The sequence below is a fragment of the Podarcis erhardii genome (assembly GCF_964252035.2).
Source record: "Podarcis erhardii genome assembly, chromosome: 10".
NCBI classification, from domain to species: Eukaryota; Metazoa; Chordata; class Lepidosauria; order Squamata; family Lacertidae; genus Podarcis; species Podarcis erhardii.
The window spans coordinates 67,670,070-67,791,965 of record NC_138500.1 but is presented as its reverse complement, the minus strand read 5'-3'; the positions used below and the strand labels follow the sequence as shown (position 1 = coordinate 67,791,965).

Below are 121,896 nucleotides of genomic sequence, written 5' to 3'. Positions count from 1 at the left end.
CAGTGCCCCGAGGTGAATTCAAAGACTGCACAAACATACACAACCAATAGATCTAAAAAGGCTTTCCTCTTCCTGCATTTGTTTTATGCAGCTTCAGCCAGTGCCACCATGGAATACCTTGTATTCTGTAACATTTGCATGGCAGGAAGAGAATACACAGGAACAGCATCTCATGTTGCACTTACAGGATGGGAAACACTTCATTTTCTGGTTCTTACTTATCATTCACTGCCCAAAGGCACAGTGACTTTGAGAAATGCTAGCTTAGAATATCTTTGCTCCCATTTGGACCGAAAAACCCCACCTTTTCCTTGCGGCACTCCAGCCAAACAAGTATTCCAACAAGGAACTTGAATTCCTTGATTTTAAGGCTGCTGGATTACCAGTCCTTAGCAAAAATGTTGCATGTTTATTAGTAAAAGGAAAGACGTTCAGCTCACAGCTTTTGGAAACAGTATTCTTAACTACAGTAATTAGAGTTATCACATACATCCCAGTTTATATATAATATATACACTCTTCTGATGCATAATTGATACTCTTCTTTTTGCTTGCTTTGCTGAAATGTATTTATTGAATTGATTTTTATTACCTAAAGGACATTTGAACTGGTTGAAATATTGGTGCTGTATGTGTGCTAGACAGCATCTTAAAAAGCAGAGACATCACCTTGCCAACAAAGGTCCCTATAGTTAAAGCTATGGTTTTCCCAGTAGTGATGTATGGAAGTGAGAGCTGGACTATAAAGAAGGCTGATCGCCGAAGAATTGATGCTTTTGAATTATGGTGCTGGAGGAGACTCTTGAGAGTCCCATAGGCTGCAAGAAGATCAAACCTCTCCATTCTTAAGGAAATCAGCCCTGAGTGCTCATTGGAAGGACAGATCCTGAAGCTGAGGCTCCAAGACTTTGGCCACCTCATGAGAAGAAAAGATTCCCTGGAAAAGACCCTGATGTTGGGAAAGATGGAGGGCACAAGGAGAAGGGGATGACAGAAGACGAGATGGTTGGACAGTGTTCTCGAAGCTACCTGCATGAGTTTGACCAAACTGCGGGAGGCAGTGGAAGACAGGAGTGCCTGGCATGCTCTGGTCCAGGGGGTCACGAAGAGTCGGACACGACTAAATGACTAAACAACAACAACGTGTGCTAGTTCTGCTAATCTGTTTGTATATATTGCCTTTCCCAAAAATGTTGAGTGCAAGGCAGTTTAGTTACTAAGACCGATGAGACTGGTAAGCCCAGAATGGACACTTAAATCTTGCCTGCAGAAGATGGAAAGGACCAAGTAAAGAAAATAGTCTTGTGTCTTTGTTCTGGAGTCTTCCTCCACCAGCAGGTTGCTATAGATTCTAAAAGAAGCTCTTTTAGTTTTCGGTTATGTAGGAATTATAGCACCCTGGAGTGTCCTGCAGTAGAAACACCTACTTGGCCAACGTCTACTGGCTACGTATGTTGCCTGTCAAAGAAAATTATTGTTATTGTTGTTTTATGTGTGGATCTGCTTCTGGTGCTTTAAAATACAGTTTGAATGCCAGAGAACACACACGCACACACCTTTCACATGACAATGTCTCCTGAATGAGAACGTGCTACCAGAAGGACCCAGCTGAAGCAGGGTCAGCAAATCTTTCAACAATGCTCACTGAGAAGGAAAAAGGCACAGCATATTAACCTTCAGATAATCCCTTCCTTTCTTGCAGTTCTTGAAGAACAACAGTTAATGTCTCTCTTCCGACCCAAAACATTTCCTAACAAAATGGGATCGTGGGAAATAATCAGAAGGCCAGAGTTTAAAATAAAAGTGGAGGTTCTGTTCAGCCACAGCTTGTCAGGGCTGACTGACACTGATGTGGTCGTTCTGAAGCAGGGAATACAGTCAGCAGCCAATAGAGGATTTGGGTGTCTTAGCAGAGTTACGTTTCAAAGAACAGAGAGTAAAAGAAAACAATTTTATTTCAGATTGCAGATCACATAGCTACTGAATAAAATAAGAGTAAATATCAACCTTTCAGGCTCAAGAAAATCATCCAAACAAAGTAATAGCCAATAGTGGTTAAATTAAGTTAAACAGCTGAGAAATGATGTTTTGGAATATGTTTTTTATTTTATATACTACCATTCGTAATGTTTATGCAATAGCAGATTACAATGAAGTAACTTTGGTTAACAGTTCTAATTGCACAATGAATTTCTATGTTCCTGTTCACCAATTTCTAATGCAGATAATGAAAAGAGTATTTTGTGTGTTGACAACAGAGGTGGAAACAAATGGTTCTATATAAAGACTCCCTTTTCCACGATCCTATTCAGATGTAAGGGACCTTTTCCAAGCCATCAGTTTCTTGGCACATGAAGAACCAACAAGCTTGTCCTATACTGTCCCTTTCCATTCCTCTTCCTTTTGCACAGTCAGCTGCAGAGGAAACACAGTTTTATAAACCACAGTTTTTTAATATAAACCCAGAAACTGTGTTTTAAGTGCTGCCCCACTGCAAAGTAATTCTGGTTGTAGTCAGTGCTTAAACCACATGGAGGAGGTTGAGGCATGGGGTAGAGGAGGGCTTGTTCAAGCTTGTTCATCTACCAACAAACCATGGTTTGTCCAAGCAACTTGTTACCTCTGAATTGGTCCATTGCCTTCGGGAAGAAAAAGGCAGAATTAAAATAGAGACATTTCTTTTACCATATGTTCTTATCAGTTGTGTATACTACGGAAGGATATACTGAATTTTTTTTGGGGGGGAGGAGCAAACAGCTGTGCAAAAGAGGTTGCCACACACCTTGTTTAAACTGGCTCCAATTAACACTAAATTAACCATGCTTAAGCCTGTTACAATCACTGTAGTATACATTTAACCCTATGTTTGATCATGGCCAAGGGATTTAACTGTGTCTGAGCAGGACAAATATGTGTGTCCACATTCTTTAAAAAAGAATAAATTGGTCAAAACTCCCATATTTATGAAACAGCTAATAAGCATATAGATTGATTTGATATGACTTCTTTATTTAATCACACGCCTCCCCTTTATTACTGTAATCCAGAATGCCTAAGTTTATTTTGCCTTGTACTGTTTCAAGAGACAAACTCTTAACGCTCAACGAATGGGTGCTTCTCAGAGCAGCGCTTCAGCTTTCATCTGCAGGAATGTTCTGCCCTCCAGTGGTCTCTACCTTGCTGGCGGAAGTGGTGATTTCAGCACTATGGACAGAGGATGACACGTTATTACAGCTGCAAGCCTGCATTATATTGCATTGCACGGCTGCATCAGATTTTTCTATTTCTTCAGCACGTGTCTCTGTTTGCGACCAAGCGTTGAGCTGCGCCTTGAAATTAGCATGTTTATTTTCACACGATCTCTGTGTTTGAGCTCTGTGCAACATATCTTTCTTCAGGGGCCTGGCTGGTTTTGCCTGGGGGTGAATGTCAGTTGTTTTCTTGTCAGGGAAAATGGAATACATGGCCATTGACTGGCAACTGCACTGCAGCTTTTGATTTCCTGAAACTGGAAGTGGATTGCCATCATTTCTTGCAAAAGAGTTCTCAAAGTAAGAAAATGCTCTTCCATCCTGCTCTTCCTCTTCAGACTGTTGAAACAGAATTGTCAGTTTAATTGTGCACCTCTGGGTCCAGGGAATCACCATTATAGTTAATGTCATATAGGAATGATTTTTGCTGTTTATGTGACCTGCTGCATTCAACCCTGCTCATAAATATATACATTGTACTGGGGTAAAAAACCAAAATAAAAAAAAACAACCATTGGCACCCCTGCTTATTCCCAGACACTTGGATAAGCTTGTGTAAACTCAGTTATGGCAATATTTGCCTCGCTTTACCTCAGCAGATGTAGTAGTAGCATAGCTCTCTGTTCGGTTTGGAGAATAACTAGGTGACTGGTTGCTTAGCTGAGATTCTTCATCTGAAACAATATATATCTCAAAATTCTAAGCACTAACAAACTTTTCAAAAAGAATGTTGTCTAATTTCCCCATCTTTTAGAACCAATGGGAGGGAAACATTTTTTAAAAGATGAAAATGACTAAGTGGCAAGGGACAGTGGGAAGGAGGAAATTAAAGGACACTTATTTTGCTCTGTTGTCAAGAGCCCCATATGGCTTTGGACTGGGTGATATCTTCCACCGCAGATTCTCCCTCCTCACCCTCATAGGCTTGTTTAAACCGCCCAGTGGTTTATACGATATCTTGTCATTGTCCCATACAGAACAATGAAATTGAAAATCTACATAAAACATTCAAAAACCCCTAAAAACTCTGAAACACCATTTTAAAATACAATATACTATAGAGACTTCTTATGCTGCGTTTAGAACCAGAATTGCATTTGCGTAGAAACTGTTTCTCAGGCGGCTGGTCCTGGTATTTATAACCCTATACCTTCTTCCAGAAGGCAGAAGCTGAAAGAGATCATTTCCGGGGTGCACACTATCCAGCACTATCTCTGCAGCTTTCTTATGGCACCTGACAGCATAGATTTGATCTAAGGTGGGAAGAGTGCACCCAGTTATTCTCTCTGCAGTCTTTACAACCCTGGACAGCATTATTTTTCCCCTGGCCATGCAGCTCCCAAACCACACACACAGACCATAAGTTAATACACTCTCCACAGTACAATGGTAAAATGCCATCAACAGGTCCATCAACAGTTGTTTACCTATTGAAGAAGAGTTAAAGCTACATAACAACTCATTAGGCGAGATACTCAGACTTAAAGAACATGTGTTCTGTTCTTCTTGACCATTAAGAAAACTAAGGAATCTGAAATTAGCACTAACCTTTTTGTTTTCCATGCTTTGAATGCTGATCATAGTAACTGCAGGCTTCCTTTCTCGGGTTGTTGTTGTTGGGTTTTTTGAGAAAATTAAAGATGGTGTTAGTCTAACTTCATTTACTGTACATTTTACTTTGGGTTCCTCAATTTTGTTTCAGGCAAATCCCATAAATTGTTGACAAGTCATTCCAATAATATTGCACTAGGCAGCTCACATTCTTCTATTTCTACCATGATCTCAAACCATAAGCTTCGAAGTTAACCCAGGAAAATGGACATAACTTGCCTTTTACATAAAGAAAGATTACTAGGTCATTATCTGTCTTCATAGCAACTGGACCACAGGACCTTTGCTAAATGACTTGACAAGGTGTAGATATTCACTCATGAGACTGCTGCACAACACTGACTCTACATAGAAGAGGTCATTCAGTATAAGGAACCAGGCCTCCTACACTTTCTTCCTAGGCTTCACAATCCTCACTGAATAAGACACAGGTTAAGTGGAAAAGACTAGAGGCTGACATGCATGTAGGACTGAAATTCTGCTATTGCTAAGTCTGATGGGAAGGAAGAGGAAAAGGCAACACCTATCAAGCCAAGTTGACTGCAGATGGGGAGTTGTGCTTCATTGTTATTGCTACAACTACTGTTTGTAAAGGGCTGGACTATAGGCAGTCAACCCCCAGATTGCACCCTGAGACAAAAGCACTGTAGCTTCTCGTTCATGCACAAACACAGCTTGCTGAAATGAAATGGGGAAAGTGGGGCTCTTCTTTGCAGGAGTTTGTTTCCCCCATCCTATTGAGTGCTGCCTTGGCCCTTCCAAGTCTGGTGAGTTTTCTCCTGCATCTCCATCATTCTAGGCTGTTCCTCTGTCCTGGTCTGAACCAGGTAAGGTATCTTTTCACCACCAGATGAGACAAATGAGTTTATTCAACATCTGATGCTATTAAAAATGGAGAGTATGATTAGGAGAATCATCTCGCCCTTCATCTGTGCAGCTTCACTGCCTGAACCAAGTTGATCTGATCTTCCCAAGTTCTGCTGCTACAGTGATCTAGCTCTTTTCTCCATATGTACTCTAGGAGTGTGGCCCTCAGATTTGCTGAGAGCAGTTTGGGGAAATGGCAGGCAACTGGACCACTGCAGAATGAGAAAAGTCTAATATTCCAGCTTTTCCCTTATCACACACACACAAGAGAAATAAGCGCTGAACTGATAGGGAAGGGTAACACTTGAGTGTATCGTGTGCAGCACATAGGCTCTTGTCACACACATTTGAGATGAGCCATGTGGTGTTTTACACTATGCTTTTGTTCTTGTAATGCGCTTTGTTTCAATATGTTGGAAGCTGGCTTAGAAGGGGTAACCCTGAAAGATGACCTAGAAAGTATGGGCCCCTTTGGGAGGAAGGGTGGGATATAGATTTAATGAATAAATAAAACAGACAAAGTAATTAATAAAACACTTCAGGAAAATCAAATACTGTTTCTCCTCATCACAACCTTCATATCTGATATAAATCCTTGGGAATTTGCCCACTTTCCCCAGGAGTGATGAGTGGCAATTAGCCAGTCCTCTTTGGGTTAGTAATAGTTTCCCACTTCATAATTAACTCCCCCTTAACAGCTGAATCATACTCTCAAAAACAAGTCAGTTGCCAACATACTAATGCCATTCTCTATACAGAACCTAACATTTTGTCATACTGAGTTTGAGAAAACAACTAAAATGTCAAGGTCTTGATGCTTGGTAATCTATAGAAAAGGCTGTCAATTTTATACTTGGGGAAAAAAATCAAAATTCCACTCCAAGGTAACCCTAGTAAAAGCTACCCATAATAATAATGGCATTTGTCATACTAATTTCAAATTATACTAACTTTAATAATTGTTTTGACATTATAGCAGAGCTAGAAAAGAAAGAGCAAAGAGCTGTCATGGAATCATATACAGTGGTGCCCCGCAAGACAAATGCCTCGCAAGACGGAAAACCCGCTAGATGAAAGGGTTTTCCGTTTTGGAGGCGCTTCGCAAAACGAATTTCCTATGGGCTTGCTTTGCAAGACGAAAATGTCTTGCGAGATCCTGCGGGTTTTTTCCCCTCCCCCCTTTTTCTAAGCCGTTAAGCCGCTTATCAGCTGATCCGCTAAGCCACTAAAAGCCGCTAATAGCGCTAATCCGCTAATCCGTCAATGGGCTTGCTTCGCAAGACGAAAAAACCGCTAGACGAAGAGACTCGCGTAACGGATTAATTTCGTCTTGCGAGGCACCACTGTAGTTGGAAGTGCCCATGAGGGCCATCAAATCCAACCCCTGCAATGCCCAACGTGGAGCCCAAACCCATGACCGTGAGATTAAGAGTCTCATGCTCTACTGAGTGAGCCATCCCAGCGTAGGAAATACTGATCTCTCTCTTTCACTGCTCAGCCTTTTGCTCCCACTGAATTCTTAAGGGCTGATTCTACAGGCTGATCTAGATGTGACAACGAATGTGGGTTGACCAACAAAAATGGAAACCCTACAGCGAGTTACTCTGTTCTCCATGTCCACAGGGGCATGGTGAATGCTAGGTGGGGGACCAACCTGCATGGTGCTATCCTGTCCTGGAGATCCATAGTATCTACCTGCTTGCCTGCTACCTATATTGCCATCTACATTCTCGGCTGTGATATTCCATCACTTTGTCCCTGCTTTCTTTATTGCATTCTCCTCAGCTCCGCCCACAATCGATTCTGATTCCCAGTTTAGTTCGTATCATGATGTGTCTGTTTGCACATACTCTAAGCACAGTGGCATGAAATGCAGTGTTTGAAACAAATGTGAGTCGTGCTCCTCTAAGTAGTACTGCTAGCCTGGAACATTTTTGAAAATTTACTCTTCAAAACATACCCCTAAAGAATTTTGCTTGATATTTGGTGTAGCCCACCAATATTCAGACAATTAAGGAATAGTCAAGAGCCCAATCTAAGCTCATTGGAAGAGACTTCCTTTCCTCATATAATGAGAAAAGTGCTCAAGATGCCAGGTTTCAGCACCAGAGGGCACACAGCATAAAATAATTCTATGTTCAGATAATAAGTAGCAATGAAAACATGCCATATTCTACTCGAGCTGCTTCCCTTTACACACAATGCAAATCATACAAAGCTTTTACCTGTTCAAGTCCAAATATCTGCAAGTTACTCAGATTATGTTCTGCCCATCCAGCCTTCCTGCTGCAAAATATCGGGAGAGGGGAGTCACTTCCATTGCAGTTTCAGTCCCTGATCACCAAACTAAAACTAACATTGCTAGTGGTGTTTTGGTATGTTATGGTAGCTATAATTAAACTATTTATAGTGTTAACTGAATAGTTTATACCCTTTTGAATAATGAAGATCTAACACTAGGACCCTGATCTGAAAGCACCTGTTCTATGCCACACTGTAACAGTAGAAGTCAGAGGAATAAGATGCATTATCATATAAAACAGGGGTCTGCAACCCGCGGCTCCAGAGCCGCATGTGGCTCTTTTACACCTTTGCTGTGGCTCCGGGGCGGATACTAGTGAGGGGAGGAGGCGCATTGTGCGCCCCAACACTCCCCACTGTGGCGGGCGCTGTACTGGCTGTGACGTCACATGGGGGCGGTGCGTGCGTTAGTCACGCACCGTCCCGACGTCACCTTCCCAGCCGCCCGCTACATTGTAAGGGGCATGTACGCTGGTCACTGCATTGAAAGGGGGCATGTACGCTGGTCACTGTTTTGAAGGGGAGTGAAGAACACACACACACAAAAAGGTAACTTGTTAATTTAATGTTTATTTCTACGAGGAGGAGTAATTCTGAGGGGTCAAACAAAGAAATAATAAAAAAGTGACAAAAAAGTTATTTTTATAATGACGAGTTTTGCGGCTCCCAGTTTTTTTTTCTTCGGAAACGGGTCCAAGTGGTTCTTTTTGTCTTAAAGGTTGCAGACCCCTGATATAAAACATTAGCCTAATGGGGCCAAAGACTGTAATTCTAAAATAAGTCATATGCTCAGCCTTGATCTTTGTTCCATATTAATTGCATGCAATAGGCAGTAGGTTTCCTTGCTCAGTAATAACTTCTAAACATTCAACAGGTATCGCTGTATTTCCCAACACAACCATTTTTGTTATGAAACAAAGTTGGGGAAGGATTGTGAGGTATCTTGCAACCTGAAATGGAGTGATAGCATGGGATCTTCTGATGTAACACAAACACCAGCCTAACCTTTAGTGTGATATGCTGGTATGTCCTTTTGTCATTCAGATCAATTTAAAACTCTTAGGCCTTAGGGAAACTGCACAATGACTTACTCTGAGAAACTGCAGTAAGTACACAAACATCTAGGATGCTTTGCTGAACAAAAGCTATCACCAATTAACTGCTATCATGGAATATACCCTTTACCTCAGGCGGTAACCAACATGTTGCCCTCCAGACATTGTCCGACTTCAGCTTCCATCAGTCCCAGGCAGCATGGCCCAGAGTCATTGATCATGGTGCTTGTAGTCCACCAGATATGGAGGGGGCCGTGTTGGTTACCACTAACCTGTGGTGTGCAAGCTGACAGATGTGGATCATAAAACTATTTTCTGGCCACGGTGGCTTTATCAAATGGCTTTTAAGAATGCACACATTGAATCGGACACTGAAACTGGAGAGCCAGAGTGCTATAGAGATTGTAACAACAGAAATACTTGAATATATGCACTAGGCAACATATCACTACTTTAAAGGTTAAATCGGGGGTTGGCAACCTACAGCTCATGGGCCACAAGCGGCCCACGGGGGTCGTTTAAATAGCCAATGAGCCACCCCCAAACCGAGCCACCCACTTGCGCTAAACTGGCACGGAGCAGGGACTCACTTCCGCGGAGCCAGAAATTGCGTCTGCGCAGATGCAATCCGGCCCACGGAGCAATCTCCATGGGAGTGAACTGGCCCATGCAAGGTAAACTGTGCCGACCCCTGGGTTAAATGAAGCACAAATGCTTCAAAGACTTACCTTTTCTCTAAGCAAATTTGCATGCTGTCTGCTACCTTGATATTTCTCTTTTGGCTTTCAAATTCCACTGAAAATAAGAAAGTTATAAAATATAACTTCAGATACGTGCATAATAACCATTTATTTAAAATAAATAAAAAACCAACCACGTATATACCGCACATATGTGATGTGTTGTGTTTTAGGTGTGGAGAATCTTAATGAAACACTTTCCCTGGAATAATTTCTCCATTAATTTTAATGGGAATCTATTCGCTCACTGACTTCCTCCCTGGAAATGAATGGGAATCCCCACTTGTATAGAAGCTTCATATACACACATAGAATTCTGGATCAATATGTCTACAGTGGTGCCTCGCAAGACGAAAAGAATCCGTTCCGCGAGTCTCTACGTCTTGCGGTTTTTTCGTCTTGCGAAGCAAGCCCATTAGCGGATTAGCGCTATTAGCGGCTTAGCGGATCAGCTGATAAGCGGCTTAGAGTCTTAGCGGACCAGCTGATAAGCAGCTTAGCGGATCAACTGATAAGCGGCTTAGCAGATCAGCTGATAAGCAATCAATCAATTTCCTTTATTCGACCGATAGTCAGAAATAAAATACAGAATTATAAACTAAAACATCATAGGGGTACATAAATAAGGTAGGGCCACAGTACTAAACCTCTCACAGATAACCCACATCAAGGCATTCAATTATACGTTTCCGACACTTGAGTGGCATGAAAAGGGATCAGCTGATAAGCGGCTTAGCGGATCAGCTGATAAGTGGCTTAGCGGATCAGCTGATAAGCGGCTTAGCGGATCAGCGGATCAGCTGATAAGCGGCTTAGCAGCTTAGAAAAAGGGGGGGAGGGGAAAAACCCCGCAGGAACTCGCAAGACATTTTCGTCTTGCAAAGCAAGCCCATAGGAAATTCGTTTTGCGAAGCGCCTCCAAAACGGAAAACCCTTTTGTCTAGCGGGTTTTTCGTCTTGCGAGGCGTTCGTCTTGCGGGGCACCACTGTATCTGTTATCTAATTCTAAATGCAACCAGATAATCAACAGTGATTGTTGCTGCATCTCCCCATAGCTCCATGACAAGAACAGTTATGTATGCTGTTAATCCACTTCCAATGCACTCCACATACAATGATGCACTGCACATATAATGCACTGCACATATAATGATGATATTGGTAACTTATTTTAAAAGACAAGGGTATTGGTAATAAGCTTAAAAGCCAAGAAGTATTCTGCACAAGTGGGGCTTTGCATAGAGGTTGGCTCTCTGTCCTCTTTCTTGATGGAATCCATGCAATAATATGGGATAAAGTTAAGTGGGATGCAGTGCAAATACATTACAGAGAACGCAAAATTGTTCCTCAGTTAGGATTCTGGGCCTAGTAAGATGCAGCTTCAGCACCCAACCCTTCCCTCTAATTTCTCCCAGACAAGTGAATGGCTGCCATTCCCTTACATGGAGAAAAAGAAAGCAGTGTGTAAGAGACATTGTCTCAACCAATAGCACCCTATGGTGAGTGCAATGCATCTGTGTGTATCCCCTTCAATATATCGGTCCTCAAGAGGTCCCTTTGATATATAGGTCTTCATATGAAGCACTTAAGGGATGCGGGTGGTGCTGTAGGTTAAACCACAGAGCCTAGGACTTGCTGATAAGAAGGTTGGCGGTTCGAATCCCCGCGACGGGGTGAGCTCCCATTGCTCGGTCCCTGCTCCTGCCAACCTAGCAGTTCGAAAGCACGTCAAAGTGCAAGTAGATAAATAGGTACCGCTCTGGCGGGAAGGTAAACGGCGTTTTCATGCGCTGCTCTGGTTCACCCGAGGCAGCTTAGCCATGCTGGCCACCTGACCCAGAAGCTGTACATCGGCTCCCTCGGCCAGTAAAGTGAGATGAGCGCTGCAACCCCAGAGTCGATCACGACTGGACCTAATGGTCAGGGGTCCCTTTACCTTTACTTTATGAAGCACTTATATATACAAAAGGCATTTTGCTAATTGTATTATTGGGCTCCTTAAATATGAGAAGACCACTACATTGTAATTACTTTACATTTACATTTACCTGTATTTCCAAAGTTTTTAGCATTCTCTTGCTGTTCAATATACATTACAGGCTTTCGTTCTTGAATACTGTAATCTCTTGGCTGATTAATGGACTCCTGGGTACTTGCATTTAAGCTCTGGCTGTTTGGGAAGAAAATCTGCTCTGGAGCTGTGAAAATGCCTCTGAGGTCTCTTTCAGCAGGGCACCTGTGAGCGCAACTTGACATCTGGTGCATTTCTTCCATATCGTAAGGACTAGGCATTCTGGATATTTCATTTGCATTAGCTGAATCGGTAAACAGCTGGTCGATGATGCTTTTGTTACCAAAAGAATGGCTGGAATCGGAAGAAGGAGCAGTTGGAAACTGTTGTTTCTCCTCTTCAAAGAAAGCTGCAATCGGTCGAGAGCTTTCACCAGCGGTAGCCTCTAATATGTTATTCACAAACCCAAACAATGGCTCTTCATTGCGATGGCTTCTGAAATTTGTGTCATCACTGACCTTGGGAGACTTGCCAAGTGGGTTACTATAGTCTGGACTTTGTGGGTATGGGGTGGGGAAAATGAAAAGGTGAGCACTTAAAACAGCTAAGCAACATATAATCTGCTGACATATTATATTAATAGTATAAACCTGCATGGGACGCGGGTGGCGTTGTGGATTAAACCACTGAGCCTAGGACTTGCCGATCAGAAGGTCGGCGGTTCGAATCCCCACGACGGGGTGAGCTCCCGTTACTCGATCCCAGCTCCTGCCCACTTAGCAGTTCGAAAGCATGTCAAAGTGCAAGTAGATCAATAGGTACCGCTCCTGCAGAAAGGTAAACAGCGTTTCCGTGCGCTGCTCTGGTTCGCCAGAAGCGGCTTAGTCATGCTGGCCACATGACCCGGAAGCTGTACACCGGCTCCCTCGGCCAATAAAGCGAGATGAGCTCCACAACCCCAGAGTCAGCCACGACTGGACCTAACGGTCAGGGGTCCCTTTACCTTTACCTTATAAACCTGCATGTTCTTCACTTCAATATGAGATCTCTCTCTCTCTCTCTCTCTGGAATTACCCATTTTTTTAGAATTCCGAATACTTTAAGCATGTTATATCTTGATTATGAAGAGAAACTGGGACCTTGTTTTAGTCTTTTTCAGAATCATATGAAACATCTTATTTTAAGCAGTTGTGACTAACTAGTTCAACCACTGTATGTCACTGCAGCTCCACTGCAGTAAACTTGACAGTAGCAGGAGGAGAGGCATAAAGCACTTTTGCATGAAAAGCACAGGGAAAGATGTTCGCAATATGCAGTACCTAATGGGCTATCATGTATACTGTGATAGAATTCTGAAAGCATGTTCGGATCCATAATGGCTCTCAGAATACTATCATGCTATACTTAAAAATACATTTTAAATGTATTGTTAAAAATAGGCCGTGTGTTTGCTGAGAGCCACAGTTGTCTACGATCCTATTTGTGCAAGTATGGTTTAATGAGACAAAAGAAGCTAAGAATTGTCACGCTGTGTCATTTCAATAGTTCATTTGGCTTTGCTCCCTGTTATGTTTATGTAATTTATGAGAGCATTCTGATCTTCTTTCGTCATAAGCTAATTCATAAATTAAGCACAGTGATTAATGCAAGAACTGGCAGAAGAAGACTATTTACATTAAACCGAAGCGTCATGTAGATGTTTGATATGCATGGTGCAGGGATCACAATTGTGATGTTCGGTTGCTTATCTGATGTGCCTACCCACCCATGTTGTAATGATCTTATATTGGATCATCCTTTTGCATATGGGCATACGTTTGTAGTCAAAAATGTCAAGGCTCCAGCCATGCAATCTGTACATGGCAAAATTAGAATGTATAGATTGGGCAGCTGCACCCTTCAGGCAATGGGCTCTATGAGCGCAGGCCCCTCTGCAAATATGACAATCCATCATGTGATGCTAGGACTGGAGTTGTGTGTGAGGGGAAACATGATTCTGATATGCTCACCATGCCTAGTCTCCAATGTCTGCACAAAGCTAGAGCAATACCACAATATATGTTGTGAAAACAACTCTAGAATCTGAATTCTCAAAACAACAAAGAACTGAATTCTCTGTATATAAAAAACAAAAAACACAGCAAGCCTAGTACAGTAATATATTAGCTCAAGTGTTATGCAAAAAAAAACAAAACAAAAAAGTAATATAATTATGAACTTCAGAAGCCATTATATTTTTAAGCGGATAAAAATTCACTCTGCATTATATTTTATTTGCAATATAAATCCTGTCCCTACCTATTCAACTGCTGGAAATATAGACCAGAAGCTGTGTCTACATCTGGGTTACTGAAATTCCTTTGCCTGCAGGCAGCCTTTGAAAACCAAGGTTCTTCACACATAGTATTTGCTGGCTGAGAAGACTGTAGGCACTGTCAACAGATTATAAGAACACTTTGTAGCAGATCCAGTATGTCCTTGGACACTTGCTTAACTTCTAAAACCCTGGGAAATCTGGTTTTTTTCCCCTGATAGACAATCAAATGAACCTTGAGACTTTCTACTAGCATACACTGATTTACTTATGCTTATGAATCTTATTTTAAAATAGTATTTTGATGATTATGGGTTTATATGGCACCACCAGCACTATTTTGGGAAAGACAGCTATTAAACAAAACTATGCAATAAATGTAAATCACTAGGGCATAAACTTTTATTGTACAAGATCTCACAGGAATTGTAGCAAGAGCCATTTGGTGGATGCAAAATATTATGCTGTAACTAGCACAACAGTGACACAACTAAGTGTAACATAAAAAGCTTGGTAGGCATGGTATAAACATAGCTTACCTGGGACTGAATGTTCTGCTTTTCTGATAGATATTTTCTTCTGTTTTCTAATACCTCCTGTTGTATCCTATTACGACAGGGGATTTTTTAAAATAATAATAATAATAGTTTATTTTATTTATACCCTGTCCTCCCTGGCCAGGACCAGGCTCAGGGCGGCTAACATCAAATTATATGATACATTAAAAACATAAATCAAAGCATTGATTAAAATACAACTTAAAATCAGGAGCAGAATAAAATCAGATGGCAACCCACGGATTATAACTATAGGGTTGGGAGTATTGAGTGCTCACCAGGCCCAAATGTTTGTGCTCGTCTTATATGAGCCAGTGGAAAGGGTTAGGGAAGCCACTTGCATACAGGGTCTTATAAAAAAAAGAAGAAGGGGTCAGACTGGACCCCGGCCAAAGGCCTGGTGGAACAGCTCCATCTTGCAGGCTCTGCGGAAAGATGTCAAATCCCGCAGGGCCCTGGTCTCTTGCAAAAAAGCGTTCCACCAGGCTGGGGCCAGGGCTAAAAAGGCCCTGGCTCTGGTCAAAGCCAGTCTAATATCCTTGAGGCCTGGGACCTCCAAGGTGTTATTGTTTGAGGAAAAAATTGTATATTTTCAGAGGTACTGAGATTTGCATCTTTATCAGAGTAAGTAGAGGGCATTTGGTATTCTTGGGTTTTCTTGACGCTGACTCGGGCAAAATTAAAACTCTTACACTGTAATCCTATGCCTATCTACTCATGGCCTTAGTGACAAACTTCAGGTGTATAGCAGCAAAAGGAGGCTGTGGTATCCTCCAGGACCTTGAGTCCAAGCTAACTTGTATATTGTGGCATAAACTTTCATGTCCCAGACTCCACTTTGTCAAATGGAGAACAAAGGATAGTAATCATAACACCAAAAGGCCAAGCCAAGCAAAAGATAATGAGGTGCGTCACTTTATTATGCAGAGCCCAAATAAATAAGTCATGTTTTATTATTTGAATAAATAATGTTGATTCTGAGCCCAATAGCTTTACTAGGGGCACTAAAGAGGGCTTTCTGCTGTGACAGGCTCCCAAACACATCTGTACATGGAACACCTCTTTTAAATGTAAAAAACATTCACACTGTTTTATACCAACAGGAAGATCTATTAATCGGTTTAAAGCAGGAGCTCAAGCTGTATATGCAACCACTGTCAACGTCACCATTCTTTCATAATGTTAAAACTTTTCTCAGCTTGTCTTGTTGGGATCCTCTGACTTCAGAAAGAAACAGTAGCATCTCATGGCGATTGATTTTCATAAGGGATCAGAAAATTCCATAGCATTCTTATAGGCTACTGACATTTTCACTTTAATGTGAGAGAGATTGTGGCATATATAAGAAAAAGAGCTAAGAATCTGTGATGTGCAGTGATTATTAAAACATTTGCCTGGGATGTCTTCATTTCAGCTAGAACCTATAACTCTTCACATAGCTGCACCTGCATGCCAATGTAGTCTATGATAGATAGGGAGGGAGGTACGTACGTCGGTAGGTAGACAGATACAACGAATCAAAATATTACAATTCAGAAAATTATATTGGGATGTACCTGTGCTCAGTGTCATCTTGGTATGGTTTAGACTGCCTATGTTGTGGTGACTCAGGAAGTTCTACATTGTGCCTTCTCAGTGGGAATTTTACTCCTCTGTTAATATCCACATGAACTGCTTTTCGAACATTTTCTGTAATGAAAGTAATCAAAAGATTAACAGTCCTTTGAGTGAATTAAGGAGGGACATCCAATGTTTTGGTAAGAGTGCAGGACCAAAACACTTTTTAAACAGTGCTATACAGTATTCATTATTGTTGCTATGTTCATTGTGGGTTACAACTTTTTCAGCATTATGTTTTCATTTTTAGTTAGCAGGACATTCAATGAACACAAAAAGGTTGTGGTTCAGATTTGATGAAGTAGGAGTAAATTTGATGGAGTGAATGTTGGAGAACTTAGCCACATTTTTCCTATGGTGATGCTTTTAATTGTAAAACTTTGACAATTAAGTTTGCAGTTAAACTCACCAGAACAATCTTTCTTGGTAGATATCTGATTAACAACACACAGATTGAGGAGATCTAAGCTGACAGCTGAGCTTTTAAGGGGAGAAATTCCCAACAGCTTCATCTTTGATTTAAGCTTTTCTTTTTCGAAGAAGTCCTATTATATTAAGAATGACAGGAAAATGTCATAACAATGTACACTTCCTTGCTAAAGAAATAATAATAATAATAATAATAATTTATTATTTGTACCCCGCCCATCTGGCTGGGTTTCCCCAGCCACTCTGGGCGGCTTCCATAAAAACCAGAAATACATTAAAATATCACAGATTAAAAACTTCCCTGAACAGGGCTGCCTTCAGATGTCTTCTGAATGTCAGGTAGTTATTTATCGCTTTGACATCTGATGGGAGGGCGTTCCACAAGGCGGGTGCCACTACCGAGAAGGCCCTCTGCCTGGTTCCCTGTAGCTTTGCTTCTCGTAATGAGGGAACCGCCAGAAGGCCCTCGGCGCTAGACCTCAGCGTCCGGGCAGAACGATGGGGGTGGAGACGCTCCTTCAGGTATACTGGGCCGAGGCCGTTTAGGGCTTTAAAGGTCAACACCAGCACTTTGAATTGTGCTCGGAAACGTACTGGGAGCCAATGTAGGTCTTTCAAGACCGGTGTTATGTGGTCTCGGCGGCTGCCCCCAGTCACCAGTCTAGCTGCCGCATTCTGGATTAGTTGTAGTTTCCGAGTCACCTTCAAAGGTAGCCCCACGTAGAGCGCATTGCAGTAGTCCAAGCGGGAGATAACTAGAGCATGCACCACTCTGGCGAGACAGTCCGCGGGCAGGTAGGGTCTCAGCCTGCGTACCAGGTGGAGTTGGTAGACAGCTGCCCTGGATACAGAATTGACCTGCGCCTCCATGGACAGCTGTGAGTCCAAAATGACTCCCAGGCTGCGCACCTGGTCCTTCAGGGGCACAGTTACCCCATTCAGGACCAGGGAGTCCTCCACACCAGCCCGCCCCCTGTCCCCCAAAAACAGTACTTCTGTCTTGTCAGGATTCAGCCTCAATCCATTAGCCGCCATCCATCCTCCAACCGCCTCCAGGCACTCACACAGGACCTTCACCGCCTTCACTGGTTCTGATTTGAAAGAGAGGTAGAGCTGAGTATCATCTGCATATTGATGGACACCCAGTCCAAACCCCCTGATGATCTCTCCCAGCGGCTTCATATAGATGTTAAAAAGCATGGGGGAGAGGACGGAACCCTGAGGCACCCCACAAGTGAGGGCCCAGGGGTCTGAACACTCATCCCCCACCACCACTTTCTGAACACGGCCCAGGAGGAAGGAGCGAAACCACTGTATAACAGTGCCCCCAGCTCCCAGCCCCTCTAGACGGTCCAGAAGGATGTTATGGTCGATTGTATCAAAGGCCGCTGAGAGATCCAGCAGAACTAGGAAACAGCTCTCACCTTTGTCCCTAGCTCGCCGGAGATCATCAACCAGCGCGACCAAGGCAGTTTCAGTCCCATGATGAGGCCTGAATCCCGATTGGAAGGGATCCAAATGGTCCGCATCCTCCAGGCGTGCCTGGAGTTGTTCAGCAACCACTTGCTCAATCACCTTGCCCAAGAATGGAAGATTTGAGACTGGGCGATAGTTGGCCATACTGGCCGGGTCTAAAGATGGTTTTTTAAGAAGCGGTTTGATGACCGCCTCTTTCAACGGATCTGGGAATGCTCCCTCACAGAGAGAAGCATTCACCACCCCGCAGAGCCCATCGCCCAGCCCTTCCCGGCTTGCTTTTATTAGCCAGGATGGGCAAGGATCCAGGAGACAGGTGGTTGGTTTCACGCGTCCAAGCAGCCTGTCCACATCCTCAGGGGTAATGGATTGAAATCGATTCCATGCAACTTGACCAGACAGAGCTCTAGCACTCTCCCGCCCCAGCCCTGCTCCCACGGTGGTGTCTAGCTCCTTCCGAATATGAGTGATTTTATCTGCAAAAAACTTTGCAAAATCGTTGCAGGAGATCTTGGGGTCTTTACAAAGCCCCGGTGGTAAAGGTGGTTCCGTTAAATTACGAACCACCTGAAAAAGTCTCCTGCTACTATTTTCTGCAGATGCAATAGAGGCGGTGAAGAAAGTCTTCTTCGCCGTCGCTATCGCCACTTGGTAGGCTCGACGTTGAGCTCTAACCTGTGTCCGGTCAGATTTGGAGTGAGTTTTTTGCCACCAACGCTCTAGCCGTCTCAGCGATTGTTTCATCGCCCTCAGCTCCGAAGAAAACCACGGAGCTGTCCGGGCTCCATGCAATCGGAGAGGGCGCTTCGGAGCCAGACAGTCGATAGCCCTGGTTAACTCCGCATTCCAGCGGGCCACCAGGGAATCAGCTGAAAGGCCATCAACATGGGATAAGGCATCCCCTACCACTCTCTGGAAACCATTTGGATCCATTAAGTGGCGGGGGCGGACCATCCGAATTGGTCCCACCTCCCTGCAGAGGGGAAGGGTCGCGGAGAAGTCCAGTTGCACCAGGAAGTGATCTGACCATGGCACTTCTTTTGTTTCACTTTTACTTAGTGTCAGATCACCCACGTCACTAGAGGTGAACACCAGGTCTAAGGCATGTCCATGACTATGAGTTGGGCCAAACTTATTCAGGGACAGCCCCATGGAGGCCATGCTTTCCACGAAGTCCCGAGCAGCCCCTTGGAAGGTCGTGTCGGCATGGATGTTAAAATCCCCTAGGACAACCAAACTAGGTGTCTCCAGGAGAAAATCCGCCACGACCTGAAGCAGCTCAGACAGGGAATCCTTGGTGCAGCGGGGAGGTCGGTACACCAAAAGGAATCCTGTACTGCCCCTATTGCCCAACTTCCAGAACATGCACTCAGAAAACTGGATCTTCCCAGTAGGACGCCTGGTGCAAGCTAGTGACTTCCTAAAAATCACTGCAACCCCCCCTCCCCGCCCACATGACCTGGGTTGCTGTGCGTAAGAGAAACCTGGTGGGCAAGCAGCGGCAAGGACAGGCCCATCTGCTTCCTCCAACCAGGTCTCTGTCACACATGCCAGGTCAAGTCCTCCATCCACAATCAGGTCGTGGATGGCAGTGGTTTTATTCATCATTGACCTGGCATTACACAGCAACACCTTCAGGTCATGTAGGTTTCCCCTGTTGATTCCAGTATCCATCCGGTCAAGGCCAGACCCGGAGGCAGGGATAGTCTTCAAACAACGACTAAACCTGCCTCCTCGGTAATGACATGGTCTGGTCTTAGCGTAACTCCGCCTCCTGCCCATGATCACCGAGATCGGATGTCCCAGTGCTTCCCCCCCTGTGGAACTTGTCCCAGCCATCGTGATGGCTGGGGCCCCACTCCCAGGCAGCCCTGATCTAGCCCCTTCAAAACAAAACATAAACTATACAGAACCAATAAAACAACAACAACAAAAAGGAACAGAACAATTATGCTAAAATTAATCCCCAACCAAATATCCATCCCACCCACCCCCAGCAATGGAAAAAAAGAAATAAAAATTTAAATTGCCACCGACTGCTTGAGGACATTTTAAAGCACATTAACCCCCTGGAACAGGGAAGCAATGGCAGAACACTTCCCACCCTTCCCAAGAGTTTGTTCCAAAAGTTTGTTCCTGGGCCACGCCCCCTGGGCCAGTTGGAAAAGGCCCTGGAAGGGAGCAGGCCCTGCAGTCCTCACCCAGCCGATGGTCCCAGGCCCTTAGTCATACATATATTCCACCTCAAGGCGGCAAACAATTACAAACTGCCTTAAAAAAAAAAAGAACTTTCCCTTGATCATTCCACCAAGATCCTCAAAACAGCTAGTGCCATTGGCAGCAAAAGAGAAGAGTTAGCAGTTGTGAAAGAATTCAGCCTGAAAGTAGAACCTTGAAAAGGACACTGACAATATGAACCGTAAAAACATGATTTGGGAATGGCTGACTTGCATGTGTTTTTAATTCCTCATTTCCAATCACGGGACATTTCTGTCTACAAGCAGAAAAAATGGAGTGTTTGAACACTGTGAATGGCTTCATATTATCACATCTACCTCTCTGGAAAAATTAATCTGTTTCCAGACTTCAGTGATGCTAATACTCTCTTCTCTGTTGTTTATTTCTGGCAAGCAGAAATCACATTTGCACTTGCCTCCTAATTCAGTGTAATCCCTCCTTACCTTCTGCTTTCTTTTCTCCTTGGTGAGCATGATTCTTTTACTTGAAAGATTTAAAAGAAACATGAATTTGTAATTACATTCGTAATATACAGAAATAATAAATGATTGCAGACATTTACATACAGCATGTTTAATACTCTTCTATTTACCAGGTCATCAGCTAAAGCAAATCTGCACTAATCAATTGAATGCTTCAATTCTTAAATGCCTGTTAATTCGAAGTTTTAAAGCCAACTAGCCAGTAATAGACTTTTCTCCGTTGGAGGGAAAACAAATAAAATAAAGGAAAATACTTAAATTCTACATTTTGATCAAAGGACTTGAGCACAACAGCGCTCTGCCTACTTGTGATTCCCAGTGACTTGACATTCCAACAGTGGAGGCAGAACATCGCCATTGCTAGTCTTACCCTCTGTGGATTTGTCTAATCCTAGGGCCTCATCTGAATCAATAATTCTTCTTAAAAAAAGCAATTCCTTTAAAAAATCAACGTGACAAGAACCCTTCTTGCCAGTCTTGGATGCAAAAGGAATTTATACTTGGAGAAACATTCCAAACATGAGAAAGTCAAGCATGTTTATACTTTGTGTCTTTCCAATGCACATATACAGTAAAGAGGTGTGAGATCTTCTTGCAACAAAAATGTTCATTAGTTTGTGGAGTTAAACCCACATCTTATATGCGGAGGGCGGCCTACCGCATGGTGAAAGTGTGGTGAAAACAGTAATGATTTCCCATTCCCAGAATACAGATGCCTCAACGTAGAATCACAGAAGAGTTGGAAGGGACCCTGTGGGTCATCTAGACCAACCCCCGACAATACAGGAATATGCCTGTAGCAAAAACTTCTACCACAATTAGAATATTACTCTTTATCTCTCTCTCTCTTCACCCTCAGTCATGTGAGCCTTGATCTGAAGCAGAGAAGCCCTGAGGCAGCTTTTATCACCTGAATGAAAAGTAGGCCTCAGTCAAGGCCTATGTGGTTCTAGGACCACAAACATGGAGGGTCTGGAAAACTTGGGTCACGGAATGAATTTGCCATCTTGGGCACATACGCTTTTGTCATCCTCAAATGCCCGTTTGTGAATTATGAGCATTACAATCTTTTGAACTGGCAAACACAACGCTCACTGGAAAGCACTTTTAAAAATCAAGTGTGCTGTCCTTTTGCACCTGAGCTGCACAGATCAGTTCCAACATGGCTGCCATCTTCTCCCCAAACAGCAGGCAAAAATTCAAAGCCCTCCCTTTGCAAAAATAAAAGCTTCCTTGTTTATCTATTGTGGTCCTGCTTTGGTGGCCCCACAGCCCCCAGAACCACAATAAGTGTCATGTAACGACTGAAAGAAACCTAAACCTACATTTGAGGAAGCGTAACATAATGATTTCAGGAAATCTACATTTGCAAATCTGCATTTGAGGAACTTAATATGCTCCCAGCTGTCTCGTGGCAATTCTTTCACAAAACCTTTGCCTGAGGTCAGAAGCCTTCATTTCTGCTGCAAGCTGTTTGCTTTAGCAGTTATGAGGCCCTTTTGGCTGCACTCACCGAGAGCCACCAACCCAGTTCATTTTCTCTCCCAAGAAAACAGAGCGGCCTATGGATGATTTATTTGTTTTATATATTAAAAAACCACCCTTCTAGGTAGGCCTTGCAGGAAGGCAACTGGCTCTTGCAATGAGCCCCCCAGGAGTGAATGTGGCACGAAGGCCGGACTCCTCTGCGTCTCTCTTCCCCTCAGAGACCCTCAAGGCAGAGGCAGCTTTTCTCCAGCAGTTAAATAAGGAATAGAAACCAGAAAGATTATTTAAAAAGGGGGGCAGATAAGGGTGTAATCAAAAGGCTTGAGGAGCTGGGGTAGAATTAGACAATGGCCTAGGGTCTCATCCCGTCTGATTTAACATCCACACAGAACATTGCATTCCGCCCCCCTTTCGTCTCTGCATGTGTGTTCATGGCCATACATGATTTAAACATGTTTTTTGGGGGGGCTTGTACTGTGTGAAAGATATAGAATCTCCACCCGTTTTCACCCCAGCATTTGGAGTTATGCAAGATACAAGTAACTTTTGTTTTATTATGTTTTTATATATGTTGGAAGCCTTCTAGAGTGGCTGGGGCAACCCAGTCAGATGGCTGGGGTGTAATAATAATAATAATAATAATTTATTATTTATACCCCACCCATCTGGCTGCATTTCCCCAGCCACTCTGGGCGGCTTCCAACAAAACACTAAAATACAATAACCTATTAAACATTAAAAGCTTCCCTAAACAGGGCTGCTTTCAGATGTCTTCTAAAAGTCTGGTAGTTGTTTTTCTCTTTGACATCTGGTGGGAGGGCATTCTACAGGGCAGGTGCCACTACCGAGAAGGCCCTCTGCCTGGTTCCCTGTAACTTGGCTTCTCGCAGGGAGGGAACCGCCAAAAGGCCCTCGGCGCTGGACCTCAGTGTCCGGGCAGAACGATGGGGGTAGAGACGCTCCTTCAGGTATACTGGACCGAGGCCGTTTAGGGCTTTAAAGGTCAGCATCAACACTTTGAATTGTGCTCAGAAACGTACTGGGAGCCAATGTAGGTCTTTCAAGACCGGTGTTATATGGTCTCGGCGGCCACCCCCAGTCACCAGTCTAGCTGCCGCGTTCTGGATTAGTTGTAGTTTCCGGGTCACCTTCAAAGGTAGCCCCATGTAGAGCACATTGCAGTAGTCCAAGCGGGAGATAACTAGAGCATGCACCACTCTGGTGAGACAGTCTGTGGGCAGGTAGGATCTCAGCTTGTGTACCAGATGGAGCTGGTAGACAACTGCCCTGGACACAGATTTGACCTGTGCCTCCATGGACAGCTGTGAGTCCAAAATGACTCCCAGGCTGCACACCTGGTCCTTCAGGGGCACAGTTACCCCATTCAGGACCAGGGAGTCCTCCACACCTGCCCGCCTCCTGTCCCCCAAAAACAGTACTTCTGTCTTGTCAGGATTCAACCTCAATGTTATAAATAATAACATTATCATCATCATCATCATCATCATCATCATCATCATCGGGGCTTTTTTTCAGCTGGAACTCTCCGGATCTCAGTCCCGACATCTCTCAGTTGGGTGCTTTTGCCATTATAAAAGAACAAGGAAGGCATTCCTGGTGAGTTCCGGCACGTTTTCTAGAAAAATAGCACTGGTTATTGTTGTTGTTGAAGAGGACGTCCCTATTTTCATCATTGAAATGTTGGAGGACATGGAATTAACCTACCATAGATCATATTTGTGGAGGAATAATTTAGGAGTCTGGTGTCACCCTACTGTGGTCTTTTGAGCTATGATCCTTTTTTTTCTCTCAAGGCTGCCAAGGGCTAGGGTGTTGTCTTGTTCTTGGTGACTGGGTCTCCCCAAAGGTTGTAGAAAGTTAAACACAAACACAAAGTCACAACTACTTTGAAGTTGGCAGGTTTAAAATCAGCTTGTCGGGAGAAAAGATGGTTCATAACTTGAGGGTTGCATGTTCCACATTTGGATTAGTTACCCTTTAACAACCTTAAACCGCTATGTCATGGTCACAGTAGGAATTTTTTCTCCGCTGTTGGGTGTGAAACCAGAAAGGTGTTAATTCTGGAACAAAGCAGAATACAGACAAAGATGTGATCTTGCGTATATGGTGTGGAATATTTGGTACTGAAAGCATTATTTTCCCCATGCACCTTAGTTAGCTCTCTTGTTTTTGCTGTCATATCATTCGCAGGTACCTTTCCTCAGCAACCCAGCTCATTGCCCTTGGGTCCTCAATTAAAACTGCGTCTGCAGATGAGCCCAAAGTCTTTACTGAACACTGTAAAAGCAGCAGCAGGTTTCTGCTCAAACACTTGTAGCAGATTTGCTTTTAAAAGGTTGAGCACAGCAAGGATGGAAACATATTTGGGGAGCTATACATGAGATTCCATTCTCTTTTATTCTGGGTAACCTATTTATTTGCTTTATGTATTAAGATTTTCTTTCCCTTCCTCCAAGCTTTGGGATCGGATGCATGCCAGTCACACAGCCAGTTTTGCCCTTCAAGCCTGGCAAATACTTTTTTTTTTTTTGAAAAGTTTCCCTAATTACCCCCTTCCCTGTGTTTCTAAAATGAGAGGAGCCAGGGATCATATCTGCTTGGCATCTTGTCACCACCATACCTCAGATTGTGGGGGAAAACATCTAAATATGACCTCATTGCCCTGTCATGTGTATAGGATTGCAGCCTTGGTCGGGTATTTTCCCTTCTAGTCCTTAAAAAGGGCCATTAAACCCATCCATTTGGTTGGTCAGTAAATATATATTTCATGGGGAAGGTACATGTTACCATATGTGGTGGAACTGCAAGATTATTTTTTTAAAATGGGAAATAATATACAATGAATTGAAAAAAATGTTTAAAATAACATTTGTTAAAAAAAACCAAAAGCTTTTCTGCTGGGTATTTTGGGACAAGAGTCACCAAAAGAAAAACGGACATTATTTATGTGTACTACAACAGCAGCAAGAATGTTAATAGCACAAAACCGGAGAAGAACCATCCAAAGAACAATGGCAAGAAAAGTTGATGAACTATGCAGAGTTAGCAAAATTAATGGACAAGTTGCATGAAAAGGACAATAGTGACTTTAAAAAAGAATGGGAACCCTTTACAACATATTTGCAGAAACAACAAAAAAATGGACTCACTGGCAGGATTTAAATAAACATTTACAATTTTAGAGGACTGGAAGAAGTTTAAAGATTATTTGCAGAAGCATTGTAAAATGTTTGAATGTTAAAATGATGTTGGATTTAAAGATAGTATGGCACTAGTGACATAGTTAAAAGGAATATGCAAAAATGATTAAAAAGAAAAGGGGGAAAAGACCAGAGTAATATTATGTCAAATGTATACAAAGTGCCACAAGGGGCTAAGTTATTAAGAATAGTTGAAAATTGATTTGAAAAGAGAAGAAAAATTGGAGACATAATAGGCTGAAACATATAATTATAAATGAGATCTGAAAGAGGGTAAGGATTTGCTGAACTCGATTGTGTAAAAGGGAACACAAAAAAGGGAGATGTGAGGAAGTCAAGAAAGAGGGTTATAGAACTATGAAGTTAAAAATTGGTTTTTTTTTCTTTTTCTTTTTTTTCTTTTTCTTATGCTTCTATGGTCTGTTTTCTTTTTTTCTCTTTTGATGTATTTTTTTGTTGTATGTTTGTTTTATTTTCTATTATCTATGTATCTTTTTTGTAAAATCTTAATAAATATATTTAAAAAAATAAATAAATAAACATTTACAATTTTATTTACAGAGAACAAGAAATATAACAATGGGAAAACATAGTATAACATATAAACAGTAGATTTTACCATCTGATGTAACAAACCAGAAATGGAGGTTGAGGGAAGTCAACAGGGAGGGGGGAAATTGGAAAATTAATGTTTAGTAATGATTATGGATATTTGTTGCAAGAAAGAAAAACAATAAAAAATATTTTTTAAAAAGTAAATATATATTTCATACTTGGTTAACGTGCTATGTTTTGTGCCATGTTTTATAATTATAGCGCTATGTATTTATATATAATTAGATATGGGTGCTAATTCACTTGGTGTGATTTTAAAATACTGCAAGCTGAGAGATGTTGCATATCCTGCTGATATGGCCTGCTTTGTGCAATGTGTCATTTTTGGAGTGCTGGGAGCTTCTTATTATATAAGGGTGGTGATATCTGACGTGATTTCAGAATACTGCATGCTGCCTCAAGTTGGTAGAGAAGTGGAATATAAATGGTTAAATGAAAAAGCTGAATAAACGAAGCTTACTGTGCAGACTGTGTTCTATCGAGCTTCACTTTGGTTTGCAGTTACATCTAACTTTGGGCTTCCTGACTCATTGCAGAACTCTGCTTTCAGTTAGTTCTGCAACTTGTCCTCTTTCTATTGCAATGGCAGTGCTCCAGAAATCTTCCAAATACCACATTATTTGGTCCACATGCTTTGCCTCCAAAACCCATCAATGCCCTCCCCATTAAATGGCTGTTCCATTCTGAACCATATCATGTGTTTAAAAACAGTTACAATTAAAATAACCAAACTGTATTTTTAAAAGACACACACACACACACACACACACACACACACACACGTGTGTATATGTATATTTCTGGATGTTTATGTGTCTAACAGTGAAATTAGATCAAAGTGACCTCCATAAACTGTTAACAACCAGTCTGCATAAATTTCATTTCTTTCATTTGACACTTTGGGGCCACTCAACATAGAGAGATAAACAAGAGTTACCAACCAGAAGCCGTTTTTAAAGGGGGTGCATGAGCTTTCAAATCACTCTCATATGCACTACATTGTTTATGAGAAATGATGGCCACATTTGTTGTGTGTGTGTGTGTGTATCTGCAATGTGTACACCTGCCCCTTAATTACAGGGATGTGGAGATGATTGGTGCCATATTTCGGGGTGAACCTGGCAAGATGGCTTGCATATGTGATGGCCTCTCAGTCATAGGTCTGCAGAAAAGCTGAACAGCATTGACTAAAACCCAGGCCATGAAACATGAGCAGTATTTCAGCTGCTTCCTGGTATGCGTTGGTCCTCAAAGGAAGAAAACTAGATAGGACATGAATGGTTATTAGTCACATTGTAAAAGAAAAAGACATTTCAAGCCTCTTGTTGCAAAATGGATCGTTGTGTTGGTGCTTACAAGTATTTTAATTAAGAAATTGTTTAAAGCATGTTAAAGTGGTGTACTGGATGTTTTCCTTGTATGTACGGTAACTTAGGGGCCAAATTCCACAATCGGCCAAGCCAGCAGCAGAAAGAAAAAGTCCACGGAAAGGAGAACTGCAGCTTGAGCTCATTGACACAGGCACCATGTTGGCAGTCCATTGGGTTGCAACCTAAAATACTAAAAAGTGGGAAATGTTCCACGATTAATGTGGTTAGGATCACAGCCTTCATGACACAAGTCAGCATCAAAACAGTGCCATAAAAAAGTTGGGCTTGCAGAAAGTGAAAACCTCAAGCCTTAAACTGTATTCTTGCTAGCTCACAAACAAGAATAGAAGTTTATATATGTACTGTACGTTATTTAAATCAATGTCAGGATGAGGGCAGCAATAACCACACAGGGTTTTTTCAGATGATAATTACTGTGCTGTGGTCTTCTTAGCACTTTGTCTTTCAGTTCAGCACTTAGCGCATGAGGAAGTTTCTGCTAGCCAAGTTCTTCTATCAATGGAGTGCTGTCAGAGAGCCCTAACATCCTTTTGTCCTTTTGAGGTTGCCACCATTTTTCTGATGTGCAATCTGTGCCTTTAGCAGAAGCAGAAAACAAAACTTTTCTCGACATGCAATTGCATCAATATGGTACCAAGGCCCTGTCCCCCTCATCTCCAAAGCAGCAAACCTATTTTCTATTGCTCAAGGGTCTGTCTGAGAACAGTATAGAAATGACTAGAGAGCTCTTCTCCTTAGTAGGCCATCTGAAAAAAACTGCCTTCTTCCCTACAGAATCCCCCTTAGGTGTTAAGATCAGCAGAGGTTGTTCCATCACTCTCTGAACCTTGGGGGGTTGGCAGCCCAGCAGAGGGCATTCTCTGTGGTAGCCCTTAAATTGTGGAACTCCCCCTGCACAGAGGTGGGTCTGGCATCTTCATTATACAGCTTTCAGAAGATGCTGAAGACATCACTTTAACCTGGCTTTTGACACCTGAGATGTATATTTTTAGGACCCACCTTATTTCTGATTGGAAATTATTTAAAACTGCTTTTAACAATGTCTTTTAATCGCTGTAATCCTCCTTGGGACTTTAGGGTGAAGTGTGGGTTATTAATACAAAACAAATTCCTTCCAGTAGCACCTTAAAGACCAACTAAGTCTTTAAGGGTTATTAATAATAGCAATAATAATACTTTGATGCTCACTGGAAGGACAGATCCTGAAGCTGAGGCTCCAATACTTTGGCCACCTCATGAGAAGAGAAGACTCCCTGGAAAAGACCCTGATGTGGGGAAAGATGGAGGGCACAAGGAGAAGGGGACGACAGAGGATGAGATGGCTGGACAGTGTTCTCGAAGCTACCAGCATGAGTTTAACCAAACTGCGGGAGGCAGTGGAAGACAGGAGTGCCTGGCATGCTCTGGTCCATGGGGTCATGAAGAGTCAGACACAACTAAACAACAACAACAATATTTTGATGTGACTAAGACGGTGGCGCTGTGGGTTAAACCACAGAGCCTAGGAGTTGCCAATCAGAAGGTCAGTGGTTCGAATCCCCTTGACGGGGTGAGCTCCCGTTGCTCGGTCCCTGCTCCTGCCCACCTAGCAGTTCGAAAGCACGTCAAAGTGCAAGTAGATGAATAGGTACCGCTCCTGCGGGAAGGTAAACGGCGTTTCCGTGCGCTGCTCTGGTTTGCCAGAAGCAGCTTAGTCATGCTGGCCACATGACCCGGAAGCTCCTTCGGCCAATAAAGCGAGATGAGCACCGCAACCCCAGAGTCGGTCACGACTGGACCTAATGGTCAGGGGTCCCTTTAGCTTTACCTTAAGAATAGTTTGCACATGCAGATTCATTCACAGAATTCTCAAGTCACCTGACCAGTCCCCATTCCAGGGATAACTTCGTTTTGTTTTTTTAAAAGTTGATTCCAAGTTTTGCATCTCTGATTGCAAGGCTCATTCAAATATGCAAGGCAGCACTATGCCCGGGGAACTTGCATGTGCGAACCCCTCCTTTTAAAATCCCTGGATGTGAGCAGGGACAATTTCTCAGCTTCCACTGCCTTGGCTCACAATGCAACCCTTTTGGGAAGGCTGCAACTGGGCAGCAGAAGCAACGGGGGGAGAGAGGGGCAAGTTTTTGCAGACTAGGCTACAGATCGATCTCGGAAAGCCTGTGATGATGGGCGGAGCCCCTCCTTCCACCTCTCTGTTCCACACCTTCCCCCAGGACAGGAGCATGTGCGGGGCAGCAGATCCCGAAAGGGAACGCGCCGAGATCACCGCATGCCACCACTGGGAGAAGAGAGAGCATAGCTGTCAACCGTCCCTTATTTGGCGGGAAACTCCCTTATTCCAGCACAGTTTCCCACTGCTGTCCCAGATTGATGAGGTCCCTTAAATTTCCTGGGTTTCATGCTCACCCGGCTCGGGAGGGAAGCAGCGGCTCGGGGTCCTCCGCCGCAAGAGAGAGCACGTGCACGAGCTGTCGCGTCTCCGTCTCTCCCTTTTCCCCCTCAGGGGCGTGTCGTGAGGAGACTGGTGGCGGGAAGTCTTGCGAGACTTCCGCCGCGCTGCCAGGGGAAGCCGGAGGCGGCAGTGGCGGCAGCTGAGGAGGCGGCCTGAGGGAGGAGGAAGAGGAGGGGATGGGGAGGGACGCAGAAGGGTGGCGCTTCAGCGGTCGCAGCGGCGCCGCAACCGCCTCATGCTGGGCTTGTGGGCGGCATGGGCGAGAGTCTCCCTCCCTCCCTCCCTCTCTCTCGGGTGGGGAAGGGCCGATGGAACTCCTCACATCAGGACGACGGCAGCCCTGACGTGCTGTTTAGCATCCCCTCCAACCAGTGCAGCATCTTAATGTGGTGATTTCCCCCTCTGCATCCCTTTCATAACTCTCTTTTTATAAATCATTTGTCCATCCATAGTTCAATTTTTTACTACAAGTTTTCTGTCAATCCTACCAATGTATGTAACTCTTTACAATAGCTTTTTAAACAAATTATAAACTTTCCCCATTCTTTATTAAAGAGGTCCTCTTCCTGGTTTCTAATTCTGCCTGTAAGCTTTGCCATCTCAACGCTGTTCATCAGTTTTGTATGCCACTCTTCTTTGGTCGGAGTCGTAGACCCTTAGGATCATCTAGTCCAACCCCCTGCAAAACACAGTCAGAGGCAGCAAAAGCAGCATGGCTCCATCAGTGCCGGATTGATGTACAGTGGTACCTCAGGTTACAGATGCTTCAGGTTACATATGCTTCAGGTTACAGACTCTGCTAACCCAGAAATAGTGCTTCAGGTTAAGAACTTTGCTTCAGGATGAGAACAGAAATCGTGCTCCAGCAGCGCAGCGGCAGTAGGAGGCCCCATTAGCTAAAGTGGTGCTTCAGGTTAAGAACAGTTTCAGGTTCAGAACGGACCTCTGGAACGAATTAAGTACTTAACCCGAGGTATCACTGTATAAACCAAGCAAAATCCCTTATTTTGGCTGCTGATCCCTTATTTTCGAGGCTGCTGGTCCCTTATTTTCAAATCTGTAAATTGACAGCAGAGAGAGAGAGAGAGAGAGAGAAATGACAGCAGATGCTTTCGACGCTACACCAACCCGGCAGCGGAAAGGATTTCCGCTGCTCGGCTTCGGAATCCCACTTTTTAACCGAGAGCGCTGTGGAGGACCAGAAGGAAAGCGACGCCGCTCGCCGGCCGAGGATTTCCCAGGCCTCGGCGACCAATGAGCGGGGGCGGGGGCGTGGCTTGCCGCGGCGGGGCGGGCAATGATTCGCCGGTGGTGGCAGCAGGGAAAAAGCCTCGGCTGCCGGCGGACCGGGAGTCATTCCGCCTGGGTCGCGGGCGCGATCGGCGGCGTGGGGGCGAAGGGGGCCACGTGAAGATGGGTCTCCCCAGGCCTGGGTGAGCGCCTGCCGTCCCTGCGCCCCTCCCTCTGGGCGGGTGGAATAGAGAAGCCAGGATCCCCGGGAAAATGCCCCCCGGGCGCGAGAAATGGAGCCGCTCGGGCGCCGCGAAGAGGGCGGCGTGCCTGCTGGCTGCGGCGTACGGGCTGAAGATCCTGTGCCCGCTGGTCCGCAGGCGGCTCCGGCAGGCGGGGTGCAAGAAGGACCCGCAGCAGAGGCCGATCGCCAGCGGCAGCCGGGCTGATCTTCCTCCGGAGCTGCAGCTGCTGCCTTGCCCGGGTCTCCCCGCCGCCGGCCGAGCGTCTCCGGCGGCCAATGCGGAATTTTTCCGCCAGCTGCTGGCGCTGCGCAAGATCCTCTTCCCGCGGGCGGTGAGCGCGGAGAGCGGCTGGCTGTGCCTGCACTCGGCGGCGCTGGTGTCGCGGACCTTCCTCTCCATCTACGTGGCCGGCCTGGACGGCAAGATCGTCAAGAGCATCGTGGAGAAGCGGCCGCGCAGCTTCGCCTGGAAGCTGATCAAGTGGCTGGCCATCGCCATCCCGGCCACCTTCGTCAACAGCGCCATCCGCTACCTGGAGGGCAAGCTGGCGCTGGCTTTCCGCACCCGCCTGGTGGATCACGCCTACCAGACCTACTTCGCCGACCAGACCTACTACAAGGTGGTCAACATGGACAGCCGGCTGGCCAACCCGGACCAGTCGCTCACCGAAGACATGGCCATGTTCTCGCAATCGGTGGCACACCTCTACTCCAACCTGACCAAGCCCATCCTCGACGTGGTGCTCACCTCCTACACCCTCATCCAGACGGCCAGGTCCAGGGGGGCCAGCCCCATCGGGCCCACGCTCCTGGCCGGGCTGGTGGTCTACGCCACCGCCAAGGTGCTCAAAGCCTGCTCGCCCAGGTTTGGCAAGCTGGTGGCCGAGGAAGCCCAGCGCAAGGGCTACCTGCGCTACGTCCACTCTCGGATCATCGCCAACGTGGAGGAGATCGCCTTCTACAGGGGCCACAAGGTAAGAAGAAGAAGAGGAGGAGGAGACACAGGAGCTGGGTGACATCGGAGACAGGAGAGACCTCTCAGCCAGTGGTGTAGCGTGGGGGGTGCAGGGGGGGCCGGGCGCAACATCTGGGGGTTAGGGTTAGGGGGCGCAAATTACTTGCCTTGCCCCGGGTGCTGACAACCCACGCTACGCCACCGCTCTCAGCTGTAGTACTTGGAAATCTCCTCCTGCTGCTGCTACCCTCATCCCTGGGAGACTTGAATTCCTATGACACCCAGACCTGTTTACAATCTAGGTTCCTGCAGGCTTAGTAAAGGAGCCTTGTTTTTCTCCTTTACCTGGAAAAGGCCAGAGTAAGTACTGGTAGTAGTAGCTTAACAATCATTAGCTCTCTCCCTTTAATACGTCCTAAGTACTCTTTTCTTCCTACAAAAGGGTCAATTATCCCTTCTGTTGCAGCCACAGTGGCTGCAGAACCTGAGGTTTGGGATTAATTAATACAGAATAAAAAGGCCACGGACTCCCATGTGAACCCCATTTTCTACTCTTTCTCTCCCAGTTGTTTGGATGACTGATAGTGCAGGCCTAGGCATGACTAACTCAGAAGTAAACCCATCGTATTCAGTAGGGCTTACTCCCGTGTAAGAGTGCCAAAGGCTGCAATCCCTAAACCCTTACTGGCGAGTAAGCACCATTGAACTTGGAGGGACTCACTCCTCAGAAAACACATGTGAGAGCTGAACATAAAATGGGCTTTGTTTTCATTCATTTCTTATAGACTGTTCTTCCTATTCTTTCAAATGTACTGGTTGCAAGAAATCATTTCCCCTGTCCCACCCTGATCAATGCAGCACTTTCACTTGGCAGCCTGGGGAAAACTTTGCTCTTTCAATGTGGGCAGCAAATACAACCTTTGCCATTGATCTGTGTAGCTGAGCAGAGATGCAGCGCTGCAAAGTCTTTAAATAGCTCAGGCCAAAGTGTTGTGGGTGCTTTAACAACTAGTTACATAAAATGAATGAGTATTTTTAAAAAAAATCAAGGTGGCAAATATATTCAATGCACATGTTAAAATTTTGTTTTAATGTGGGGACAGAGTTTTCCACCTTAGAAACAGGCTCTTCTTATGTCACTAACCTGGACTTGGGTCTTGCTTGCACCAGAGCTTCTTATGGTGTCACATTGGTCTTTAGCACAAGTGGAAGGAGAAGTTGTCTTCCTTGGAGCAATACAAGGAGAGTTTCCCATCATGGTTGTGCTGATGAACAAGGAACTAGCCTAGACTGAGAGCTGGTGCAAGAACAATGCAGGCCTGAGTCATACCAGCTGTACCTCCAAATTCTCCCAAAATCTTGCTTTCTCTTAATGGGTTAGGAGAGCTGAAAAAAAATAAAATCTGGCAACCAATGTGCCCTTTGGTTTCAGATGGTACATGGGTAAGCGAGACTAGAAAACCCGGAACAAACTAAGCCTCCTAGAACAAAATCAAGAAGCTTAGTTTGGTCAGAATTGAGTAAACACTTCCAGACTGAATGCTGAATACATCACTTCTGGTAAATGAACCACCATAGAAACTGGAAGGCTGTGAAAATTTGTGTCCCACGCTTTTAGACTCATCTACCCATGTCACCATCTGAAACCAAAGGGGCACATTGTTTGCCAGATGTGAAATATATTGGCATTCTTTTCAGCTCTCCTACCCTACTATCTGGGGACGCGGGTGGCGCTGTGGGTTAAACCACAGAGCCTAGGACTTGCCAATCAGAAGGTCGGCAGTTTGAATCTCTGCGATGGGGTGAGCTCCTGTTGCTCGGTCCCAGCTCCTGCCAACCTAGCAGTTCGAAAGCACATCAAAGTGCAAGTAGATAAATAGGTACCGCTCCGGCGGGAAGGTAAACGGCGTTTCTGTGCGCTGCTCTGGTTTGCCTGAAGCGGCTTAGTCATGCTGGCCACATGACCCGGAAGCTGTACGCCGGCTCCCTCGGCCAATAAAGCGAGATGAGTGCCGCAACCCTAGAATCGGCCATGGCTGGACCTAATGGTCAGGGGCCCCTTTACCTTTACCTTTACCTTTACCCTACTATCTAGAATAGAAGTTTTCTGGCTATAGCCTTCCTAACCCTTTAAGGCTATGCGGGAAATGATTGATATGCAGCCATGGGCAAGTTTAGCTGTCAGCGTTTGAGGAATTTGTAGTTGACTTGCTGCACGTGAGGGTGTGCTTGGTGGTGCCCACTCAACTGCTTGGCGTGGGGACATGTGGCACTTGTATATGCAGCCATCACAGTTTGTACCAGTTTTAGCAGTTCTCTTGCAACTTACAGTGATTGTGTGTGTGGGCCTCACGTGGAGGCAGTGGTTCATATGGTCAGAGCGTCCACACAAGCCGATAAAGAACCCATGCAGCCCCACAAGTGATTGCAAGTGGGCCAATGGGAGTCTGAACCGAGTCTCAGGCTCATTCAGAGGAAAACAGAAAGGAAAGTTGATCAAAGGACTATTATTATCTGAGTGTATAACAGAACCTATAGAAGGGTTAATCCTCTGAAAAATAACGGACTGCTCATTTTCACATTCAGCATCTGTCAGGTACCTAAGCCTATATCAGTCATGCACTTAAACAGAGCATTCCCCACAAAAACAGAGTTGAGAATTCCCTAGGATGTCCAGCAAAGGATGTTTCGCCATACTTCAAAGACCACAGCTCCAGGCAGCAGCACACAAACATTATTAAAAACAATTTTTATAATCAAGTTAGGTCTGGGTCTAAAAGCAGCAACAAAGCCATTAAGTTATAATTTGCTTTTAAGTTATTTATCCTTGCCTTGGCTCCTGGTTTGTATTTTGATAGAGTTAAAAATAACAACGCAATGTTTCGTTTTAATTTGAGATGGGTATTTGCTGAAATCACGATTCATTTGCAAACAGCAATTCTGATTCATAAATATCTGTACTCGTTATAAAAGTATTATCATCATCCATGCTGTAAGTGATTGAGTTGATGCTAGCATTAACTGGACAGATGTTCAGCTGGTATATGTTGGTAGAGATTGCTTAGCCAAGCAAAATGAAGAGGGTTGCATGATGTTTAAAGGATTAGCTCTTTTTCCAAAGCAGCAGTGTCCCATAGGAGCCATAAAGAGTGCCTTGTTTCACAACATTACAGCTTCAAAGGATGTCATAGGATAGTGCAAAGATCTACACTGAACTTGATGGAGAAGCTGTAGAATGGGTAGAGTTGTAATGAGTCACCATTTTATTTGACTGAGGAGATGGAGCTTAGTGGTAGAACATATATAGTGTCCCATGTTCAACCCTCTCACATTTCTATATAGATCTGGAAGCAGGGCTGGGATGTATAGTAACCTGGAAGTCTTCTGCCCATCAGAGTAGGCAGTATTTGGGCTAAAGGTACAGCCCTCATGGAACTGGGGTAGGTTGAAGGTTGCTGTTGGGTGTACCTTGATTTGCTGCTACGTAATATGTGAAATGGGACGCGGGTGGCGTTGTGGGTTAAACCACAGAGCCTAGGACTTGCCGATCAGAAGGTCAGCGGTTCGAATCCCCGCGACGGGGTGAGCTCCCGTTGCTCAGTCCCTGCTCCTGCCAACCTAGCAATTCGAAAGCACGTCAAAGTGCAAGTAGATAAATAGGTACCACACCAGCGGGAAGGTAAACGGCGTTTCCGTTCGCTGCTCTGGTTTGCCAGAAGCGGCTTAGTCATGCTGGCCACATGAACTGGAAGCTGTACGCCGGCTCCCTCGGCCAGTAAAGTGAGATGAGCGCCGCAACTCCAGAGTCAGTCACGACTGGACCTAATGGTCAGGGTCCCTTTACCCTTTTTAATATATGAAACAACCAGGATCAGGTGTCTTGAACCAACAGGTCTACCAATGTGACCATATTAATATAAAGGTTGCTTTTCTGGGGTGGTTCCAGATGGGACACAAAGTGGAAGCATGAGTGAGTAACCCATTCTTGCCATGCTTATTATCATTATCTTACACAAAGCCTGGGAATTAACATATCTCCATTGGTGGCTGTTGCCCATTAGGATTGGTAGGAGAGAAGGCAGTAAGGAAAACCAGAGTCAAGTAATTCTAGTTTTGTCTCCATCCTCCTCCCTGCTGAGTTCTGCAAGAGCAACTCTGAGGCTAAGGTGGATAAAGCTGACAAGCACTGCCACCTCGCTGGACTGGTTGTAAAAATTTGGGCAAGCAGGTGGGGATTGGGTGAGGGCAGGCTGAGGTTAGTGGAGCAGTGCTTTGTTTGCCTTAATGTTCCAGCCTCCACTGCACATTTCACTTCGAGGAAGATATGTCCAAGCTACCCTGTTTGGGTTGTTGAGTTGATCAAAACTATATATACCAACTGAGACCCTGTCTAAAAGTATTATTATTATTATTATTATTATTATTATATTATTATTATTATTATATTATTATATTATATTAATTTATTTATACCCCACCCATCTGGCTGGGTTTCCCCAGCCACTCTGGGCAGCTCTCAACAGAATATCAAAAACACGATCAAACATTAAAAACTTCCCTAAAGAGGGTTACCTTCAGATGTCTTCTAAAAGTCAGGTAGTTGCTTATTTCCTTGACATCTGATGGGAGGGTGTTCCACCGGGCGGGTGCCACTACTGGGAAGGCCCTCTGCTTGGTTCCCTGTAACTTGGCTTCTCGCAGCGAGGGAACCGCCAGAAGGCCCTCGGCGCTGGAAATCAGTGTCTGGGCTGAACGATGAGGGTGGAGACGCTCCTTCAGGTATACTGGACCGAGGCCATTTAGGGCTTTCCAGGTCAGCACCAACACTTTGAATTCTGCTTGGAAATGTACTGGGAGCCAATGTAGGTCTTTCAGGACCGGTGTTAATGGTGTCCTAAAAGCCAGGTAAGAATATGAGTCTTCTTTCTGGTCACCTGCTGTTGTTGATTTCTGTCTGTCTCTGTACAGATATATATTCACTTGTTTAGGCTTATCTGTTTAAAGTGCATACATAATCACATGTACCATGCTCTTAATCAGTATCTGCATTTTTAAACTGTAGGTAGAAATGAACCAGCTACAGAAAAGTTACAAAGCTCTAGCAGACCAAATGAACCTCATTTTGTCCAAGCGCTTATGGTACATCATGCTGGAGCAGTTTCTGATGAAGTACGTTTGGAGCAGCAGCGGCTTGATTATGGTGGCCGTGCCTATCATCACTGCGACGGGATTCGCAGATGGCGGTAATAACATTTTATTGAACGTGAAACGTTTTGTGTGGCGGTTTCGTCCCAGTGGGATTATCTGGAGGAACCAGTCAGAAAGATGTCTACATATTCTTAGCTACAGCAACCCTGTGTCTGCCCAGCATTGTGTGGCTAGCTGGAACAACTCTAGGAAAAACTAAGTTATAAAAACAGCTGGCCGACCCCAAAACCTTTTGTTGCCTTGGGCAGAATATTTGTACAGTGGTGCCTCGCAAGACGAAATTAATCCGTTCCGTGAGGCTCTTCGTATAGCGGTTTTTTCGTCTTGTGAAGCAAGCCCATTGACAGCTTAGCGGATTAGCGCTATTAGCGGTTTAGCGGCTTTTAGCGGATCAGCTGATAAGCGGCTTAGGAAAGGGGGGGAGGGGAAAAAACCCGCAGGAACTCGCAAGACATTTCGTCTTGCGAAGCAAGCCCATAGGGAAATTCGTTTTGCGAAGCGCCTCCAAAACGGAAAACCCTTTCGTCTAGCGGGTTTTCTGTTTTGCAAGGCATTCGTCTTGCGGGGCACCACTGTAAATGGTTCCCCCAGGCTCAAGTCAAGGTGCTTAGTGCCCAAGGTAGGTCAAATTACCTTGGTGCCTGCGACAGAAAATCCCCCATCACGTTTTCTTGGCAGTAAACGTACAATAATACGTTTACAATAATACAGATTTGTTGCCCTTTAAATAAAGGTGGGTCCAGCTACTGCTATTACACACATGCAATTTTTGTTCTTTTCTTAATTGTTTCTGATAACTAGTTTAGCACATCATGCAAGACCTTTTCTCCACTTGCAAGCAGTCTCAGGAAGAAAAAGAAAATGAGATGAATTCTAGCCAGTTCATACCTTGTAATCAATACATTATACTGACTTGTGCAAACACTATTTATTATAGTCAGCATTTAGTTATCGCCTATCCCTCTGCAGCAGTGGATATATGCAAATGGGGTCTGAAACAAACCATTGAATGGGCAGCCTGACATGTCAGGATACTCCAGGAAATTATTCTCCCTCTTTCCTCCCCACCCCATGCCTCAAAAGAGGCTTGACTTGGGATACATAAATCTCTGAATTTCAGTTTCACTCCCTTTTGTCATTTTCCCAGACCTCTCCACATTTCCTTGTCAGTTTGCGTTTTTTAAAAAAAGTTAAGGTTCTTTCCTCCCTCACAACGCAAACATAATGCCCTAGTGACAAAAATGAAATGATTCCCCACAAAGTAAATTTCTTTATTCAACTGCATTATTGTAATATTCTCAAATTGGGGGGGGGGGGGGCTTGTTTTCTAAAATAACAAGAACATATTTAATAGCTGTTCTAGTCAAAACAAGCAAATGAAAGTCGAGCCTTGAAAGGAATTTGTTCTCTCGGCTCATGCTCTGAAGGGACATAACACAGGGACTTTTCTGAAAGTAATTAGTTCTTTGCCAGTGCCTGGGAACACCGCCTTGAGTTCTGTGGAAAACATATAGCGAATATAAATGATAATAATAATATAATAATAATTTATTCTACCTCACGCAACTGGCTGGGTTTCCCCAGCCACTCTGGGCAGCTTCCAACAAAAGATTGAAAATACATTAAAACGTCAGTCATTAAAAACTTCCCTAATGAAACAAATTGATAGAGTTCTAGTAATGATCAGTGATTAATGGTAGAGGTGAAGAAATTATTCAGGATTTACAGTACAAATCCTATGTGACTCTAATCTGCCCCTGAGCTCAGTGGAGCTTGCCCTCCCAATTTCAGGCCTGGCTATGGGATAGACACAGCCATGGTTGTCTTGGTGGATGACTTACACTGAGGGCTGGATGAGGAAGTTCAGTCAGATTGGTTCTCCTGAACCTCTAAGTAACTTTCCATATCATCAAACATGGTACAGTGGTGCCTCGCAAGACGAAATTAATCCGTTCCGTGAGGCTCTTTGTATAGCGGTTTTTTCATCTTGCGAAGCAAGCCCATTGACAGCTTAGCGGATTAGCGGCTTTTAGCGATCAGCTGATAAGCGGTTTAGCGGCTTAGGAAAAGGGGGGGAAAGGGGAAAAACCCCGCAGGAACTCGCAAGACATTTTCGTCTTGCGAAGCAAGCCCATAGGGAAATTCGTTTTGCAAAGCGCCTCCAAAACGGAAAACCCTTTTGTCTAGCGGGTTTTCCGTCTTGCGAGGCATTCGTCTTGCGGGGCACCACTGTATCTTTCTGGAGCATTTTGCTGGGTTGGCCATTGACCTATGGTGTGCCACAAGATTCCATTGTGTGCCCCGTGCATTTTAACATCTGCATGAAAAAATTGAGGGAAGTACAGTCGTATCTTCATTCTCGAACGCCGAAAACCTGGAAGTAAGTGTTCTGGTTTTTGAATGTTTTTCCGGAAGCCAAACATCCAACACAGCCTTCGCTTGAGTGCAGGAAGCTCCTGCAGCCAATCGGAAGTTGCGTCTTGGTTTTGGAACAGTTTCGGGAGTCGAACGGACTCCCGGAATGGAGTGTGTTCAAGAACCAAGGTTCCACTGTAACGCAGAGGTTTTGCCTGAAGTGTCATCACTCTGTGAGTGGAAATTTTCTTTCCATCTGCTTCTCCAAGGGAGGTGATGCTCTGTATATGGCTGCTTTTTAAAGATAATTTGGAACCTTCCAGCGGTGAACAATATGGCTGCCCATGTGACTTAGACGTGTTTTATTGCTTTTAAATGTCGCTAGTGTTATTTGTTCTTCATTTTTAGCATAATGTTTTTGAATAATCAATATGCAATATAAATAACTGTAAATTTCTGTGTCACCTTGGGAAGGGCAGCTTATAAATATTACAAATAGATATATACAGTGTGTACAAGAACGAAGCCTTAGCTTCCTAAATTCTTCTTTGACTTTCTAAGGCTTCCTAAATTCTACTTTGATGACAGGTTGGTTTGTTTCTTTACACACACATAATAGAATTTGCCTTCAGTCAATTGCACTATGGATTATGTTTTATTTTAATGATAATTGATTGTATTCCCTTCTGGGATCATTTTGTTTGATGTAAACAGGGACAGAATGAACAAACGAATGAGTGAAATATTTTTAAGACGTACAAACAGGAATCATGGGGCATTGGGTGACAAACCACTGGGTAATGGCAAAGCCGAAGACAATTGTTGTCATTTGTTTGCTCATGTTATACTATTTGTATTTATTTTTATATAAAAAAATTCTGTCCCACCCTTCTGGTCCCTATGGTGGTACTCAGGGTGTCTTGCAACAATTTAAAACCTTACTGTCCTTTAAAAACAACACATGTGTTTTTTAAATCTACATAATCGTGAATCCCTTCCTGAACCTTCAGTTTTATATTGTAAAATGCCCTGTGATCCTTGGATGAAGAGCTGTATAGAAACTTAATAAATAATAAATAATAACAATAATTCAGTTAAAGTTCAGTGAAAATACAACAGAAGCAGAGACATGAACCACACTTTTAAAATAAAATATTAGGTGTTCAGCAAAGAAAAAGCTTGACAACCTTTATAAAAGTCTTCATCTTCTTTTCTTCTCCTTCTTCTTTAGCGATCACTCATAGCCGAGTAAGATGGTCTTCCATAAACACGGTTTTAACAATGAGTCTGTAAGTGACGCTGGAGGCCAATTGCATTCACACCAACCAGCACATGACAACTAGAGAGTGGCTTTTTTACCCCTGCATGGTACATGGTTTTTGGTGCACCTCAAAAGCCCTATCACTTGCCACAATCAGTTGTGCTCCGCACTAAGAGGAGTGGAGGGAGCAGGTAAATTGATATAGCAGAATGTATTCCTTTGGGTATTTTGGATCCGAGGCCTTTGGGTCAAAGCTTTATGACCCGATAGTTACATGGTCCTCCAAGGAAGAAGAAGAAGAAGAAGAAGAAGAAGAAGAAGAAGAAGAAGAGGAGGAGGAGTTTGGATTTGATATCCGCTTTATCACTACCCGAAGGAGTCTCAAAGCGGCTAACATTCTCCTTTCCCTTCCTCCCCCACAACAAACACTCTGTGAGGTGAGTGGGGCTGAGAGACTTCAGAGAAGCGTGACTGGCCAAAAGTCACCCAGCAGCTGCAGCTGCAGGTGGAGGAGCCGGGAAGCGAACCCGGTTCACCAGATTACGAGTCCCCCGCTCTTCACCACCACACCACACTGGCTACGTGTCAATGCCACCCAAAATGTGTGTAGTATAAAAGTGCCCTCGCACACACATATGTATACCAGAGCGCACACACACACACACACCATGATAGGCTGTGGAATTTGGATCCTTGGCCCTAGATGGAAATCGTAGCACAATTTTGACCGCACACAATTTCCCCCACATCCTTTGCCCCTGCCAACTGCAGCAGAAATCTATGCCAGGTACTTCACCATGTGACCCAAATGAGATCGGTAGAACTGCATTTGTTTTTGCAGCTGCTGCCACCAAACTACCAGGGGTTTTCAGGGGTCGTATCAGACCACACATTTGCCACCTGATTGTAAGGTTTTAAATGTAGCTCCCGGTGCCTTGAATTATGCTGAGATGCAAATATGAAATCCAGTTGCCGCAGTCTCCAAAACTGTTCTTCCAAAACCGGAATTACTCAAATGCTCTTGTATTTTTGATGACTGCATAGTGGGGAGACTTTAGGCAGACACTGCAGTTTCCTTTCCTTGAGTGTGCTGGCAAGAGAAGGAATATTTGTCAAGGTCTCCTTGACACATTGCTGCTGCTGCCGCCGCCACAGGACCGTTCTTTGAGTCAGGATTTGGCAACTGCGTTTGACTGATTCTGATTTTACTACACAAATTTTGCCCACATCTCCTTTCTTTATAGAGAAGTTTCTCTTTAGTGGAGTTAGACTATGCTTCAATTCGGTTTGCTCTAATTAAGCTTTCTTTCTTGCCTTTAGAATTAGAAGATGGTCAGAAACAAGCGATGGTCAGCGAGAGGACGGAAACCTTCACCACTTCCAGAAATTTACTAGCCTCTGGAGCAGATGCCATTGAAAGGATTATGTCTTCTTACAAAGAGGTACTGGATGAAATACGCTTGACAGCAGAAATTATAATAAATGGGGTTTTTGTGGTGGGAGGAGGGAATCGTAAACGTAGTCTAAAATGGAATTGTCTATACCCATCTGAGGGAGGGTGGGAACAGGAAATCCGGACAAGATTCACAGGAAGCTTCAAAAGTTCCTCGATATAGTCACTATTAAATCCCAAGGTTGTTTTTTTTAAGAGCATTTGTTGTGTCTACTTTTGAATACAGTCGTATTTCGGATCCCAAATGTCCTGGAACTCAGACGTTTTGGCTCCTTAACGTGTCAAACCCGGAAGTGATTGTTCCGGTTTGCGAACGCTCTTTTGGAACCCAGACGTTCGATGGGGCTTCCGTGGCTTCTGATTGGCTGCAGGAGCTTCCTGCAGCCAATCAGAAGCCACAGTTTGGTTTCCGAACATTTTGAAAGTCAAACGGACTTCCAGATCGGATTCCGTTCGACTTCAAAGGTACGACTGTATTTCTTATAATGACCATAGATGCAAGTCTTCCTAAGGAATAAATAGACTTGAATCCCAAGTTGCTCCTCTATTCACATAAAGTGATTTTCACCAACTTCCCCCTCCATCTGCAGCTTCCTGGAGGACATTTCACACCATTCTCAAGAATTTCCCAATCCATCCAGCCACCACCAGCAGGGGGATGTGAGATAGGGAACTCCTGTTAAGTGAATGTAAATAGCTTGGGGTTGGGGGGATATATGCTGCCTGGAGTCTTTAAAATACTGCTTTACATGCAATTATAAAGGAAGGCTGGGATCCAAGTTATAGAGACTATCATCGGGGGAAGGGTGTCTTGAACACATGAACAAAGTCTGTCCTGGTAGGGAACTCCTCTCAACCTGCCATCCAACACTGCAGAAGGAAAGACATTTAGTCTGGCTTTGGTGAAAAGCCTTTGCTAGTTTGGTACTGTCAGGTTTTTAATGTAAGATGTTAAAGACATGCCCATATTGTACTCCTACTGCCAGCGGACTACAGACTGCGTGTGATCGAGATCGCAAGTCACTGTGTGCATTATCCCATAATCTTTGCTTTAACGTCTTTAGGGCGCCTTCATAACCCAGGTAATACAGTTGGGGGGGGGTGACAGACCAATAGAGGTGGCTTTTCTAGCCATGGTTTTCTGCCATTTGTTGACAAATTCCTCATTGGTCAGGTGTTGGTACAAACCCTTCCCTAGATCAAACACTGAAACACTGAAATCTATTGCGCCAGTGAGAGTTCTTGTAGTGGCTTCCACTGGGGTCACCCCAGGTGTTTCTGTGGAGAGAATGTAGAATATGGCTCAACCTTACTCCATGCAGGCGACGTTTTAATGTAAGTTAAGATTTGCAATCTGCAAGTCCAAACTTAAGCGCCAGAGACAGTTAAAAACTGTGTGTTTATTTCCCAAGTTGGTTTATATTTCTGCAAGTTCTCGCTATGAAATAGATGTCCACATTATTATTATTTATTACTTATTCATGATGAAACCAATACTATGCAATGTAATACTAGAGCTACACGTGCAGGTTTACAAGTACAAATCTGTTGAATTGTGTAGAAAGTTCCAACACCAAGCTCCTCATTTTTTGCCAGGACTGTTTTTGAACCCGGGTTCCTTGGGCTAAAAGACAACTCAACCCTGCTTCTTGAACTGTCATCTTTTCTGACATGTTTGAGATGGTTACCTGTCATGATTTTTAAATTGTATTTATTCATTGTTTAAATGGCCACTCTGGGCACCTTCTGGAAGGAGAGGCAAGATGAAAATGTAATAATAATAATCTTAATATTCAGTGCAAACTTTTCAAACAAATGCCAATAACTACTCGGTCTGGTTGAGCCTTCAAATAAAGAGTTATATGTGACATTTTTACACCAGGATGTTTCAGGATGTTCATCCAAGTGTACATGGGAACACACATTTCATTGAGAACTGTGCAGGGTAGGGTTTTATAGTTCAGAAGACAGGTGAGCAAGCATGGACATTATAGACACCTGATAACACTATGATATCAGGTGACTCATTTTTTCTTTCCAGTGTGGTGGGCTGTGCTAGAATGGAAAATCCTAGTACATCTCAGCAGGCCTTGAAGCTACTGCTCAGACATAGAATCCTCAAATTGTGAGGTGAATTAGATAACCAAGAGTTTTTGTTTGTTTGTTTGTTTGTTTGTTTGTTTTTGCCCTCTTGGCGTTCACCTCAGCCGCCGGAAGCATCCCGGCTGCCATTTTGTCTCGGGCAATGGCATTAAAAAAAAAAAAAAAAATAGATAACCAAGAGACGTGTGGTGAATGCGGTGGAAGTCTTTTATAATATTTTAACTAGGATTTATATATTGTAATGTTCGAAGTATGAATTTGGAATTATTGATTATGAAAAGTATTTTTTTCTTCATTTTTTTTGTTTCTTTTTATTTTTCGTCTTTCTTCTTTTCTAGTCTGCATTCTGGAAAATTGTATAGATAAATGTTTTTATGTACGGTTATGTATTCTTTCTATTTATTTTATTTTATTTTATTGTAACATTTAATAAAATTTAATTTTTTAAAAAAAAGAATCCTCAAATTCTAGACCTGGATGGGACCCTGAGGATAATAATCTAAGCCAAGCGCCTGCAAGGCAGGAATATGCAGCAGTCCCATACAGGGATTGAACCTGCAGCCTTGGTGTTATCAGCACCATGCTCTAACCAACTGAGCTTATCCAGGCTTCAAAGCATGGGTAGGCAAACTAAGGCCCGGGGGCCAGATCCGGCCCAATCACCTTCTCAATCCAGCCCGCGGATGGTCCAGGAATCAGCATGTTTTTACATGAGCAGAATGTGTGCTTTTATTTAAAATGCATCTCTGGGTTATTTGTGGGGCATAGGCATTCATTCTTTCTTTTCCTTTTCCAAAATATAGTCCGGCCCCCCACAAGGTCTGAGGGACAGTGGACTGGCCCTCTGCTAAAATAGTTTGCTGACCCCTGCTTTAAAGCTTGATCAGCACCGGACTTCCGGGTTGGCGCCATCGCCGAATGGCGGACTCCCTCCGAGCTCCGGAGGGAGCCTGCTCGGCAGGGGCTGGGTCCTACCGCGCCGGCGACGCGGGGACCCTTAAAAACCATGGGCGCTGAAACCCATGGACATGGTGACTCGGCTGGCACCTTTTGAGCCCCCCCCCGACCCGCGAAGGAGCCTTTTTAAAGGCTACGGAACGGGTGACGGGGGGGTGGTGCTTTGAGTCCTCCGCTTCCCCTGCCGAGCGAAGCCGCATGCCATTCGACGGAGAGCGCTGACTTCTTCTATTGGAAATTTGGACTTAAAAGCATAACCCGTGAGTAATCGGAACTTGGATTAAAAAAGGCGAGAAATTTTTTAAAGAATTCGGAACGAGCGGGGGAGGCGTAAAAAGGAAGTCAGCCCCCCCCCCTGTTGTAGAGGAGCTAAAGTAAAGGACTTAACATCTAAGATTGAGCGCAATCCTATTTTGATAAAGTTATGAAATTTCGCGATGGAAAACTATAAGATTGAGCTGGAGGAGAAAAGTGGAATTTAATCAAAAAGCAACCCCCCCCCCCCGGAACCTGGGAGCGTTTTAGTTAGAGCGCCGGGAGAAGACAAGGAGAGGTTTTGACAGCTGTCAAAGAGCTGTCAAAGCAGAAGAACAAAAATGAGAACTTTGTTACGAGGACTTTGCCGGTTATATTTGTTACAAATTGGATACAAAATGTTTAAAACAAGGAATAATAAGTTACTTTGACTGGTGGACGTGATCTGGAAGGGAACTGAGTTATTACAATCCACCTAGAGGAGCAGAGGGATATTACAAGTTGTTGGCACCGAATTTGACAGAACTTTTTATCTCCTGGGAAACTGCAGAAATGGAACACTATTTTGGCTACAGAGGTCTACACACTAAAGGAGACAATAGTCTTATCTATTGAAGAATGGAAGGGACTTGGCATCATGTTTCGTTCCTGAATAACAGAGCCTCTGCAGTGGAATTTAGAAGCTTTTGGAATTAGAACATTTGTGCAGGAAAACAGGAAAAGAAAGAGGAGAGAGATTAACAAGAACAACAAGAATAATAAGAATTGGACAAAGTTGGAAGTGGGAACATTTGGGACATCCAGATTTGAAAGGTTTAAGAAATAAAATTGGAGTTTTTACTCCCAAGTATATAAAAATCTGGATGGAAAAAATGGGCCTTTTTGAGATAGACTCCTTCCAAGATTGGACATTTAAAATTAAAGAAGACTGGTAAAGGACTATGGTTTAAATAAATGTGGGAGCTCCAGGAAGACATCAGATGTTGATAAATATGGGGAACGCAACCAGGAAAAGGGGGAGGGAAATTTGGAATCCAAAGGGTGTAAAATTATATTTTATTTTATTATATTTTAATCTATTATGTATATTAAACGGGGGAACGCGTGGAAGGGAATAGGTCGATCTTAGGAGATGGGAAAATATTTTTAAATTGGGCTAATGATAATAAGGTTAAAATTTGGGATAATAAATTGCTGAATTTATTTGTAAGAATTGGAATATAAGAGGGGGAGGGGAGGGGAAGTCCTGGAAAGATGTTCTGGAAAATAAGATCTTAAATTTGGATGTTTTGGGGTTTTTTTATATTGTTATAACTGGAAACTTTTAATAAATATTATTTAAAAAAATAAAAATAAAGCTTGATCAGCACCAACTTCAGGCTTCACTTTCCTCTGGGATCAGGTGAGATTGGCTGGGAATCTCGGAAGGGCTGCAAGCTTGAAGTCACCGCCCATCTGCTGATATTATCTTAGCAGAGTGTCTGCGGCAGGACCTTTCTGTAATGTTTTAATGTCACTTCCAGTGACGAAGGAAGAAGCTTCTTCTCCCTACATGAACCCCCGATCCCCACCTGTGTTTTAATTGGTACCTAGGAAGACATGATGGCAGACATGGTGGAGAAGTCCCAGCCCCTTCTGCTTTAATAGAAAGCACCATGGGGAGAACAGGACAGGAAATCTACTGCTGCCCTCTCAAAAGGTGGCATTTTAAATGTGTGTGTCACTTTTTAAGACGCTGTTGCTTCTGGCCACTTATTATTATTAATCATCATCATCATCATCATCATTCTTACCCTGCCCATCTGGCTGCGTTACCCTACCCACACTGGGCAGCCAGTGTGGTGTAGTGGTTAAGAGTGGTAGACTCGTAATCTGGTGAACCGGATTCACGTCTCCGCTCCTCCACATGCAGCTGCTGGGTGACTTTTGGCTAGTCACGCTTCTCTGAAGTCTCTCAGCCCCACTCACCTCACAGAGTGTTTGTTGTGGGGGAGGAAGGGAAAGGAGAATGTTAGCCGCTTTGAGACTCCTTCGGGTAGTGATAAAGCGGGATATCAATTCCAAACTCTTCTTCTTCTGCCAACACATATAAGAACAAACTGTATTGGCTGGAATATAAGCCTAACTTTCCACCCAAATTCTGACCATGGAAAGTTAAAGTGCGGCTTAAATTCGCGACCTTACAAAAATGGGCTTTTACGATATTACTGCTGAAACCGACATATAGTGGTGCCCCGCAAGACGAATGCCTCGCAAGACGGAAAACTCGCTAGACGAGTTTTCCGTTTTGGAGGTGCTTCGCAAAACGAATTTCCCTATGGGCTTGCTTCGCAAGACGAAAATGTCTTGCGAGTTCCTGTGGGTTTTTTCCCCTCCCCCCTTTTTTCTAAGCCGCTAAGCTGCTTATCCGCTAAGCCGATAAGCCGCTAAAAGCCGCTAAACCGCTAAATAGCGCTAATCCAATAATCAATGGGCTTGCTTCGCAAGATGAAAAAACTGCTAGACGAAGAGACTCGCGGAACGGATTCTTTTCGTCTTGCGAGGCACCACTGTACAGTAAAACAGAATGGGTGTGAGTGCCTGTGGAATTTTAAGGGAGCAGCTTATATTTGGGTGTTGTTGGGTATTGGCTTATATTTGGCTGTCTCCCCCCGCCCCCCTGAATTTTAAAGCTGCGGCTTATATTCGGGTGTGGGTTATATTTGGGCCAATACTGTAATGAAACATCGAACATTAAAAACTTCCTGATACAGGGCTGCCTTCAGATGTCTTCTAAAAGTTGCTCTTTACCTCCTTGACATCTGATGTGAGGACGTCACTGCTGAGAAGGCCCTACCTTCTGTCTGCAACTTCAGTTCTTGCAGTGAGGGAGCTGCCAGAAGGCCCTCAGAGCTGGACCTCAGTGTCCAGGCTGAATGACAGTGGTGGAGATGCTCCTTCAGGACCATAGGCTGATTAGGGCTTTAAAGGTCAGCTCCAACACTTTGAATTGTGCTTGGAAACATACTGGGAACCAGTGTAGAGCCTTTAGGCCCAGTGCTATATATGGCCCTGGTGGCTGCTCCCAATCACCAGTCTAGCTGCTGCATTCTGGATTAGTTGTAGTTTCCGTGTCCCCTTCAAAGGTAGCCCCACATAGAGCACATTGCAGTAGTCCAAGCAGGAGATAACCAGAGCATGTAGCACTTTGGTGAGACAGTTAAACACCCCGGCTCCCACCCAAACTGGCAAACCAGTTTGGACACACACACACACACACACACACACACACACACGTTACCAGCCGCATTTCAGGGCACAGAGAGCTCAGTACCAGGGATGAAGCCCAAAACTTCTGCCAGCCCTCAATTAATTTATGGAATTTACTCTGAGAAGACCTGCTGATGCCCACAAGCTTATATGGCTTTGGAAAGTGGGAGGGGAGACAGTGATAGCTAGCCGTGACCTCCGGGTTCAGATACACTACCTTAGGTTAAGAACTTAATTCAATCTGAAGGTCCGTTCTTAACCTGAAACTTTCTTAACCTGAGGTACCACTTTAGCTAATGGGCCTCCCGCTGCCGCCGCCGCACGATTTCTGTTCTCATCCTGAAGCAAAGTCCTTAACCCGAGGTACTGTTTCTGGGTTAGCAGAGTCTGTAACCTGAAGCGTCTGTAACCCAAGGTACCACTGTACCTTTGAATGCCAGATGGTGAGAGCAGAAACAGGAGACAACTATTGCTTCAGGCCTGGTGGATTCTGCTTGGCCACTGTAGGAAACTGGGTTCTGGGCTAAATGGATTTTTGCCTTCATCCATTTTGCTGGTCCAGATGTTTTGGCCTACTTCCTTTCTGCCAGCAGATGGAGACGGCACATTACAGTTTGGGGTTGTCATAATTTGTGGATTGGGAACTCGCCAGCTTTCAGAATCTCTCCCCATCGCACACCCCAGAAATTTGGGTGTGGGTTCCTAAGTTTTTGGAAGACAGGCTGAGCCAGGGCCAAAGGCATAGGAATAATTTCAGCCACCATCTATAAACAAAGGCATCGTGGAAGAATCAGATTAGGGAGTGAGGGCCTGAGTAGAGTGAGCCAACATTATTCCAGTGAGGGTGGATGGGATTTGCATTCAAACATTTTCCTACACACAAAAATCCAGGCAACTTCCACGGCATCTTCTTTCATGGGGGTCAAGACACAACTGAATGATGCTGTTGTAAAATTGGTGTGTGGGGGGGGGGGGAGGGCTTCCACATGGATGTTCAGGGTTGAATCAGCAGGTTTGGTTCACTTGTGTTTAATGAGGTTTTCACGCAACACTGTCATCTAATCCTTGTCATTCACCATCTGCCTTGTGAGGAGAAATAAGAGGCTGATGGAGGGAGGCACAGAGACTACCAGGCCTGATCCAGCCAGACTGCCAATGCCTCTCTTGGGCAGATGGTAATCCATTGGGATACTGTGAGGAGGAGGAAGGATGTGTAGGAAGCAGACACCAATAAGGCCCACTCTAGCAGAACTGTTCCCTCCCCACAGCCAACATTAAATGTTATCTCATGTTTTTAGCCCACAAAAATTGTAAATTGACTTGGATGCCTTAGGCAGAAAGGTGGTAAAGGTAAAGGGACCCCTGACCATTAGGTCCAGTCGTGGCCGACTCTGGGGTTGCAGCACTCATCTCGCTTTACTGGCTGAGGGAGCCGGCGTACAGCTTCCAGGTCACGAGGCCAGCATGACTAAGCTGCTTCTGGCGAACCAGAGCAGCGCATGGAAACGCCGTTTACCTTCCCGCTGGAGCGGTACCTATTTATCTATTTGCACTTTGACGTGCTTTTGAACTGCTAGGTTGGCAGAAGCAGGGACCGAGCAATGGGAGCTCACCCTGTCGTGGGATTCGAACTGCCGACCTTCTGATCAGCAAGTCCTATGCTCTGTGGTTTAACCCACAGCGCCACCCACATCCCAGAAATGTTGTACATAAAACAATTTATTATTATTATTATTATTATTATTATTATTAAATTGTTATTATTTATTTCACTTGTGGAGCTTCTGTCTCTTCTCAGACTGCAAAAAGCAGTCTTTTAAAAAGAGAATAGAAGAATATCACTGGTTTCACAATGTAGATGCCTTTAGCACTACTTGTCTTTTTTTTTATAGAATATTTATTAAAGTTTTCGAGAAATAATACAATGTGAAATAAAAAAAGAAAAAATAACAAAAATACAAAAATAATTAAAAACATAGAATTTCCATTACTTATTTTCTTTTAACTTATTTTCCAGACCTCATACCTCCCTTTCTTGTATTCCCATTCAAATTGTTAGTTCAGCAAATCCTCACCATTAGTTTTTACTTATTTCTAAACCTTATTTTTCATATCTCTTAAGCATTACAGCTGGAAATCACTTAATTTCTGTCCAACATCGTTCTAACATTCATTAATTTTACAATATTTCTGTAAATAGTCTTTAAACTTCTTCCAGTCTTCTTCCGCCAACTCTTTTCCCTGGTCTCGGATTCTGCCGTTCATTTCTGCCACTTTAGCACTACTTGTCAATCCTTTTGAAACAGCGGGGTTTAGACAGGAACAGGGCAGGAACAGATCAGGAAGGGAATTTATCTCTACTTAACACCCATTCATTATAACCCTTGTGGTGGGTACCATTTTATCACCCCGTCTTTGTTTTGTTAAAGTCAATCTTTCAGTTATTGCTCAAATTCTTTTCTAGTTAAAGAGAGGTGTGTAAGATCATAACGCTATGGACTTCGACTTGTGCAGCACTATAGGATTAGAGCAGCATGTTTTTGTAGCGCAGGACATCTCTCTTCGTTTTCTTTTAAAGCCAGAAAAATCCTACAGCCGTATTTAAAAATCAATTGCAAAATAAAAGCCGGGATGTAAAATGGTTACAGTGGATGCATGCTGTGCTGAATCTGGCTGCTCCTACAACAGCAATGGCATGTCCAGAACATTGCAGGACATAGACATAAAAAAAATCACAGTATGCTTGAAAGTGTGTGCAATAGTAGTCTGAATCTTGTTGTGTTTGACCTGATATGTGAGCATGCATGAGTGTGTGTGCATGCACACATGCATTTAGATCAGGGGTCAGCAAATTTTTTTCAGCAGGGGGCCAGTCCACTGTTCCTCAGGCCTTGTGGGGGGCCGGACTATATTTTGAAAAAAATATATGAATGAATTCCTATGCCCCACAAATAACCCAGAGATGCATTTTAAATAAAAGGACACATTCTACTCATGTAAAAACACACTGATTCCCAAACCGTCTGCAGGCCGGATTGAGAAGGCGATTGGGCCAGATCCGGCCCCCGGGCCTTAGTTTGCCTACCCGTGATGTAGATGAATTGGGGAGTCCACAACAGACCATTAATCCAGTTTTCGTTGAGGTGCAAAATTCCTCCTTCAAATAACATCTCAAGCAAATGTTTCCGGGATGGAAGGGGGGGGGGAATAAATTGGTAAACAGACATCAAGCCCTACTTTTAAATCAAACAGTGGGGTGTCCTGGCACTTGCCTAGAATTTAATGTTTACGAGTGCATCTGAAAGCCAGCCAGTCTTTGACAGGCAAGCAGGAGGGCATTAGGCCTAGAGTTGCTTTCTGTATCAGTCACCAGATGCTGGTTGAAGCCAAGTGAACAGCGTTGCCTTTCTCTAAGAAGCTGGCAGCACCAGCAGAAATGTAAAAGAAAAGGTTACTACTTAATTTTTCCTTGAGGTTGTTATTTCTTGGTCCACAAATCACAGACAACTTAAAACTGCTGAAGTTTCTCCTGCCCCAGCCATCCAGTGATTTTCAGGAGGTGATGTCATCATCATCATCATACCCTACAACCGCTAAGAAGCTGAACTTCTATAGGAAGCTCCTATCCTTAGGAAGAAATATCTGAATGCCCATCAAAATTGGATTCAGTGCTTTCATGGAATCATCTTGTTCCCCTGGAATAACAGAACACAATGCACATTACACGATGGTATACTTGGTAGAGTAAAAGCACGTGCTGCAATAATTCGTCGGCACAGTTCTGTTTTTAATCTTTGCAATCGTTTACCGTTTTGCAGGTCACAGAGTTGGCAGGCTACACAGCTCGTGTGTACAACATGTTTTCAGTCTTCGATGAAGTGAAGAGGGGCATTTACAAAAGGACAGCTGTTTCTCAAGAATGTGAAAGCAACAATAAGAAAAGAGATAAAACAGAGCAACATATCGATGGCCCATTGGAAATCAAGGGTAATGAATGATGGATTTTTAATTTTTTTTTAAGATTCCTCTTTAAGAACTTGCAATTTGAAATTGAAAACCTGGGACAGCTATTTAAACAAAACTATCCACTTAATTTGTTTCCTAGAATAATAGATCCTGGTACTTTCTGGTCCCAGCTACGCATATTCCACATCCAACTCTTGACTTTTATAAACTGTTTTCTGTGAGATGCTAAAGGCTGATCTGTGCATTTAATAATAATAATAATAATAATAATAATAATAATAATAATAATAGTAAAAGCAACATGTTACCTGGTTCCTGTGGCTGCACCATTTCAGATGCAAGGTGACATACCTGAATACTCCACCACTTCAAAATCCCCCTGCACATGGAAACATAGCATGTCAGGAAGATAATTCTAGTTTAGTATTCTCCATGATAGAATGAAAAATGTGGCAGCGCATTTCAAACTTTCACTTTTCCACCTTGGTGCAATCCCAGGAATTGTATGAGTACATTTGCGTGATGGTCTTCTGTTAATGGAATCCCAATATTTTCAGCTTTCCCTTTCTTTGCTTTCCTCTTCATACCTCTGACTTCTTATGGGACGCCATGCTGCTTGCCTTCCAGTAGCCCTCTCTAAATAATTTTTTGTAACTCTTCATTGAATACTTATTTTATTTCCTGGCTTATCCAGAAAACTTCCCTCCCCATTATCTCCTCTTTAACAAACCTTAGTAAATACTCTTTTCTTGTTCATTGCTTCCAATGCATACTCTCCCCCCCCAGCTGATCTTTGACTGCTCCTCATTCTGTCTATTATTTTGGGGGTCATCTCGCTTGCAGGGTTGTTAAATGATGGCTTTTAAGGTGCTGCCATAAACATGTATTGAATTCCACAGCATCCTAGCATGTTGTGAAATAGGGTAGGATTGGAGGACTTACTCAAACGAAGAGAACTTGTTGTTTAGTCATTTAGTTGTGTCCGACTTTTCGTGACCCCATGGATTAGAGCACGCCAGGCACCCCTGTCTTCCACTGCCTCCCGCAGTTTGGTCAAACTCATGTTCGTTGCTTCAAGAACACTGTCCAACCATCTCGTCCTCTGTCGTCCCCTTCTCCTTGTGCCCTCCATCTTTCCCAACATCAGGGTCTTTTCCAGGGAGTCTTCTCTTCTCATGAGGTGGCCAAAGTATTGGAGCCTCAGCTTCAGGATCTGTCCTTCCAGTGAGCACTCAGGGCTGATTTCCTTAAGAATGGAAAGGTTTGATCTTCTTGCAGTCCATGGGACTCTCAAGAGTCTCCTCCAGCACCATAATTCAAAAGCATCAATTCTTCGGCAGTCAGCCTTCTTGATGGTCCAGCTCTCACTTCCATACATCACTACTGGGAAAACCATGGCTTTAACTATACGGACCTTTGTTGGCAAGGTGATGTCTCTACTTTTTAAGATGCTGTCTACGTTTGTCATTGCTTTTCTCCCAAGAAGCAGGCATCTTTTCGTGACTGCTGTCACCATCTGCAGTGATCATGGAGCACAAGAAAGTAAAATCTCTCACTGCCTCCATTTCTTCCCTTTCTATTTGCCAGGAGATGATGGGACCAGTGGCCATGATCTTCATTTTTTTGATGTTGAGTTTCAGACCATATTTTGGTCTATCCTCTTTTACCCTCATTAAGTGGTTCTTTAAGAGAACTTACTGAAAAGTAATTTCTGGTTCTGCAGTGAGGTTTCAAATCATGTGCACTTTTCTAAATTGTAACCACATTTTCTGGTTAAGTTTTGTGTTCTGAGGATAGTACTCCCAGCTCTCTGTCAAAGTCCATGAGTTGAAAATTACAACCTTTTTATGTAGGATGGAGACTGTAAAGGAGACAATCTTGACTTTAGATATTTCTAACTACATCTCAGATAGGTATTTTACCCTATACCATTATGTTTCCTTCACTTCTCATGATCAAAAGTGTAAAATAAATCAGTTATATAGCCCACTACTGTATTTATTGTAATCTACAATTATAGTAAGGGACGCGGGTGGCGCTGTGGGTAAAACCTCAGTGCCTAGGACTTGCCGATCGTATGGTCAGCGGTTCGAATCCCTGCGGTGGGGTGAGCTCCTGTCTTTCGGTCCCAGCTCCTGCCCACCTAGCAGTTCGAAAGCACCCCTAAGTGCAAGTAGATAAATAGGTACCGCTTCATAGCGGGAAGGTAAATGGCATTTCCGTGTGCTGCGCTGGTGCCGGCTCTCCAGAGCAGCTTCGTCACGCTGGCCACGTGACCCGGAAGTGTCTCCGGACAGTGCTGGCTCCCGGCCTCTTAAGTGAGATGGGCGCACAACCCTAGAGTCGGACACGACTGGCCCGTACGGGCAGGGGTACCTTTACCTTTACAATTATAGTGGCATACAACAATGGGGTTTAGGGAAGGTCATTCTATAAATACATTGTCAAAAGTGTGGCTATAATATGCTGCTACTGCTTTAGTCGTTCCCTGGTTACAAATCTGGATTATTTAAAAGCATATCTGAACTCTTGTTAATCTTCGGAGAAATGCTGCCAGACTTTATAATGAATCTATTGTTTATTTTAGATTAGGAACAATAGTTGAATAGTTTTCAGCTATTTGGAACAGTTTTAAGTCTTTGAGAAAAGGTATTGCATTCATTCAGTGATACATTCTTGCGATGAAGAAGGGTTTCAGTATTTAGGTTAGACATGTGGATTCATATAAGTTAAGAAAAAGTCAAATGGCTCTGCCTTTCTTATTACTTTCTGAACACTTTCTGCTCATCTGTAGCGAAGCGTGCTTTGGATATCAAAATACGATGCTAAACCGGTGAATTCAGAAGCTAGAGGCTGGTTTCAGTGTAATGTTTAAGATCAGATTCACAGAAACAGCTGTGAGACTCCTGTTTAGCATTAGGTAAGGCAGTGCCCTTCACATCCAGCCAAAAGGAGACAGGCTAACCTTTCTGTTTTTGTTTTTTTAAAAAATAAATATTTATTAGAGTTTCCAATTTAATACAAAAAACTGAAATACAAAAATACAAAAAATACACAATCAAAAAAGAAAAAAACCAAAACAAAACAAGTATAGTTTCCAAAACTTATTTCTATTACTTTGTTTCTCGAACCTCCTCTCACCTCCCCCTTTTGTATTCCAGTTCGAATCTTAATTCAGCAAATCCTTATTATAACTTATTTGTAACTTATTTTAGCTTATTACTCCACTTTTACTTTACAGCTGGTAACCACTTAATTTCTGTCCAACAACATTCTAACATTCATTAATTTTGCAATATTTCTGCAAATAAACTTTAAATTTCCTCCAATCCTCTTCCGCCGACTCTTTTCCCTGGTCTCGGATTCTGCCAGTCATTTCTGCCAATCCCATATAGTCGATCATCTTCATCTGCCATTCTTCCAGAGTGGGTAAATCTTGTGTCTTCCAATATTTCGCAATCAGTATTCTTGCTGCTGTTGTTGCGTACATAAAAAAGGTTTTGTCCTTCTTTAGCACTAATTGGCCGACCATGCCCAGAAGAAAGGCCTCTGGTTTCTTCAAGAAAGTGTACTTAAGTACTTTTCTCAATTCATGATATATCATTTCCCAGAAGGCCTTAATCCTTGGGCACGTCCACCAAAGGTGAAAGAATGTACCTTCAATCTCTTTACACTTCCAACATTTATTATCAGGCAAATGATAAATTTTTGCAAGCTTGACTGGAGTTATGTACCACCTATAGATCATTTTCATAACATTCTCTCTTAAGGCATTACATGCCGTAAATTTCAAACCGGTGTTCCATAACTGCTCCCAGTCAGCAAACATAATGTTGTGTCCGACGTCTTGTGCCCCAGGCTAACCTTTCTGTGGCCCAACACACAACACCGTATTCCAGCTAATGGCTGGAAAGAGCGTTCCTGCTCCATCTGCTGGGACTTAAAAGAAATAACCATGCAGTGTGCTTTAATGCTGTTTAATCACCCCTAATACCATTCATTCTCCCTAATGCTAAGTGAAGGTGAAGCCAAGGAGTGCGTTGCAGACTTAGAAGATCCTGGAAGGAGAAGGGTGGGTTCAGAAGTTGTGCTGTAGCCTAGGGATTGCCAATCAGAAGGTCGGCGGTTCGAATCCCCCGACGGGGTGAGCTCCCGTTGCTTGGTCCCTGCTCCTGCCAACCTAGCAGTTCGAAAGCATGTCAAAGTGCAAGTAGATAAATAGGTACCGCTTCGGGGGGAAGGTAAACAGTGTTTCCGTACGCTGCTCTGGTTCGCCAGAAGCAGCTTAGTCATGCTGGCCACATGACCCGGAAGCTGTATGCCAGCTCCCTCGGCCAATAAAGCAAAATGAGCGCCACAATCCCAGAGTCGTCTGCGACTGGACCTAATGGTCAGGGGTTCCTTTACCTTTACCTTTAGATAGAGATAGATTTTCCAATATTGTTCCAATAACAGCCTCATTATAACAATGCCAATTTTATCCAATTAATACAATTATTAAAACCAATTATTTATATACTGAATTTTACAGTTTAAAGTGACTTCCTCACCTAATGGTCAGGGGTCCCTTTCCCATCTGGAGTTGGTGGCAAAAACATAAATACTACATACCGTATTTTTCCATGTATTGGACGAGTTTTTTTGACACAAAAATCATGTCAAAAAACTGGGGTCATCCAAAACACAAATAGTGGCATGGGGGTGGGAGATGCTGGGGGCACTGGCTAGTGACACGCAGCTTCTCCCGATGCCACAGTGAGCGGGGAGCGATCTGGGGGCATAGGCTTGCGGCGCGCAGCTTTCCCCAATGCCGCTGCGTGCGGGAAGCACTCCCTGAATTGTTTCTCGAATGCAGCGGCATGAAGGAAGGTGCCCTCCGGCCTACAAGCTGGCTGGCTGGAGCGCAACTTCCCTCGATGCTGCTGCGCGAGGGAAACACTCCCTACCTGCGTCCGAGAAACGATCTATTTTTTTTAAGCATGATTTTTATTGAGTTTTCCATATTTCATACATTTTCATTACACAAATCCATAACTTAAAACATTGCTTACACAAAGCATCGACCTCCTTCCCTCCCACTTACTGACTTCCACACATCTTTTACCAATTCTTCACATTTCTATTGCCACTTTTTTACCTTATATCTATCTTTTAACGTTCACCTCCTTGTATGTAAATCAGCTGCTTATTTTCACATTCCCAAACAATTCACCTCAGTCCTACAAACGTTTTCAAATGTTTACAGTTTTCTTTCATATAAAATATAAATTTGCTCCAGTCCTTTTGAAACAGTTCATTGTGCTGATGAAACGATCTAGGATGTGTTTCCTGCTCACAGCTGCGTGAGGGGAGAGGCTCAACAACTTTGGGCCATCTCCCCTCATTTTCTTAAAATTGAGTCCCCCAAAATAGATGGAAAAGTACGGTAATACACGTTGGCTGTTCTTCTACTTGGTGTATGAGTGACATCCGTGAGGTTTGTAAAGATGACCACCAGCTGAGTAACAAAGACTGAACATAACAGTCAGCCATCACAGAAAGTGTGGTGTTTTCAATGATAATGATGATGATGATAAAATAAATTTTATTTATACCCCGCCCTCCCCAGCCAAGAGCGGGCTCAGGGCAGCTAACAACCGATATAAAAACAAGTTGATTGAAATACAACTAAAAAAAACCAAGATTAAAATAAAACAAAACATTAAAAGGCAGCCTCATCACAGGAGGAGAAAGGAAAAAAGAAAGAGGGGGAGGGAATCAAATTGATCCCAAGCCAAATGCCAGGCGTAACAACTCTGTCTTACAGGCCATGCGGAAAGAAATCAGATCCTGCAGGGCCCTGGTCTCATGAGACAGAGCGTTCCACCAGGCCAGAGCCAGTGTTGAAAAGGCCCTGGCTCTGGTTGAAGCCAATCTAACTTCCTTAGGGCCCGGGACCTCTAGGGTGTTGCTGTTTATGGACCTTAAGGTCCTCCGTGGGGCGTACCGGGAGAGGTGGTCCTGTAGGTACGAGGGTCCTAGGCGTTTCAGAGGAAGGTCGTCCACCAATGATCAATGCATGTATAAGCATCCATTGATCTGATGATGCATGAATAAGCCCTCCCAAGACTGACAGCTTTTTGGCTGTCTTCCTGTACATGTGTGTGCTTCACTAACATGTTGTTTTTTTTGTTTGTTTTAATTGCAGGAAGAGTAATAGATGTTGATCATGGAATTATCTGTGAAAACGTTCCTATCATTACCCCAAATGGAGATGTGGTGGCGTCAAGGCTAAACTTCAAAGTAAGACGATGTGCAAGAATCTTCTGACTGTGGCCACCACAGTTAGCACAAATGCACCATGAAGTTCACGTACCTTCTGTTAATTAATTGGACAACAATGTACAGTGGTGCCCCGCAAGACGAATGCCTCGCAAGACGAAAAACCCGCTAGACGAAAGGGTTTTCCGTTTTTCGAGGCGCTTCGCAAGACGAATTTCCCTATGGGCTTGCTTCACAAGACAAAACGAATTTCCCTATGGGCTTGCTTCGCAAGACGAAAACGTCTTGCGAGTCTTGCGGGTTTTTCCGCTCCCCCCCTTTTTCTAAGCCGCTGATAGCCACTAAGCCGCTTATAGCCGCTTATAGCCGCTTATAGCCGCTTATAGCCGCTAAGCCGCTAATAGCGCTAATCCGCTAAGCTGCTAATAGGGAAGCTTCGCAAGACGAAAAAACTGCAAGACGAAGAGACTCGCGGAACGGATTCTTTTCATCTTGCGAGGCACCACTGTAGAAAAGAGGGGGAATCAAGGAAAGCAGACATAGTGACTCAACGCTAGAAGCAGATGCTTACAGTTTCTCTGACTTTAGTAAACAGGGAGACAGGATTCCCCTTCTCATGCTGTGGCCCACACATTAAATCAATGTGCAGAGGAAAACAGGCATCTATTGGTCTTTTCCCCTGTCCATTGCAGAGATCATGAGAAAAGACTATACATGCATGTAAACTATTACAGTGGTGCCCCGCAAGACGAATGCCTCGCAAGACGAAAAACTCGCTAGACGAAAGAGTTTTCCGTTTTTGAGGTGCTTCACAAGACGAATTTCCCTATGGGCTTGCTTCGCAAGACGAAAACGTATTGCGAGTTCTTGCGAGTTTTTTCCCTCCCCCCCTTTTTCTAAGCCGCTAATAGCGCTAATCCGCTAATCCGCTAATGGCCGTGCTTCGCAAGACGAAAAAACCGCAAGACGAAGAGACTCGCGGAACGAATTAATTTCGTCTTGCGAGGCACCACTGTACACATCTAGGAACAGTACTTGTAGTAAAGAGTCCTTGCCATGTATACAGGCCCCGTGTAAGTACAGTCCTTTACTTTATTCTACTCACGTAAAAACACCAGGCAGGCCCCACAAATAACCCAGAGATGCATTTTAAATAAAAGGACACATTCTACTCATGTAAAAACGCGGATTCCCAGACTGTCGGCAGGCCGGATTGAGAAGGCGATTGGGCCAGATCCGGCCCCAGGCTTTAGGTTAGTGACCCTTGGTTAATAGCGTAGTGCGTCCAAAGAGACTGGGCTCTGAGATTCACGATCTGTCTTTTTGCAGTCTGTAAACAAGGATTGTATATCAGTAAACTGATCCTGTTCCTTTTAAAAGTCGGTAGGAGCCTTCAGGATTTGAAGCATGGCTCATTTCCAGCCAAACGGACCTTGAGTTTTAAGGAACTAAGCACATGTGCAGGCTACGGAATTGCAAACTTCAGAGGGGAATCTAAAAAAAATTATAATTAAATTAGGACATGGTCAGGAGGGAGGGAATTTATCTTTGTGCTTCTGTGTTCTTGATACGGTTTCCTGATCTTGACACATAAGTGCTTCAGCACCAATATGCACCCAAGAGTTTCTCTGGCTTTCCCATTCATTTTAATACATAGAATCATAGAATCATAGAATCGTAGAGTTGAAAGAGACCACAAGGGCCATCGAGTCCAACCCCCTGCCAAGCAGGAAACACCATCAGAGCACTCCTGACATATGGTTGTCAAGCCTCTGCTTAAAGACCTCCAAAGAAGGAGACTCCACCACACTCCTTGGCAGCAAATTCCACTGTCGAACAGCTCTTACTACTGTCAGGAAGTTCTTCCTAATGTTTAGGTGGAATCTTCTTTCTTGTAGTTTGGATCCATTGCTCATCATCTGCATTCATTAATTTCTGCGTGTTCTGCAGTTCCATCTGCTGAGATGAAGCAGGACCCACCTGAGCAGAGGACACCATAAATGGCAGAGTATCAGCAATGGAATTGGACTATGTGATTTTCCAGATAGCCCATAATTTTTCCTAGAGGATCCTTTTAGGGGCTTCCTCCACAGTAAAGAATAGAAGCATATAACCTCTCTCCCTACATATGCATAGATCCATGTGATATCATTGTTCCACGCTGCTTCCTCATGGGGTGGGGGGGGTGAGTCATATGTGATGATGATGATGATGATAATGATGATGATGATGATGATGATGATGATGGTGAACCCATTACTTCACCAAGTGGATAGCATTGCATGGCTTCATATGCAAATCAGCTGTTGGCCCATTGATGTGATAAACTTTTTCAGCCACATTAATTGGCTGAGAGCTGATCATGTAGATGCTGTCAGCCAGCAATACTGCATTTCTGCTCTATAAGACGCACCCGACCATAAGACGCACCTAGTTTTTAGAGGAGGAAAACAAGAAAGCAACGCAAAGCCTCTTGAGCGAAGAGGGAGGAGCGCTCCTGCTGCGCTCAAGAGGCTTTGGGTGGCTATCCCTGAAGCCAGAAGAGCAAGGGGGATTGGTGCGCACTGATCCCTCTTGCTCTTCTGGCTTCTGGGATAGCTGCGCAGCCTGCATTCGCTCTATAAGACGCACACACATTTCCCCTTACTTTTTAGGAGGGGAAAAGTGCGTCTTATAGAGTGAAAAATACGGTGCTTTATACCTGGCGAATTAGTAGGTACATCTTTATTCCTAGGACTTTCAGTGCTAGGAAATACAGTGGTACCTTGGGTTACATACGCTTCAGGTTACATACGCTTCAGGTTACAGACTCCGCTAAACCAGAAATAGTGCTTCAGGTTAACTTTGCTTCAGGATGAGAACAGAAATCGTGCTCCGGCGGCGCGGCGGCAGCAGGAGGCCCCATTAGCTAAAGTGGTGCTTTAGGTTAAGAACAGTTTCAGGTTAAGAACGGACGTCCGGAACAAATTAAGTACTTAACCCGAGGTACCACTGTAAACACCAGGAAATCTTTCACACTCCCCCCCACAGAACATTTTAGTGGGGAATTCCCAGTAGGCAATTGTGTGCTAATATTGCAACCATATGGCCAGGACTGATCGCGTGGGTTTTCCTCGCCTGATCAGCACTTCCCTAGGAATCATAGATTCTCTGTAGAATTGCAGAGTTGGAAGGGACCGCGAGGATCAGCCAGACCTTGCAATACAACCCTTGCAATACAGGAATCTTTCAGCCAATGTGGGGCTTGAACCCTCTACCCTGAGATTAAGAGTCTCCTGCTCTACCGACTGTGCTATTCCTCATTTGGCAGTAGGGGAATATATACAGTGGTGCCCCGCAAGACGAATGCCTCGCAAGACGGAAAACCCGCTAGACAAAAGGGTTTTCCGTTTCGGAGGTGCTTCGCAAAACGAATTTCCTATGGGTTTGCTTCGCAAGACGAAAATGTCTTGCGAGTTCCTGCGGGTTTTTTTTCCTCCCCCCCTTTTTCTAAGCTGCTAAGCCGCTTATCCGCTAAGCCGCTAAAAGCCACTAAAAGCCGCTAAACCGCTAATAGCGCTAATCCGCTAAGCCGTCAATGGGCTTGCTTCGCAAGACGAAAAAACCGCTATACGAAGAGAGTCGCGGAACGGATTCTTTTCATCTTGCGAGGCACCACTGTATCAGGTGGGAATAACCCAAGCAATTGGCATTACCGCACAGTGATAATGTTTTACACACAATGGTATGAGATTGTGGCATAGGGTATCAGTTCCCACTTCTCTCTCTCTCTCTCTCTCTGTGTGTGTGTGTGTGTGTAATTTGTTTTTTGGGGGGAGAGGGGGGTGTCTCATACTTTATTAGCACTATAACGTTTATGATGGTTGTAACTATACATGGTCTCTTTAAAAAGAGACACTTTCTAAGTGCAGAAGGGGTAAAAATTCTGGCGAAAAAATTCCATGTTTATTTATAGCTTTACTTCCTCCGCTCTGATATTCATTTAGATCTAAATATAAGCAGATGCATTTTTACTAAAGACAAATTGTTCACATACAATGAGATCCTAGATTTTCCATATTAATCTCACTGCATGAAGACTGCAAAACTCAACACAATGTGGAAAGCAAATCTTACGATTTTGACCTTAGTGTGGTCAAGTCACCTGAGGAAAGGTTTTGTCCTAAAACTGTAGGCTCAGACTAAGAAATATTGCGACTCTCGTTGATTATGACACATGTTGCATGGGCGTGTTTTTCACACACCTATTTTTGCAGAAGCCAAATGTTCCTACTTAGTAAAAAAATAAACTGCAGTTAGTTTATAGCCAATAGAGGAAGCACACCGGAATAAAACACAAGCTATGAATTATATATATATATGAAGCCACTGTTCTTGGTTATGGCAAATGGGACTCCACATTTATGCTTTGATTGCTTTTTCCTGCCCAAGCCACACTGGGAGCACAGAAGGCTAGTCTAAGAGTGTTTTTTATGCTTGATTCTCACTGCAGCATTCTTCTTCACTGCCGTGTTTTCCCCAAACATAATATTAAAAAGGTAAATTGTGTGGATCGCTGCGAATCATGTGCATAAGAAACACTCTTTAATGCTAAACTGTGGTTTAACATTCCAGTTTGCATCGCCCTCCCACCTCGCCTCTTTCGCTGCAGCAACAAGAAAGAGATGGGAAGCTTCCGCTTCCATGTTAGATTAACCACAGTTTAGCATGTTGCCTAAACCCTAAACTGTGGTTTGTCATAACTATGGTTGCTTGAAACAAGCCTGCTTCCTAAGCTGTAGTTTGAAGTTCAGACTGAAAACCATAGTTTGTTGAGACGCATTGTCATAACTCTAAGCTTTGGTTGACGTTGCATCAAAGTCAGTCCTGTGTTAGATTGCTGATGGAAATAATTGCTTTCTCAAAGGTTATTGTGTTTCTCATAACTTGTAGGTGGAAGAAGGTATGCATCTTCTAATCACTGGACCTAATGGTTGTGGGAAGAGTTCTCTCTTCAGGATTCTAAGTGGTTTGTGGCCTGTCTATGAAGGAGTTCTTTACAAACCACCTCCTCAGCATATGTTCTACATTCCTCAGAGGTTTGTGATTTTACTTGTATCTGTTTTCGCAAAACAATATATTTTTTATAAATTACAAGTATCTCAATCCCCTTCGCCTATGACATCTGCCCTCACCGCCATACCTCCCTCGCCCCACCACGGTAGCAATCCCAAGCCTCATACCAACCTCCATTTACAAAATAGAAAAACAAACCAAATCAAAAACAATTATACCAAACAAAACCAATCCCCACCCCACTCAATATCCAACCCCAAGCCAAAATAAAATGGAACAAAATAAAAATACATCAATAAAAACCACCGTTCACGGTGGTACAACAAAGTAAAAAGTAAAAACCCCTTTAAAACACTTTAAAACATATAAAAACATTTTAAACATTTGCTGCAGCAGCACCAGTGTCCTTAAAGCTGTAGCGGTGGCGGGTGTGGGCCCCGCCCCCTAGGCCTGGTGGAGTGGGCCTATAGGAGGGAGCGGCCTTCCTCAACCCCCACGATGCAGCAGCAGCAGCCTTAAAACTCCTGGTAGGATCACACTGGGACATTTCAGTCTCTTGTAATTCCCTACAAGACTTAAGCCACTTCCATCGATTTTTCTATTTTACTGCACAGAAAAGCCTGTGCTTCCTAGAGCCAGCGGCCAATAGGACACAAGGGTCTGGGTTTGGACATTTACCATAGTTTTAACAATTTTCAAGAATAACCCCACCTCATTTTTGTGGCATTCTCCTAATCACGCCCTGCTGAGTTGATCTCTGCTGCCTGGAGTAATTGACCTCAATTCTTTCTCTCATTCTTCCCCCTGCAGTTCTGGATCCTGGACTACTCACACACGGGCCAATTACTAGCTGTAAAGCATACAACAGGGCAGAAGGGCTTGCTGAAACAAAATAATCAGTGTTGCTGTAAATTTATTTTAAGCATCAGGGCAGTTGACAAAAGAAGTACTTTGGTTGTGACAAGTAACAGAGTTTTATAATGGCTAGGTGTAACCTAATCAATCAAATCTTTGATTTAAATAAAATCCCTACTGAATAACAGAATTTGCTCTAAGCCATCACAAAGCAAACAATTCACCTTTAAAGCCAAATGTTTCTACAGCATAATGGATTTACTTTCCTCTTTCTTTACCTTTTCTTCAGCTGTCATGCTTGAGCATAGAAGTGGCTGAGATGCCAAGTATTTTTATTAATGTGCCCAAGGCAACACTTTGCATATCACCTGAAATATCTTACTGTTGACTGACTGCTGCAAAAATTTTTATCAGGTATCTCTATATTTGACAGCCAATAAAAATGTGAGATTCCAAGACACATTTATATTCCTGCCCCCCATTTAACTAGGTCCACCAGGAATTATATGTTAGACATTTTGAAGTTGCTGTTGTTGGTGAAGTTGTTAGTGATGGCATGAAGATGGATAGAAGACTGCATTTTTATAATAATCATCAGTGTTACTGCTGGCCTGAAGTGTCACAAGTAGCAAGACTCCATAAAATACTCAACTATTTGTTCATGTGTGCTGATGTTTAGTTGCTTAATTTGACATTACAGAAATGAAAGCAGATTATCATCATGCAGAGTTATTTTCAACCCAACACACCTTTGAAAGCAATTTCTCACCCTAGGAAATCAGAGGAATACACACACCATTCACATACTGGGTTCCAACATAACACAAAGCCAAGCCATGTCTTAGCATGAATGAGCCAACACACATTACTCCCCTAGTCCTGCTTCCACCATGCTACCTGGAGCTAAATCATGGTTTGGTTTAGTTTGCATCTTAATCTTGGCTTGTGGTTTGCTTCCCCCACAAAAACCATGTGTGGTAAACAAAGAAAAACCCCCGGTTAGAGCTCATGGTTTATCTGGAGTGAGGTATTTTATTACATGTAAATGGAGTAAAAACTTGCTTCTAAAAAATGCTATACTCTTTATTATGTTTGTGGAATAGCCCAAGAATCTTTTAACCATTTATCTGGGATTAAGCAAATTTGAGCTGAGTGGGACTTATTTCTGAGTAGACATATGTAGAGCTGTAATGCATAACTTATTAAACTGATGGCGGGGGGGGGGAGATATAGTGCTCAAGGCAACTCATAGGAACAAAACAATTAAGAACAATTAACCAATATAAGATTATCGGAGGTCTACAAGTGTCAGCTGGGCTTCTTTGATTTCTTGGATTGGGGCGGGGGCAGGTATTGATTTTAGAAAAATGAGAGAAAGGCCATAGTCAACAACTGTTGACAGACTTCTTAAAAGGCTACACTAGCTTCCACTAGAGTGACGCTAGGGATGATTCTCAATCTCTAAACAGGAAAAATCAAAAAGAGGATTACTGAAATTTTCACATTGGCGTGGTAGGTGGGAGGATATAGGAAAAGAGGGGACTTACTCAGCGCCAGATACAGACACAGGGTAAGCACCAATTTGAAGAGTAATTAGGGTGCTCCAAAAGCAGAATATTGCTCTATCTTGACAAAAGCAAGTGGGACTTTTAATGATGTTTGGATCTTGTGCAATAGCTTGATTAAAAACTGCCCACTCCTAACATGAAAAGCACATTAGCTCTTACCTAGCTGCTGAAAGCAATGGAAGAGCTGGTATTGTTGCTTTCCGTGAGATTCAGCCATGAATAACTCTCAACTGAAGTGGGGACGATAAGCTTAAACCACCATGAGGCTTTTCTGTGTGAATATCTTTCAAGGGAAAGGGGCTTCTGGTGGTGTGCGAGGAACTTGTGGACCTTCAGATGCTTATAACTACAACTCCCATCAGCCCCAACAAGTGTGGCCAGTGGCCAGGAGTGATGGGAGATGTAGTTTAGCGACATCTGAAGGGCCAAGGCCTCACCACAACTGGGCTAGTGCAGGAAAACATCTATGGATTTATGTCATTATTTATGCCATCCTTCTTTCCAAAGTAGCCCAGGGCAGCCAACATAAAAAAGTCAAAACAATACATTTTAAAATGCAACAAAAACCTAATTAAAACATTTTGAACCCACCTAAGAACATTAAAAAAAAAAGAATATCTAAAAGCTTACAGGTTTCAAGTTGTCCTGACCTGTATCTTTTAGCCATCAAATGCCTGGGTAAACAGGAATGTTTTTAAACTTCTCCCGAAAGTCAATAATGAAGGAGACATGAATCTTACTCAGCACAGTTTGCAAATGCCACTATTTGTATTGGATTTCACTGAATTAGTAGACTAGCCCTTTAAGGCAACATGCCGTGTTGCCTTCCTAATTAAATGTAGCCCTAGCTGAATCTGCTCAGACAGGGATTGTCTTGATTCCCTATGGTTTAATTGAGAATTTTGCTTGCCTTCGTCCGTAAGAACTCTCCATTTATAAGTGAATACACAGATAGCCTTAGGAATTGTTTTTGTATCATTGTGCCTACTGATATAGCATGAGATACGGCCCAAAAATGTGACAATACTATTTACCATTATAAAATGTATAGGAGGAACCTGGGCAAGTCTCCAAGAAGGGAATATTAGCTTTAGAGATTAACTGTCATTTTCTCCCCTAGCGTCCCAGGCATTCTGGCCGTCTGCTAATTAGAAGCAGGGCTTAGAGTTAGAGAAATCCCAGACAGAGATTATATTTCCTAAAATACTTTGCACAACGTCAAAGTTGATATTTATAATGCCCCTTGCCTGGGAGGTTTTGAATGACGGAGGATTTGGTCAAAGTTAAGGAACACATATTTACACTTGCGCCCTAAGGTGTGTGTAAATGTCACGTAATAACTTTTTTAAAACCTTTTTTTAAATAATAAAAACTATGTAGATTACATCCAAAGCAAACATTTTGTACATAATTTTGCTTTCTTCGTTTAATTGGTGTTGCAGATTATTTCAATACTTGTTGCTATTACTTATTACATTCACCAGCTTATATTATTATTATTATTATTATTATTATTATTATTATTATTATTATTATTTTATACTCCGCCCATCTGGCTGGGTTTCCCCAGCAACTCTGGATGGCTTCCAACACACATAAAAACATAATAAAACATCAAACAGTAATAATAACTGACCAATAAAAAAAAGTAACAGTAACTTTAAAAGAAACAACTTATATCAAATAAAGCAAGATTCAACAATCTATTAGAATCTAATAGTAAACAGTATTGTTTGCTGATATTTAAACAGCTTACACTTACAATAAAGAATTACTAAAGTGCAATCAATAAAAGCAACGGCGAGTCACAATGCATAAAATGCCACAAACCATACAAAACCACGTAAGAGGATGGAATTGAGAATCAAGAACACGCAGCTTAATAAAATTATTTTTTTTAAATATCCCTGAACTCCTCTCCTCCCATCTGCTTCTGCTGTTCTTCAAGAAGCTCGGGCAGGGAGTTCAGGGTCCTTCCCCTCTCCACGTTATAGATAAAGATCAGCCCAGTGTGGTAGGTTAGCTGTGATGGGATCAGTGGCTCAGGGACCTTCCTGGATGGATTGCAGATTTCAGTGGCGTAGCGTGGGGGGTGCAGGGGGGCCCGGCCGCACCGGGCGCAACACCTGGGGGGGGCGCGCTCGCTGCCTCCGGAGTTGCCGAAGAGCCTCGGGCGCAGGCTGTAGCAGAGCCCCATGTCTCGTGGAACCGGCGAGCTGTGCGTGCATCGGGGCTGAAGGCGTCCGGCAGGCAGCGGCTTTCAGCACTCACCACGGTCAGGGCCACGGAGGGCGTGCCAGGCAGCCCCTCCTCACAGCCCCGCCGCCGCCGGTGCTGCAGCTGCTGGGCCATGTTGCATTTTTCTCGCCTCTCTGCCCTCCTCCTCCGGGCAAGCGGCGTCGTTTGGGCGGCAGGGCCAGCAGCAACTCGCCTCAGTTCACCTGACACGGACCCGCCGCCGCTGCCGTGGCTACCTTACTGTAAATACCCCAGCCCAGGCAGCAGCAAGAAGAAGCTGGCAGCGGCGGCAGGTTAGGGGTTAGGGGGCGCAAATTACTTGCCTTGCCCCGGGTTAGGGGGCGCAAATTACTTGCCTTGCCCCGGGTGCTGACAACCCACGCTACGCCGCTGGCAGATTTGAGTATCCAATACTCAGACCCAGGGCTAGCAATATGACACACACACACCCAGAGCTTTTTGAACCTAGCTTCCATCTTCACTGACCCTGGGCATGATGGGTGCCCCACTCTAACCATTCCTCCCTACTGGGTTGTATGGTGCAGTAGGATATTTCAATTCTTTATGCACGGCCCTTTCTTAAGAGTTCCCTGACTCTGAATTTTGTCTTCATATGCTTAGCAGGAAACCTAACTATACAGTCATACCTCGGGTTGAAGTAGCTTCAGGTTGAGTATTTTTTGGGTTGCGCTCTACGGTGACCCGGAAGTAATGGAATGCATTACTTCCGGGTTTTGCCACTCACGCAGGCGCAGACGCTCAAAATGATGTCACGCGCATGTGCGGAAGCGGCGAATCGCAGCACGTGCAGACACGGGTTGCGTTCGCTTCAGGATGCGAACGGGGCTCCGGAATGGATCCCGTTCGCATCCAGAACTACCACTGTATTTTTTTTAAAAAAATAATATTTATTAAAGTTTCCAATTAATACAACAGACATAAACACACACAAAAAAGAAATAATAAAAATACAAAAACAAAAAGAACAATTAAAACAAATATAATTTCCATTACTCATTTCCATTAACTTGTTTCCCAGACCTCCTCTCACCTCCCCCTTTTGTATTCCAATTCCAATTCTTAATTCAGCAAATCCTTATTATAACTTGTTGTAACTTATTATAACTTATTACTCAACCTCAACATGACAGCTGGTAACCACTTAATTTTTATCCAACATCACACTAATGTCCATTAACTTTATGATGCCTCTGCAGATAGTCTTTAAATTTCTTCCAGTCTTCCTCCACCGTCTCTTTTCCCTCAGAGCTACCACTGTAAACTGATTCAGCTACCCACACCCCATTTCAAAAATCTACATGTCTTGCATCTGTCCACTGAATACTTTTCCCCCGGTCACCATATCTTAGGAACGTGGTGCTTCTTTCCCACCTTCTTTTTGTAGGCCTTTGGTTGCAGATATTTGCATAGTTTTGTCATGTCAACCTATCCCATCTCAGTTCTGCATGTAGTTTAGAATGGTTTCACATACCGTATTGGCTCAAATATAAGCCGCACCTTTAATATTCAAAGGGAGGGGATAAAAAAAGACAATACCTGAATATAAGCCACTCTCTTAAATTTCTGCAGGCACTCACACCCATTCCGTTTTACTGTATATCTGCTTCAGCAGCAATATCATAAAAGCCCATTTTTTGTAAGGTCACAAATTTAAGCCACACTTAAACTTTTCACAGTTGGAATTTGGGGGGAAAGTGAGGCTTATATTCAGGCCAACACAGTAAGTGCTTCTATAGATTTGGCCAGTTTTCCCAATGTGCCTCCCAGCTTGAAACAGATACTGACATCTATTTCTTAGGGTGGCAGTTGTTTAAATACCTCTACTGGCTTGTATGTAAATAATAATAGCAATAACGATCATGTCAGCAGCAGCTGTTCACCAGTGTGCTCCCTAGTGGTGATGTAACAAGAAAGTTGACCGCCTTTTTGACTTGCTGATGTCACGGCCATGCATTACGTTCAGGCCATGTGTTCTTGCAATCTTTTCCCCAACTCTACGGCTCCTCCGTTTGGCACCTGAGCCTTACAAAGGAAGCGTCATAAAGGGCAGGAAATGTCCGGACAGCTGCTTGAGATTCCACAGCACTGAATTTATAGTGATTGACAGCGAGCTCCCTGCTGCGTCTCCCCAGTGGTTCTGAATCCCTGACGGAGGCCGTTTCTGATTTGCGCGGCTGCAAGGGAGCCGATAAAAATTTCATGAAACCAAGGAGCATTGCTTAACCTGGCTGATCATTCAATCACACGGCTTCCTTTCCAGATTAAGGATTTGTGCTCTTTCTGCGGTTCGGTTGTTTATTGTGCAGTAATATATTTCTGCCTGTGACAGCAGCTTCTAATTCCGCATCGTGCTGGGAAAGCTCTATGATCCGTGGCCCGTAAACTATGTTAGCGGGTGTAAGGTAATTATGCTCAGGCTTGGTAATTGAGCTCCTTGAAATATTTAGCAGGCGCTCTTGGATACTGGAGAGGAAAGCTTACGGTTGGCTATTTTGGGCTCAAATCAATTATTTATATCTGGAGAGAGCTGTGGAAACTGCAGCTTGCCCTAAAACACCCTTGAACTTATTTCAATGGAGTGGGAGAATGCTATAGACACCCCACCAGACGTGTATATTTTAGCAGTTCCTCCACACCCATCGTCATGATGGACAAATGTATATAACAGAACTTAACTTCCAACAGAGCAAATCTATGGTACATTTTTATTTTGTTTTGTTTTGTTTTGTTACAATAAATATTTTATTCTTTATTCCATATAGAAAGTTACATTTGATACTCAACAATCATATTCCAATTGAACAGAACTAGTGACTTCCTTCTCGCCCAACATCAATGTTTATAACCCAAGTTACATACAATTAGGGACATGGGTGGCGCTGTGGGCTAAACCACAGAGCCATGGGCTTGCCGATCAAAAGATCGGTGGTTCGAATCCCCGCGACGGGGTAAGCTCCCATTGCTCAGTCCCTGCTCCTGCCAACCTAGCAGTTCAAAAGCACATCAAAGTGCAACTAAATAAATAGGTACCGCTCCGGCGGGAAGGTAAATGGCGTTTCTGTGCGCTACTCTGGTTTGACAGAAGCGGCTTAGTTAGTCATGTACGCTGGCTCCATCGGCCAGTAAATTGAGATGAGCACCACAACCCCAGAGTCGTCCATGACTGGACCTAACAGTCAGGGGTCCCTTTACCTTTACATTTACCGGTACATACAATTGTGTTTTAAAGTTCCGTCATCTAATTTCATCCTCTCTAACATGTTTCCTAATATGTTCTGCTATTTTCTTACACTTCAGACCCCACTGTGGTCTTCGCATATGGGAAATAACTTTTTCTATAGACCAGAAAGGGTTGCCAGTCTTCTTTAAAAGATTCTAAAGTTGTATGTTTTATCACTGCTGTCAGTTTTGTAATATGCCATCTCTGCATATTACAAGATTTTTATCAACCATTCTTCCCTTGAGGGTGTTCATGTCTTCCATTTTGGTTCATAGAGAATCCTTGCCGCTGTAGTCACATACATAAAAACCATTGAGGCTGTCCTTAGTACAAATTTACAATGCAGCATCAGAATCGCAGTTTGTTAAAGGTGTTGAGAATTCTTGGTTAAAGACCCCTTTACAGAACTACAGTTCCCAAAGTTCCCAGGAGATGGGGAATGGTTATTTAACCCACCGAAGTCTTCGCTATAAGAAACGCCCTTAGTGTTTATGTTCTGTAAAAGCCTTCCGTTGTGTTCTGTAGATCATTTTTTCTATAGATCTTTTTTTCCTATCCATTAGCCTTGAGAATTCCAGCAAATGTTCATTGCACATCTGTAAGATGCAGGTTTTGAAAGACTGCTGTGTCAGCCCAGCATCCATATTAGCCTAATTCCTAAGCTTTGGAGGGGCGGATATCCCAGGAACAACAGAATAAAATCAGCCCAGAGGCCTTAAGAAATTGCCACTAATAATAGCTCTCACCTGAGGGACGCGGGTGGCGCTGTGGGTTAAACCACAGAGCCTAGGACTTTGAATCCCCGCGACGGGGTGAGCTCCCATTGCTCGGTCCCTGCTCCTGCCAACCTAGCAGTTCAAAAGCACGTCAAAGTGCAAGTAAATAAATAGGTACCGCTCTGGCGGGAAGGTAAACGGTGTTTCCGTGCGCTGCTCTGGTTCGCCAGAAGCGGCTTAGTCATGCTGGCCACATGACCCAGAAGCTGTACGCTGGCTCCCTCGGCTAATAAAGCGAGATGAGCTCAGAGTCGGTCACGACTGGACCTAATGGTCAGGGGTCCCTTTCCCTTTACTAGCTCTCACTGCCCAGTTGTTTGTCTCAGTTCTGATTCTGTGTTTTTAAATCGCTTTTCAAATGATCCAGTCCCCTATTTATACATAGACCATGGACTCTAAAGCGTTTTCACATTAAAAGGGCCATATTAACCATCTTCATGACTCAGCAGAATTATTTCTGGTTTATGAAGAGAGAATTGAAGCAAAGGGATGCTACTTCATTCCCCCTCACCTTAATCTAGTGAGCCCATTGGTGGATTTTGATGGAACCCCACATTTTCCAGGTTCACTGGTGGTTCTTTGCCAGACCAGTGTGTCTGTGGTCCTGCTGAGCCAGATTCAATTCACACTGCTGTAGACATCAATAGTTGCTGCAGAGATTCTCATAAGGAGGCAAGGCAGTGGGTTCAAATAACTGGCTATGTGCTTCAAAAAGCTGGGACACCTACAATGTCTGAAATAAAGTGCATTCTATTAAGAATGTTAAAGGGCCATTCATTCTAGAAACATGGACCATCATCCAAATAATATGTGTGTGGAATTGCATTGCGTGCAAATGGTGTGTGAGGAATTGTGGATTGAGCTGGCGGTCTTCTCAGATATTTCGCTATAGTGATGCCCATTGCATGTGAGAACCAGAGACAGCCACCTCTCTGGTCAGAGATTTGCTTTCTATTTATGACGTAGCACTTTTTATTATTGCAGTTATATCCCACCTTGCTTCCAAGGAGCTCGAGATGACTTGATCCCCCTTTCCCATTGAATCCCCACAACAACCCTCTGAAGTAGGTTAGGCTGAGAGAGCATGACTGGCCCAAGGTCCCTCGTTGAGCTTTGTGGTTGAGTGGGAATTTGAGCCTAGGTCTCCTTGGTCCTAGTCCAGCACTGTAACCACTGCACCACACTGTCTCTCTTCCCACTGCTGTGAAGACAAAGACCCTTGTGAAATGCAATATAGGCCAGTTTCTTTGGAAAGGAAAGGAAGGGAGGGAGGGAGGGAGGGAGGGCCAAAGTCCTCTGATCACATTCGTTTTCAGCATTGGGTAAAATTATCAGTAATAAATTCAGGTACAGTGGTGCCCCGCAAGACGAATGCCTCGCAACATGGAAAACTCGCTAGACGAAAGAGTTTTCCGTTTTGGAGGTGCTTCGCAAAACGAATTTCCTATGGGCTTGCTTCGCAAGACGAAAATGTCTTGCGAGTTCCTGTGGGGTTTCCCCCCCCCCTTTTTCTAAGCCACTAAGCCGCTTATCCGATAAGCCGCTAAAAGCCGCTAATAGCGCTAATCCGCTAAGCCGTCAATGGGCTTGCTTCGCAAGACGAAAAAACCGCTAGACGAAGAGACTCGCGAAACGGATTTTTTTCGTCTTGCGAGGCACCACTGTAATATTATTACAGCTTTCTGACATGGGCACACATAGTTATCATTAGTTTCAAATCACATATGTGTTCACCGTGTGAGTAAAAATATGGGTAATATGTACATGTGCATTAGTAGAAAGCAAAAAAACCAAGCTGGAAAACCCTTAAGAATGTAACATTTTTTTGGTCATGCCATATCCTGACTCTGATTTCGTACTGAGTCAATGTCATTTGTCACAAGTAGCATGTGTCCATGTAACACAAAGAAAGAGGCATTTTTTTTGGAGCACTGGGTGCCAGTATTCAGCGAATGCAGTTTTCTTTTTAAATGCCCAGAGCAAATGAATTCCTTTAGTAAGCCACAGCAAAAGACTGCAGTTCCGCCTTAAGCTCATTTCACATGCGCATATTGATCCTGAATCCTTCTACAACTGCTGTGCTCATCGTATATTTCATTATTTCGTTATTTATTTATTTAAAGGAATTTCTAAACCTTTTAGCCCTTTAAAAACCCCTAAGTGGTGTACACTATCTCTAGCATAAAAACGATATCCATCCAAACAAATAATATAACAAAAAAACAATTAAACAACCTTAAAACATATGCAAGTATATAAAAGCAAGTAAAGCAGAGATTCTGGGGATTCTCACACATAAAACAGGGTCCTTTGCTCAAATGGCTTATAATATTATTTAGCCTCTGTCCAAATACATTGTAATATTTGCTGTCTTATTTCTGGGTAGCTATCATATAATGTCAAGCAAATATTCACTGGTGCTCTAACTCTGCCCTGATATGTCACAGATGATCTGAAATACAAGCCTTGGAGTTACAGTTAATATCGTGTTTATTTAGGTATTGCATCTGATTCTGTGAAAATGTATTTCTAGTATCTAGTTCTATAAAAGTAGACTAAGTTTTCATGTGAAAACAAACATATACGATATACGATATCTTTATTGTCATTGTCCCATGTAGAACAATGAAATTGAAAAACTACATAAAACTACATAAAAACTACATAAAACTACTATAAAACTACATAAAACATTCAAAAACCCCTAAAAACTCTAAAACCCCATTTTAAAATACACTATACTATAGACCCCTTATGCTGCGTTTAGAACCAGAATTGCATTTGCGTAGAAACTGTTTCTCAGGTGGCTAGTCCTGGCCTTACATTGTGGAACTATGAACCAAATATTCTCACAAGGTGTTTAGGATGAACCTTCAACCTGCCATAAAACAACAACAAAGCAATTACTCTTTTTGCTCAAAAAGATTCTTCTTTCTTTGGTGATCACTCATAGCTGAGTAAGATTGTCTTCCATAAATATGGTTTTAACAATGAGTCCATAAGTGACTGTGGAGGCCAATTCTGGATCCACACATCCTTCCACAGTAGGGACATAGGTTTCCTGGTGGGAATTGATCACGGTGTGGATTTGCCAAGCGTGCCTTCCTCTTAGCACGTTTCTCCCTTGTGTCCTGAGTTCGAGTGTCTTCAAAGTCCATGACACCTTCGGTAAAGGCTGTTCTCCAACTGGAGCACTCTAGACTGCCTGTGTGCTTATCTATAGGAGAATCTAGCTTAGCAAATTGTCCTGGAAATTTCGTTTGTTTTGTCATTGCAAAAATGCTACCATCCATAAGCCCAAATGAAATAATTCTTTGTAGGCATCCAGCTATGCTCCATTTGCGGAGAACGAATATTGAATCTTACGTCTAGTTCTCATGTACCCTGGTCATAAATATTTGTAGATTCTTTGCTTGTAAACCCGGTGAAAGTTGCTGTATTTGCTTGTTTGTGGCACAGACAGTTTTAAAGTCCGTCAGGCTGCCCAGTTTTCCGCGTCTGCCATTATCTGAATGTGCCAGAGGACATTCTCAAGGCTGAGCACCTGTCAGAGTGAAGCTGGAAAACAGAAAGTTGTGCCAGAAGGTCAGAGCTGGGAAGTCAAGTCAGGAGTCAGTACAGTGGTACCTCGGGTTACATATGCTTCAGGTTACAGACTCCGCTAATCCAGAAATAGTGCTTCAGGTTAAGAACTTTGCTTCAGGATAAGAACAGAAATCGTGCTCTGGCACCGCAGCAGCAACAGGAGGCCCCATTAGCTAAAGTGGTGCTTCAGGTTAAGAACAGTTTCAGGTTAAGAACGGACCTCCGGAATGAATTAAGTACTTAACCCAAGGTACCACTGTACTGAGGAACAAGGCTAGGAATGAAAGCTTGAAAGAAAGAGTAAATCCAAAATGTGCCAGAGCTGGGAAGGCTTTTGCTGCCCGGGCAAGTTCTAGCCCAGGCATAGGCTACCTCGGCCCTCCAGTGTTCTGGGACTACAACTCCCATGATCCCTAGCTAACAGGACCAGTGGTCAGGGATGATGGGAATTGTAGTCCCAAAACATCTGGAGGGCAGAGTTTGCCTGTTCCTGTTCTAGCCCAAGGAGGAAGGCTGTGTGTGTGTGTGTGTGTGTGTGTGTGTGTGTGTGTGTATTAAATTTTCTGTTTTACAATTTAAAATACTCATTTAAACATCCTTAAAATATCAATGACTTCCCTTCTTCCCTTTCCATGGTTCATTTTGCTTGTCATAAATCCCTGCATATTTTACAAAAACGAAACCATTCAGTATTCCATTATTACATCCATCAGAACTTATTTACACCGTTGAATTAATCTTAATGCTGCCAGCATTTTCAGCTGTACACAATTTCCACCGATATATTCAATAAACATTTTCCAGTCTTCTCTAAACGTATGTTCTTCTTGTTCTCTTATTCTACATGTTAAGTCTGTAAGCTGTGCATATTCTGTCAGCTCTAGTTGCTATTCTTCTTTGGTTGGGATCTCACTCGTTTTCCATTTTTGGGCTAACAAACCACGGGCCGAGTATTGGCCTACATAAATAACCGTTTTTGACACCTGGGAGGAGGAAGGCTTTTGTTGTTCAGGAGGATTTGGTGGCCAGCCTGGGTGGGTAGGACCAGTTGAGCACCTGAGAACTAATACATCCCTGAAAAAAATGCTGGAAACTGCAATCCTAGTGGCTCACCATAGAGAGCAGCAAAGGGCTGAAGATTCTCTGCTTAAGTCCTGGGAGCTCCTGATAAATGTATACAAATAATCCGTTGTCTTGGGAAACGGGGTGTGGGCCATTCTACTCACTGTTAGATGTGGGCAACGTCAATTTCGAAAAATCGCAGCTTTTGAATAACCGAGGCTCAAAAATGAGAGTTCCACGGTGTACCTGGAAGAAACTGAATAGGAAAATGCATTCCTACTTTGATATATGCTAATGCGTGCTCAGGCAAGGTGACTTTTGTGCGAGGGATAATGTGCGGTTCTTCTTTATCGGGCGGGTTGCTCTTGAGCCACAGCGATCCATGTCGCTGCAGTGCAGTCTGTTCTGCAAACAAGGCATTGTTCTCTAGAGTGTGTTTACTAAAACAGTCACCCTCAAATAATTACAGTATTTAGAAACACCACATTTAAGGCATTATGCGCTGCTCAAAGAACCCTAAACAGCAGGGTTGAGATGTGACTCCCGGCGAGGCGACTAATTTTCTCTCTGCTTCTTTACAGACCTTACATGTCCATTGGAACGCTGCGGGATCAAGTGATCTATCCTGACTCTGTGGACGACATGCGCGAGAAGGGCTACCAAGAGCAGGATCTGGACTGCATCCTGCAGATCGTTCATTTGAATCACATAGTGCAAAGAGAAGGAGGTAAACCCTTGAGGTCTCCTATTTCAAATCGAGCAATAATGCCCCAATAATGTCGAGGTAAAAAGGTAAAGGACCCCTGGACAGAGAAGTCCAGTCAAAGGGAACTGTGGGGTTGCGGCGCTCATCTCACTTTCAGGCCGAGGGAGCCGGCGTTTGTCCACAGACAGCTTTCCAGGTCATGTGGCCAGCAGGACTAAACCGCTTCTGGCGCAACGGGATACCGTGATGGAAACCAAAGCGCACAGAAATGCCGTTTACCTTCCTGCCACAGCGGTGCCTATTTATCTACTTGCACTGGCGTGCTTTCGAAATGCTAGGTTGGCAGGAGCTGGGACAGAGCGACGGGAGCTCATCCCGTCGCAGGGATTTGAACCGCCGACCTTCCAATCGACCACAGCGCCACCCGCGTCCCAGTAATGTCAGACACAACCTGCCCACTTAGAGGGGAGGAGGAAGGGGTCTGTTGGGAGAACTCAGGATCTGCCTTCAGTCTGGAAAGGTTTTGTGACTTTGCAAGTAATTAATAGCAATATAATTGTTGCTGGGTTTTCTCCAAATCTGATGCCCTGCTCAGCGCCGTTGCCAGATCCCCCAGAGAAGATGGCAGGGCAGATCCTGCAGGACCACAGATAGCTCCAAGGAACTATCTGTAGGAACTTGCTGTACAGTGGTACCTCGGGTTACGAACTTAATTCATTCCGGAGGTCCGTTCTTAACCCAAAACTGTTCTTAACCTGAGGCGCGCTTTCGCTAATGTGGCCTCCTGTTGCCGCCGCTGCACGATTTCTGTTCACATCCTGGGGCAAAGTTCGCAACCTAGAGCAACTACTTCCAGGTTAGCAGAAGTTTGTAACCCGAAAGGTTTGTAACCCGAGGTACCACTGTAGTTGAAAGCAGACTGAGCCTTTTAAGCTCAGTCTGCTTTCAGCTTTTAAGCCCATGCCCAGTCTACCTCTCTCAGGCTGCAGCCCTTGTGCAGCTCATCTGCACTGTGCATATGTTTATAATCCAAATTTATAAAAATACCAAAAGTACAGTATAGTATACGTCCATTTGTTACTTAAAGCTGCTCTCTGAACTCCAGTTACCTGGAAATACAGTGGTGCCTCGCAAGACAAAATTAATCCGTTCCGTGAGGCTCTTCGTATAGCGGGTTTTTTGTCTTGCGAAGCAAGCCCATTGACAGCTTAGCGGATTAGCACTATTAGCGGTTTAGCGGTTTTTAGCAGATCAGCTGATAAGCAGCTTAGCGGCTTAGGAAAAGGGGGGGAAAGGGGGGGGGAAACCCGCAGGAACTCGCAAGACATTTCGTCTTGCAAAGCAAGCCCATAGGGAAATTCGTTTTGCGAAGCGCCTCCAAAAAGGAAAACCCTTTCGTCTAGCGGGTTTTCCGTCTTGCGAGGCGTTCGTCTTGCGGGGCACCACTGTAAGTTCCTTAGAATTCAGCTGGACTTTCTTCTGAGTAGACATGGTTAGGATGGTACTCTAAAGCTGAACTTTTAAAGGCAAAAATGGAGAAAAGAAAGAGAAGGAGAGTAAAACGTACCTGTTCTCTTTGGGTGCCTTTGAAGGGTGGGATGCTGTTACAGACTGGAAGGATGTCCTGTCCGGAGGAGAAAAGCAGAGAATGGGGATGGCTCGGATGTTCTACCACAAGTAAGTAATTTTTTTCCAAGTATGGATAGGATGGACATAGGTAGATTGTATTGGTATTGCTCAGGGGGTTCAAGGCAGAATAAAGCACATGGTGCTGTAGAGGGCCCAATTCAAAGTGCTGGTATTGACCTATAAAGCCTCAAGACCTCTCTCCATACAAACTAACCTGGACCCTGCTCTTGTCATTTGAGGCCCTTTTCTATGTCCCCCTTCCCTGAGAGGTTTGGAGGGTGGCAACACGAGACTTTAGTTGTTCCCAAGTTGCTCTTTGCACATTTATAGTCTGTACAAACAAGAATCTTGACATGCTGAAAAACAAAAAAATTAAATAAAAACCATTTTCTTAAGAGTAGGTCCAGCAACTTGTCTTGCCAAGCTGACAGAAGCTGCATTTAAGTAAAATTACTTGCGGCAGGTGGTCCAGGTTGCTTTGAAATTAAGGGACAGTCTAAGCACAGGCATAGGCAAACTCGGCCCTCCAGATGTTTTGGGACTACAACTCCCATCATCTCTGACCACTGGTCCTGTTAGCTAGGGATGATGGGAGCTGTAGTCCCAAAACATCTGGAGGGCCGAGTTTGCCTGTGCCTGGTCAAGCACATGGTGGGGGAAATAGCGTGGACTCCCATTTCCAGAGAAAAACTTAGAAGAGACAATGTTTGGGGTGAAGAGATCTCTGCCCCAGCTGCTCCCTATGTCACTGGGGGCATCAAGAAAAATGATGCAGACCTCCGCCTTTCCATAGTCCATATAGTCCTTGGTAGCATTTTGGAAGATCATCTTCAACTTTTTTGGAGAGACAAAATAAAAAAAATCCTTCCAGTAGCACCTTAAAGACCAACTAAGTTAGTTCTAGGTATGAGCTTTCGTGTGCATGCACACTTCTTCAGATACCGTATCTGAAGAAGTGTGCATGCACACGAAAGCTCATACCTAGAACTAACTTAGTTGGTCTTTAAGGTGCTACTGGAAGGAATTTTTTTTATTTTGTCTTGACTATGGCAGACCAACACGGCTACCTATCTGTAACTGTTTTTTGGAGAGGATTGCTGAAATCAGTTTTACAGTCTGAAGGATCCCCATTTGCTTTGCTCATAGTGATCATGAGAACAAATTGCATTTCACTTCAATTAAGTCTGTTTCAAGTTCAAATGTGGATTGTTCTCATGGTTGCACACACCTTGAGCTGCTGTGAATTTCTAATATGCGGGTGTCTGATGTAACTTTTCATTTAGCTTACGGAAGTTATCTTGGGCAGCCTACCACATAAAAAGGGGGGAATTGCATTCGTTATATAGCTAAGATGGTTGCTCTGAATCCAAAATTTCAGCGCATGTGGGGAGAATCCAGTGCACACTTGAATGCAAGTGTGATTTGCACGAGAATGTGCATCTTTGTTTGCCTAAATCATGCGTCCTAGCTGTTTCAAAAAGTGAATGAATAACTATTTGTTTTCCTGCTTTACAAGGCCCAAATATGCATTGCTGGATGAGTGTACAAGTGCTGTCAGCATTGACGTCGAAGGAAAGATATTTCAGGCTGCTAAGGGGGCTGGCATATCCCTGCTTTCAATAACACACAGACCATCTCTTTGGTGAGTCTTTACGTAGGACCTTTTTTAATGTATGTAGCTTTCATCAGGTACTGTATTCATCAGGTACTGAGAGCCAGTGTGGTGTAGTGGTTAAGAGTGGTAGATTCATAATCTGGGGAACTGGGTTCGCGTCTCTGGTCCTCCACACACAGCTGCTGGGTGACCTTGGGCTAGTCACACTTCTCTGAAGTCTCTCAGCCCCACTCACCCCACAGAGCGTTGTTGTGGGGGAGGAAGGGAAAGGAGAATGTTAGCCGCTTTGAGACTCCTTCGGGTAGTGATAAAGCGGGATATCAAATCCAAACTCTTCTTCTTCTTCACCTCACAATTATGTGTCATTCCCAATCACAGGAAGACTCTTGATTGAAGTAAACAGCACATATTGTTGGCATCTATGAAGTGCACCTCCAGGTGTGAATTCAAACCACTGACCTCCTAGGGGCAACATGTCTGGAGGTCCTGAGCTGCCCAGACAACAAGACCCTCATCTCGGCCTCACTGATGTGGTCCAAAGAAAAGCAGAGCAATATGTTTGGTACCAGGTGGGCTACAGGAGTTGCCAGAAGGAGGTGCACAAGTCACCATCCAACCGTCTTAGAGACTGCACTCCACTTAGGGCTTCCTGTTTCCGCCTGTGCCAGGGAGAGACAGACGGAGATAAACAAAGAATGATGGGGAAAACTCTTTCTTTGAATTTTTTATGTATTCTAACTGGAAAGATAACCGACTATAATTTTTTCAGTTTAAAAGAGGAGAGGAGTTTGCCACCTCCAAGGTCAGATGTTTTCTGGCAGTTTGGAATTGGACTGCTCTTCCTAGGTTGGGGGAGAAAATGGTGAGGACGGTTTATTTGTTGAAACAGAGGAGCCTCTTCCAAGCTTACAATCACGGGACAAAGTGATGTAGAGGCTTTTGGAAAACTGTGATGGGAAATATCAACAGTTGGAAGAATGAAGGACACGACACCATATATGGTTGGGACAACATTGGGAGGGGGGGAAATAACCGAATGTAGGAAAGAACAATGATTACAGACTTGAGTACCTCACTTGAAACTTTATAAATTACTTAATATATTAACACAAACTGAAACCATAAGATTGTAGCTGTTGTATAAGGGATTACTATCTTGAAGGGAATGCAATTGAAATTATTAAGATTTTGGAAAGCAGAAAACAAAACAAAACAAAACAAAACAAAACAAAGAGGAACCCAACAAAACTAGCAGGTGAGGAAGTCACTTTAAACTGTAAAATTCAGTATATAAATAATTGGTTTTAATAATTGTATTAATTGGATAAAATTGGCATTGTTATAATGAGGCTGTTATTGGAACAATATTGGAAAATCTATCTCTATCTAAAGGTAAAGGTAAAGGAACCCCTGACCATTAGGTCCAGTCGCAGACGACTCTGGGATTGTGGCACTCATTTCGCTTTATTGGCCGACAGAGCCAGCGTACAGCTTCCGGGTCATGTGGCTAGCATGACTAAGCCGCTTCTGGCGAACCAGAGCAGCGCACGGAAACGCCGTTTACCTTCCCGTAGGAGCGGTACCTATTTATCTACTTGCACTTTGACGTGCTTTCAAACTGCTGGGTTGGCAGGAGCAGGGACCGAGCAACGGGAGCTCACCCCGTTGCGGGGATTTGAACTGCTGACCTTCCGATCGGCAAGCCCAAGAGGCTCTGTGGTTTAACCCACAGCACCACCCGCGTCCCATATCTATCTAGCTATATATATGATGGGCTCACTTCCCTCTACAACACGTGCAGAAATCGTCTTCTTAACCATTGAAGCCAATGCTCTGTGCAGACATAGCACTAGTTTCTGAAAGCTGTAATTCTTGCAGCTTCCAAGCTTTCTCAAATGCTCTTCTGAATGAACCCTAGGGAACTTGTTGCGTTTCTGGTCTCTTACTGAGAGTCTGCCCGCTCATCATGGTGCTCCTGGGAATGTTTGAGGTTTTCTTGCTGGATTTCTCAGTGTTTCTTTTCTTCTCCTGCAGGAAGTACCACACACACTTGCTGCAGTTCGATGGGGAAGGACACTGGCGCTTTGAGCAGTTGGACAATGCTATCCGCTTAACCCTCAGTGAGGAAAAACAAAGACTAGAATCCCAGCTTGCAGGAATGCCAAAAATGCAGCAGAGACTGAACGAACTTTGCAAAATCTTAGGGGAAGATTCCGTGCTTAAAACAATGGACAAAGAAGAATAAATGTTTTTAGTTCATTTCCCCACCCCGATTTTTTAAAAAGTTAATGATGCACTTTGATTTCCAAGACACAGTGGTTTGCATGCACCTGATTAGCGTAGACTGTAAGGAATTGGCCACAAACTCAATGCTTCAGATAACTGTCAACTTTATAATGTGAAGGAAGAAAGTGGTTCAAACTAAGGCTGTCCTGAATTTTAGTGAGTTCTGGTTTTCAGTGGGGGGGGAAAACGTTCTGGGAAGCCGTATGAAAAGGCTCTTGCAAAATCTTCCACCTTCCTAATATGCTCCTGGTTTGATGCAATTTTTAGGGCTTTGTTTTAGGACTGGTTTCAGGCACAGCACCACAGAGCAAATCAGATCTGAAGATGTGACAACATGCTCTGAGTTTGGGGGGGCAAAAGAGGCAACTAGATTTAACTCCCAGTTCACAGAAGGGTTGTGACACAGTGGGGGAGCACATGGGTTGCATGTCAACCTCATATGTTCAATTCCCAGAGACCCACATCCAGTCAGTGTAGGCAATATTGAGCTACATGGACCAATGCTCTGGCTCGATGTGGGGCAACTTCTTGTATTCCTTAGATTTCTTGCTGTACGGCATGTTGTTTGCTGCCAGCTAGTTCATGTTGTGCATTCTGACGCTTGACAGTTTGGGACAAAATGAGAATGCAGGAATGCTGAAAATGTACATCCAGATGCAGGTCTAATGAATGAAAATCTACATTTGGATGTGCATTAGTTGCGCATATAAAGTTTGGATGCCATCCATCCATTTTGCAATGGGTGTGTATGTGTATCCAAATGGTTGCCCACATTATGTCCTAACTATGTATTCAGCTATCTTTATATTTATAAAGGACTGGCTCCTGGGCTGAGTGGGCTTTGGGCAAAGTGCTGTTGTGCGAGGACCCCTTTACCATGGTGCCCCCCTAACATTTCTGGGGGTCAAGAGGGACGTACAAGGGTGGCTGGAGGCAGCAAAGAGCCCAAAATGCCCCAGAAAACCTCTTGTTTCCAGGACATTGTTGGAAACAGGGATGACATCCACCATCTGCATTGTTCTTGAATTATTACTGTATTTTTCGCCCTATAGGACGCACCAGCCCATAGGATGCACCTAATTTCTTTTTTTTGGGGGGGGGGGAAATAAAGAAAAAAAATTATCCCCCCCCAGCCGCGGGGGAAGCCCAAGCTTTTAAAAACGCACCTACCGTAGTTTTTAGAGGAGAAAAGGATATCTGCCCGAAGCACGGGGCCTGCTTCAGCGCGCTCCGGGCAGCAGGCTGCTATCCGCAGCCTAGGGAGCCCTGCGGGAACTCCCGCGGGCTCCCCAAGCTTCCTGATAGCTTCCTGAAGCCTGGAGAGCGAGAGGGGTTGGTGCGCACCGACCCCTCTCGCTCTCCAAGCTTCAGCGAAAGCCTGCATTCACCCCATAGGACGCACACAGATTTCCCCTTCATTTTTGGAGGGGAAAAAGTGCGTCCTATAGGGCAAAAAATACAGCATTTTAGAGCCCAGAACAGTAGTCAACCGTAGTATGTGGCCTAGTAAATTCTCTAAGGGGCCCCCAGGTGAAACTGAGCCCGCAGTTCTTGATCAGGACTTTTCCCCCAGCCAGAACTCACCTGAACTCATTTCCGGCGCCATTGCCATTATATAAGAGAACAAGGGAGGTGATCACGGTGAGTTCCGGCACCTCTTTTTCTAGAAAAATAGCACTGGGAAGACCGTAGTGCCCACCACCATGGGAGCACTGACATTTCTTTGGGGAAAAGGTGCAGAAAATTCACTGGGAAAGTAGGGCTTGTGTCACGGTGGTGTGTGGTGTGAGAGAACTGTTTGCAAAACACGTTCAGCTCCTTTTCAGCTCGGCACTAGTTTGAACCCCAGAAAATTATCAAGAAACGCACTGTATATATCAATCGTTACACCTTCCAAGCTCCTGCGAAGCTCCTTGTGTGGTTGGATTACCGTGACAGATTCTTGCTTCAAAGCCAGGAGGTAGAATATGATCTCCCACCATCCTGCCTTGTGCGTATGATATGCCTGGTGTGTTATGCAGGCATGGAGCGACAGAAGGGCAGGGCTTGGTGAGTATTCAGGGGACAGAGGGAGGTGGAATATAACATATATGGAGGGGGGAATCATTGTTTATTTCTAAAAACCCTGTAAAAATGATATTTGCAGATAATAACACATGCATGTCAGCGGCTGTGCTTTCCTAGGAAGCAACAAAATGACAGGCAGCTTTGAAGATAAGGGGATGGCCCTGGCCTTTTCATTCTGTGCACAAAATGGCAAGTACATCACGAAGAAGAAATTTGGAGGCTGTTTTCTGCTCTTACACTGGGAGGCATGCATCTGTGCTCTGTAATGCAATGGGCACTTGTATGTACGTCTCACTTTTCCTCAAAGTAATTCAAGGTGATATACTACGAGTTTATTCTATTTATTTTCCCAAAACTATACACTGCTTCCCTTGTTGCTCCTATTATAGTTATCACTGTAATAGCAATAGAGGGAGAGAATGGTCTATCCTTGGAAAATGCCAAGTTACTTCCGATTGGGTTCTGCAGCTTCCTAGGGTGCATTCCTTGATCCAAATTCCAGGCACCTGACTGGAATGCCCATTGCTTGTTGATTCTTCCACTGACAAGCTACAGGAATTTGCCTTCTATTAGGTTAGACTGTGTGTCCATTCAGCCCCATATTGTCTACACTGACTCACAGCAGCTGTCTACTTAAGTCTCAGGCAAACATATTTCACATTACCTGCTACCTCATGCTTTCGGTTGGAGGTGCCAGGGATTGGATTTGGGACCTTTTACATGCCAAGCATGTGTCCAGCCACTGGCCCTTGCTCCCTCCTGCATGTTAAAATTATTACTGTGTGTCTTAGTGCAGAAGTGGATGATCTGATTCTATCCCTGCTGTATTGGAGCAGACAGAGTGCTTAACAATTTCCAGATCCCAGCAATTGAAAAGTACCGTATTTTTCGCTCTATAAGACGCACCAGACCACAAGACGACCTAGTTTTTGGAGGAGGAAAACAAGAAAAAAAATATTCTGAATCTCAGAAGCCAGAACAGCAAGAGGGATCGCTGCGTAGTGAAAGCAGCAATCCCTCTTGCTGTTCTGACTTCTGGGATAGCTGCGCAGCCTGCATTCGCTTCATAAGATGCACACACATTTCCCCTTTGTAGGAGGGAAAAAGTGAGTCTTATAGAGCAAAAAATACGGTAATTGCTTGTTTTTCTTTGATAACAGAATTTCTCAATAAACTAATATGGGTGAAAAGAGAAAAGATAAGACAAGGCACTTCCAGACTGTCACTGTTTTTGAGTAGGATTCAGAAACATGCCAGGCAATTCTAGTAGCGCAGTTTAAGTTGATTTGGCTCTCTTCCACAACAAACTTGCTTCCCCCTCAAAACAGGCTCTTGGTGGCAAGGAATGCGATGAGAAAATGCACTGGAAAATGTGGGGTAACAATTGCTTGACATGATATCATCTAACCTCCCTGCAAACAAATCAGGGTGAACGCTGAATAAACAGGCTGTCTGGGAGAAACCTAAGATCATAATGCTGATTTTGATATGTAGTCACAGACCAGCAAGTGTTTCATAATAAGAACTCAGCAACCAGCTTGTAGTTAATGGCATTATTGGGCCCTGTTCAGAAGTCACAACTTATGGATAGCATAAATTGGCTCGGTGTTATATTTCAGTGTATTTAACCATAGTTTTAATTGTTTATAAAAAAAAATTAAAAAATACTTTTCTCTCTTAAGCTTACTGAAGGCCCAGTGGGCTGTGTGATGGGAAATAAGGGACAGGGCCTTTGCAGTGGCTACACCCAGACTTTAGAATTCCCTGCCCAGAGAGAGTTGTCTCCTCTTTCTCTTTCCTTGATGATCTTCTTAATAATTTTGGTGAACTTTTTGCCACTGTTCTTAAGGTTTTTGCTGCTCTGTTTCTTCTAAGTAATGATGCTTTAGCCTTTTGTCGTATCTCAATTGTGCTTTTTTTTTATCTGTTGTATTTCCTTTTGCCTGCACCTTTGAATTTTTTGGAATGAGGATATAAATGGCTCAGATCAAATAAAGAAATTAAACAGAAAAAGTAAAATGACAACAACAACAAAAATCTAGAGCGAATTGTAGTTTGCCTTTAAACTAGTGGTTGAAATTAGCCCGGGTCAATTTCTACTCTAAAAGCAAACTTCAGTAAGCAGTAACTCTTTATGGTTCAGACATAATGTTTAACCATGGCTAACGCTAACCAAGGAAGGCACATGCAAGAAAATGGGGGGGGGTGTTTATAGGGTGCTCCCAATCAACAAACCATGGTTTAGTGGTCAGGTAGCTTGACACCCCTGCCTTACCACTAAAGAGTTAAAGTGTGACACCCCCCCCAAAAAATGGGGGTGCTACTAAGCTGTGATGCCTGTTGTGTAAAATCGAACTAATATTTTTTCCTTGATTGTTTTTTTTTTTTACTTCCTCTTTGCCTGAGCAGGAGCCCCACTTTCTCCTTTAATTTTGCTTTTCTCAAAATTCAACGGCAAGTTTTAGCTGACATATTCCAAAGCTGATGGAAGGCACTCCATGTCACTAAGGCCACCTGAGTTTCAAGTGGCGGCATAATAATAATAATAATAATAATAATAATAATAATAATAATAATAATAATTTCAAGTTTTAGCTGACATATTCCAAAGCTGTTGGAAGGCACTCCATGTCACTAAGGCCACCTGAGTTTCAAGTGGCGGCAAAATAGTAATAGTAGTAGTAATAATAATAATAATAATAATAATAATAATAATTTATTATTTATACCCCACCCATCTGGCTGAGTTTCCCCAGCCACTCTGGGTGGCTCCCAATCAAGTGTTAAAAACAATACAGCGTTAAATATTAAAAACTTCCCTGATGTCTTTTAAAGATAGGATAGCTGCTTATTTCCTTCACATCTGAAGGGAGGGCGTTCCACAGGGCGGGTGCGCCTGGCAAAAGACCCAGATGGGCTCCCAAGCTACATATTCGCTCCTTTAGGGGGAGTTTTACCTCATCAAGAACAGGCAACCTCCCATACTTCCAGTTTGGAGAACCAACCACTAGCAGTGCCTCAGCCTTAACTGGACTGAGCTTTGGTTTGTTGGCTCTCATCCAGTCCATTACCATCATCATCATCATCATCAAACCTTTATTGACATCACATACAAACATTCAGAATAAATAGGCCAGGGCGATCTCCTTGCCATCTCAACAGTGCAGTCACTTGCCAAAGGGAAGAAGAGGCGAGCAATCCATTTCACCTTTGTGGGTCTCCAGCAAGGGCAGGATCCTGTAGCGTACTTTGGCGACAAAAAAATCAAATAGAGGAACTTAGCTACTGTCTTGGTGAGCTCCTGGTCTCTCCCCTGTAATAAGAAGTGCATAACCTCCATCTCTGGTTTCCATATTGGAATACATAGATGGGCTAGAAATTGTTGGCGGAGATCATCATGCATTTTACATTTAAGGACCATGTGAGCTAGAGTTTCCACCAGGTGGGCATCGTATGGGCAGATCCTATCCCCTTCTGCCATACCCGCGAACCTAGCCCAAAGGAGGTTAGAAGGATTAGAATTGAACCTAGCCAGCGAAAAAGCCCTTCTTTCTTGCGGGTTAAACAAAAATTGTAAATAATTAAGGTTAAATTCTTGCGCCCAAGAGAGTCGAAAATAAAGAGGGGAACATGTTCTTTCCGCAGCTGAGATTAGTTCCTGGCGATCTATGTCCCACAGCCTAGTTTTTTAACATGGCCTTGGTGGTTGCCAGTCCATTACAAAGGCAAGACTGTGGTATGTTCTAGGATCTTTTGCAGTGCCATGTGGGATGCTACCTCACATTGCTCCCAGCATTTTGCACAAGGACTTGGGATGCATGCGTTCATATCATGCATGCTACTTTGCTGGCATCTGTAAACATAGTAGCTAGGATTCTAATAACTGCAAGCAAAGTTCCACTCTTGGAATGGAGCTTTTCTGCTTTGTCTTTTCTTTGCTTGCCTCTGAAGGTTGACATGAGCCAACAGTGTGACACGGCAGCTAAAAAAGCCAATGCAATTCTGGGCTGCATCAATAGGAGTATTGCATCTAGATCAAGGGAAGTAATAGTGCCACTGTATTCTGCTCTGGTCAGACCTCACATGGAGTACTGTGTCCAGTTCTGGGCACCACAGTTCAAGAAGGACACTGTCAAACTGGAACGTGTCCAGAGGAGGGCAACCAAAATGGTCAAAGGCCTGGAAACGATGCCTTATGAAGAACGGCTAAGGGAGCTGGGCATGTTTAGCCTGGAGAAGAGGAGGTTAAGGGGTGATATGATAGCCATGTTCAAATATCTAAAAGGATGTCACATAGAGGAGGGAGAAAGGTTGTTTTCTGCTGCTCCAGAGAAGCAGACACGGAGCAATGGTTCCAAACTACAAGAAAGAAGATTCCACCTAAACATTAGGAAGAACTTCCTGACAGTAAGAGCTGTTCGACAGTGGAATTTGCTGCCAAGGAGTGTGGTGGAGTCTCCTTCTTTGGAGGTCTTTAAGCAGAGGCTTGACAACCATATGTCAGGAGTGCTCTGATGGTGTTTCCTGCTTGGCAGGGGGTTGGACTTGAACTACTTGCAACATTTATTTGTTGACTGGTAATGGGGCCATTGTGGATAAATAGCCTGTCCTGCAAATGTTGGCAGGTTGGAGTTGCCACAGCAGTGGATTATTATTATTATTATTATTATTATTATTATTATTATTATTATTTTATAAAGAAGAGTGCTAATGGAAAACTGTTGTGAACCATGTTGAAGGTGGTCGGATGCAAAGTGCAGAGCACATGCGATTTTTTAAATAGGAGCTTAAAACAAAACAAAGGCATTTATTAAAATTAAATTAAAATTAACAATTAAAATTCATTTACTAAAATTAAATTAAATTAAAATTCATTTACTAAAATATTTTTCCTCAGCAAATAAACCCAGTATGTTTTGAGACTTTCCAAAGTTCTCTTCAAGTGTGGTCCTACTTCACTGACCTCATTAAAACCAGTTAGAATAGCATCTAAATAATCAGGACAGCAAATGGATTACATTGGGGAAATGATTCTCTCTTTTCCTTGGTTAAAGATACGTTAGAGCTTTGAAGAAATCTGAGCTATCATAGTGGATGTGTTAGAAGCTTCCTAAAATTTACGAGCTGTAATGACATCAAATTAAATTACTCCTGTACATGTGCCTGTGTCTGAAGGTTTGATGAATTAATTAAAACATCACGTTTTGGCCTTGTCCTGTTTTTGTTCAAGTTTTGAAAAGAAGACTGGTTTGGAAGCAATAAATTTGCTTTATTACAGCTGTAGTTCAATCCAGCATTAAATAGACTGTGCTGTATTTACTTTGATGCTACAGTGTTTATTAATCACCAGGATAAAGCATGATAAAGGCTACTCGTGTTTGGTGAGGAGTGATCAATGATACAGAAGAAGCACCTCGGCTCGCCCTACTCTGTAATCCTGAAGAAATATGAAGCTACTCACAGTTTTTGAAACTGAAAAGGTAAGTTTAGCCCTAGTACACTTATTGAGTGGACTGTGGAAAGGTAGCTCTTTACTGACCCCTAGCCAAGAATTGTACAGAGACAGCAGTTAAATCCTCTTTACTGAAATCAACGTGGTGATATATCGCAAATCACTCTGTGTGTGTGTGTGTGTGTGTGTGTGCGCGCGCGCGCGCTGTGCAAAAAATTGCAGTATGAGAAAACCGTGAAGCCAGTCATTGCTTCTCTCATGATTCCTTCTCCCCGTTGCTCTGTACCTTGGTAGTCAAACGCCTTGGCTGTCGAAGAAATCGGCTCCTGAACGTAACAAACCTGGAAGTGAGTGTTCCAGTTTGCGAATGTTTTTTGGAAGCCGAACGTCCGATGGGGCTTCTGCAGCTTCTGATTGGCTGCAGGGCCTTCCTGCAGCCAATCAGAAGCCGTGCTTTGATTTCCAAACGTTTTGGAAGTCTAACAGACTTCTGGAATGGATTCCATTCAACTTCCAAGGTACGACTGTACTATAAGATAACAGTTGTAACAATATGTTAAAGATAAAAATATATCCAGACAGAGGGCCTTCTCGGTATTAGCACCCACCCTGTGGAATGACCTCCCATCAGATGTCAAGGAAACAAGCAGCTATCCTATCTTTAAAAGACATCTGAAGGCAGCCCTGTTCAGGGAAGTTTTTAATATTTAATGCTGTATTGTTTTTAACACTTGATTGGGAGCCGCCCAGAGTGGCTGGGGAAACTCAGCCAGATGGGCAGGGTATAAATAATAAATTATAATAATATTATTATTATTATTTTAGATCCCTAATTAATAGCAGTTTCCGGGACATTACCCGGTTCGCCTCTACAAAGTTACATCCTTATTTCAGATGCCATGCTATATCAGTATTTCACGTTCAGCCCCAACTTTCAGACACAAATCTTTTGTGCAGCATAGCTGAGGTTCTTGTTAAGAACATTATATGTACTGGATGTGTTGGTAGCTCAGTTGGTAGAGCACGAGACACAAGTTGGGCAAAAGATCCCTGTGTTGCAGGGGGTAGAACTAGATGACTCTTGTGGTCTCTTCCAACTCTGTGATTCTGTGGACTGATGATGCAAAGGAATACAGGGGAGCCCCTAAGGAACACCCCCCCCCAGTGAAAACACTGAGAGCCAAGGGATTAGCAGTGGGTTCAGTGAGCAGGAAGACACTGTGGGAGAGAGCAGTCCAGAATCAGAGGCAGGAGAGGAGGTGAGAGCAGGAGACAAATGAAGCAAATAATAATAATAATAATAATAATAATAATAATAATAATAATAATAATAATATATTATTTATACCCCACCCATCTGGCTGGGTTTCCCCAGCCACTCTGGGCGGCTTCCAGCAAAATATCAAAATACAATAATTTGTCAAATATTAAAAGCTTCCCTAAACAGGGCTGCCTGCAGATGTCTTCTAAAAGTCAGATAGTTTTTTATTTCTTTGACATCTGATAGGAGGGCGTTCCACAGGGCAGGCACCACTACCAAGAAGGCCCTCTGGTGAAGAAGCCAGGGAGTCTCCCCCTCCTGCTGCGACCAGCTCCCCCGCTGGTCCCCCAGAACCTGAAGAGGCATGAAGAGGGTAGAGCAAAGACAGACAAGGTGAAAAAGTCTCATGTTGCTTGGGAAGGACCAGGGGGAGGAGGAGTCTTAGAGAGCAGTGGGAAGATGGGGACCTTCAGGGACCTTCAGTCCTCGCAACTGCCTCATGGGGGCAAGGCCTACTGCGAAGGGTTGCTGTGATCCCTAGACCTAAGCTGTTTTTTTCCTTTGAATAAAGAGTTCACTAGCACCTTGTTATTGATAGCCTGTTCCAGACTCCTGCTTTGACACATATTGGATATTTTCTGACCCTTTTCATGACATCAGCAACGTCTCACAACTTGTCAGAAAAGGGCTCCCCTTGTTCTAAAATGATTTCCTTCGTCTTTCAAACATTGGTGGGCATGCTATGGGGCATAAAAACAGAGTCCACCAGGAAAGTCTTTGGCAAGGGGAGAAAAATGGCTTGTGGTCAGTGTCTGTGGTCACTTTCCTTTTTAAAAATTGTTATCGTTCAGTTGCTACGCCACCGAAGAAAATGCAACTTTGCATTTTTGAACTGCGCAAATGTTCTTTTAGAAGTCCGCATTTCCCCCCCTAGAACTGCCTGTTTTGTGACTGGCACATTTTTAAAAGCCCTACTGGGCTTGCTGTGTCCAATGCTTTATAGTGGCACGCCCAGAAATTAACCATTGCAAAAAGATACTCTGACAGGCTGATGCTACACAAAGCTGTCTTCAGGAAATGCAGTTTCAGAGCAGGTGCTTACGATGCCTCATTAGACGCAGAAAATAAACCTGCTGCTTCTTGTAGAGGCTTGTCGGGAACCAGGTGTTCACGCCAGTTCTGCCCTTCTTTAAGATGGATGCTGCAAATACAGTTTGCAAAGTGTGGAGATTACAGCAGGTATGCCTTGCTGGAAACAAACCTCACAGTGGGCCTGCACAAACAGGTGTGTGGCAGCCAGTTTATTTAAACAACAGAACCAGTTTAGAGGAAACATAGCTCCAATTGCAAAAGGCCTGATCCGACAGGTCACATTCATGCTACATAGCAATTACTCATAAGTAGGGATGGAAGCTGTGCAGGAGTAACCATTAAACAATATAAGCACATCAGGGGGAGCACCACAGAAATTTCCCATTGCTGGATTTACCATGGGACAGCTGATCAAAAATAAACATTTTTTTATACAAATCTACAAAAACAAACATTATTTTCCATCTTACTGTAGGTTTGGTTTCAAAAAATAAAGTTTTATTTTACGGTTTATTATTGTTTGTATTTTGAATTAGATATGTTTGGGGGCACCCAATTCTTTTAAGTGCTTGGGGGCCTCTAAAGGTCTTAATCCGGCCCTGAATGGAAGACCTTGTCTGTTTTGGTTCTCATTTTACTAAAATTAAATGGAGTTCTCTACATTTGGCAGCAATTTGCATTCTTAAGAAAAAAAAAGATAATCATGAGAATTCACCAGCATTATAGTGCGAATTTCTGCTAATAAACACATTTTTCACGTACACATTTTTGCAGGCAGTTTTCCCTAACATAATGCATTTTTGTGCATTATTGTCATCGATACATTCATTTTTATGCGTACTTTCCCCCAGTGGATGCATTTTTTAAGCATGATTTGGTTGGCATAGTCAGTGCATAGCAAAGGATACCTGTGCCTCAGTTCACATATTGTTTTGGAAATTGCAAATTTTATAGACTCAGCTTCAAATGAGACCTGAATCGATTTTTTCCCCCCAATCCCTACCCATGAGTAAGGTTTCCTCCTCAAGTTAAGTCAGTAAGAATAGTAAGTGGGATATATCTACACTGCACTACTTTAAATGGAATGGAGATTGAAGCAAGCATCCCAAACTTTGTTTTGGTACAACTGCTCATGTGGACACAACATGTTTACATGCAACAAGAGACAATAGTGCTTCCATACCTTTGATGGTCATGGAGAAGGGGCAATTTCAGCAGGTGTACCTACTGAAATTCACTCTTTACAGTTTTTCAAGGTTCACGTGCCCTGTCCTCTTTTGCACCTGGCCAACCTACCGTATTTTTCGCTCTATAAGACGCACCAGACCATAAGACGCACCTAGTTTTTGGAGGAGGAAAACAAGAAAAAAAATATTCTGAATTTCAGAAACCAGGACAGCAAGAGGGATCGCTGCGCAGTGAAAGCAGCAATCCCTCTTGCTGTTCTGGCTTCTGGGATAGCTGCGCAGCCTGCATTCGCTCCATAAGACGCACACACATTTCCCCTTACTTTTTAGGAGGGGAAAAGTGAGTCTTATAGAGCAAAAAATACGGTAATTGGGAAATAAGTTCCTTGGGTCACTAAAAATTGGCCCAAATATTTTTATTTTAGGTACATATATCTTGCCTAATTTTGCAAAAAACAACAACACACCAAAACATTTAAGCCATATATTTTCCTATCTGCCAAACAAGTGTTCATCCATATTTTAAAACAAAAATCCAAGTATACAGAAAACCAAATACCAGATGATGAGTTCTTTTAATCAACAAATGACCCCAGGCAGGGTTGCAAAAATATAATGTTTAATTTTGGGGGGGTATTTTTAATGTTGCAAGCTGTACTGTGACTCTGGATAAAGGTGGTATTCACAGTAAACTAATAAATGAAAAAAAAGTATAACACAATTGGCCTTCATATAGAATAAAAACCACAAAAACAAAGCAAGTGCTGTACTATGGTATTTTAATATTGCAAATTGTATCGTTACTGTATAATGGTATAGTTAACTGAGGGGTTTGGGAAGAAGGCAGGGATATAATAAAATAAAATCAAATAAATAATAAATAATACCTAAAGCTCTTTCCCTGCAATGTACTGGTTTCCAGTCTTGATTAGTTGGATATAATCCTTTTAGCAAAAACTAACCTGTTCAGGGGAACCTGTATACAGTGGTGCCCCGCAAGACGAATGCCTCGGAAGATGAAAAACTTGCTAGACGAAAGGGTTTTCCGTTTTTCGAGGTCTTCGCAAGACGAATTTCCCTATGGGCTTGCTTCGCAAGACGAAAACGTCTTGCGAGTTTGCTTTCTTTTTCGTAAAACTGTTAATACCCAGGGAATCCGCGCTCCGCAAGACGAAAAAATCACAAGACGAAGCGACTCGCGGAACGAATTATTTTCGTCTTGCGAGGCACCACTGTATCTCTAAGTGTTGCCAGACTCCAGCATGTCTAATGATCAGGGATGCAATACAGTGATATCTGGAGAGCCGCAGGTTGTCTATCCCTGAGGTAAATTTCGTAAGGCCTGACATAGTTCCATCATGGATAGGCCTGCCTTCCAAAAATTACCGTATTTTTCGCTCTATACGACGCACTTTCCCCCCTCCAAAAATGAAGGGGAAATGTGTGTGGGTCCTATGAAGCGAATGTAGGCTTTTGCTGAAGCCTGGAGAGCAAGAGGGGTCGGTGCGCACCAACCCCTCTCGCTCTCCAGGCTTCAGGAAGCTATCTGCAAGCCTTCAGAGTGCAGCGGGAGTTCCCGCCGGGCTCCCAAAGCTTGGGGATAGCAGCCTGCAGCCCAAAGCTGTTCTAGGCTGTTCTAGGCTGTCCCCGAAGCCAAAACAGCAAGACGGGGCGCTGTGCAGCCCTCCGGCTCGCTGTTCTAGCTTTGGGATGGCTGTGCAAAGCGTCCGCAGGGCAGCGGGGTGCCTTCACCCCACTGCCCTGCGGAGGCTACAAAGGATGTCCCCGAAGCCTCAAGCCTTTGGAGTGCACCTGCGCTCCAAAGGCTTCAGGGATCTTTGAGGCTGGCAGTGGGGGAAAGCCTTTGCGCTGTTCCCCGACCTGCTCTTGAACGCACCTTGTTTTAGAGGGGGAGAACAAGAAAAAAAAAATTCCCCCTGTTCGCGCCCTCCTATGGTCTGGTGCGTCCTATGGTCCGGTGCGTCCTATTGAGCAAAAAATACGGTACCTCAGAGGTCCACAGTCACTAAACTTCCCCTCTGAGCATGAAGCTATAAACAATTCTGGCCCCTGTTTTAAATGTACCCACAACAGTCTCAGGAAACCAAGAGCAGCTTCTTTTAATCTAGAAGGAAATTTAATTGCAAATGTGTCAATAATGTGTTTCTACTGAAATGAGGCTGCATTTTAATGTTGTATTTCAATCTTATTTTTAAGATGTATTTTAATCAGTTGTTTTTATACCAGGTGTTAGCCACCCTGAGCCCGATCTTGGCTGGGGAGGACGGGGTATAAATAAAATTTATTATTATTATTATTATTATTATTATTATTATTATTATTGGCTCTGTGTGGTCCTAGGCCTGCCAATCGGTGATTGTAAAAGTACCTGATCAGCGAATGATGGATTGTTGGGTTCTGAATAGGTGAAGGCTAATATAATTTTGGAAAGTGAGAAGGTGAATTTTCACATTTTTAAGCAGGTCAAGGAAGAGAGCTAAGATTTGGGCAGATCAACAGTAGGCCGTACTGGGTTTTGATGGGGCAGCGAAAAAGGTTGTTAGGTATTAGGGGCAGGCAAGAGGATGGAGGGTCAATAGGAGAAAAATATTAAACCACCTGGCTTAGATTTCTGTGTTTGTTGAACAACAAACTGATACTGAACCTGAGGCAGAAATACTGATGCTGAACTAACTGAGCATCAAACCAAAATACTTGGCAACAGCTCTGTGTGAACTCTGGCATCCAAGTTCAGTAGGTAAGTAAAATATTCAGCCTCCTTCTAATCGTACATGCTAAGCACTTATCAGTTTAATCCTGCCATTTGAATCAAAGTTGATACAAGAACATTAAATCTGAAATCCTGAAGTTGTTGGACTGGTTGAGCCATGACTCCCAGGAAGCTCTGAGTTAATGCTCAAGTCAATTTGGGGCTGTTGTTTGGCCCTGGCTCACATGTTGCGATGCAATATGCTGAACACAGAGGAGATGACCTGTTGTAATACTTTTTCTGTGTTAGACATGAGCTAGTCACTCGCCTTAGTTTTGGCCGTACTTAGGGGACACTTTTATGTAAGTGTTTTCCTAAGCCACATTGCTGTAACAAGTCTAAACTGCTTATGAACTGAGCCTCTAAGGGATAGAGCTGCCTCTTTGCTCACACATCAAAGGATATTAACCAGCTCAGTTCTGTAGTCACAAAATTATTAATTTGAAACCAAAGCTGCGTTTTCTAATGAGAGACACCCCCCCCCCCCGCTATGCGCATGCCCCTTGTGCTGCAACACGGTTCCCCGAGGCAACAAAGATTAAAACCTTTTTTTTTGCCTTTTCAGTATTAAAGCAGCTGTAAGGAAAACTGCTGCTGTTCAATGTTCCTGAGCAGTGATGTTATGCGCTTAAAATGATAATCAAACAAGGCTGGGCTGCAAAACGGACTTCAATCAGAGTTGTCTCTTATGCTCAAACCCACATCCCAAACCAGGGACAAGTCGTTTCAACACTCAGACATGCTGTGGTAATCTGTCATAAACTGGAGAACCACAATTGCAATCTCTTTTAATATGCATAGCATTTGCAGAGCTAATTGAATTTTGGGGAGCCATTTGTTTCGGCTCCAGTGTGAGTCCCATACATTCTATTTGCATGTGACTTGGGCTGCTGGTTCATGCACTGTTTCTTTGTCCATAGCTGCAGGCAATGGGCAGTGAATACAGATGACCGTTCACCACAGGGTACCTTGAGGTGATGTGCGTGCAACCATTTTGTGAGGTGGTCGGAAAGAACATACTTCTTGGTACATTCAAACCAGGTTGGAAATCCTGGGAAGCTAAGAGTGATGTCATCCTCCATGACACTTAGCAGAACATCACTGAGGACCAGCTTAGCAGTTGGTTACATGCACATGGTGATAAGTTACCTCTTGATAAACAACCATTTCTGTCATGTGAAGAGTGTGGGAGATTTGCAGTCAAATCTAACAATGCTAGTTAGTATGTGAAGGGGTTAAGAATCACAAAGTTCTAAATTCCTAGAGTAGGCTCTGTGATGTAAAGCTTGTTTCCTATCCCCACCCCCACCCCACTGAGGACAGAAACAGACATGCCTTAACATGGCTCTCTGACTCAGATCTGAGGCTGCCTTGCTGTATATCAGGCATTTCCAACACGTAGATTGTGATCTACCAGTAGATCACTGGACGTCTGTAGTAGATCACTGGTAGATCATTGGCTCCCCCAAAGAAGCTGAACAACTGTGGCTCCTCTAAAAAAAGATCCCTGAAAAAATTCAAAAACTTTGACCCGAACCCCCAAAAAGGGGGTAGATCACTGCCAGTTTTTAACTCTATGAGTAGATCGCAGTCTCTTGGGAGTTGGCCACCCCTGCTGTATATTTTTCAACTAAGAACATTAACCTGCATGTTATCGTTGCTACTAAGGAAACTACAAGTCTGGGATTTAGTAACTGTAAGTAAAGCATTTTTAAACTTACCTTGCAGTCTGTGGTCTGTCTTATTGAGAAACAGGGAAGAGGGTGCCAGCTTCCTTAAAGGAGCCGGAACATATTAAAAAGAAGGTTGAAAAACGTATTCCTATGTTCCATTTAATCTGTCTAATGATGGGATTTAAATTCTGCTACTGGGCTCTTTATGTGTAAGCCCTGCATTTCAAAAACAAGCACAAGCCACTTTTCTTTGTGTTAACCCACACACGTGAGTCTGTGGAGGATCAGTTGTAATTACTATATCCTCTTACTAATACCCATCAAAGAGCATGTCCAGAAACAAGAATGTATTAATACAACCTCGTCTACAAACCTCATCCATTGCTCACCTTCCAAGGTTCTTTCATAGCAACTTTTTGACTTCTCTTTTATTTGAAGGCCATGATGAAAAACACCAACAGGAGAAGCTCAGATTTTACCCGCCTAACAAATGGAGCATTTGCTTTCAACTCTACCCAACATCTGCCATAAGATATGTTTTGTCATACTCTGCTCTTACTTTATACACAACCATACATTTAAAGCAGATTATCAACTTCCAAAGAATCCTGGGAACTGTGTTCCTAGCCTTCACAGAGCTATAATTCCCAGCACACTTAACACATGACACTAGATTCAGGTAGGCAGCCGTGTTGGTCTGACACAGTCAAAATAAATTAAAAAAAATAAAAAAATTGTCCAGTAGCACCTTAGAGACCAGCTAAGTTTGTTCTGGGTATGTGCTTATTTAACTTATATGTAGAATTCATCATGTGAAAGGCTGGGCTGGATGAATCCCAAGCCAGAATTAAGATTGCCAGAAGAAATATCAACAACCTCAGATATGCAGATGACACAACCTTGATGGCAGAAAGCGAGGAGGAATTAAAGAACCTTTTAATGAGGGTGAAAGAGGAGGGTGCAAAATATGGTATAAAGCTCAACATCAAAAAAAGGAAAATCATGGCCACTGGTCGTGTTATGCACTGAAGTTCTTACCCTGGGCAGCAGGGGGATACTGTAGATAGTTATGCAAATGAAGGATCGAAAGTGACGTTCAGTGATTGGATAGTTTTAGAAAGTTGTTACAGTAACGAGGTACTGGAGCTCTATATAAGCAGGCTGACTGAGCCCTTCAGTTCAGTTCTGTTTCAGCTTACAAATAAAGAGCTGCTTTGGAAGAATCGCTGTGTCGTCTGATATGTTCACCCACAACTTAACAGGTCCCATCACCTCCTGGCAAATAGAAGGGGAAGAAATGGGAGACAGTGAGAGATTTTACTTTCTTGGGCTCCATGATCACTGCAGATGGTGACAGCAGCCACGAAATTAAAAGACGCCTGCTTCTTGGGAGAAAAGCAATGGCAAACCTAGACAGGAGTGCCTGTTGTGCTCTGGTTCATGGGATCACGAAGAGTCGGACACGACTAAACGACTAAACAACAACAATGTGCATGAAAGCTTATTATACCCAGAACAAACTTAGTTGGTCTCTAAAGTGCTACTGGACAGTTTTTTAATTTATTTTAACACATGACAGTTTCCATGATTCCGGTGTGTGTGTGTGCATTAAATGTACGGTGTGTTTGCAGCCTTAAAAACCTACCCTACTAACTTCTTGAAAGCAGTTCATTCCTACTGTGAAATTGAACATATCCTTTAAAAACCTTTAAAACCTTTCACAAGGATAGACCCCCCCCTTACTCAGAGCCTGGCCCATATACACTCCTCTGCTAAGTGCAATCTTTTAACTAGGTAGGGTTTTGTTCTTGCAGTGTGAAGTTAGAATAATACCTTCTAGGAGCAGGGCTTTCACTGTGTTGGCCCTGAGGCTGTGGAACGACAGATGACGTTTGTGGTTTCCACAGAGCACAGAACACACCTGTTCCTCAAGGCCTTTGAATAATGACTGAAGGTGTGGTATGTCGTAGAACCAGTAAGGTAGGATAGACGATTCCCGCCCCCCCCAAGCAGCTGTTATTTTAGTTATATTTTAAAAGATTGGCACGATCCAGCCACTTTTAATGCATTTTAATACCTATTTATTTCAATGGAGAAACAGGAGAGGTGCTTTCATTCCCCCCACTGAGATCAACGCGCTTCATTTTTGCTGGATTGCATCCTCGTGTTGTTCTTATTAACTTCTGTTATCTTTTGTTGCTTGTAAATGGGATTTGTTGTAAGCTGCCTTGAACTACGGCGAGGTGGGGCAAAAAGGTGGAGCGTTTTTATCACATACATAAATATGGCACGGTAATCGAAACGCTAACGTTCATCTGAGCTTTCTTTAATCCTCAAGCTCAGGGAGGAGAGAGTTTGATCAAAAGAACTGCACTAAATAGGTTGCTAAATAGAGGATGTTTTGGGATTTACAGCAAGCATAATGGCCCTGGCAGAGGGTGGACTTTCCGTCATAGCTGCGACTTTTAAACAAATCTGTATGTACTGAGCGAGCTTGTTAAAAGGTTGTGCGTCCCAGGATAGTGCAAAATGAATGGGGAGGTGCTGTCCCGGTCTCGGCTGCTCCTATTTATATACCATAATCATATTACAGGGAATTCTACTCCTGTCTAATCTTCATTTATATGGGTGCCATATGGCAGGTTGCAGGGCCCTCTAGGTTTATTAGGAGATTCTTAATTTGTGATACAGTGGACCAAAGTGGCGCAGGCAGATCAACAAATTACGTCTGCTGTGAACATTACCATTTATGCTAGTATTCCTTCCCTCGTGTTCCGGAACACAGGCCAAATCTGACTAGACTGCCTGGATTAATGGGGAGGGAAACGCTTAATAATAAACAGAGCTGACCATGAGGATTATTCTTTTTTCACTCCCAGTGGCAAAGCACCGGTCAAGATACTTGCCTCAGCTCATCAAAAGTATTTACTATTTATTGCTACTTATTAATAAAATTTCTATACTGCCCTTCACCCAAGGATCACAGGGCGGTTGACAATATAAAAACGCAAAAATGCATAACATAGTAACAAACAAAGGGTAGTATATAAATGTTAATATAACAACAACAACACCCCAGCGAAATAGGTGGGGTATGATAATGATAATGATAATGATAATGATAATGATAATGATAATGATAATGATAATGATAATATAATTAGCCAAAGGCCTGGGAGAAGAAACGCCTAAATACAGTGGTACCTCAGGTTACAGATGCTTCAGGTTACAGACGCTTCAGGTTATAGACTCTGCTAACCCAGAAATAGTACCTCGGGTTAAGAACTTTGTTTCAGGATGAGAACAGAAATCATGCTCTGGCGGTGCAGCGGCAGCGGGAGGCCCCACTAGCTAAAGTGGTGTCTCAGGTTAAGAACAGTTTCAGGTTAAGAATAGACCTCCGGAACAAAATAAGTTCTTAACCAGAGGTACCACTGTATATGTTTTGAAGGCACCAGGTGAATGTGATCAGTGAGAGGTTAATTCAGTGGCAATACAATGTACCATATTTTTCGCTCTATAGGACGCACTTTTCCCCCTCCAAAAATGAAGGGGGAAAGTATGTGCGTCCTATGGAGCGAATGTAGGCTTGTGCACCGACCCCTCTCGTTTTCCAGGCTTCAGGAAGCTATCCGCAAGCCTGTGGAGCCCGGCGGGAACTCTCGCCAGGCTCCGCAGGCTTGCGGACAGCTGTCTGCAGCCCAAAGCCTGGGGAGCGCGCCGCTGTGCACCCTGGGCTTCGGGCAGCTCTCTGCAAGCCTGTGGAGCCCAGTGGGAGTTCCCGCCAGGCTCTGAAGGCTTGCGGATAGCAACCTGCTGTCCCCAAAGCCAAAACAGCGAGACGGGGCACTGCGCAGCCCTCCGTCTCGCTGTTCCAGCTTCTGGATGACTGTGCAAAGCCTCCGCAGGGCGACGGGGTGAAGGCACCCTGCCGCTCTGTGGAGGCTACAAAGGATGTCCCCGAAGCCTCAAGCCTTTGGAATGCAGCTGCGCTCCAAAGACTTCAGGGATCTTAGAGGCTGGCGGTGGGGGGAAGCGGCTCGGGGGGCAGCGGCAAGGCCTGCTCTTGAACGCACCTTGAATGCACCTTGTTTTTGAGGGAGAGAACAAGAATTTTTTTTTTTCCTATTCTCCCCCTCCTATGGTCCAGTGCGTTCAATAGAGCAAAAAATACGGTATGTTATATGAAACACACACAGAGAGATAACTGTGTGTGGAATATCTCAAAATCTTTAGAAGCATTTTTATTTACAACCAAAAAATGGAACACGCACACATAACAAACCCCCAAACTTTATTCAAATGTCTCAGCCCCCTTCCTCATCCTAGGAGCCAGATAGAAATGTCTCAACAATGGAACCATATTAGGGGCTGGGTGGGTGGAGTTGGAGAGAATGGAGCAGTGTCACCTGGGTGGGTCTGTGGAGGGGTGGCAATGGTGAGTGTCATCTGGGTTGGTGTTGGTGTGAGAGGAGTCTCTGTGGATAGCATGGGGGGAGAGGAAAGGGGGGGAAAGGGGCAGTTCACCAGTCCATTGGTTCAAGGTGGTTTCTGGCTGCTTCATTTGACAGTGGTTGTTGTTGCAGGGTTGTCAATCTTTGGTGTGTGGGTTTGCTGTCAAGAGTGCGTGCAGGAGCCAGGCCCTGTGGCCAGTAGGCCTTCGCAGGTCTGGGGCCTTCCTAAATTTGTTCTGGAGAGGCAAGGTGTGGCCACACAGGTGAGGCCACTTGGTAACTCACTGCACCTGGTGGCAAGAGCCAGGAAGGGATATAAGGTCAGCATTTCCCTTTGGCTCTTTGCCACAGCAACTCGTTTCCTGCCTTTGGCTTCTTGCTTCCTGACCCTCGGACCTTGGCTTCTTGACTCCTTGCTTCTCAACCCTCGGACCCTTGACTTCATGACTCCCTGCTTCCTGACCCTTGGACCCCTGGCTTCTGGACTCTCGTTCCTGCTCCCTCCCCACCATTTCCCCCCCAGTTCCGACGTCCTCAGCCGGGACTTTGATCGCCCGTAGACTGGACCGTGACATTAGCTGAGGTTGATAATGATGATGATGATGATGATAATGCATATGCAAATGCATATTGAGAATGTGCTTTATTTCCACTGAATGGGCAGCAGAGCTCTGCCAAGGCACGAATGTGGGATTTTGTGAGATGTTTTCTTGGTGGATTGCATTCAATACAAGGATCTTAACAGAACAGGCAACTGCAAGAGAGAATGGTAAGCACTTAATAACCACTTGGTTACTTTATTTATTATTAGATTTGTATCCCACACTTCTTCCAAGGAACTCAAGATGGCACACATGGGCCAACCATTTCCCCATCTTTCCCCTCACAACAACCCTGTGAAGTAGATTAAGCTGAGAGACCATGACTGTCCCAATCTTATTATTTATACCCCGACCATCTGGCTGGGTTTCCCCAGCCACTCTGGGTGGCTTACGGCACATAAAAAATGGTAAAACATTAGACATTAAAAAATTCCCGATACAGGCTTGTCTTCAGGTGTCTTCTAAAAGTCAGTTGGTTGTTTATTTCCTTGACATCTGATGGGAGGGCGTTCAACAGGGCGGGCGCCACTACCAAGAAGGCCCTCTGCCTGGCTGGTTGGTTCATAGTCTTGTGTTGTGTGTTCGGCGGGGCTGTTCTGTGAGTGGTAATTGACTGTCTTGGTTTGCATTGTCATGTCGTTTCTGTTGTTTCTTCTTTCTCTTGTTGACTGTCCTCCAATTGTTCACTGTATTTCCGTCCTGGTTGTCATTAGGTGGGTCTGATGGTTGCCATTCTGGTGGAGAGTTAAGTCCGAGGTTCTCCGGTAGTTGCAGGGCTTCAGGTATGTCAGTGGCCATGTGCTGTATTGTGTCAGTTGTTACAATGAGGCAAAAGAGGAACCCCCATCAGTACTTGATTCCTTTATATATATATATAATAATATTTATTGAATTTTACAAAAAAGGTTTACAAAAACAGAAAAACACACAAACACAAAAAGCAAAAACCAAAATTTTAAAAAGAAAAATTAAAAATCATTGTTTCAAATATCATACCATTCATTAACTTACTTTCAAGACTTCCTCACATCTCCCTATTTTGTATTCCATTTAGAAATTTAATCAGCAAATTCTTATCCTCTTATTTTGCATTTAATTAATTGTCCTCTCGAATTTTAACTTCTAAACATATTTGCTAGAACCACTTCATTTCATTTCAACATCATTCGCATTCAAAAATTTTGCAGTGTTTAGGTATATACATTTTAAATTTCTTCCAGTCTTCTTCCACCGACTCTTCTCCCTGGTCTCAGATTCTGCCAGAATCAGTACTTGATTCCTGTTGTTGAAGACATTGGATAAATGGGCATAGGTTTTTTCTTCATTTTAGGGTCTCTTGCAATAAATTCTAAAAGGCCAGGATGGGGTTTTCTCCATATCGGAGGTTGGTTGTGTTTCTGAGATTGTTCCATATGTCTTCTTTCTTTTTGTAGTGGGCGAAGCACGCAACGATGTGTTGCGGAGGGGTGTTGGCTTTTGGCATGTGTCTTAGAGCTCTATGTACCCTTTCCAGACCGTCTACGAGTTTCAGGTTTGGGATTGTTGTTTTTAGCCAGCGTACAATGAGATCGACTGAGTTTTTGTCCTCCATTTTCTCAGGGAAATTGTGGAAGCAGATATTGCAGAGTCTACTGTGATCTTCAAGGTCTGCTAGTTTAATTCTCATTTCCGTGTTTTCTCTTTCTTGGAGGCTATCTGTAATGGTTCTAGGGGTTGCTCGTGCGTAAGCCGGCTGTATCTCCCCGGCTGGGTGCAAACACCTGGCTGGGTTGCCTAAGTGAACCTTTTCTGTCCAGACAGCCACTCACCCGTGGCTGACTCAATCGCTGGCAGAATCCGTCAGTGGGCATTTCTTAAACTTCTTCCAGCAAAGAAGCTCTTTGACGCCTAGTCTCCTCCTACTCTCTCTGCGCGAAAGCCTTCTGCGCAAGGAGGGCGTGGGCAGCGGAGGACCCCTACTCTCCCCGCTGGTCCTGGGCAAGGAGTCATGGGACCGCCTCGCCGCTTCCCCCATCTGCCCCCCTTCTCCACTGGTGCTACGCTGATTCTCTTCCCCAGAAGATGGGCTGCTCCTCCCGATCCCTGGACGCTCTCTGGAATCCCTCTGGCTTTTGCTCTCTCCCTCCGGCACTGATGGCAGTTCCCTGACACTATCCATGTCGGCTATTTTATTTTTCAGACGCGTGTTTTCCTCTGGGAATTGCTCTGTTTTAGTTGCATCTGGTTTTCCTTTTCTTGAGTGGAGATGGGTATGCAGATAGTTCTAAAACAGGAGACAAGCTACTTGAGGATAAGTTCTGAAGCTCAAAGTTTATAGCAGGCTTCATCAACCTTTCTGGACAAGTGGGCACATTTTGACTTTTGAGAGTGTGCTGGGGTGCCAGTCACAAAATGGCTGCCAAGGAGGGAGTGTGTCATAACACAAAATGAGAGAGACAACCAGCCTCAACAACCTTATGTTTACCATGGGAAGTCAGCTATGTCCTGCTGGTCCTGATTATAGATCTCTCTCTCTCTCTCTCTCTCTCTCTCTCTCTCTCTCTCTCTGTCATATGCAAACAAACTATTACTGTCTAGTTCTGCATTCTGCAAGGTGCCACATCACTATCTTTTCACTTAAATCACTTAGAAGGTACCTGCACATTTTGCCCCATAACTAGGAGGGCTAGAGACTTACAGTGGTACCTTGGCTGAAGAACTTAATTCGTCCTGGAGGTCCGTTCTTAACCTGAAACTGTTCTTAACCGAAGGTACCACTTTAGCTAATGGGGTCTCCCACTGCCGCTGTGCCACCACTGTGCAATTTCTGTTCTCATCCTGAAGCAAAGTTCTTAACCCGAGGTACTATATCTGGGTTAGCAGAGTCTGTAACCTGAAGCATCTGTAACCCGAGGTACCACTGTACTTTAGATGAAAGTTCGGAGTCTGGGGCACCACCAGAAGCCTTCATGGCTGCCAGGTTGATGGCCCCTGCTTTATAGGGTCTGGTGGACAGGGTTTGGCCACTGGAGTCAGCAGACTGAGGATTCAGGCAAGCTCATCCCCTTGAGGGTACCCCCTTGAGACCAGAGCTCAGGCTATCCACCTTGCAGTAGAAACGGAGCACTATTAACAAACAAGGTACACACAACTAGTTGCTGGAAGTCTTGGTTTGAGACATCTCTGACCTTGGCTCCTCATGTGTACAGGTGCCTTGAGCGTAGTTGCACTTATCTGTGGCTTCGGTGGAGCTATTTATATTTCTCGTTTATCTGCTCTTCTGCTTACTTTCTCCACCCTCCTTACTTGATCATGCACATCTTGGCAGATGTTGAAACCACAATGGAGCTTTACTCGTTCTACAGCTGCCCTGCCTTAAAACCTATTTACTGTGTGTTTGGTTCCTGGCAGTTTCCAGGTGGAGACCTGAGAGGACCTATCGGTACCAAAGGTAGTTTTATGTAGGGTTAACCCTGAACAACTCAGCATATCATTTCTTCTGCACCAGTCCTTACCTGGTCTGCCCCATCAGCACCGGATTTAGGATGGTACTGGCGGTTCCCCCACACAGGGCACCAAGCTGAGGGGGAGCAAAACAACAACAACAACAACTCAACAACAACAACAACTTATATGTATATGGGTACCTACACAAAGTTGTGGGGTGGCAAATTTTGTCGTCCCTCAGGGCACCATATTACCAAAGTCCACCCTGGTCCCATTTAGTTGTTGCACACGTCTGTCATAAGAACATAATGGCCCAACCAGATGCCTGTGGGAACTCTGCAAGCAGGACTGAGCACAAAAACACTCTCCCTTCTTTTGTATATATAAAATTTTTATTAAGTTTTTCTATTTTACATTTTGAATATTCATTTAAACAACCTTAAAATGTCAATGGCTTCCCTTCTTCTCTTTCCATGGGTTCATTTTTACATAACATAAATCCCTGCATGTTTTACATAAATGAAACAGTTCAGTATTCCACTATTACATCCATCAAGACTTATTTACACTGTTGAATTAATCTTAATGCTGCCAGTGTTTTCAGCTGTACACAATTTTCACCGATATATCCAATAAACATTTTCCAATCTTCTCTAAACGTATGTTCTTCTTGTTCTCTTGTTCTATGTTAATTCTGCAAGCTGAACATATTCCATCAGCTTAAGTTGCCATTCTTCTTTAGTTGAGACCTCACTCATTTTCCATTTTGGGGCTAACAAAACATAGGCCGCAGTAGTGGCATACATAAATAATCTTTTTTGACACCTGGGAATTTCCACCTGAATTATCCCCAACAAAAAGGACTCTGGGGTGTGTGTGTTTGTGTGTTTGTGTGTTTTAAAGTACTTTAAAACACCCCCCCCCAATTCATTATAAATTATTTCCCAATGCTCTTTTACCCTTTTACAAGTCCACTACATCTGACAGAACATACCCTCAGCCTCGTTGAACTCTCCCTTCATGTGGTTTCAGAAGCCTGGCTTCATCCAGTGGGGTAGGCAGAGCAAATCCATTGTGGCCAATAGCCATTGATAGCTTTCTCCTCCATTAATTTATCTAATCCATCGAGGTTGCAGGCCATCACTGCCTCCTGTGGGGGAAAAACAGTGCATAGTTTGCACTGTGTGAAAGAGTGCTTTATTTCCTCTGTCCTCTCACTGCTGCGAGAGACAGCAGTAGCAGGCAGCCGCTAGCTGACATTCCTTATAATGATGCCTTCCAGGAATATGCCCCATTTGACTAATGGGAAGCCTGGAGTACAGTGGCGTAGCGTGGGGGGTGCAGGGGGGGTCGGCCGCACCGGGCGCAACATCTGGGGGGGGTGCTCGCCGCCTCCGGAGTTGCTGAAGAGCCTCGGGCGCAGGCTGTAGCAGAGCCCCATGTCTCGCGGAACCGACAAGCTGTGCGCGCGTCCGGGCTGAAGGCGTCCAGCAGGCAGCGGCTCTCAGCGCTCGCCACGGTCCCCGCGCGTCAGGGCCGCGGAGGGCGCGCCAGGCAGCCCCTCCTCACAGCCCCGCCACCGCCGCTGCTGCTGCTGCTGCAGCTGCTGGGCCATGTTGCATTTTCCTCGCCTCTCTGCCCTCCTCCTCCGGGCAAGCGGCGTCGTTTGGGCGGCAGCGGCAACTCGCCTCAGATCACCTGACACGGACCTGCCGCCGCCGCCGTGGCTACCTTACCGTAAATACCCCAGCCCAGGCAGCAGCAAGAAGAAGTTGGCAGCGGCGGCAGGTTAGGGGTTAGGGGCGCAAATTACCTGCCTTGCCCCGGGTTAGGGGGCGCAAATTACTTGCCTTGCCTCAGGTGCTGACAACCCATGCTATGCCGCTGCTGGAGTACCAACTGCACTAGGACATTTCAAAGGCGGATGAAGAGAAACCTCACCCCTTTAAGTGTGTTGGCTGGCTTACAAAACAGGCACCCTGTTTTAACAATTTTTTTCAGTGCTTAAATGGTGTACCACGGTTGGAAGAGATCTCAAAGTAGCTGTCTTACTACAAAAGAATTTCAGAAATAGACTGAATGGAGAAGTTGCTGAATTGCAACTTATTACCAAACTTAAAACCATGGAGAGACCTGGTCTGAATAGAGACATAGGATTCTTATCTCATTATACATGGTAAAGCTATTTTTAGCCATCTCACCCCTTGCTTTTTCCTGTAAGACCGATTGCAGTCATTAACAGTTGTCAACAGGTTTACCACACCTATCAGCCAATCACCCATTCCCACCACCCATCTGAGTAATACCCCTCTCCACCCTCTCACTATATACAGCGGTACCTCAGGTTAAGTACTTAATTTGTTCCGGAGGTCCATTCTTAACCTAAAACTGTTCTTAACCTGAAGCACCACTTTAGCTAATGGGGCCTCTCACTGCCGCCGCGCCGCCGGAGCACGATTTCTGTTCTCATCCTGAAGCAAACTTCTTAACCTGAAGCACTATTTCTGGGTTAGCGGAATCTGTAACCTGAAGCGTATGTAACCTGAGGTACCACAGTATAAGGGTCTGGTGACTTCTGTTTCAGTGTGTCTGAAGAAGTGTGCATGCACACGAAAACTCATACCAATAACAAACTTAGCTGGTCTCTAAGGTACTACTGGAAGGAATTTATTTTATTTTGTTTTGATGGTTGGAAGACATCAGCCTTGTGTTATCTACTTTGTTCCCAGGGACAAAATTGTGATGTTGGTAGTAGCTGTCCTATCCTTGTTCAGCTAGCTTCTGTGCCTTTCTTGGTTAAGGAACAAGTTTGTGTATGTGGTAGGAGCTAGTAGAATGAAGTTCCCGGTAGTAGTAGAAGTAATAATAATAATAATAATAATAATAATAAATAATAATAAATAGTTTATTATTTATATCCCGCCCATCTGGCTGGATTTCCCCAGCCACTCTGAGCGGCTTTCAACAGAGCATTAAAAACAGAATAAAACTTCAAACATTAAAAACTTCCCTAAACAAGGCTGCCTTCAGATGTCTTCTAAAAGTCCGATAGTTGTTTATTTCTATGACATCTGATCGGAGGGTGTTCCACTACTGAAGAGTATACCATATGCATTCCCCTGTCTTCTACTGTGGTGATTGCAGCCTAGCCAGAATTTCGAGTTTATGAGTGTCTATTAAGTTACTTTATAAAATCAATCACCAGAACAGTATAAACATCATAAAATGAATTATTCAAACAAATAAAACCTCAATAAAGCAGTAAGACGTTAGCTCCAAAAATGCCAACCAAAGCCATAAATCTAAACTTTTTTTTCAGCTCACCTAATGCAATATCTGTCTTCTGTTTCTGCAATGTCGGCTCATGTTCCTGCAGCTTCCTCTTTAAATTCTGCTCTAGTAACTACTTTTGATTCTTTTACTCCTTTATCTTTCTAAGACGTCTCCTTTTCTTTCTTTCACTGCCTCCCTTGGATTATCGTAATTATTTGCTTATTGGTTTTCCTGTCTCTCATCCCAGGGCAATTATTTTTGCTTTCATTCTTTGGCTCGTTCGAATCCCCGCGAAGGGGTGAGCTCCTGTTGCTTGGTCCCTGCTCCTTCCCACCTGGCAGTTCGAGAGCACATTAAAGTGCAAGTAGATAAATAGGTACCGCTCCAGCGGGAAGGTAAACGGCGTTTCCGTGTGCTGCTCTGGTTCGCCAGAAGTGGCTTAGTCATGCTGGCCACATGACCCGGAAGCTGTGCGCCGGCTCCCTCAGCCAATAAAGCGAGATGAACACTGCAACCCCAGAGTGGGTCACAACTGGACCTAATGGTCAGGTCCCTTTACCTTTACAGCAATAGACAAATCTTAACCCAGACATCCTTTTAAATTCTCACTTCTCAGAATTTTGCAGTACAGTCCTTTAGCCAAGTGTGTACAAAAATGCAAATACTATGGTCAGGTGTGTATAAAAATGCCCATATTAGTGCAAACATGTGTCTATTAGGCAGAATTGCATACATAGCATGTGTATATCAGGAGAAAGTTGTGCTAAAATGTAAACGAACATCACAAGGTGAACTTGAGAGTAGAAAAATGGCAAAAATGACGGCAACTATTAGAGACCATTCAAATAAGAGAACAATTAAACAGTGGGAGGGAGTGAAGGAATATATGAAAAAATATGGTTCCGGAACTGGAATAGATAATGTGTCAAACGTGCAGGAGTAAGCAAGGAAATAATAAAAGAATGAGCTGAACAATGATTAAATTATAACAACACAACAAGACGGAAGAAGAAGAAAAGAGAAAAAAAAGATCATACATGGGTGAAGGGGAATGGGGGGGTAGAGGGGAATTTGAAATATTTATAATATAAAGCTTTAATATGAAATTTCTAACTGTGTTATATTTGTATACAGCAAAGAGAAGTTTTGAGTAATTGGGTATATTTTAATTTAGTTAATTATGTAATAGGTTTATGTTAGAAAATGAATATGGATGTTGAATTTGATGTTTGAAATTTTTCTTTTTTCGGTTTTGGAATTAAAAAAATTAGAGAGAGAGAGAATAGAAAAATGAGAAACTGAGAAAAACCAAACTTGGCAGACTCACCCATCCCTATCAGGGCCACACCCAGTGGCGTAGCGTGGGTTGTCAGCACCCGGGGCAAGGCAAGTAATTTGCGCCCCCTAACCCGTGGATTTGCTCCCCCTAACCCGTGGATTTGCGCCCCCTAACCCTAACCCCCAGATGTTGTGCCCGGTGCGACCGGCCCCCCTGCATCCCCCACGCTACGCCACTGGCCACACCCTTTTCACTCTCTCTGTCTGCCCCCCTCTCCTCCCCCCCTTTCTGTTGTCGAATCTGCTTTCCCGTTTCCTATTTTCTCCCTTCCTACCCCCTTTCTCTTCACATAAAATTAGATTGAGATCCCCAACAAACTAAGCCAAGGAACGCATGTTCTCCATCCCGGCTGGTCCTTGGGGAGACACAAAAGTGTCTGGTGGTTTGGGGAACAGCAGCAGCAACTCTTTCCCAGGACACTCAATGCATTTTCTCCCATCTTAAGTGTCCATTAAACCACCTTTTACAAAGAGAACAGTTGGCTTTATGTTTTCCCCGCGTTATGGATTTCTCAACTGCCCCTCCCTGAAAAAGGAGACTGATAAGATCTTTGAGCAAAGATTTCTCATGAGATTCGCTTTTCTGTTCAGTTTATTGCCAAATACGTATTTCCACATGTTTGTGGAGAGGCATATTGGGAGGGTTCAGCAGTAGAACATCTAGTTTGCACTGAAAAATTCCAGGTTCAGCCACCGACATCTGGTACAGCTGTGGAAGACTCCTATCTGAAACCCTAGAAGCCTTTCAGGCAGACAATACAGACAAGTAGATACACCAGGGGTCAGCGATTTTTTTCAGCAGGGCGCCGGTCCACTGTCCCTCAGACCTTGTGGGGGGCCGGACTATATTTTGAAAAGGAAAAAAAAAATGAACGAATTCCTATGCCCCACAAATAACCCAGAGATGCATTTTAAATAAAAGCACACATTCTACTCATGTACGTTTCTGAGCACAATTCAAAGTGTTGATGCTGACCTTTAAAGCCCTAAATGGCCTCGGTCCAGTATACCTGAAGGAGCGTCTCCACCCCCATCGTTCTGCCCGGACACTGAGGTCCAGCGCCGAGGGCCTTTTGCCGGTTCCCTCCCTGCGAGAAGCCAAGTTACAGGGAACCAGGCAGAGGGCCTTCTCGGTAGTGGCACCTGCCCTGTGGAACTCGCTCCCACCAGATGTCAAAGAGAAGAACAACTACCAGACTTTTAGAAGACATCTGAAGGCAGCCCTGTTTAGGGAAGCTTTTAATGTTTAACAGACCACCGTATTTTAATACTTTGTTGGAAGCCGCCCAGGGTGGCTGGGGAGACCCACCCAGATGGGTGGGGTATAAATCATAAATTATTATTATCAACGCGCTGATTCCTGGACTGTCCGCAGGCTGGATTTAGAAGGCAATTGGGCCAGATCCGTCCCCCTGGCCTTAGTTTGCCTACCTATGAGATACCCTAACCATGGCTTCCCCAGAGACATCTTCGGGAAGAATTATAGAGTTGATGGCCTTTTGTCTCATCCACCTGGGTTCTTCTTATGGTTCCTGCAATACAAAGACTGCTACCCCAAGTCCAGTATCTTGACTGGTGTGCTACCTGAGTGCAGAAGAGTTCAGACCTCTATCTTTGGCCTGCTATGATTGGTTCTTTGGGCTGATGTTGCAAGCATTTGGGGTGAAAGTGAAGGGTTGCAGCCGTGGTTATCTTCAATTAGCTCCCAACCCATCATTCAGCCCGGACACTGAGATCCAGTGCTGAGGGCCTTCTGACGGTTCCCTCATTGCGAGAAGCAAAGCTACAGGGAACCAGACAGAGGGCCTTCTCAGTAGTGGCACCCGCCCTGTGGAACACCCTCCCTTCAGATGTGAAGGAAATAAGCAGCTATCCTATCTTTAAAAGACATCTGACGGCAGCCCTGTTCAGGGAAGTTTTTAATATTTAACACTGTACTGTTTTTAACACTTGATTGGGAGCCGCTCAGAGTGGCTGGGAAAACTCAGCCAGATGGGCAGGGTATAAATAATAAATTATTATTATTATTATTATTATTATTATTATTATTATTATCTCTAGAAGTGGGGTTGAGAAGGAAGAGCAAAGAGGCATTTCCTCAGCTTCCTTCTAAAACACCTAGCCCTGAATTCACACAAGATCCAGTTGCATAAAATAGAAAAGAATACTCGATAATAGCTGTTAGGCATACAGCACTTTCCCACAATTTTTTCCTGCGTCCTGTGCTTTTTACAGGTTTTTTTTTCCTAAGCAGGAAAATTAAAGGAAATGAAGGAAGGAAAGAAAAGCATGATTTTCCAAAGCATAAACAAGATTTTCTGGGAAAGCAGTAGGAGGGAAAGGATGGTTTCCAGCATATCTGGCTTCTGGCCACTGCACTGTTGAATAAGTTAGCAACAGTGTGCTAGAGACACTTGTCACTTCTCTAATTTTCTTTATTCAGTAGATTCAAATCAACTTTCCCCAACTCAGTGCCCTCAAGAAATTTTACCTTTGAAGGTGACTCGGAAACTACAGAATCCAGAATGCGGCAGCTAGACTGGGGGCGGCCGCCGAGACCACATAACACCGGTCTTGAAATACCTACAATGGCTCCCAGTACGTTTCCGAGCACAATTCAAAGTGCTGGTGCTGACCTTTAAAGCCCTAAATTGCCTCGACCCAGTATACCTGAAGGATCGTCTCCACCCCCATTGTTCTGCCCGGACGCTAATGTCCAGCGCCCAGGAACTTCTGGCGGTTCCCTCATTGCGAGAAGCAAAGCTACCTTCTCAGTGGTGGCGCCCACCCTGTGGAACGCCCTCCCATCAGATGTCAAAGAGATAAACAACTACCTGACATTCAGAAGACATCTTAAGGCTCAGGGAAGTTTTTAATGTGTGACATCTTAGTTTATTCTTGGTCTTTGTGGAAGCTGCCCAGAGTGGCTGGGGAAACCAGTTGGGAAACCAGGTGGGATACAAATAAATAATAATAATAATAATAATAATAATAATAATAATAATAATAATAAATTTAGACTATATCTCCAGTCAACTGAACATCTGAGGCCACCAGGTTTGAGCTGATAGAAGCACACGAGGAAGAGTTAACAGAACATGACCTAAATAGGATAGTATTTCTATTTAGGAAAGGTAGATAAATTTGAATGGACACCCATGGAATACATGGAGGCATTTGGAACAGGGCTTCTGAAGAACGTCTTAGAGAGCTACATATGGAAGAAGGCAAGCTTTGGGGTAACTCAAGCCATTAAGGACTTTAAAGTTTAACAGTAACACTTTAATTTGACCCCAGAAATGGGCTGGGAGCCAGTGCAGCTCTTGAAGCACAGATGTAATGTGATAAGAATCGCCCAGTCCCGATTAGCAATCTTCTGGCCCTATAGTGGACAAAGTACAATTTCTGTTCTGTTTTTAAAATGCAACCCCATATAGAATGTAGTGCAATGGTCTAAGCCAGAGGTGGAGGACTGGTGCCCCTCCAGATTGGGTTGGACTCCCACTACCAGCAGCCCCAGCCAACATGGTCAATGGTCAGGGACAATGGGATTTATGGTTCAGCAACATGGGGAGTACCACAGATTCCCCATCCCTTGTCTAAATGGTAGGTTTCCAGAATAAGAGTAATGGTAGTCAAGCTATCGCCATTCATGTACGGTCGCAACTTCAAGCCATGGAGGGGCTTCAAGCTACAGAGGCCACTCGCTCCTGTAATGATAAGTGTTGGATCAATAAGCAACCACAGATACAGACCTGATCCTTTGGGAGGAGTACAATGCCTTCCTTTCAGGGGTGTGTGATGGGTTGAGCATCACTCACCTAGCAGCACCTCCGTCTTGCCTGTATTGGTCTCAGTTTATTTAATGAATTTTGTCGTTAACAATTTTCAGCATGTTATAGTCTAAGAGAAAATTATATGAAAATGAAATCTCGATGGTTCCTAACACCGAGTAAATTGGCAAAAATGTATACAGTCTTACCTCGAGTTGAAGTAGCTTCAAGTTAAGTATTTTCGGGTTGTGCTCCACAGCAACCTGGAAGTAATGGAGTGCGTTACTTCTGGGTTTCGCCGCTCGCGCATGTGCAGATGCTCAAAATGATGTCATGTGCATGTGCACATGTGCGAAAGCGGCAAAACGCGACCCGTGCAAGCGCAGTCGCATCTTACGTTTACTTCAGGATGCGAACGGGGCTCCGGAATCTAAATCTAAATCAAATAAGTGTTGGAAATGTAAAGAGAAAGAAGGGTCTTTTTTCCATATGTGGTGGTCTTGTAGTAAGGTTAAAGCTTGCTGGGAAATGATATGTAATGAATTGAAAAGGATGTTTAAAATAACTTTTGTAAAAAAAGGAAAAAGGAAGCTTTTTTGGGGGGAATTATAGGGACAGAACTACCGAAACTGTATAGAAAAAAAACTACACACACAGAAAATTTTTATTGTTTTTTTTTACATGTTTTCTAGACATAACATCCCATCTTATACAATATAACAAACCTTTGGCTATCGCAGCCTAGGACTTCTGTCAACCTCTGTATAGAAACTTATTCATGTATGTTACTACGGCAGCAAGAATGTTACTCACCCCAAAATGGAAAGAAGCAGAAGTCCCAGCAAAGGAAGAATGGATACAAAAACTTATGGAATATGCAGAAATGGCAAAACTTACCAGAAGAATAAGAAATCAAGATAACAAACTTTTTAAATAAAAGAATGGAAATGGTTTATTGAATATTTACAGATAAATAAGAACATTGGCAGGATTATTGTAATAACCTGCAGTTTGCTAAGAGTATACATTTAAAGTAGATAGATAAATGAGCAAATTAAGTTAATTTGTATATGCAGAAGATATTAAAAATAAATTTAAGGAACCGCAGAAAGAGGGGGAAAGAAGTCAAGTTTTGAAATGTTAAAATGATTGTAAAATTAGTGAAATGTATAGACCTGAAAAGCATAAATAAAATTCTAAAAAAACAACAAAACAATTTTCTATCCTTTAACCAAGTCTTGAATATGCTTCACTTTTTGTTGTTGTTGTTACAGGGTTAGTCCTAAGCCAGGGGTTGCCTGGCTTAGGTGCCCTCCAGATGTTGTGGACTACAACTCCTGTTTCCCGAGGTCAACATAGCTACCTGGTGGGGGTTGATGGGAGTTGTAGTCCAACAACACCTGGAAGGTATTATGTTCACCACCCTTGATGTATGCATCAGAGTCAATTTGAGAATCATGTTCACCATTATCCGGCATGGATGGAACGATGCGTTCTCATTGTCCCCGCAAAAGATTCTGTTTGGTTAAGTAAATAGGTTTCAGGAAAACAATAAACGAAAGCGCATGCAACGTGGTGGATGCACTTTGTTTATGGATCAACAAACTCATGTTAGCACTAGATGGTGCTCTCAACTACGTCTAAAAAATGCGTGCAAGTTACTAGAAAGGAGATAGCGACTGCTTCTCATGATTGTCAACTTGATATGGTAGGACTGCGCGCATTGTAACGTGGCTGGACTTTGGATATTGCTAGCAGGACATGAAAATTCTATCTGGAACCGTGAAAACCTGAGAGCAATGAACATAATGTTGATTCTGAGATGGGATCTAGAAAGCAGGCTGCACACAAGAGGATGGTGGCTGGAACAATTCAAAATGGACAGGTCTGAAAGGATGAAGAATAAGTTGAGGGGAAAATATTGCATAACAGGAAGGTATCAGTCTGTTAGGCCAAAGCGCGTTCGCCGGGCCAGCCCTATTGTTGCCAGGCAGGTTAATAGTTGTTGCCTGGCATTGTGATTGGATAACCGGGTTGCTGGGGCAAATTGTATGTTGCAAATTGGGTGGGTGGGACCATAGTCTTTAAATATTGGTGCACTCTGGTTTCTCTTTCTCTTTGCAGAGTGCATCGGATCGCCCGCCCACCCGCCCGCCCTCTTTTCCAGTTGACCTTGCTTTGCTTGTCATGGGGTTGTCTGCCTTGGCGCAGGGGCCTAATAGGAATTTTGCCATTTGGTGATTGGCTGTGCCATTTGGTTTTTGCCTACTACTCAGCAATTCATCACAACTTGTAAGGTTGCGGTTAGGCATTGGTTATAATATGCTGGTGGTGGAGGGGTCAGGATTAGCTGGGCCTGCCCCTCCTATTGTGCTGAAGGGAATTCCGTTAAAGGAATCCTGGGGCTTGCCATGATTTCCTCCAATCCCCGTCATGGGACCAGGGCCGGCAAGCCTTGGGGAGCTGCTGGGGTGAGCGGCGTGGGTCCGACGCTTAGCTCAAATGATCCCCAATTTTGACTTTCCCTTCTACTGGCTTCCAATCGGACCTCGGTATGTCAGTTCTGTCCCAGGCGGGGGGACAGATAGTCATAACCAATGTCTAAACAGCCACTCACTGATTTTGTATTTTAATAAAGTTGTGGCCAAAATAGTGCCCAAAAACCAAAACAAAAATTACGTGTTATGTGTGAAATTATTTGAGGGGTGGCCTGGGGACCTACACACGCAATGGGAAATATCAACAGAGAGTTCTGCAGGAATGTGAGTCAATGACAGAGCTACTGTATTGAAGCCAGCTTGCTTGTACACAATGGCGAAGTAAGATGCAAGAAGAGAATGCCTGCTTGCCTGGGAAAATTGCTTCCACCCATTTTCACGCAGACACACACCCATCTTCCATCCATGCACCTTTTTCACCTAGAGCATTTAAACTAGTATTGCAAGGGACCAGAGGCTGAATGCCTCTCAGTTCAGAGAGCTGCAATTTATAACCTATGTTAGAGTACAAATATGAAGATAATGCACGATTCTGCGAATCACCAGCTTGCGGCACAATTTCTTGTTTTGCCAGGCAATGGAGTGGAGCTTCTCTGGAGAGAGGTGCCGAATGGCATGAAATTCTGGTCAGTTGACAGAAGGATTTCTCCAAGCAAAATAGTTTCCCATAAATTCTCCAGAATCCCTAATTTGTGGGGATTTAACACGGCCAAATTGAGTTCTTGCAGTTCTCCTTGCTGCATTCCAAACATGCAGAGGCACTAACTGCTCCTTTATTTATCAGTGGAGAGGTCCACACCTACCAAAAGTCCCAGATGAACAAGAGTTGCCAGTTTCCTAAGCTGCCTCCAGACTGTCAGTATATTGAGGGACGGACTTGAATTCATTTGAGAAATGTAGGTTTGTGCAGTTAAAAGAACTGTGGCGCCCTAGCACAACCCCCCCCCAACTTTTAAAAAAAATTTAAAAATGGACTTTTGCAGTTAGAAAAGGGATGGGGAAATGTCTTGAAAGGTGTAGGATAGAGGAATAATCAATGGGAAGGTGTATAAACACTGCGCATGGAAATGGGGATAAATGTTTCTCATTGTATAACTAGTTGAAGGAGTGGGCATAGTCTAACCTCGATGTCAGTTTTATGCGAGAAAATCAGGACAAATGCTCCATAAACAGGGCAGCTAAAGGAAGGGAGCCGCCATGGTCTTTAATATGCCGAAAAGGCTACGAGTTGTTATTTTAGACTCCATACTTTTGGGAAGGGAGGCTTCTTTAGATGGCCTTGTGTTTCCCAATAAATCCTTCTCCTTACCTATACCTGGGCTTTGCTGTAATTATGCATCCGCTGTGGTCTAAACCACTGAGCCTTGGGCTTGCCGATCAGAAGGTCGGCGGTTCGAATCCCAGCAACGAGGTGAGCTTTTGTTGCTCGGTCCCAGCTCCTGCCCACCTAGCAGTTCGAAAGCACGAAGTGCAAGTAGATAAATAGGTACCGCTCTGGCAGGAAGGTAAACAGCGTTTCTGTGCGCTGCTCTGGTTTTGCCAGAAGCAGCTTAGTCATGCTGGCCACATGACCCGGAAAAACTGTCTGCGGACAAACGCCGGCTCCCTCGGCCAGTAAAGCGAGATGAGCGCCGCAACCCGAGAGTTGTCCGCAGCTGGACTTGACGGTCAGGAGTCCCTTTACCTATATAAAAGGTAAAGGTAAAGGTACCCCTGCCCATACGGGCCAGTCGTATCCGACTCTAGGGTTGTGCGCCCATCTCACTTAAGAGGCCGAGAGCCAGCGCTGTCCGGAGACACTTCTGGGTCATGTGGCCAGCGTGACGAAGCTGCTCTGGTGAACCGGCACCAGCGCAGCACACGGAAACGCCGTTTACCTTCCCGCTATAAAGCGGTACCTATTTATCTACTTGCACTTAGGGGTGCTTTTGAACTGCTAGGTGGGCAGGAGCTGGGACCGAAAGACGGGAGCTCACCCCGCCTTGGGGATTCGAACCGCCGACCATGCGATTGGCAAGCCCTAGGCACTGAGGTTTTACCCACAGCGCCACCCACGTCCCTTATATGGTCATACTATTAAGGTGTGTGTGTGTTTAAATCAGAACTGCTACACTGGTTGTCCACCTGTTAATTTTGCTGAACAAGGCCCCGGACCTCTGCTGCAAAGCCCTGCCCTGAATGCAACACAGAAGTTTTGATATTGCTGCTGCCCCTGTTGTCTTTCAGATTACTTGTGATTTATTAATCAGAAGTACCTGTATTTCACCAGTTATTTTAATGAGTCTACAGATGCATCCAGCACTTTCACTCCGTCTATATTATATAGACTGTATTAGAGTCTACAGGTACTTACTTACTACAGGTACTTACGCAGGCAGCCCCCAAACTGTGAAACTCCCTCCCCACTAAGATGCATCCAGCACTTTCACTCCGTTTTCAGCGAACGCGATGTACCTATTCAGGCCTTTGACACCTGAGATGTATATATTTAGGACCCACCCTGCTTTTAATTCATTTTCAACGGTTGGTAATGTTGGGTTTTGAATAGTTGTAACCTGCCCTGGGACTTTAGGGTGAAGGGCAGGTAATAAATTAAATTAATAAGAAAACAGTTATTGTGGCTGGAAGAATTACCTGGGAGTAAACTTTATGGAAAGTTTATTATGCTTACTTCAGAGTAGACATTTATTTGTTACATTTCTATTCCACCCCTCCTCCCAAGGGAGCCCAGGGCAGCAAACAACAGAGCGACAAAACAGCACAGTTAAAAAACTGAGCAAGTAGAAAGATTTAAAAAGAGT

General features: G+C 43.8%; 2 protein-coding genes across 8 annotated transcripts; one reads left to right on the top strand and one right to left on the bottom strand.

The window, feature by feature from the left end:
• Positions 1 to 2,086: 2,086 nt before the first annotated feature.
• REDIC1 (regulator of DNA class I crossover intermediates 1) lies at positions 2,087 to 22,662 on the bottom strand. 6 transcript variants are annotated; one of them, XM_081877981.1, is made up of 12 exons: positions 22,463 to 22,662; positions 20,911 to 20,950; positions 16,734 to 16,869; positions 16,264 to 16,396; positions 14,690 to 14,756; positions 14,135 to 14,268; positions 11,874 to 12,391; positions 9,814 to 9,880; positions 7,955 to 8,015; positions 4,800 to 4,848; positions 3,843 to 3,925; positions 2,087 to 3,593 (listed from the first exon to the last, which is right to left on the bottom strand). In XM_081877981.1, exons 1-12 carry the CDS (start codon positions 22,483 to 22,485, stop codon positions 3,132 to 3,134), a joined length of 1,773 nt encoding a protein of 590 aa, XP_081734107.1. In that variant the 5' UTR covers positions 22,486 to 22,662; the 3' UTR covers positions 2,087 to 3,131. The 6 variants fall into 6 exon arrangements, with proteins under 6 accessions (XP_081734107.1, XP_081734110.1, XP_081734111.1 ...); XM_081877984.1 differs by lacking the exon at positions 22,463 to 22,662 and adding an exon at positions 22,087 to 22,418; XM_081877985.1 differs by lacking the exon at positions 22,463 to 22,662 and adding an exon at positions 22,275 to 22,418.
• On the top strand, positions 5,409 to 84,204 carry ABCD2 (ATP binding cassette subfamily D member 2). 2 transcript variants are annotated; one of them, XM_081877914.1, is made up of 10 exons: positions 5,409 to 5,624; positions 37,608 to 37,788; positions 42,690 to 42,811; positions 53,205 to 53,373; positions 59,540 to 59,634; positions 64,546 to 64,691; positions 78,575 to 78,720; positions 80,292 to 80,376; positions 81,845 to 81,970; positions 83,978 to 84,204. In XM_081877914.1, the coding sequence occupies exons 2-10, from the start codon at positions 37,614 to 37,616 to the stop codon at positions 84,186 to 84,188; spliced, it is 1,275 nt and encodes a 424-aa protein (XP_081734040.1). In that variant the 5' UTR covers positions 5,409 to 5,624; positions 37,608 to 37,613; the 3' UTR covers positions 84,189 to 84,204. The 2 variants fall into 2 exon arrangements, with proteins under 2 accessions (XP_081734040.1, XP_081734039.1); XM_081877913.1 differs by lacking the exon at positions 5,409 to 5,624 and adding an exon at positions 31,424 to 32,564.
• Positions 84,205 to 121,896: the final 37,692 nt, after the last annotated feature.

Bases quoted from the DNA above. Each gene is read 5' to 3' on its own strand.
- REDIC1 (XM_081877981.1), bottom strand. From the start codon at position 22,485: ATGAACTGGGTTGGTGGCTCTCG. The intron at 20,951-22,462 runs GTGAGTGCAGCC...AAATCTTTCAAG, and splicing joins AACTGGGTTGGTGGCTCTCG to TAAAAGAATCATGCTCACCA. The intron at 3,594-3,842 runs GTAAAGCGAGGC...ATTCTGTTTCAA, and splicing joins CTACTACTACATCTGCTGAG to CAGTCTGAAGAGGAAGAGCA.
- ABCD2 (XM_081877913.1), top strand. From the start codon at position 31,620: ATGCCCCCCGGGCGCGAGAAATGGAGCCGCTCGGGCGCCGCGAAGAGG. The intron at 59,635-64,545 runs GTAAGACGATGT...CATAACTTGTAG, and splicing joins CGTCAAGGCTAAACTTCAAA to GTGGAAGAAGGTATGCATCT. The intron at 80,377-81,844 runs GTAAGTAATTTT...CTGCTTTACAAG, and splicing joins GCTCGGATGTTCTACCACAA to GCCCAAATATGCATTGCTGG.